Genomic DNA, 138277 nt, shown 5'->3' with positions numbered 1-138277 from the left:
TTTCACTCCCAAGTAGTATTACATTGTATGAATGTACCATACTTAGTTTATGCCTTCCCCAGTTGATGGACATTGGGTTTCCAATTGGGAACTATCACAAATAAAGCTTCTGTAAACATTCTTGTACATGTTTGAAGACATGTTTTCTCTTGGGTCACTTGATGGAGGGTCATAGACAGAATGTATATATGAGCCCCCCTGGGGCTCATAGTCTATTTTAACTTTGCTACAAGACCCTGTCATGAGTATGTGCTATGTGACAGGTATAGAAAATACATGGTGGGAAGTGTGAGAAGTGGAAAGTATTTCTAGGGGAGAACTGGGGAAGGCTTCCTGGAGGAGGAGGCCTTGGTGCTGACAGTTAAGTAGGAGGATCAGGGTGGCTCTGGGTCAGACATGCCTACCTTCCTGTTTTATTCCCATAAGAAAAAGATCCTGGGAGTCTCACTTTTTTTGGCTGTAAAATGAGGATGATGACACCACGAGATGTGACAGAGTAATGGGAGTCAAAGGCCCAGCCATGGCCTCGACAGGCACCTCTTCTTTTGTTAAATGTTCCTCTTTCTTCACAGGCCTTGCTCCTCTGGTGGCCTTCAATGTGGATGAGGCCCATCTCTGGGTGACTTCTGAGGGAGGCACACCCTATGTGCTCAGCTCCCTTCTGCACCAAGACTCCAGCACCAACCAGACCTGGTGAGTGGGGCCTGGCAGATGGGAGGCATAATTGAGGGCACCTGTTGGGAGTCTGAAAAAACCCCAGAGAAAGGCAGCCTGGGTGGCTCAGTGGTTTAGCACTGCCTTCAGCCTAGGGCCTGATCCTGGAGACCAGGGATCGAGTCCCATGTCAGGCTCCCTGCATGGAGCCTGCTTTTCCCTTTGCCTGTGTCTCTACCTCTCTCTGTGTGTGTGTGTGTGTCTCTCATAAATAAATAAAATCTTTAAAAACAAAACAAAACCCCAGAGAAGGCCTTAGCACCCCACCTCCGCAGTCTGGGGACAACCTCCCTTCACTTTCAGAAGGGTGTGCCGGAGAGAGGCTATGATGGTGCTCTTCGCTGCCGGGGAGCAGGGGGCAGGATATGACCTCAAAACTATTTTAAAATAAAGTTTATTAGGCTCTTTTGTAATACATGTTCAGTATAGAAGCTTTCGGCAGTGGCAAAAATATCAAATTAAAAATGGAAACTATGAGGCAGCAGGGAATATGGTTAAGAGGCAGGTTGTGGGTCTGGTAGCTGTGGGTCAGTGATAGCTTTACTATGCACTTGTAGCAAGGCGCTCAACCCACAGCCTGTTTCTTATCTCTACAGTAGGGGTAGAGATTTTTCTACCTCACAGAGTTGTTGCATAAGATTATTTGAGTTAATGCACATAAAGGGTTTATTACAGTTTCTGGCCAAATTCAGGCATAACAAATATTGCACTGTTTTTAAAATCTCATCTGTACCCACCCATTAGATATAGGCCACAATATTTAAATGTGACAAAATTCTGCTGATGAGGATGTGGGAAGTTTTGGGGCTGTAAATTGACATAACCAACTCAGAGGATAGTTTTACCATATCTGGTAATGTTGAAGATGCCTTTGACTCAGCCATTCCACTCCCAGATGCCAACCTTAGAGATACTCCCAGGCACATGTAAAGCTTTTTATTGTAACATTTCTTGGGATAGTATAAGACTGGAAATAGTCCTCATTAGGAAAATGGAAGAAATAAGCTGTGAATCAGACGATGTGCTCTTAGAAACAGGTCAAGTAAATGAAATGAGCACAGTGGTTATTAACTTGAATCATTCCTGAAACATAAGGTGAAAAAAGACAGCTGTAGAATTATATATACAATGTTTATTTACTCAACAGACATTTATGTGCAGCACCTACTATGTGCCAGGCCCTAAGATATAGCAATGAGCAAAGTAGATAAAAATTCTTATGCTCAGGGTAGATAGACAATGAGCAAGCAAGCAAAATATGTATTTTATCAGATGGTGGTAGTAGGGATATACTAATATAGAAATATATCTTTAGGGATCCCTGGGTGGCGCAGCGGTTTGGCGCCTGCCTTTGGCCCAGGGCGCGATCCTGGAGACCCGGGATCGAATCCCACGTCGGGCTCCCGGTGCATGGAGCCTGCTTCTCCCTCTGCCTGTGTCTCTGCCTCTCTCTCTATCTCTCCGTGACTATCATAAATAAATAAAAATTAAAAAAAAAAAAAGAAATATATCTTTAATTTTGTCCCCTATTGTCACCAAAATGACTTTTTTTTTAAAGATTTTATTTATTTATTCATAAGAAACAGAGAGAGAGAGAGAGAGAGAGGCAGAGACACAGGCAGAGGGAGAAGCAGGCTCCATGCAGGGAGCTTGATGTGGAACTCGATCCTGGAACTCTGGGATCACGCCCAGAGCCAGAGGCAGACGCGCTCAACCACTGAGCCACCCAGGCATCCCTAAAATGACTTTTAGAGCTGCTTTGTTTTGAAGCCAGGATCCATGTGTCGTATATTGTGTCTCTTTATTCTTTTTTAATCTAGAGCAATTTTTTCTTTCCTTTTTTGTTCATAATGGTCATATGGCTTTCTCTGTGCTCATTCTGTGACCCAGCCATGCTCATGCCCTGCCTCAGGCCAGTCCCCTGCCTATCCTTGCTGCTTTGCTTCTAGTCAATAATCAAGGGTTTCCTTCTTACTCTGCGTGCATGAGCCATGAGCCCAGTATCCAGATGGGCTTTGAGGCAGAGCCGAGTGAGGCTCTGAAGGTTTCTGTCTGAGCAGAGCTCCCCATCTTCCCAAGTTGAGCATAGCAGAAGCTGTATTTGGTGGAGGTTGAGTGGGCAGTAGCAGCTCCTGAGGCAGCCTTCTAGCCCTTGGACTTGGGCCATGACCCTACCAGCCAAGGAGGCTTGGACCCTCATTGTACAGTGAAGAGGCTGGTGACCATGGAAGTGGGGAGGGCAGGGCCAGTTTGTTCGTTCACTCATATATTCAGCAACTATTTATGGAGCATCTACTCAATGACAGGCAAAGTATGGAGATAAGATAGTGAAGGGGAGGCACAGTCCTTGCCCTCATGGAACTGCCTGACTCAGGAAGGAGACAGGAAAGGCAGGTAATGACAAGAGAAGTGACAACTGCTTTGGTGGGGATGTCTAGGGAGACATAGAGGCTGGTGTATCCTTAAGCCACAGGGTGTGCATCAACACTGGGACTAAGGAGATGAGTAGGAATTAGCGTGAGAAGGCAAGGGAGGGGAACAACCCAGCTGAGTGCAATGTGATCAGAAGCCTGGAAGCTATTCTGAGCAAAGTAAAGGGACAGAAAATGTCAGGTGGTTGAAGCTGAATGTAATGAGCAATAGGCTGGGAGAGGTGGGTAATGCCTTGTTACCCAGGCACCAAGGGTTTTAGGAGCCAGAAAGGTTGAAGCAGGAAGGGGTGGTGAGAAGGTTGTTAGCAAGTTTTTGGCTGCAGGAAGATGAATTAAAGGTGGGTATTTGTTGTGTTTTTTTGTTTTGGTAAAATTTTATGGATATTTGCCACACAGAAAAATGCACCCATTATAAGCACATAGCTCAGTGAATGTTCACAAAGTGAACCACCTATGTAAGCAGCATCCACATGAAGAAACAGAACATTACCAGCCTCACCTAAGCCCCTCTAGCCTGGTGCTCCCATCCTGGCACATCCTCTGCCAGGAGTTAATCAATGCTCTGGCCTCCATCTCCCTGGATTAGTTTTGTCTGTTCTTGAACTTATAAACGAGGCATGCCGTTGTATGGTCTGTTATGTCAGGCCCCTCTCCCTCAATATACAGTCTGTGAATTTTGAATATGGTCTTGCCTGAGACAATGGTACTTATTCTCATTGCTGTAGTCTTCCATTGTGTGAACAGTGCTGATGATGGGCATTTGGGTAGTTTCCTTGGACAATTTTTTTTAAAGATTTTATTTATTTATTCATGAGAGACACAGAGAGAGCCAGAGACATAGGCAGAGGGAGAAGCAGGCACCATGAGGAGCCAGATGTGGGACTTGATCCCAGGACTCCAGGATCATGCCCTGAGCCAAAGGCAGACAGACACTCAACCGCTGAGCCACCCAGGCATCCCTCCTTGGACAAATTATACTGCTGTGCACTTTCTTTCTTTTTTTTTTTTTTAATTTTTTTTTTTTTTTAATTTATGTATGATAGTCACAGAGAGAGAGAGAGAGGCAGAGACACAGGCAGAGGGAGAAGCAGGCTCCATGCACCGGGAGCCCGATGTGGGATTCGATCTCGGGTCTCCAGGATCGCGCCCTGGGCCAAAGGCAGGCGCCAAACCGCTGCGCCACCCAGGGATCCCATGTGCACTTTCTTTCGATGGGCAGGTTACTTCCTTTTATCAGCCATGTGCCTAGCAATGGGATTGCTAGGTCATGACTTATGCACTGGGCTGACCTTCAGTTTCCCAAACTTGAAAAGCATGAGTGTTCTGGTTGGTCTACACATTTGTGAAAGCCAGGTGTCAGTCCCAGTTATTTGTGACCATCTCTTGCCAACTCCCCTCCCACCAGGACCCCAGCAGACCCTCTCTAGCTCCCAGCCCCGTGCTTCAGAGGCCAAGCTGAAAGGACATGGTAGATGAGAGGAGTTTGAAGCCCCTGGAGCAGGAGGCTATGACTTTCATGAGCTGGGCTCATGAACACCTCCCTGAACACCTGCTGAAGCAGAGGGGACTCATGGGAGGATGTGGTGGGAGGAACTTCTGGGTTCTTTGCCATAAATGGTAAAGCCTAAGACTACAGACGTCCTTCCATGCTGGGCAGGAAATACACTGCTGGCTGCCCCAGAGCCACAGCAAGCAGAACAGGCTAGGCTCCCTGTGAAAGGCCGATGTGTCCCTCTCACTCCCTTGTGCTGTTTCTCCCTAAAATAGAACAGCTAGGGCTGGCAGCATCATGGGTTTGGTTGCTACAAGGTGAAGTGAGTGGAACATAAAGAAAGCTTTCTACACCTGAAACTAATATAACATTGTGTGTTAATTATACTTCAATAAAAATGCAAATTAAAATAAAAATTTAAAAAACTATGACAAAAGTTGGGGGAAGAGATGTACGTGGCTTAGTGGTTGAGGTCTGCCTTGGGCTCAGGGCATGATTCCGGAGGCCATCAAAAAAAACTTGGGGGAAAAAAAGGAAGGCTTTACCCTGGGAGGTATGGGATTAGACTCAGAATGGAGACAGGTTAGAGGTAAGTGAAGGCAGGAGATGGACTGTTTCTAGTACAGGGTATGATAGGGTCCCAGGGGCTGTCAGCTGATGGTGGATTTGGTTATTGATAGTCATTCAGTCAACAAACCTGGAGATTAAGAGACTACCCACCATGGGGAGTAAAATGGGAGGGTAACAGAGGCAGCTCAGATTGGATCCCAGGCCACAGCACTGCATGACTATGATATGAATGGCAACCTTGGGTTCTGCAGTGCACAGCTTGGACAGCTGTATATGATAGTCTCCTGAGAACTCACAGTCTAGGTGAGGATGGGGGTAGGTTCCAGTAGTCAGGGCTACCTGGAGGTCTTAGAGGGGGTCAAGTTGCTCATTTTGGGAAGACTTCTTGAGGACTTGGTGTTTAGGATGAGTGTTGGAAGGAAAAGGAGGTGGGAATGAAATAGCTCAGGCAATGGCCTGAAGGAGGAAGGAGAGTCAAAGCTATTCCAGGCCTGGACCTACCCCACCAAAACACTGTCTGGAGTGGACACTGGTTCTGAGCCTACCTTTATGGGAGAAAGGGAAGTGCTAGACTGAGGGCTGAGGCTCAGGCTGGGGAGGAGTCTGGGGCAGAGCACATGGAGACTATTGATGTAGGGGAGTGATGCAGTGCAAACTACAAGGGTAAATTGAAAAACAAAAACACAAAACCACTACCAGTTAGGAGGCTATTACCACAGACCAGGCAAGATACTGGTGGCCAGGATGGTGATGAGGAAATGGAGAGAAGAGATGCTCTGTAGATATAATCTGGAGGAAGGACCCACAGGGTTTCCTGATGGACTTGATACAGGGATGAGTAAAAAGATGAAGCACAGATGCATCCAGGCTTCAGGCTACCATCAGTTGCCTTGGAGAAGAGGGAAAAGCATAGGCTTGGGGAGACAAGACCTCAAGTTCTGTTTGGACAATCTCAAGTTTAAGATACCTATTAGACGGGGGCGCAGTTACGCATTGTACTTCTTTCCTTTTGCTGCTGTAACAACCACAGAACTTAGTGGCTTAAAACAACACAAATTTATTATCTCACAGTTCTGGAAGCCGGAAGTCCAAAATGGGTCCGAATAGGCTAATATCAAGGTGTGTTAGCAGGGCTGTGTTCCTTCTGGTGGCTCAAGGGGAGAATCTGTTTCCTCACCTTTTTCAGTTTCTAAAGGTTAACTACATTCCATGGCTTTTGTCCTCTTCCTCCATCTTTAAAATCAGCAGTATATCATTTTCAAATCTTTCTCTGACTCTGACCCTCTTGCCTTCCTCTTATAAGGACCCTTGTAATTACATTGGGTTCATCTAGATAATCCAGGGTAATCTCCTTTATTTCAAGATCCTTAACATAATCAAATCTACAGAATCCTTTGGCTGTAAAAAAGTAGCATATTCACAGGTTCTGGGGATTAGAACATGGACATTTAGGAGTGGTATGTTAATCTATTTCCTAACAACTGTGCTGGTCTGACTTTTGGTGGAAGGATCCTAGGGCCACAGAATTTCAGCAGTTACAGGTTGAAGCCATGGGATTAGAGGGGATCACTAGGGAGAATGTGCTGGTGAGGAAAACAAGGACCAAGCCTCAAGGCTTCAGCAACATTTAAAGTTAGACATTGAAGAAGCCAACAAAAGAGTCTGAGAAGGAGTATTAAGAGAGGTAGGGGAAATCAAGAAGAAAGTATTTCAAGGAGGAGATGGTTACATGTCCAGGGCTGCTGAGAGGTTGAAGAACATGAGGACAGAGAGGTGTCCATTAGATTTGGCAGTGTGGGGACCACTGCTGACCTTGACAGCAGCCGTATCAGAGGGTGGAATTCAGCTTGGAATGGGTTAAGCTGGGGCTGGGGGCCTGTACACGGGCATAGACCTTATTATTATCCTTAATCCATGGATAGAAGTAAATGATCTATTTCATAATTCTAATAGAGTGATAGGAAGCAAGCAAATGGAGATGGTACCTCATTCCTGCTGCCCAACCCACCATAGCGGCATCATAATCTTTTGAAAGTACAGACTGACCCCATTATAAAGTCCTCCATGGCTTCCTACTGCCCTCAGCACAAAGATACCAGATGTGGTTCACAGTACCAAGCCCAGTCTCAGGGCCCCTTCCTCAGTACCACTACTCACAACCCAACCCCTAGGATGGGGAGCTCACACCTTGTCTTAAGGCAGACAAGTTCTCCCTGGAGAGTGTAGATAAAGGGAATGCTTATGCTGACACTGGACTCTGCTATCTCCCTTGACTTGGGTTGAGGGGCCAAGTTTACCATTGGGAATCATATCTCTAGAGGCTTTCTTAATGTGGCTGAGGCACTCACTCTTCAAATCTCCATTTCTTTCTCTTTCTCTCTTTCTCTCTTTCTTTCTTTCTTTCTTTCTTTCTTTCTTTCTTTCTTTCTTTTCTTTCTATTTAAAGATTTATTTATTTATTCATGAGAGACAGAGAGAGAGAGAGAGAGAGAGGCAGAGACACAGGCAGAGGGAGAAGCAGGCTCCATGCAGGGAGCCCAATTTGGGACTCGATCCAGGGACTCCAGGATCATGCCCTGGGCCAAAGGCAGGCGCTATACCGCTGAGCCACCCAGGGATCCCTTTTTAACCCAGGTGTCCCTCAAATCTCCATTTCTGACTGGCCCATAGGATAGGAGCATCAACGGGATTTCTTCAGGAAGTACTGTCACTAAGGCCAGGTGGGGTAGTTCCCCTGGCAGCCACTAGGAAGCCAGCACTGCCCACAACAGATCCAGCTGTCCTGCTGATGGCTTTCTGGTACCTATGCCCCTTGCCCCAAAGAGCAGAGAGTCTTTATTTACCATCAGTTCCACCCCCATTTCTCTATCAGGGTGGGTGAGCAGTCAGAGAGCAGACACATTTAACTGTTTCTCAACTGGAGCTGTATAAAGGTAAATGCTGAGCAAATGCCTTCCTCATAATACAGAGTCTGCCAGAGGTGCCTGGGTGGCTCAGTCGGTTAAGCATCTGCCTTTGGCTCAGGTCATGACCTCGGAGTCCTGGGATGGAGCCCCACATCCAGCCCGCTTCCAGCCCCACGATGAGCCAAGCATGGACCTTCCTGCTCAGCAGGGAATCTGCTTCTCCCTTTCCCTCTGCCCCTTCCCCACCCTCTGCTCATGCTCTCTCTCTCTCAAATAAATAAAATCTTAAAAAAACAAAAACAAAAAACCAGAGTCTGCCTGCCTACCCCAGGTCTAGACCTCCTGCATTAGTTTTCCAGACAGGGAGCCTGTAAGCCTGGGGACTTGAGCAGGCAGAAAGGAGAAGGGAATCACTGGCCAGCTCAACTTTGCTGTCTACCTTCCCAACTCAGGCTCCTGGTCACCAGCCCTCAAACCAAGGGGAAAGCAGGTGTCCTGCATCGTTGTTCCCTCCTCCAGGATAAGTTACATTGCAAACCAGTAGGTAAGTCTACCTCAGCTCCAGGGAATGCTCCCAGTAACTCCTTCCAAGGAATCTCACTTATCTGGCCCAAACCATCTGAACCTAGTCTGGTCCCTCCACCCTAGATTCCACCACCATCCACAGCAGGCCTTCTATCCTGATGCTCAGTCCCATCCCATCCCAACCCAACCCTAATCCCCAGCCCACCTTTCCATATCCAGTCCTAACAAAAATGATACTTAAGATTTATTGAGTGCTTACCATGTGCCTGGCACTCTGGTAAGTACTTTGTTCACTTTTAATCCTCAAAATCATCCCATTTTATAAAAGAGGAAGCTATAGTTCAGAGAAGTGCTTTGATTGCCAATACAGCCAGGGTCATGCATCTAGCATTGGCAGCACTACAGCTGGCAAACCCAGCTCTATCTGATTCTAAAACCTACCCTGTCCCAACTCATCACACCCCAATAGAATTCAACCCTACTCCTTCCAGCCTATGGCCATCCTAGCATCTAGCATGAGAACTGGCATATATGAGGCACTCAATAAATGCTGTTTGAATGAATGAATGAATGAACAAATGAGTGGACCTCATTCACTCATTAACCAACTCTACCCATCCCACCCAATCCAACTCAAGGCCTGCATTTGCTAATTAACCCTTGACTGTGTGTGATAGAATCCTTGTCTCTGTGAGAGACACAATGTTGAACAATCTCAGTCTCTGCTTCAGAAATTGAATGTAAGCTGGCAGGGAAACTGGGTGATCCTGTGGATCAAAAATGAATATCCTGAGACCCATGGTGTAGAGGGAAAGGAGCAAGCTACACTTTCACTCTGGGGTCTTGGGGGCCAGTAAGATTTTCCAGAGACAGAACTTTGAGAATGGAGAGTTCATTAATCCATATAGCCAGTCCTTTAGCATCTTGCACACCTCCCTGGTGCTGCACACACCCACCAGCTAGTGCTTCTCTACCCTCCTGCCCCTCCAGACTGGGAGCCCCTGTAAGAAAATGTCTCAGTTACTTCTAGATCCCTATCACCAACTGGCATAAGAGCAGACATCACAGGGCATTTGTTGGAATGAGTCAGTGAATAAATCTGAGGAATAGGCACTTTACCCTGAGCATGTCCAGGCCTGTGCTTGAAGGCCCAAGCTTTCAGCTAGCTTCTAGAGGCTGTTCTGAGTGGCCAACAGTTCTTTATGGGGCCCTGACCAAGGTGGCCCTATGACATCTGATCTTGGCTGTAGGGTTGCCCCCCAACATCCCTCCCTTCTTACCTGGCCTTAACTGTTTCAGAGACTGTCCTCATCCCAATGGGGAGGCACCGGGGAGTGACAGTTGTTCAGAACCACCGCAGTGTTTTGGTGAGTGTGCATAAGGTGGGGCAATGGAGGGGTTCTAGTGAGGATGGCACTAACCTGTGGTTGATAGTTGACCAGTGTTGATACAAGTCTGACTGGCATATTCTCAGGGCAGAGCCCAGCTATCTCCCCTGTACCAGCCCCAGGGATGCCCAAGGCTCTGACCTGGGTACTCCATGTGATGCAGCATACTGACCCAGGTGCTTAACCTTAAACTTTGACCCCAGCATGACCCTACACCTGCTATTCCTACATCCTTTGCCTGGTTGATGCCCTTGATTCTGGCATAGGAGTGATGGTGTGGCTCTGTTTAGGGGGCTGTGCTGGAGGTGACCTAGGCTTTCCTCTCCCTTTCTCTCCCTCTCCCCTAGGTCTGCATTCAAGTGCTGGCCCCGCAGCCCCACAGCCTCATTTCGGAACTCACAGGGACCTGCAGCCTACTATCCAACAACTTCCAAAACCACACCCAGGTCCACTTCTCCAACCTTGGTAAGGGTTGGACACCCTGAAAAGATCTCCTTGGGTCTCTAAGAAGACTCATGGGAGATGTAGAGGGACACAGAGGCCTGGAGAGGGCAAGGCAAGCCTAGGCCCCTGTGAAGGGAATCAGGGCAGAGCTAAGTGTGGGTCTACTGGGAGGTGAACAAGGGGCCTGACTCTTGAGTTCTTCCACGTGTGTCTTTTAAAGAAAATCTGGATCCCAATGCACATGTGGATGACAGAGACTGCTACAGAAACAAGAAAGGCGGCATAGAAAAGACAGCCAGGTGGCGTCGGGCTCTGAAGACAAAGGAGGAAGTGGAGGAGGAGGAGGAGGAAGAGGCTGCTGGTAAGAAGAGGCAGATCTGGGTTGCTACCAGAGACTGTCAGAGTGACTCTTAGGCTGGCGACCTCCAGGAGTGACGTGTGCCAGGTCTGAAAGATGGGGAATAGTGGCTGGATTCTATAGACCTAACCAGTCCCAGCTCTGCCCCCCTCCATGTTATAGATGGGTAAACTGAGGCCTAAAGAGCAGGAGCAATGGGAGTGACTCACTCAGCAAGTCAGAGTCTGAGCAGGCTCTGGCTCTCTTTGCCTCTGAGACAAAAGCTTCACTCTTGGGAACTTTACCAACATCCTCCCTGAACTGAGCTCTTAGGGCTTGAATGGGGTGTGTGCCCTGCAAGGCAGTAGATGCTGCCCTCGCTGCTACCTCAAATTCCTGTTCACTCCTGACCTGCTCTCTATCTAGGCCCAGGCACTGAGATTGCCATCATCCTAGATGGCTCAGGAAGCATTGATCCTCCAGACTTCCAGAGAGCCAAAGACTTCATCTCCAACATGATGAGGAACTTCTATGAGAAGTGCTTTGAGGTGGGCTTCCCTAAGAGGTAGAATCACACAGTCTATCAATTCTCTATTGCTATGAATAAACCACATCAAAACAACAACCATTATTTGCTCACAGTTCTGTGGATCAGCTATTTGGGCTGGGCTTAGCTGGGTGGTTCTTCTGTTGGTCTTGCCCGGAGTTACTCTTGTAGCAGCAGACATCCTATTGCTTGATGGGATGACCTAAGATGGCCTGTCTGGGCCATGTGCCTCTAGCAGGCCAGCCCAACTTTTTCATGGCTGCAATGTTCCAAGAGGGCAAGACCTTGTGCATGCATGTACTTTTCAAGGTTCTGATTGTATCACATTTCCCAATGTCCCATTGGCCAAAGCTAGTCACATCACCAATCCCATAGTAAATGGGTGGGAGGGGGACTACACAGACACATGGTTTTAGGGAGAATTCTATAATTCACTGGGAAACATTACGATCATAGCTTCCTCCATCCCTAGTTGCTTAGAGATTTCCCTCTGCCTTAGCATCTCCTCCTGCCTGGAGGCAAGGAGAAATGAATAGATTCTTTCACTCTTTCCAGGGGAAGCCATCTAAGGGGTTGGGATGCTTTGGGCATGGCAACTCTGCCAACTTCCTCCCCACCTCGGCTCTTCCCCTCCAGTGTAGCTTTGCCCTAGTGCAATACGGGGAAGTGATCCAGACTGAGTTTGATCTTCGGGACAGCCAGGATGTGATGACCTCCCTCGCAAAAGTCCAGAACATCACTCAAGTTGGGAATGTCACCAAGACCGCTTCTGCTATGCAGCATGTCCTGTAAGTATGAGGGTAGTGGGAATTACCTGAGCACCTACTACATGCCAGCTCATGGCCTTGACCAGAGATTCTGAGGCATCATACCCAGAGAGGTGGCTAGACAGAGCTATGAAGAAGAGAGGATGAGGTTCTAGCAAGGGAATGCAAGGTCTTTCAGTCTGGCCCTGGCTGATGAATGACATCCCAAGACATCCTCCAAAAATTCTTCTAAAGATTCCTGTTATGAGCAGCAGTAGAACACAGTGCTTACAGGTATGGGCTTTGTGGCCAGGCTGCCTGGGTTCAATCTCAGCTCCAATTTGTACTTGGGAGACCTTGAGTGAGTTGCCTGCCTATCTGTGCTTCAGTTGCCTCACTTTTTTTAAAAAAATATTTTATTATTTATTCACAAGAGAAACAGAGAGAGACACAGGCAGAGACACAGGTAGAGGGAGAAGCAGGCTCCATGCAGGGAGCCCGATGTGGGACTCGATCCAGGGTCTCCAGGATCAGGCCCTGGGCTGAAGGCAGCGCTAAACCACTGAGCCACCAGGGTTGCCCACTTTTTATTTTTTATTTTTTTACTTTGAGAGAAAGAGCTCACGTATGGGAGCAGGGGTGGGAGTGTGGAGGAGGGGCAGAGGGAGAGGACAAAAGAGAATCTTAAGAAGGCTCCATGCCCAAGTGGAGCTAGATCTCACAACCCTAAGATCATGACCTGAGCAGAAACAATTGATTGAACCACCCAGGTGCCCCAGATGCCTCACTTTTAAAATGAGAATAATAGGGGCACGTGAGTGGCTCAGTTGATTGAGCAATTGACTTGTAGTCCTGAGATTGAGTCCTGTGTCAAGCTCTGTTCTCAGCATGGAGTCTGCTTCAGGTTCTCTCTCCCTCTGCCTCTACCCCTGAGTACACATGTTCTCTCTCCCTCCCTCCCTCCCTCTCTCTCTCTCTCAAAAAATAAATAATAAGTAAATAAAATAAAATGAGAATAATAATAGTATTTGTCTTATAGGATTTTGTGAGGATTAAATGGGTTAAAATATGTACAACGCTTACAACAGTACTTGGCATATAAGTAGTATGTAAATATTAGCCACGTTACTAATATCATTATTCACAAGAGTAAACTGAAGTGCTGTCTAGAACCTTTCTATAGGAGGAGGTGAGGGGCAGGGTGTGTCACAGCCTCCCCTCCACCCGAGCCTGCTATATGCCAAACGGGTCATCACCACCTCTCTTTGGGTTTTCTTCCCCATTTGGAGGAAGATCAGTGAATAAAACAGATCATATTCTGGGGAATAAAATTTCCCCAGAGCTCAGTATCCCTTTGGCAAAGTTCTCCTCTTCATTTACTGTTCCCTACTTAGAGACAACATCTTTACACCAAGCCATGGCTCCAGAAAAAATGCATCCAAGGTCATGGTGGTACTCACCGATGGTGACATATTTGGAGACCCACTCAACCTCACAACTGTCATCAATTCTCCAAAGATGCAAGGTGTTGAGCGCTTTGCCATTGGGGTAAGAGGCAGGTGTGGGGGACACCTCCTGACTTTGGGCCATCTGGGCTGGGAAGGGCCAGGGTTCCTCATAGAGGCTTCTATAAACAGCTTACCTAAGCTTTGCTCTATTCACAGACACCCACCAACTACTCCCAGTCCCTATGTCCTGCACTTCCCCCATCCCATACTGGGTCTTCACACAGAGGGCTTGTTACACAATGGTGGTCACAGCTCACTTGCCCAGCAGTGATGGGGAGGGAGAGCAGTGGACACTCAGGAATCCCAAAGGAAGGACCCTGGAGGAGATGGTGCTGAGCTGAGTCTTGGAGGACAAATAGGGGTAGCTGGCCTAGGGTGCAGGGGAAGTGGGAAGGGCTCTGCAGGCAAAAGACACAGCATGTGAGAATGAGCCTAGTGAGAGAAGGAAGGAGTGTGTGCAGGAGAACAGGGAGCAGGGAATGAAGGCAGATGGTAAAGGGCCCTGAAGGCCAGCAGAGGGGTTCAGCCCTCTCTCTGGGCCTTGAGAGCTCTTGGGGCCTGGGATCCAGTCAGATTTCGTGGTCCTGACCCACTGACCGAGGGCCCCTGTTGCAGGTGGGAAATGCATTTGAAAAAAATAAGACCTACCATGAACTGAAGCTCATCGCCTCAGACCCTGATGACAGATATGCCTTCAAAGTGACCAACTACACAGCATTGGATGGATTGCTGAGCAAATTGCAGCAAACTATCATTCAGATGGAAGGTGGGGGCTCCAGGGGCAGTCCCTTCAGCATCTGGGAGGAGGCCAGGCTCTGTACTCCTGCCTCCCTCCTGTCCTATCCCCATATGGCTCTCTGGGCAACTCCCACCACTTCTCTGAGCCTCAGCTATTCCATCTCTAAAAAGGCAACAGTATTCTCAGCCCCCTTACTTCCCCAGAATTCCCTGAAGCTGTGATGAGAAGTTCCTTCTGGTGCTGGAGATAGAAGGATGACTGGGGCATGGATCTTACTCTCAGAAGCTCACAGAAGAGGAAACTGGGGCCCAGAAAGAGGGAGTAAGCTGCCCAAGCTTACTCTGCCAGTAGCTACTAAAGCAGAACCAGGTTTCCATCTCAGCCTGGTGTATGTCCCATTATTCTGAATATCATTCACTCTGAGTGTGAGGTCAAACCAGGCCCTTACCTGACTTATTTTCTCCCTTCGTCTTAGCCCACAGCAGTGTCTCACTGGGCTTCTTGGCTTCTAGGCACAGTTGGAGAGGCCCTCCATTACCAGCTGGCACAGATCGGGTTCAGTGCCCAGATCCTGGATAAGGTATGTGGACAGCTTAGCACCAGGCAGGCTTGCCATAGGGGAGGGGCCCTGGTGACAACCAGGGACTCAGGGATCTCTGGCTTGCATTATAGGGCTCTGCCCTCCTATAATGATGCCTCTGGATGATCCCTTTTAGGAGAAAGGAAAACACTTGTACTTGCTTGCTCTAATCTGGACCTTTGAGGTAGATGAAGGAATGACCATATTTATTACAGGAGTCATTTTGTTCTGTGCTCAAGGATTGAACAGTTCCCCTTTAACATGTCCTGCTAACACAGGCTTTGGCTTGGGTCACTTGCCTACCAAGTTTTGTATTTTTCCTCACTAGAGGGAAAAGATACAGGCATGGTACAAACACCAGCCTTGCATGAAGGAGGAATTATGGTTAGCAAATTACTCCTTGTGTGCCAGGCATGGGCCCAGCAACCTGTACAGAAGGAGATGAGCTCTGTCTTGTTCAATCATACTTTGTTTTAATGCTCACCATCTGGGACCTAGGTCAGATTTCTGTCCTGGGGGTGACTGGCACTGGAGGGACAGTTGTCCTTTTTTTTTTATTTTAAAGATTTTATTTATTTATTCATGAGAAACACAGAGAGGCAGAGACATAGGCAGAGGGAGAAGCAGAGTCTCTGCGGGGAGCCTGATGCAGGACTTGATCCCAGGACCCTGGAATCACGACCTGTGCTGAAGGCAGACACTCAACCACTGAGCCATCCAGGTGCCCCCGGACAGTTGTCCGGATAGGGTCATGAGTACAAGGCAGGAACTGAGTACTAGCCATCTTACCTTCCTCCTGCATTTCTAGCCCCGCCTCCGCCTCTGCCTCCCAACCCCCCCACCCAGCTGGCCCCAGTCCCTCTCTCTCAGATGGCCTCCAACCCTTATTCCCTGTAGGGACAGGTGCTGCTCGGTGCCGTTGGGGCCTTTAACTGGTCAGGGGGCGCACTGCTCTACGACATGTACAGCCACCAGGGTTGCTTCCTGAACCAGACTGCAGCGGATGCCAAGACTGCACAGTACAGCTATCTAGGTGAGGGCAGGGCCTGAAGAGGGACACTGAGGCTGGGCATCAGGCTATATTAGGCTTCCTACTTAGGGCAAGCTCTGGTCGGTCACAAGGACTGAGGGATAGGCCTTGGTTAGGGACCCTGAGGCTGAGAATTAGGACCTTCTGGATGAGGACAGGGCTTCCTCAGTACTGAAGCTCAGGGTGGCCTTGGGCGGCTACCTAAGGAGGCAGGGCCTCACCATTAATAGTGGTAGTGAGTGACACTTCACCCTTCTCCTTGGTCCTCATAGACAGTGTGTGTGATGAACGTGGGGGGTAAATGTGTGTGAAGAAGTGCATTTTGAATGAAGCTGTATATATGAGAGTGTGCACATCACTTCTGTGTAGTGAGGCATATGTATGTAACCAGCCATAGGGGGTAAGTGGGAGCACTCTGATCAAAAGGATGAGAAAGACAGTTTCTCCAGATCTGCCCCCCTGCCCAGGCTACGTTGAAGGACTGGCTGGGAAAGTGGGGGGTGGGGGGTCAAAGGAGTGTGGCCCAATGGGAGCTCACAGCCACAACCACCACCACCCCCTCCCAGGTTATGCAGTGGCCCTGCTGCACAAGACCTGTGGCCTCTCCTATGTGGCTGGGGCACCACGGTACAAGCATCGGGGGGCCGTGTTTGAGCTCCAGAAGGAGGGCAGAGAGACCAACTTTGTGCCAGTGCTGGAAGGAGAGCAGGTACCTGCTGGAGAGGGACACCCTCATTATTATAGATGGAGAGTCTGGAGGCCCTGGAGGGGATGGGACAGGCTCCAAGGCACACTGTGTCATCAGCTCAGCCTAGACAGAACTCAGGCAAAATGCAGTGCTCTGTATGTCTGATTGTCAACTGGCTTCCCCCATTGTGGGGGATATGGCTGCTCATCCATAGAAGAAGCTCATCCAGGCTTCTTTATTACTCTGGTGAACAAATTGATCTGGAATGACCTAAATGGTCCAGGAAGAGCGGAGCAGGATCTAGCCTTGCTAAAGGGTATCAGAGGAAGCCTCCCAGCACCCTTGTGAGCTGAGTTCCTTCTGGGCCATAGATGGGATCCTACTTTGGCTCTGAGCTGTGCCCTGTGGACGTTGACATGGATGGGACCACAGACTTCTTGCTGGTGGCTGCTCCATTTTACCACGTTCACGGAGAGGAAGGCAGAGTCTATGTGTACCATCTGAATGAGCAGGTGGGAGTCTTCATCTTTGCAAGCTTGCCGAGGTTGTGGCTGCTCAGCCTGGTGCAGAGCTGTTGGAGGTGGGGAGGGCCCTGACCCTGCCTTGCATGGAAGGACAGAGATGGGATGGTGGTCAAGTTGGGCATCATCACCATTCCTCCCATACCTCACTTTCTCACTTTCCCCACCCCATTATTTCATGTTGATGATAACGTCTCAGATAGCGGCACAGTTCACAAAGCATGTTTGTCTATGATCCCACTTGTTTCTCACAGTAACTGTGTCATTCCCATTTTACAGATGAGGAAGCTGAGGCTCAATGATATTGAGACTTGCTCAAGTTTACATAGCAAGTGTGTGGTAGAGCCAAGGCTAGAACCCAGGCCTCCCAGCTGCCAGTCCAGTACCCCTAGCTGTGGGAACAGAGAGGGCGGGGTCCTGACTACAAGGCAGGAAGATCCCAGCTTTACCATGCAATCACTATATAACATTGGGGAGGTCCGTTGCCTTTTCTGAGCCTCAGCCTCCCTGCTAGAGAATCAGAAACAAGTCCAATGAGCATGCCTCCTGGTGTAGCATGGGTACATACCCTGCCTCCTCTCTTGAGGACTGAGCTGCCTCTTTGCTTTACAGAACGGTTCCTTCTCCTTGGCATGCACACTGAATGGGCACCCTGGATTCACTAATGCCCGATTTGGCTTTGCTGTGGCAACAGTGGGGGATATCAGTCAGGATAAGCTCACAGATGTGGCCATTGGGGCCCCCATGGAGGGTTTTGGGGCAGATGACGACACCAGCTTTGGCAGTGTGTACATCTACAATGGACGTCAGGATGGCCTTTCTACTAGCGCCTCTCAGGTAACTTGCAGGGCTCTCTTTAGCCTCTGCCTGGGATTCTGACCTCTCCTACAAGTGATGGCCTGAGCCCCAAGTCAGCTCCAGTTCTAAGTGTCACGCAGGTCCCAAGGGGTCAGGAATACCCAGTGCAGGACAGAAGTCACTTGGAGGTTACAGGCCAGGGCCTCACCCCAGACACTTCCAGCGGGGTAAGAAGTTGTGGCAACATCTTCTGACCTGTATTTCCCTTTTTTGGCATTCCGGACCATGGACCTGCCTTAGATTCTCCTTCCTCTCCTTCTGACCTTCTCTGGCTCCTTCCCCAACCCAACCCCTCCATGCCTTAACTCTCATCTTCCAGGACTCTATTGCCAGCCTCTCATGTTATGTATTTTATGACCACTTTTATCCACCTTAGACCACAGTTTCTCTCCTAACTTCAGTCCTATGTGTCCAGCTGCCTCCTGAGCACTTTACTGGATGGGCCCCCAGGCATCTCAGTCTCATGTTACCTAACCCAAAGCATTCTCTTTTCCCAGACCTGCTCCTCCTCTGGGCCCCTTCCACTCATTAGCACGCTTGTCCTAATGATTCTCTCTCATATCCTGCCCCTGGCCTGGCTCCTGTTTCTCTCCATTCCCACCACTGCTGGCATGGCTCCTTCTACTCTCCATCTTCTACCCTGTGTCTGATTAGACAGGCCCATCTCACTGCCCAGCCCCTCACCAAGCCTCCTTGTACCCAATCCCCTGTTGTTCCCACTGTAGTGGCCCCCAGCTGTGTCCTCCAATGGCCCTGCTATCCCCCCCACCCCTGCTTTCCTCACTGCCCCCATGTCAAGTCTCACCTGCCCTTTAGAGCTCCATTCAAATGCTACTTCCCTTGGGGAAGCTTACCCTTCTCTTTTCTTTCCCCAGTTGAGGGCTCCCTGGGGTGGGAACCCTCAATCATATTGATGATCAGATTTGAATAAAACCCAAAGGACTCTCCTTTTCCTCCTCCATGCCTTGTGTTTCTCCCTCCACAGCGGATCAAAGCCTCAGCGGTGGCTTCAAGACTCCACTACTTTGGCACATCAGTGGCTGGTGGCTCAGATTTCACTGGTGACGGCCTTGTTGACATCACCGTGGGTGCTCTGGGCCGGGCAGCTGTGCTCCGGTAGGGGTTTGCCCTGCTATCTAGGATCCTAAGTCCCAGCCTCACCTAGTTGCCCTGACTTCAATGACCCCTTATGAAAGATACCAGGAATTGATGGGAGGGAGTAAATGTGGTTGTTAAGAGCAATGCATTCTGGAATCTGCCCATCCAGGTTGGAAACTCAGCTCTCAATGAACCATGTGCCCTTGGGCAGGTTATTGTATTCTGAGTCCCAATTTTGTCATCTGTAAATGGGAATAATAACATCTACCTTAGAGAGTTATGAAGATTGAGAGAATCTTAGCAAAGTATTTGGTATGGTTTTTGATGATGATACGAATTTCAGAGTGTGCTCCATCACTAAGTGAACCCCATGGCTGTAATACTCTGGCAGAGCACTTATCTGCCCTGTGCCCTCCACTAAGCTCCAGACTTGGCTGTTGCTATCAGGCATCTCAAAGTTAACATGTCTAAAAATGGACCTCATATTCTCATTCACTCCTCATTCTCCCAACCTGCCCTTCCCCGGGCTTTCCAGCTCAGTAAATAGCACCATTTGTTCAGGACAAAATCCCAGGAGTCATCCCTGGTTCTTCATTTCTTCTTCTGCTCCCCCATTAACAGGATTTTGTCAGCTCTGTCTCCAAAATACCCCCCACTACAAGATGCTGTCATCTCTCACTTGTACCACTGCTTGGCATTCTTCCCTCCTCCCACTCCCTGTGCCCCATTCTCCACACAGCTGCTAGAAGAATCCCTTTATTCTGTGCTTAAAACCCCTCAATGGCTCCCACTGTAAAGAACCCAAATTCTTTACAGTGGCCTACCCTCTCTGTGACCTGGCCCTGCCCATCCCTTCATCCCCATCTCCCATTACTACCCTCTGTCTCACTAACTGTGCTCCAGTCATGCTGACGTTTGTGTTCTTCAAACAAACCAAGTTCATTGCTGCCACCCCGTCCTTTGCACTAGCTGTGCTTTCCATTTGGAGTGGGGTTCCCCTCATCTTCACGTAGCTAGCTCTTGTTAACAGATCTCAAATGTTATCAGTGAGGCCATCCTGATCACCCAATCTCTATTACCTTATTCTCTATTGTTATCATAGCATTATCTGTACATAATATTTTCCTATTTCTTCTTATATGCTTCTTGTCTGTTTTCCCACTAGAGAAGCGACTTGTCTCTTTCCCTACTATATCCCAAAGATGCAGAACAGCATTTCGTATATTGGAGATGTTCAATAAATATTCATTGGATGAATGAATAAGCTGAGCACTGAAGTCTGTCTTACGGTCACTTCTCATAGTTCTCTTTGCTGTCTTGTTTAGCTCAAGACCTGTGGTTTACCTGAACGTGTCCATGACTTTCACTCCCACGGCACTACCCATTGGCTTCAACAGCAGTGTGAATGCAAGTTTGTGTTTTGAAATCAGCTCTAGGACCACAGCTACAGAGTCAGGTAACAGGCAGCTTAGCTCCCCACCACCTCCAGTGTTGTGATCATTCCATTTTGGCTTCAATAGGGACAGGGAAAGAGGACTGCAGGGGGAGGGGTACAAGGAGTGTTATGAAGTCCTGGCGCTTGAAATCCCTTTATTAGAGCTTAGTTCCTTTGACATTAGGTTCTCTTTAGTGGGAAGTACCCCAGGAAAGGGTGACCTACTGTTAAAGCCATATTACGAAGGGATTCATCTGACCCCTGCTGGGAAGAGGGGATTTGGATCCCTTCATCAAGTTTGTTGGATTGAGTTTCTGAAAGAACACAGAAAAAAGCAGCCATGTCTCCATCTCCCATCTCGTCTATTCTATACAGTAAGGGAGTTGGCCCAGGTAATTTGTAAGGTGCGTCCAGTTCTGCTATCTCAGGTTTTACTCTATGGTTTCTCTCTCCATTTTCTGAATTATTCATCCTCCTCATTTTTTTTTTCCCTTTAATAGCAGCTTCTTCTCTGAGCCCTGCTTCCCTTGGGAAGACTGACAGCTCTGGGAATGTGCTGCTTTGGGTTTGGGGCTGGGTCACTGAGCAACTCTAACTGGGTGCCAGAAGACCATGAGAAAAATACTTCTGAAATGAAGAGACTCAGGAATCCAGCACAAGGAGCTGGGTGGGGACACCACTCAGGAGGGGTTCATAAGGAACTGCAGGCAGGTGAGGGGCCCTCTGTCTAGGGCTTACCCACCCTAGCCTCATCAGGAAGGTCTGGTCTTCATTCCTAGGCTCCATAAAGATGTTTCTGAACTTCACCGTGGATGTGGACGTGGTGAAGCAGAGGAAAAGGCTGCAGTATTCAGACAAGAGAATTTGTCAGAGCTACCTTAGAGAGTGGAATGACAGCATGCCCTGTCTTTGTGAGCCCCTTCTGCTCATTCCCACGGAGGGAGAGGTAAGTGAAGGAGTTTAGAAGAGAGTCCAGAAGAGTGTGTGCATACAAGGAAGGATACATACCCAAAACAAATTAGACAATTAAAATAATCCTAATAGATCAAAAATGACATAGTGGTATGAGAGATGGTGTTAATTGTCATAGTACTGCACAGTAAAGAAATCCGCTGAAATTGAACACTATGCCTCTGAGCTTCCTAGAAGCCAGACACAAAGGGAAATGCTCTAATGGCTGACATTTTTCTTGGTAACAAATCCCTCTACCTCATGTCATCTCACCTCACCTGGTAGTAGCAGTGGGGCTGAGTGCCCTTAATAAATAAATATCAGAAAAATTGAATGAGGGAAAGAAAGACTAAAGTTATCATTTACAAAGGTTTATTCCTGACAAAGGTGCCTAGAGACATAAAGGAAATGTATTTGTCAGGTTTCAGAGCCTGACAGGACCTTGAAGGACCTAGGAGAATAATTTATTCCAGTAAACTCATATGTTATGCTTCTACCTGCACATTTGTTCCTATGTCTATTCAGAGTGTTAATTGGATTAAGAAAGAGTTTCTAGCAAGTCTATGCCTTCCTTAAATAAAAGCTACATTTTCCACACAGGAATCATGCTCACTTACCCTTAGATGTTCAAAGCTCCTACCATGGCTGAAAGGCTCACTTAATGGCCAATGGCACCCTATGCAATCTCCTCATCTTCAGTTTTTTACTTTTCTAATATATCCAGGCTGCTTTGAGAAAGATCTTTATAAACATAAATGTGACCATGATTCTTCCCTTCTGTGGCTTCCATTTGCCCTCCAAAGGGATAGAAACCATCAGGAGTTATCAGGCCTGAGGCCATAGCAGATCAAGTGAGATTTTCCCAAAGCAGCTTGGTTGAAGTTTCCCTTCATGTTGGCTTATTTGGAAAAGGCTTATGACTTCTGAATCACCACTTTCATTGTTTATTTCTTACTATGACTACATCAAAATTAAAAGGATTTTCCTTCTCATCTCCCCAACATGCTACTCCAACCTTGCATTACTTGGTAACTGTAGCTCTGTGAGGATGACCGCTTCTCCAACATCAGTGTCAACGTCAGCTACCAACTCCAGACCTTGGAGGGCCAGAGGGACCATCCCCACCCTATTCTGGACTTCTACACTAAACCCTTCACCATCTTCCAGGTGACTCAACTAAGTGAGAATCTCCTGGGAGCCAACCCCAAAAAAGCACCTGTTCCTCTAACTTCAGAGAATGTTAAAGTTGGGGGGGTGTGTGTCTCAGACAGTATTTGGGCCTCGTGCTGTTCAAATGGGGAAACTGAGTTCCTGAGATGGTGTTAATTTGCCCAGGGTCTTACTGGTCTCCAAACCACATGCAAAGTTAGTTCCTTTATGTTCACAGAAAACATGCTTGCTATATATTTAATGATGAATAGGAATATGTTGTTTGACTTGGCAAGAGTCTCTGATGATGGTGTGGTGGGGGTCCTGTGTGGGGCCTGGACTGGAGCTAACCTGCTCTGTGCTGTAGACAGGATGCCCTTTAGTACACCTGTCTACCCAGGTCTTGACCATGACCTTCGGGCTGAATGTCTAGCCTATGAAACCTGTACCCTGACAGGTAGGTAATGTCACAAGAAACTTCTCTAAGGGATAACTAAGGGAAATCAGAGGTCAAAATAAACAGTCAGATTTTCTGATTCTTTGATATCTTAGGTAATTTGGTTCCCACCTAGGCCCTGGCCCCCATGGCATTCTGTCAGTCTTCATTTAGAGGGTCTTATGGCATATAGAAAAGTCAGCAAGATCAAAGTGACAACATGAGCATTTAAAGTAATAATTCCAGTCAGCTGGAATGAACTGAGTCTCTAAAAAGAAAAAGGGGTGCCTGGCTGGCCTACTCTGTAGAGCATGGGACTCTTGATCTCAGGGTTGTGAGTTCAATCCCCACACTGCGTGTACATCACCCAGTGGCCTACTTCGAAAAATAAGTTAAAGAAAAAGAAGAAGCCAAAAGCAGCTTATACTGGCACAGAAAAGCTTCAGGTAGCATGGGTGATTATTTCCAGGTAATCATAGGACACTCATGACTAATTTTTAAAATTTATTTATTTATTTATTTCTGAGAGAGAGAGAATGAGCAGGCATAAGTGAGGTCGGGGAGGGCAGTGGCAGAAGGAGAAGGAGAAGCAGACTCCTCAGTGAGCAGGGACGCCCCCCGCATCACCATTGGGTTCGACCCCAGAACCCCGAGATCATGACCTGAGCAATAGGCAGACACTTAACTGACTGAGCCACCCAGGGGCCCCTCAACTGTCTAATATTTTTACAACAATGCTCTATATAAATGAAAGTGTATAATTCTTTGGCTCTATTTTGGCCAATATCCAATGGATCAGTCACAAATAGCGAATAGAATTAAGACAGTAACATAATCAGGTTACTGTTTGCTCATCTGCTCAGGAAGAGGGAGAATCAGCCTCCCTATGAGTGAATATCATCATCTTAATTATGTTTGGCAAGAAATTTTATTTTAAACTTATAATAGTGGGGGCAGCCCGGGTGGCTCAGTGGTTTAGCGCCGCCTTCGGTCCAGGGCGTGATCCTGGAGACCCGGGATGGAGTCCCACGTCAGGCTCCCTGCATGGAGCCTGCTTCTCCCTCTGCCTGTGTCTCTGCCTCTCTCTCTCCCTCCCTCTCTCTCTCTATCTATCTCTCTCTGTCTCTCATGAATAAATAAATAAAAATCTTTAAAAAAATTAAAAAAGATAAACTTATAATAGTATATTTATTTTGTAAAAATTTTTTTAGAATTTGTATTGACAGCAAGTTAGATGATCCAGAACAGATTAGGAGAAATAATGAAACAAAATTTCATGAATAAGTAGATTATCATTAACTATATATATATATATATATATATATATATATATATATATATATATTCTGGTTTTTAGAACCTTGTTACTTTGAAATATTTGGTTTGCTAAAAACCTAAAGAATAATCCAAAGAATTCCCATGCATCTTTTATCCAGATTCCCCCAAAGTTACCATTTTGACATTTTATCATATTTGTTTATCATTCTCTTTCTCATGCTATTATACACACACAGACACACATATGTGTATATATACATATCACACACTTATATTTTGCAACCTTTGGAGACTAAGTCACAGATATGATACCTCTTTACTTCTGAATACTTCAGTATATATTTCCTTTTTTAAAAAAAAGATTTTATTTATTCATGAGAGATACAGACAGAGAGAGGCAGAGACACAGGCAGAGGGAGAAGCAGGCTCCATGCAGGGAGCCTGAGGTGGGACTTGATCCCGGGACTCTGGAACCACACCCTGAGCCAAAGGCTGACACTCAACCGCTGAGCCACCCAGGCATCCCATTCAGTATATATTTCCTAAAAAATAAGGGCATTCTCTTACAAAACCACAGTACAAGGACCAAAATCAGGAAATTAACAGTGATAAAGTGTTACTGTCTAGTAGTGTACAAACTTTATTCAGATATCACCAGCTGTCCTATTAATGTCATGTATAGCAAAAGAGTACATTTTTTTTCTGGTCCAGGATCATTCATTACATTTTTTCATTACTTATCTTTAGACTCCTTTAATCTGCAATGGTATTTCAGCCTGTCTTTATGTCTCTGTCTTTAATGACTTTATCATTTTTAAAGAGTCAAATAACAGGCCAGTTATTTTGTAGAATATATTTCCTCATAACTACATTCAGGTTATGCATTTTTTTTGGCAGGAATATCACAGAAGTGAAGTTGTTTCCTTCTAGTTGCACAGCATCAGGAAGCACACCCTTTGATTTGTTCCTTTGTAATTAATACTTATCTTATGGGGAGATGCTTTGAGATTATGTATTTATATCTTACATAACATCCATTCATGATTCTTACCTTAATCATTATTACTTTGATGGTCCAAAAAAGAGGTTAAAAAAATATTCCGCCAATAAAATGGGGTGGGGGGTGAGGGTTATTTGATGTTGGGTTAGGCACATAGATGTTTCCAAAGAATGAGTCTAGCTGGGAGCTTACATGGTTTAATCCTGCTCTCTTACACTGGGGTTGGGTGAAAAAGCAGGCTACTTGGCTATATTAAAAGTAAAACTAAAAAACAAAAAACAAACAAACAAGAAAACCTGCCTCAAACTATTAGCCAGCCAGATTAGAGCTCCAAGATTTGACTTCTGCAAAGTGCATCTCCTTTTCCAGGAAGTAGGTTTCCTTTCTAGCATTGAGCTCCTATTCCAGCTCCAGGCCATGGTAAGTCTTTGCAGAAGCTGTTGAGGTGGTCACTGGGTGTTAGGGATGTAAATACAGAGATTTTCCTATTAAGGAGCTGGCTATGTTTCCCTCATAATAAAAAAGAGATGCAGTTCCTTTCCTACAGAGAAGACTGGCCACGGGGGACAAGAACCTCACAGGACTGACCTGTTAATACTTAATTAAGCATCCCCTATTCCTGCCCCTGCTGTTCCTGTTTCTACTTAAAAAGACTAAGGAAGCTTTTATTCACTTAGGTTTTCCTCCCCAAAATGTTTAAAGGAGTATGTTGTGAGCCTTGCGGCTTAATTCACGTGATATAAATGTGACAGTCACCCCCACCATTCCATGAAGGTCACTCCATTTTTTGCCTTGGCCAGAGGCCTGAGTCATGGTGTACTGTGTTGTAAGAGCAAGCACACTCCCTATCCCCTACAGGTCAAGGAATGTCACAGTCACAGCTCTCTTGGCCATATGGGCACAACCCCAGCCTATCAGACTTCACTTGCTCGTACCTGTACTTCTCAGAGTCTAAGGAAGAAGAGGTGTGTCCTAAGGAGAAGATCACGAGGCAAAGCTACTGGGGATGGCGATGGTGGTATCCCTGGGCTGACCCCTGCTTCTCTCTGTTTGGTTACAGCTGCCCTATGAGAAGGCCTGCAAGAATAAGTTTTTTTGTGTTGCTGAGTTTCAGATGGCCACCGCTATCTCTCAGTGAGTTGGATCTAGTCATCAGAGTTTCTGCAATTGACTTCTTCCTGGAGGCTTACCTGGGCAAACCCCTCATCACAATTGACTTTTCCTTGTGGCCCACAAAAGGCTTTGCATTTATTTTCTCATTGGGTCCTCAGCCACACCATGAGGGAGGCAAGAGATTTGTATTCCTGTTCTATAGATTAGGGAACAGACCCAATAGTTGAGGGACTGTGGGGTCACAGTGGTCATTTGGTGGACTTAAACCCAGGTCTCTTGACACTCTGGATAATTCTGTTTTCATAATGTAGTGTTTCTTGCTCCTAGGACTACCTCAGTTAGAGTAGTCTCTTCCTTGGCTCACCTCTTAACCAAATTACCTAAGTAATTCATTAAATACTTATGGAGCATTCCTCTGTGCCAAGCACTCTATACTGGATGCTGGAGATACATCAGCAAACAATACAGACTAAAGTTCTTGCCATTTGGTATTTTAGGAGGAGAAGATAATAGGTAAATTTTATGTTGATGAGATGTATTATGAAGAAAAGGCAGGGAAGGTGGGACAAAGTGCTGGGTAGGGGTGGGTTGCAGTTTTCGAATGGTCAATAAAGGGCTCACTGAGGTGGTGTTTTGGTGCACAAAGGAAGAGGTTGAGGAATGAACTATATGAGTGTCTGCAGGAAGAGCAACTGCAAATGCCCTGATCTGGGAGCATGTTTGGAGGTGGAGGACAGCCAGGATACCAGTGTGGTTGCAATAGAATAAGGAAGGGGGAGAGGTAATGTCAGGGCAGGAAGAACAGTTATTCGGGGCTTCTGAGGCCCTGCTTAAGGGCTTTTACTGTGAACTAGGAAGCTAGAGGAATGACAGGATCTTACATTTTAACAGGCTTGTTCTTGCTGCTGTGTTGTAGACTGCAAGAGCAAAGATGTAAGCAGGGAGATAGTAAGGATCTATTATAATAACTCAGGTGAGGGATCCCTGGGTGGCGCAGCGGTTTAGCACCTGCCTTTGGCCTGGGGCGCGATCCTGGAGACCCAGGATCGAATCCCATGTCGGGCTCCCGGTGCATGGAGCCTGCTTCTCCCTCTGCCTGTGTCTCTGCCTCTCTCTGTCTCTGTGACTATCATAAATAAATAAAAAAAAAAATTTAAAAAAAATAATAATAACTCAGGTGAGAAGTGATGATGACTTGGGCCACAGTGGTAGCAGTTGAAGGTAGTTCTATTTTGAAATTAGAGCCCACAGGATTTGATGACTGATTAGATGTGGGGAGTGAAAGAGAAGGGTCTAAGGTGGCTTCCATCATTTCATCCTGAGCATCTAGAATTTTGCTGCCCAGTACAGTAGCTACTAGTCACATTTGGCTATTTAATTAAAATTAAGTAAATTAAAAATTTAGTTCCTCAGTTGATCTAAGCACATTCAAGTACTCAACACTCACATATAGCACAGATATAGACTATTTCCATTACTGTAAAAGTTCTGTTGGATCACATTGAACTCCAGAACAATGGCACTGCCAAGAACTGAATTGAGGAAGCCTTTAGAAGGATGATTTTGGAAGGCAGGGTAGAGAGGAAGAGATAAGGAGTTTGGCTTTGGACATGAGATGGTCTTAAAATGCCCTCCCCAGCTACTAGTGTTATATACGTAACATGGTGGCCAGAGTTGGCCTCTGTGGGCAAGAACACTGTTGCCTGAGTCCTGGTAAGCCTTTTCATAGACATTTGTAGGACTTTGGATGGCCTAGCTCATATCAATTATTAAGAATCCAATTGAAGATTTTTGAGTGCTTTGGAATCCAGCCTAATAAACAGATGCAGCTGTTTCCAACAGGAATTAATTACAGCCAAGAACTTCCTTCCCAGCCAACTCCTTGTGATATATAGAACACACACAACTGGCCCTCCATTGCCCCCTAGCGTAAATAGAAAGCAGTCTTTTCTTTTTCCGAAGTATTGAGTCTAATCTTTAGCATCTAAATATTTCAGTGTTTTCCACCTTTTTTGTGGATATAGATCTCCTAAAGAATCTAAGGAAAACTACAGACCCTTCTCCCTAGAAGATCATATGTGAATATGTAAGTGTTTGTATTTGGGGCCCTCTGAAACTGTCCATGGCCCTCAGGTTAAGAATCCCTGTGAAATATTCCAGTGGCTCTCAGATCTCTCTCCTGGGCTCTAGAACAGTATATCCAATTGATGTTTCAACATCTCTACCTTGTTATGCCATAGGTACTTCTCATTATATCCTTGACTGAACTTGTCTGGTCGAGTGCCACCCTCTGGTCTTCTTCCAGTGTTCTCTCTCATGAATAGCACCACTTGGTCATCTGAGATGAAAATTCAGCCTTCATCCTTGACCCCTCTCCCTGTTGCTCTTGTTACCATATTTGGCTTCAGTCCCTTCTCTGTATCCCCACCACTACTGTCTTACCCAGGATTTCCACTGCAGGCTCCAGCTGTCTCTGTCCCCGACCCCCTCCTCATCTATCTTTTTCTCAGCTGTGATAAAACAAAAACAATATAACAACAAAACACATGTCACATTGCTTCCCAGAGCTTCATATTCTGTTGTTGTTTTTTTTTAATTTATTTATGATAGTCACAGAGAGAGAGAGAGGCAGAGTCATAGGCAGAGGGAGAAGCAGGCTCCATGCACCGGGAGCCCGACGTGGGATTCGATCCCGGGTCTCCAAGATCACGCCCTGGGCCAAAGGCAGGCGCCAAACCGCTGCGCCACCCAGGGATCCCCATATTCTGTTTTTGAACAGTTCAGATGGCTAGGAGATTCTTTTCTTTTCTTTTTTTAAGATTTTATTTATTCACTAGAACACACAGAGGGGAGAAAGAGAGAGAGGCAGAGACACAGGCAGAGGGAGAAGCAAGCTCCACGCAGGGAGCCCAACGTGGGACTTAATCCCGTGTCTCCAGGATCCTGCCCTGGGCTGAAAGTGGCGCTAAACTGCCCAGCCACCGGGGCTGCCCGCTAGGAGATTTTATTTGTATTGTTAATGTTTTTCTGTAAAGCTCAATTGTGGACAGTAGTATTATCCTCTGGGGCCCCACAGCACCTCTGTGGACTGAAGGAAGCTCTCACAAACCCTCCAAGTCTTCTCTTCTCCAGTCTGAATAGATTGTTTTAAACTAATCTTTAAATTGGAAGGGCCTGAATGATTTTGTGGATGGGAGAGCTGAGGCCAAGAAAGGGGTAGGGGCCGTACCTGTCTCATGCACCACTAATCTTCAGTATTGAGCAGAAGTATCTGGCACAGAGAAAGTACTCCATAAGTATATGCAAATGTATGAATTTGTGTTTCATGAAGTGTCTTGCCTAGGGTTGCACTGAATTGGAAGTAGAAAGAGGATTTAAATATAATTTTCCCAACCCTCTTTTGGGATTGCTAGACCTTAGGCAAATGATTTAGACTCTCTTGGCTTCTGTTTGCTTTTCTATGAAATGGAGAGTAACCATAATATTTTATAGGATTATTATGAGGATTAATTGAGGATGTGAAGGATTTCATTTAGCACAGTCCCTACCATATAGTAAGCACCAAATAAATGGTAGCCATTATCATCTCATACAGCAACTGAGGTGGGTGTGGCAGTCCAGGCATTTGCTTATGTTGAGGGGAAGAAAATCTAGGCTAAATGTATCCTTTAGGCAATTTAAGGAGTTAGTTAAGAATGTGCTATTGTACTGCATTGAAGTTTTTACAGATTAAATAAACTGGTAACATGATCTATTTGCCTACACTGTGCAGGCAGGAATTGGTGGTGGGTCTCACAAAGGAGCTGACTATGAACATTAACCTAACTAACTCTGGGGAAGATTCCTACATGACGAGCATGGATTTGAGTTACCCCAGAAACCTACAGTTTAAGAGGATACACAAGGTAACTATGATGGCAGTTTTGGAAACATGCCACTCATGGCTTTCCCCCCTGTATACCTTCTTTTTTTTTTTTAAGATTTTATTTATTTATTCATAAGAGACACACACACAGAAAGAGAGGCAGAGGCAGAGGAGAAGTAGGCTCCATGGAGGGAGCCCGATGTGGGTCTCAATCCCGAGACTCCAGGATCACACCCTGGACTGAAGGCAGCACCAAATCACTGAGCCACCCGGGCTTCCCACCTGCTTTTTTTTTTTTTTTTTTATGGCAACCTAACTGGTCTCTCTGCCTCCAGTCTCATCCTGGTCCATCCAATAAATGATTATTGATGAGATGAATCCCCTCCAATCCAACTGCATGCTGTGCTGTGAGCCCAGTCACACTATTCTGTGCCTACAGAATCTTCAGTGCTGCTGTTCTGCTATCACTGCTTCTTGCCTGCACCCTTTCTTAACCAGGGTTATGAGATGGAAAGAATTTCTAAAACAAGAGCCTGCACTGGGAAAGTAGTTTGCCCTGCTACTCATTAGCCTGGGGTCACAGACCCAAAGCCAGCTGCAAGATAACAGGAAACAGTGTTTCTCCCAAGGGCATCCTACAGCTGTCAAGTATTGTAACACTGAGAAATATTCTCTAAAATCATAGGCAATCAGAAAACTCTGCTGCTTGAAGTTCTGTCTGTAATTATGAAACTATCTCAGTTGACTGGAGAATATTAAGTCACTTGGAAGAGAAGTAGTCTCGTTTTCCATCTGAGGTGCAGATCTTCAGATAACACACTTCTGGACACAGCTTTACAAATCCACCCTAAGAGTTTCCCAGTGAAATGAATCCCTGGGTCCAGACCTGATGCTGATTGACCCTTTTACACACAAAACCTTGCTTTACTTTGAGCCCATCAAAACTCTGCTTTACTTTTCTTTTTTTAAAGATCTTATTCAGGGGAATCCCTGGGTGGCTCAGCGGTTTAGCGCCTGCCTTTGGCCCAGGGCGTGATCCTGGAGTCCCAGGATTGAGTCCCAGGATCCAGTCCCGGGATCGAGTCCCGTGTTGGGCTCCCGGCATGGAGCCTGCTTCTCCCTCTGCCTGTGTCTCTGCCTCTCTTCTCTCTCTCTATGTCTATCATAAATAAATAAATAAATAAATAAATAAATAAATAAATAAATCTTTAAAAAAATAAATAAAGATTTTATTTATTTATTCATGAGACACACACACACACACACACACACACACACACACACAGAGGCAGAGACACAGGCAGAGGGAGAAGCAGGCTCCAAGCAAGGAACCCGACGTGGGACTTGATCCGGAGACTCCAGTATCATGCCCTGGGCCAAAGGCAGGTGCTAAACCCCGCTGAGCCACCCAGGGATCCCTCTGCTTTACTTCTCTATCGCCTGAACTCCACCTTCCCCAGAATCCTTTAATAATTGTCTTTGCTTTTGTTTGGTGAGACATACCACAGTGCAGTTTTCCTCATTGTAAGGAGTCAGTAAATCTGGCCTTTTCTTTCTTTCTTTCTTTCTTTCTTTCTTTCTTTCTTTCTTTCTTTCTTTCTTTCTTTCTTTTTTTAAAGATTTTATTTTTATTTATTCAGGAGAGGCACACACACAGAGAGAGGCAGGGACATAGGCAGAGGGAAAAGCAGGCTCCTCGCGGGAGCCTGATGCGGGACTCAAACCCCAGACAGGGAACACGCCCTGAATTGAAGGCTGACACCTAACCCCTGAGCCACCCAGGCGTCCCAGCCTGGCTTTTTCAAGCTAGGTTTGTCCCTAGGGTCTTAGGCTAGGGACAGGACAAGAATTCATTATATGAAAATAATGAAATTATAGGCTTCTATAGTGGAACTAGTGCTGTGCTACCCTTGGGAGAATTAAAAAAAATTGTCACTGAATTCACCTTTCCATAGTCAGTGGACCAGTAGAGGAGCCCTGGTTGAGAAAGGCTATGTGGCAGTGTTGGGCTCATGCTTACCTTCCAGCCCATCTCAGTATGTTAAGTTTGCATTGGTACAGTCAAATGTCTCCTTCCCCATGAAGACTTTACAGATGCCTCCTTGTTGGATTTCACCTCTTTCAATATTGTTTTTCCTTGTACTTTTCACAGAACCACTCCTTAGGCCTTGTATTTAAAAGTTCCTCAACCATCTACTACTGATTCCTCCTGCCCAGCTTGGGAGGAAGACAGAGACCAAGTCTGATTTGCGTCCCAAAGCTCCTGGCAGATGTCTGGCATGTAGAAAATCAGTCAATGTTTGTTGAATTGGTGTGAGGAAACTGCTCCCTTTCTTGCTCTTTAAGAATAGTGTCTTCTTTGTGTTAACAGCCTCCTTCTCCAGACATTCAGTGTGATGATCCTAAGCCAAATGCTTCTGTGCTGGTCATGAACTGCAAGATTGGTCACCCTATTCTCAGGAGGTCATCTGTGAGTGTTTTGGTTAGCTGACTCTTGCTAACTTGGAGGTGGTGTCTCCTACATCTCAAATGAATCTTAGTTGTGGTCTCCACATTTCTCTTTACCGTAATAAATCCATAGCAGAGCTTAGAGATGCCAAATTTGCTCTCAAAGTAGGGAGTGGTGGGGTGGGGGATATAGCCATAAACTGTTGGCTCACCCCCATATAGCAGAGTGAAGCTGGGAGTGTATAGGAGGAGCAGCAGGCCCAAAGTTACTAGTTGAGGTGAGTCCCCCATCTGCCATTGATGACCTCTGTGCTGTGGTAAAGCTCTGAAGTGGTTTCCTCAACTGTAATAGGGGAATAATGCTGTCTGCCCTGCTTACTCTGTAATGACATTGTGAGGCTCATGTGGAATAATAGTGAGGCTCATGCTGTGCTACAAAAATGTGAGGCCTATGAATTGTTTCCCAGGTCTGTTTAGTTAGTAGGAAGCACTTTAAATTGTGAGTGGCATAGAGAAGAATCAAATGACCTTTTCTTTCTCTTTTTTTTTTCATAGGGAAACTTTTCAGTAGTTTGGCAGCTAGAGGAGAATGGTTTTCCAGAAAGGACAGCTAACATCACTGTGGCTGTCTCCAAGTAAGTAGTGCCTGTGTCACAGCAGGCCCAGGCTGTGGCTCTGGAAGAAGTTTCCCTCCCACGTGCATGTGTAAGAACTCCATAGCTCCAAGAGCTCCATCACTGCCCAGGAAGAAGGGCCTTAGTGAACCCACAGAAAGAATCTGCTGCTGTAGTGACTTGGCTTTCCCTTCTTGTTTTCAGAGATATTTAAAATGTTCTTTTATTGACATACAGAACAAAACTACAGTATGATCTGATAAATGAGAATTGAACATAAGTTCTAATTCTGGTTCATTTAACTCTGGAGAAGCTCTTTCATCTGCAAAGCTTCTGTGTATTGGGGGTAGGGTATAATGTTGGTGAAGGATTCTCAAATGGGGATGACTCTGCCCTCAGGGCAATGCCTGAAAACACTTTTGGTTGCAACTTGTGGGATGAGGGAATGCTTCTGGTATCTAGTAGCTAGAGGCCAGCAATGCTCCTAAACATCGTACAGTATAAGGCCGCCTCTCACAAAATATTATCTGGTCCAAAATGTCATTCTTGTTCAAGATTGAGAAACCCTTTTAAAATCAGTGTTTCTCCAAGTATGGTCTTCTAGCAAATCTTCTGCACTCTAATTACTTATCTTCAAGCATCTTATCTGACCCTCATTGACCCTGAGAAGCCAAGGTATATAAACAACTATATACAAAGTGGGTATGCTGTCAACTGACACTCTTATTTCCTAGTTTCAATGAAAAAAGGTCTTTGGTCAGAGAGATCAGCCTTCAATTCAAGCATGCCTTCATTGCAGTTCTGCCCAAGTAAGTACTTCCAAGGGGCCGACATCTATAGCTTCAGGTGGTCAGGGTGGATGTGGACATTCCTAGCACTGATGGGAGCCTGCTTAAAACCTGGACTGCTCCTGATTGCTGGGGCACTAACAGTTGGGTCCTTAGAAATCCTCTGGGTAGTGATCAAAGGAGGAGCAGGGCTAACTGGTCTCAATACTAAAGATCACTGACATAATGCTAACAAGTGGACAAGAGGAGCTGTGGGATTGAGAAGGGAGGAGAAAAGGCCGCCGAGGACTACTAATCAGACACAGAACCAGCCCAAAGGCACAGAATCCAAGTATTCCACCTGACCCACACTGCCCTACCACCACTTTACATTTTGATACTCAGCCTTGACTCTTCTTAAGGACCTAGAGCCCTCTGTCCTAGTGTACCCAGGTGGTAGCATTCAGGCTCACTTGAAAGAAGGGGGCCCTTGAGGCCTAACAAATACCCTCTCATTTGCAGACCTTCAGTGATGTACATCAACACAAGCCAGGGGCTTTCTGTCTATAAAGAATTCCTCTTCAACGTAAGTATTTAATGCTTATTATTGCAAAGTTACAGTTGGCAAAACAACACCTGAATTCCCACTCTCTGATTTTATTTTGTAGATACATGGGGAAAATCACTTTGGAGCTGAATTCAAGCTGCACATTTGCATTCCAATCACATTACAAGGTCACCAGTTCATAAGAGTGAGAAACCTTACAAAAATTCAGGTACTTGGGGATATTTCTTTATCATGATCACATCTTTCCAGAGTGACTGTGGATTCTCAAAGGTATAAAACCAGAGTTCTAGAAAAGGAGTAAAACCAAGTCTAGTTAACCTGGGAACACATAGGAATAAATTGCCAAAATCATCTTCACAAGAAATATCAACCATTCAGCTCTTAAAGCAACACTTATTTTCCTTCCCTCGATGAAAAATTAGCAAAAATTCAAACCTTCTTAATACCCATGGAGACATTCATTTGCCCTTTGAAAAACTGATACATTTTGCTTCTCTTTGTGATTGGCAAATAAGCTTGATAAACAGGAGCTATTTCTTGAACTTCTCCCTATAAATTTACCATCTTCCTTTCCTCCCTCCAGTCTGTCTCTGTCTCTGGTTTGCTATAGCCTCTTCGCCCTCAGCTGACTCTCCATCTGTAGTATGTTTCCCTTATGATACCTACAGCAACAGGTTCTGATCAGTATGAAAGTTGAGGCCTTTGGCTTTCCTGAATTTTTTGTTTTTCTTTTTGCTCAGGATACATGAAATGTCAAGGTAAAAAAATGAATATATAGAAAGGCATTTATAGAATGGACTCTGTTGACAAAAAGAAGGCTTATAAATTGTAATTATTTGTTCCCATGCATAGTTTATTTTTAAAGAACATTTGTTAATTCCCAGAAACATTCAGAATGGGAATTCCACTTTGCTCTGGGAATGGAGACTGAAAATAATAGCATCGGAGGTTTTAAGACCGGTACCCTGTCTGGGCAGTAGGGCACCTCCAGCTTACTTGAAGAGACTGTGTTGGTAAAGCAAGTCAGTGGCAGAGCTGAAGTTCAGCATTGTCCTATAGAAATGCTGGATCTTTCTCTTCGTTTGTTTCATGGCAGGGGTGTTACATTTAATCTTGAAGGTCATCTGTTTCAGAATCTTATCTGTGAGGTAATGGAGCCAGAGTACATTATTATAAGGATGATATTCACCCCAGCAGTTGTTGTTCTCCTTCCTCATTAGCCTGTAGATCTCAAACTGGTAGTCACCTTCACCTGTAAATAGGTCCTCATCCATGGAAATGTCACAGAACACCACAATTCCATCCCGCTCCAACCGTGACAGGGTGTAGTCAATGATATTGACTTGCAGTCCATGGGTGGGGATGGTGCTTGTCTTCCCATTGAGGGTGTAGCAGAGCTCTTTGACGCTGCTTTTCTTTAAGAGCACGTTCCCCCAATGTAAGTCTCGGTGCTCAAAGTGCAGTGATGCCTCTGCCACTGCGAGGGATGCAGTGATCTGGTGTAGAATGCTCTTTGCAGTAGCCATGGAGGACAACTTTGTTCTCATTTGCTCTAACTCAGTCCCTCCAAACTCAAATTCCAGTACAATAAAGAGTTGGTCTTCCTCAAAAAAGTCAGGCCGGTCATTTGCAGACCCTTTAGTTGAGTTATAATGGTCCCAGGCTCTGAGGAGCAAGGGAGGGTAAGATCCTTGAACACAGTGCACGGAGTTCAAACCAATAAAGCCTTCTGTACGGTTGTATACCTCATTAGACAAGAGGCTCAACTCTTTGGAGATGATGATCTCTGGCAGAATTTCCTCAAAAGTTTTCTGATGGGCTCCATTGACTAGATCTGGTCCTTCAATAGCAATGATTTTTAGGGCAACAGGTGTGTGGTTAACAATTGTTTGAAACACTTCACCAAACACCCCTTCCCCAATCTTCTGACAACACTCAAGTTTTTCCGTGGAAAGGCAATAGCTAAAGGGGACAGGACCTTCCTGACTGCATTCTCCATAAACCTTTGCAGCGTCAGATGCTTTTTTGTCTGTGACATGTAGTGTCTTTAAGGGGGTTAGCAAATACATGGAAGAGCAGTGCCAAGGAGATAGAGCACTATTTGTTCTGTTCATAACAGGAGGGCTTGAACATTCAGATATGAGGGACCCAGAGAGAGAACTGGCAATGGTGTGGCTGCTGCATACTTCTGACACAGCAGTCACCATCTTCTTCTTGTGGAGACTGAAGGAAGCCCTGGCTTTGGTCCAAGAGCAGGAGTTTTGTAACTGGGTCAGGTCCTGTGTGAGGAATGAGTCTTTTTCCATCTTTTGGCTCTTAAACTGGTGGCAATGGATAAGGGAGGTTTCTACTGTTTCCTCAAGTTTCCTTTTTCGCCTAGGCCTGGTTCCCTCAGGCCTGTTGATTTCTCCAGATACAATACAGCTCCTGAAACCGTCAGCCTCCTCACAGTCCCTCTGGGCAGCCCCTGGAGACCTCGCTTCCTGACAGGAGTCGCGGCCTGTGGCCCTCTTCTTACCCATGTTTGATAAACCTGGCCTCTCCAGACTCCCCCTTGTCTGCTCCTTTTCACAGCAAGACCCCCTCATATTCCTCCCATCTGCTCCAAACTCAGAATCTTCAGAGTTTCCAAAGTCCATAATATTAAAGAGAGCTGACCTGAGGCTCGCACGGGCTTGGTGGGCCAACCTGGTGAACCTGCCTCCTCCTGCTGCCTCCTGGAAGCCGTGGAGGGGTGGTGTGTCCAGGGAGGCTGCTGGGAGGTGCAAGCCGCCCGGGACTTCAGAGGCCACATCCAAAGAGGCGGAGGGTCCGGTGCAGAGGACACTGTCTCCCGGGGATGGGGGGCCGGGGCCGGGAGAGACCGGACTGCTGAAAAGGGAGGCACTGGTGCCCAGCTCGCCGCCGTCGTCGGGCTGGCCGCACGCACTGAGGTCCGGGCTGGGGTGGCCTGGGTCGTCGCTGGGGAAGGGCGGCGGGGCGAGCGGGCCGCAGGGGGTGCTGCACTTCTGCGGGGGCCGGGCTCGCAGCCTGAGGCGTCGGGGGGTGGCGATCAGACTCGGCTGGTCCTTGGAGGCTCTGCCGCCCGGGCGCCTCCGCCGCCGACCCGCCGGAAGGTCGAGGAAGTCAGGGTCGTCGGGATCGTCGGAAGCTATAGACCCCGAGGGGCCGCCGCTGCTGGCGTCGCTGCTGCTGCTGAAAAAACGCTTCGGGTCTTGCGGCGGGAACCACTGCGCCGCTGCCCGGTCCGGCCGCCGCCGCGGCCTCCCGCCGCCCACATTCCCGTACGTTCGGAAGAGTCGATTCCCGGGTAGCGGCACCGAGGCTGCCATGTTCGGTACCCGCCCGAGATTCAAATGCAAACACCGCGAGACTTCCGTAAGGCCGGCGGGCGGGCCGGCGCGGCTGCCGGGTCCTAGCGTCCGGCCTGGCGCCTGCGCATCGCGGCGGCTCGCGGGGTTGGCGGGAGCGCGGCTGGCGGACTCGCGGCGTTGCGTCCTCTTCCCCGGCTTGGCTTGGCTCTCGTTTCAGGCCCACACTGTGTGCAAGCAGGGTCAGGAGGAAGTCTGCGGGAGCGATCGTGCCCAGGCGAGTGCGGCCGTCCTGAGAGGCTGAGGGGGGGAGGAGGGCCCGAAGCGGTGACGAGAGCCGGCTACTCCGGGAAGCAGGTGCGCGCCGCCGCAGGCGCCCCTCAGCCGGCTCTCGGAGTCAGGTAGCTGCGGACCCTCGCCGGTTGCTTGAGCCGGGGCGGGCGCCGAGGCGTTCACACCCTCCCTTCGGGGGGACCTTAACGTGCCCCGGCTGCTAAGTGTTAGGCTTTCAGCTTTTCCACCCAGAAAGGGACTGTGCTAACTGTAACCAGACTTTCCTTTTCAGCGTGTGGAAAAATGGCATTCAGTGAACTGTACCATCGCTTCGAACAGAGAAGACATAACGGTGGCTGCAGAGCTGACCTGGAACGCATCTCGGCAGGTATTCTATTTTTTATTTATTTATTTATTTATTTATTTATTTATTTATTTATTTATTTATTCATTCATTCATTCATTCATTCATTCATTCATTCATTCATTCATTCGAGGCAGAGACACAGGCAGAGGGAGAAGCAGGCTCGATCCAGGGCCTCCAGGATCACGTCCTGGGCTGAAGGCGGCGCTAAAGCGCGAGCGGCCCGGGGCTGCCCCGCCCCAATCTGTTCTTTACTCAATTACTCGGAGTAATTCGCTAGGGTAACTTACTGTAGTTGCTTACCTTAGGCAGTGTTTGTGACTCCTTCCTTTCCTGCATCCCCATATCTATTCCAGGAACAAGCGCTGTGATTCCACCTCCAAAATGTGTTCCAAACCCAGTCACTTCTCTCCATCTCCACTGCTGCTGTTGTAGTTCAGGCCACCACCTTTCCCCCAGGCTACTGCAGTCTTTTCCTCCTGTCTTTGTTCTTGCCATGCTCTTTACAAATCTTTTCTTCACATAACAGCTATTTTTAAAGTCAATAGTGTGCCATGCCTCTGAAAAGAAAAGTGCTATTTGAATACACCTAGAGTAAAACACATACTTTTTCAATGGCCTGCAAGGCATTGCGTGATGTTGTCTCTGCCTCTTCAGCTTTATCTTCAAGTGCTCTCCTCTTTCCCACTTCTTACACTCCAGCTATTCTGTCCTTTCTGTTATTATTATTATCAGTATTACCCTGGCCACAGGCTCTTTGTACTTGCTGTCCCTTCTGCATGACGCTGTTCTTCCCCTGTATCTTCATGTGTGTGGTTTCTTATATTTAGCTCAGATGTTCCCTTCTTAGAGAGGCATTCCCTGATCACTCAGTCTAAAATGGGCACTAGGATCAAGTTTTAGTGACCCACATGAGAATGATGAGATCTGAACTGCAGAAGTAGCAATGAGGGATGAAGAAAAGGGACAGATGTGAGAAAGAAAAAAAAGAATCGTCAAGAATGATTTGGGGCTGGTGAGTGGGGCTGTGATGTGAGAGGTAAAGTGTAAAAGAAAAGAAATTGGGAATGACTGCAGGTTTCTTGCTTTGGTAACTTTGTGGTTGTCAAATGGATACTGGAGAAAGAACGTGTTTAAAGAAAATGATGCTGTCCAAGAACAATAAGTCCATGTCTAAAATGTATTTTATCTACCCTCCATTTTCTAGTTACTGAGAGATGTATCTGAACTGCAGATCCTTGGTGAAATATCTTTCAACAAATCTCTCTATGAGGGGCTGAATGCAGAGAATCACAGAACTAAGGTAATCCCTGGCTATATTCTGGTTTTCTGGGCAGTGTCCTGGAGAAACTGTGCCTAGCCTTAGAGCCCCTATACAGGCACTCTTCCTCTTTTCAGTCCTATTGCCTCTGATCTTGAGTCTGCCACCAGCTGCCTTGGTGATCTTGAATTAATTAGCTTCTGCCTCAGTTTTTCCATCTTTAAAATGGCAGTTGAATAAGAGGCCTAAGCTGAAATAACTAGGCTGAAATCAACAGGTATGTATACTTTGATTTGAAAATGTATTTTCAGGGTAGCCTGGTGGCACAGCGGTTTAGCGCCGCCTGCAGCCCAGGGTGTGATCCGGGAGCCCCGGGATCGAGTCCCACGTCGTGCTCCGTGCATGGAGCCTGCTTCTCCCTCTGCTTGTATCTCTGCCTCTCTGTCTCTCTCTCTCTCTCTCTTTCTCTCTCTGTGTGTGTGTGTGTCTCTCATGAATAAATAAAGTCTTTAAAAAAAATGTATTTTCAAAATTTGCCAAGTGAGAAATTATTTTTTTTGTATACATTGAATGTCTTCCTAGTGTATAGTATCAGTATTTATAGTATTTTCCAGTTACTCAGGAGTGTATAATTCATTTATAAATTTTAATTAGCAATAATCACGCCTCGGATAAACCTCATTGGCCATGATACTGCCACTGTGCAAAGCTTCATTTATAAATTTTAAACTAAATATTAGAACTCTTGGGATTTCTTTTCCAAAAAGAGTGACCACAAATCAAACTGATGTCTGTGATCTATGGGCTAAATGATCCCATTGACACTTAACCTAGATGTGTTTAAGTTGCAGCTGCCAGCAGCAATGACTTGAGAGAGAATACATCTGTGGGCTCTTTAATCAGGCATGATCATTACTGGAGGGAATGTTGAGAGTGAGACTGGATTGCTAAATATTAGGTGCACTGTTTCCTTTGAGGAGAAGAGAAAGAAATAGTTCTTCAGACATGTCAGATATAATGTTCCCTTTTGTTTTTAAGTATTTCTAATACAGAAAATTATATGGAGGAAAGAGAAGTGCTCCATATCCCACTGCCCAGATTAAAAAAAAAAAAAATAGAAGAGCAAGAAAATCCAATCCTTACAGAAAAATATCAAATGAAAAGTAAATGGTTCCTCATTACCCCCTTTCCCATGCCCCCAGCTCCCTCTTCTCAAAGAGTATTATAGTTGTTTCTTATATGTACACATCTGTAAATAATTTATTTCCCCTTGTTATTGATGTTTTTATTTCTGTACATAGATTTCCCCATAATGATTTTCCTTTCTTTAATAAATTCAATACCCTATGCAAAGTATTAAGTTGTTCCTGACAATAAACAACTAAGGTAGAATGAACCTTAGTATAAATAACCATGTATCCATTTCATCTGCATGAAGGGAAACTCCCACTAATATACCATAAAGTTTGGTCAACAGCCTGGCTCCTCTGAATGTTGTGCCTTACAATGTGTTGGTGCCACCTTCCCTTGTGGCCAGTACAGAGATGCCATCTCTCCCAGTGCTGTGTTTTCATGTGGCAGGATACAAAATAGGGAGCAAGAGATAGGTAGCAAAAGGATTTTTTCTAAGTGTGCCTTCTTTTAGGGAGGGAAATTTTCCTAAAAACTCCCAGCAGCTATCTCTTTACATCTTTCCAGTTAGAACTAGATCTCATGCCAGTCACTGGCAAAGAGGAATAGCTCTGTCATGATTAGCTTAGACCAGTCATGATTTCTGAATGAAAATTACAAGGAGAGGATGATTGCTGGTTAGGCCACCATCAGTATTTGAGTACAAGCAGTAGTATCCTGTGTCCTGCTCTCTTCACCTTACTAGGGTAGCTTGGGGGCAGTTCTGCAGCGTGTGGATTTAGAAGAGGAAAAGGAAGAGGCTTTGAGAAAGAGTAGCGTTTCTTCTACTCGAAACTGTCCTATTACACCACTGTGACCTTGAGACTTCCTTACGTTATTTTCCTAAACCCAGATTCTCAAATCCTTCCCCCCTGCAATCCTCTACTTCACTCTTTCATAGAAGAAAAACCTGCTCTCTTCATGTTGTTCCTCCTTCTTTGTTGCTTTGCTCCCTCCTTTCTCAAGGCCCAGAACTTACTTCTATTCAAAATAATTGAATCATATAGTTGCCTAGAGGGTCAACTATAGGAAATAACTGACATTTATTACTTAATTGGAAGAGGCCTTAAAGGTAAATTTGTTTAGGGGTGCCTGGGTGGCTCAGTTGGTTGAGCGTCCAGCTCTTGGTTTCAGCTTAGGTCATGATCTTGGGGTCAAGGGATCGAGCCTGCAACAGTCTCTGCTTAGCACAGAGTCCACTGGAGATTCCCTCTTCCTCCCCATGTTCGCGTGCTTGCTCACTATCTCTCAAAAAAAAAAACAAAAACCCAAAAAACCCTTAAAGGTAAATTTGTCCAGCTTTCCAATCTATACAGAAATGATCTCCAAAGCCCTCTGACCTTGGTGCTTAAGCACATGTGTGAAAAGACCTCAGTGTTTTGGGCAGAGAAGTCTTGGTGGCCCTCTGGCCCCACCTGACTCTTGAGAAGCTCTGGCCATGGTCTGTATGCAGAACACAACTTGGGAGGGCCATAAGTGGGTCTTACTTGGGAAGCAGTGTCCTCTGAGCTTTCCAGCTGAGTCCTGCTAGTGAGAAGAGAGCTTAGGCTCTTGAAATTGAGACAGCCTTTAGACAACAATGCTGGGATGGCTTCTTTTTTTTTTTTTTTTTTAAATTTTTATTTATTTATGATAGTCACAGAGAGACAGAGAGAGGGGCAGAGACATAGGCAGAGGGAGAAACAGGCTCCATGCACCGGGAGCCTGATGTGGGATTCGATCCCGGGTCTCCAGGATCGCGCCCTGGGCCAAAGGCAAGCGCCAAACCACAGCGCCACCCAGGGATCCCTGCTGGGATGGCTTCTAATAGAAGAATGCTGTAAGTACTGTTGACTCTTGAACATGAGGATTTAGGGGTTCCACCTCCCCACATAGTCAAAAATCCATGTATAACTTTTGATTCCCCAAAAACTTTTCTGATAGTGTACTGTGGACCAGAAGTCTTATTATATTCAAGGATTCTTTTGGTATATCTAGCTCAGAGATTCTTCAGCTATAACCAGTCTACTAATGAGCCCATCAAAGGCATTCTTCATTTCTGTTACAGTGGGGTTTTTTTTTTTTTTTTTTTTTTCTCTAGCATTTCTTTTTGGTTCTTTCCTGGGATTTTCATCTTTCTGCTTACGTTACCTATCTATTCTTTGTCCTTGTTCTTGCATGCTGTCTTCTTTACCCATTAAAGCCCTTACCATGTTAATCATAGTTGTTTTAAATTCCAGGTATGATAATTCAAACGTCCTTTCCATTTCTGGTTCTGATGCTTGTTTTGTGTCTTCAGATTGTGTTTTTTGTCTTTTGGTATGTTCCTGATAGCTGGACATGATGTACTAGGTAAAAGGAACTGCTATAAATAGGTCTTTACTAATGTGGTGAGGGGAAGGGAAGTGCTCTACCATCCTATGATAAGGTTTCAGTCTCTTAGTGATCCTATGCCCCTGGGCTGTGAACTTCACAAGTGTTTCTCTTTTGTTTTTCAACCCCCTTAGGTGGGACAATATATCTAGAGTGGGCTTGAACTGGGTATTTCTCTTATCCCAGCTCAGTTAGGCTCTGGTAATACCTTACTTAGCAGGTTAGGCTCCATTAACTAGTTTCCCTGGAGGGTAGGCCAAACAGAGTGCTCTGGCTATTTCAGAATGGTTCCTTTTCTTCTCCTCTTCCCAGAAGCACAAAGGGATTTTTCTCCAGTATTTACTCTACTCCCTGTATTTATCTATCTGTCTCACCAGTCTTGGGGGCAGCAGTTTGCCAAATGTCCTTCCTTCTTAGGAAGTCAAGAAGAGTTGTTGATTTTTCAGTCTGTTTAGCTTTTTACTTGTTAGTACAGGGTGGTGCTTACCATGCACTCTACATGTGGGACCAGAAACTGGAAGTCTCATTAGATAATTTTAGATGCCGCATCAGGAAACATTTAGCTTACCTCTTTATTGTCATCGGCTTTGGTCAATATACAGAATGTTGCCAAGTTTTCATATTTTGCTCCTTACAATAACATGTAGAATTGTTTTCTCATCTGCTTTAGCAGACATATTGGATGATCTCTTTGTCTTGTTCCAGATCACTGTCATCTTCCTGAAAGAGAAGTATTATTTACCTGTCATCATTGGAAGCGTTCTTGGTGGCCTTTTGGCTTTGATTATGATCACAGTCATCCTATTCAAGGTCAGTTCTACTCTTGTGAAATAATAGTACAGAAAGATTTTCCTAAAACGGAGGTGATGATCATTCTCCTATTTAAATCCTTTGCTTTCCTTCCCCTGTTTTTTTTTTTTTTAAGATTTTATTTATTTATTCATGAGAGACACACACAGAGAGAGAGAGAGAGAGAGAGAGAGAGAGAGAGGCAGAGACATAGGCAGAGACATAGGCAGAGGGAGAAGCAGGCTGTCTGCAGGGAGCCTGAGTTGGGACTCCATCCCAGGACCCCAGGATCATGCCCTGAGCCAAAGGCAGATGCTCAACCACTGAGCCACCCGGGTGTCCCTCTTTGTGAGTTTCTTGATGTATGAGGCCATACTATCCATAATAGGTTGCATACTTTTACATAAATAAGATCCATTACAGCTAAAACTATAATACTTTGCAGAATTTGTTAAGTTAAAAAGGTTAAGGAGCTTTGGGGATTCAAAGGAAGGTGATTTTTTGCTTCTGACTGGAGAATGAGCACCAAAAAAGGCTTGTGGAAAGGCAGCATTTAAGACAGATCTTGAAGGATCCAATTATCTGGGAGAGATTCAGAGGAGGCAGGAAAAGCAGAGGATTATAGGAGCTATTTTGGCAACAACTATATAATGGTTTTCTAAAATATGTGGGTATCTTAGGGTACTTCCCCTCTTATGTTTTAGTGTGGCTTTTTTAAAAGAAAATACCAACACCTGAACTTGGACAACACAAGGAAGGCCCAGCTGAAATCAGAGAATCTGCTAACAGAAGAAAATTAGGACCAGCTTCCTCATCTCTTGGGAGAGAACGTCAACCAGTCTTCAAACTTCTAGAGACTTTGTGTTGTTCCTTTTTTTTTTTTTTTTTTTTTAAGATGATCTAGAGTAGAATCCAACAAATTGTGGAATATTGTTTTTTAACCATACATTGTCCCAAAAGTGTGTGTTGTACAGAAAGTAAACTTGGGGAACATATAATATTAAATAAAGTTAAACTCTTTCCTTCACTGAAGTGCCTTTAATATGGAAATATAATATACTTTGCGTGTTTTTTCCCCCCAAGAGGAGGTATAGCAATTTCTAACCTTATTTGCCTAAGAATGTTTTTTCTTGTCATTTCTATTAATGTCTCCCAACATAGTGTTCTATAAAGTACATCATGGCAGAGAGTGGTCAGAAGCATTTGTAAGATCTTAGATCTAGATTTCTAAGATGTTGCCTATTATTTCAAGTCAGGCCACAAAAGAACACCACCTATAACAAATGTAAAACAAAAGTTGCCAAAACAGGAACTAGGGAGGTGAGGAGAAAACCAAGACTTTGTTCTGTAGTTTCATTTCTGTTGTATGTATGAATAACTATTTAATGCACTGTGCTGATTCTTACCCAGCTTCCTGCTAAGTGAATTGCTTGGGGAGACTTGCTCCTTGGTAAATAAATACTGTCACTGGGAGAGGGCACTCTTCCACAGGAAGGGATGGAAACTGGCCTGGGTCATTAGCACCTAGTTACAGTCTGGCTTTGTTCTTAGTATCTTATTTTTATGCCCCATGCTGTTAAAACTTGACCCCATCTCCCCATTCTTAATCCTGCAATGGAGCCATCTTTGTTTTTTTCATGGATCATAAAAGTTATTGCAAAAATTGGTGTATTGGTATATAATGTAGAAAGTAATCTTTCTTTATCTAATTCAGATGCTTTCATTATTTCTTTTAACTTTTACTTTTTTCTGAAATTTATATGTGTAAAAGGTATGAATTAGGGACTGAGTTTTGTTTCTTTTTTTCCCCAGAAGCATAACTTTCAGTGCACCACTTACTGAAATAACTACCTCCTTTGCTTATCCACATTCTCCCATATCACAGGGCCTAGAAAGCTTTAAACACTTCCCAGACTCCCTTGCAGTGGTTTTCTAGTTTTACATTTTGCCAGCATCAGGCACTTGCATGAAACTAAAGATGGAAAGACAAATGTTTTTCTTTTGGCTGCAGCAACTGTGGTGGCAGCAGATGAGTACAGACCCCTCTGCAGCAGACACTGTAGCCTCTGGTGGTGGTGGCAGCTTCCTGCAACTCCTGACTTCTGGGTGATACCAACTGCTCTGTTTTTATTTTCAAGCCATCCTGACAAATTTGAAACATAACTCTCTTTATTAAATCCCTTTCTGCTTGAAATATCTAGAGTAGTTTCTGTTTTCTTGTTGACCTTGAGTCTAACAATATTATTTCCAATGAATAACAGTTGTCTCTATGTCATTTGTTGAAATGCATATTAATAATTTGAAATTATGCTATTTTTTAAAAGATTTTATTTATTTATTCATGAAACACACACAGAGAGAGAGAGAGAGAGAGAGAGAGGCAGAGACACAGGCAGAGGGAGAAGCAGGCTCCATGCAGGGAGCCTGACATGGGACTCCATCCCAGGTCTCCAGGATCACGCCCTGGGCTGAAGGTGGCGCTAAACTGCTGAGCCACCGGGGCTGCCTTGAAATTCTGTTATTCCTTATGAAATTCATACATACACATACAAATTCTGGAAATTTAATTTTGTTTCACTGATCTTTTTGTTCGTGTACCAGTACCACTACTGAAGGAACACTTTCTAGCATTATGCAAATGATAAGTTCAAAATAGCACAGAAGATATCTAAAAAATGAAGTCTCCCTCTTCTCTCTGCCTCCAGTCTCTTTCCAAAAGCAGCCACTGTTTAATACATTTTTCGAGTCTTTAAAAATATTTCTATGTGTATATCAACATAAGCTTTCTCTCTATAGATATATTTCTTTCTCTATTTATAAAACTATATACAAATGGAACTACATTGTATGTCGTGTCCCACCTCCTGCTTTGTCATCTAATAGATTCTAGGTATCTTTCAATAGCAACATCTGCAGATCTACCCTATTCTTTTTAGCAGTTCCATAATACACTATGTTGTGTTTACTTAACAAAGTAGATATTTAGGTTGTTTCCATTTCATTTATTGATTTATTGATTGATTTATTCATAAGAGATACACAGAAAGAGAGGCAGAGACACAGGCAGAGGGAGAAGTAGGCTCCCCTCAGGTAGCCTGATGTGGGACTCATCCCTGAACTCCAGGATCATGTCCTGAGCAGAAAGCAGAGCCCAACCGCTCAGCCATCCAGGCATTCCTCCTTTTTTTATTACAAAGAAAAGATATGGTGAACATCTCTAAACATGTATCCTGCCTACTATGCTTTTGAAGTGTATTGATGGGTAAGTTCCTAGCACAATTATTGGCTCAGGAATTGCATGCATTTAAAATTTGGATAGATGAAATAAGTCACAGAAATGGAAGGCACAGGATGGGGATTAAAGTCAGTGGTATTTATAGCATCATGTGGTGACTGACTGATGGTAGCTATGCTTGAGGTAGGCATAGCATAACATGTAGAGTTGTTGAATCACTATGTTGTATACCTAAAACATTGTCAGCTATACTTCAATTAAATTTTTTTTTGATACATGATGGCAACCTCCAAAAAGGTTTTACCAGTTTATACCACTGTGCACCTTGCCACCACTGGCATCATCAACTATTTTGCTAACCTGATCATTGTGAAAAATTGTATCCAGTTTTTGATACCAGTTTTCATTATTATAATGTTGCAGTAAATTTTGATACCTGATAGGACATTTTCATTCTTAAGAAAATTACTGATTATATTTTTTTCAGGTAATTCTAGTGTCTGTGTTTCAAATATACAGAAGAAGCCCTTTGGAGTTTTAATTTAAATGTACAGATTGGGTTGGGAAATATTGCTTACTTTACAGTGTTGTTTTCCTACTAAAAAAATATGGCATTTCCTCACTTGCTGAGATTTTTAAAAACACCCTGCAGCCAGGTTTTATAATTTTCTTCAGAGATCTTAATTTATGAAGACTTATTTCCAGCTGTATTTTTTTTCCAGCTGTATTATATTTTTAATTACTACTATGAACAATATATTTTTCCCCTGACTGATTATAGGGCTTGTATTTAGAATAATTTGTTTTGAATATTTATCTTATCTGGCCATCTTACTGAACTTTTTTTTTTTTTAAGATTTTATTCATTTATTCATGAGAGACAAAGAGAGAGGCAGAGACATAGGCAGAGGGAGAAGCAGGCTCCATGCAGGGAGCCTGATGTGGGACTCGATCCAGGGATCCCAGGATCACGCCCTGAACGAAAGACAGACAGATGCTCAACCACTGAGCCACCCAGGCGTCCCTCTTCTTTATATTTCTTATTTCAGAGGATTTGCCTTTGAACAAAGAAAGAGGTAAGTTTGCTTCAATATTTCCCTGTTGTTGGGCTCAGGAGTTATGTCTAAATTTTCAGTGTTACAGGTAACTTGCAACCCATGCGTTTATACTTTTTTTTTTTTATTACAAATAAGACCCTACTGTCATTGTAACAGTCAAGCCTTATATTGACCACCTGTGAGCTATTAACTGATAGCTGTGCTGATCTGACTGGAGTTAAGCCAATGCAATTGTACTTAAGAGACTAGATAAGGGTCCAGTCTGAAAAGGAAGACCCTGAAAAAGAGACATGATTAGATTTTACAAATTTATGTGTTATAGCTTGGGCCAAGGCCTGTCTTTATTCTAAAAGATGCTTTTCAGGGCACCTGGGTGGCACAAGCAGTTAAGCATCTGCCTTTGGCTTAGGTCATGATCCCAGAGTCATGGGATCAAGCTCTGTATTGGGCTCCCTGCCCAATGGGGAGTCTGCTTCTCCCTCCTCCCTCTGCCTCTGCTCCTGTGCTCTCTCTCTCACTCTGTCTCTAAAGTAAAAAAATAAAATCTAAAGAAAAAAATATTAAATAAAAGATGACTCTCTAATGCCAGGCACTTTCTATTTCCTGTTTACCCTCCTCTGCCTGGGAATAGGAAGTGCCAAAGCTCATATAGATCTAGGACAGTGGGTCATGGCCACTGTCTTGACCAGATAAGGACCAAGATGAGGTCAGACTGACACCAGCATGGAGAAAATGCCCCTCATGATTTCTCTATTTTCATTTCCCCTGTTACAGGCTAGTGACTATAGATTCAAATAACATTTTTCTCTCGTGATAACATTGGAACTTTGGATTTGATTGTTGGAGAGATGACATCATATAGATGTGAAAACCTAAATCTGTCAAACGTTTTAGGCCTAATTAAATTTTGAGAAAGGGATGCTTCATATAGCCAAGCCCAGAAGCCTCACATTATCTACATATCTATGCACATCTCTACTCCTGCTAAGGAGGGATATTTACTTAAGATCAGGCTATAGGTATTTTTGGGTCTCCTAGCTATAATTAGTAATGGTAAACCTTGTAATAGTGCCAGAATTCTACCATTACTTTTTTTAAGATTTATTTTAAAGAGTTTATTTATTTGACAGAGAGAGAGAGCACACACAAACAAGGGGTAGTGGAAGAGGGAGAAGCAGGCTCCCCACTGAGGAGGGAGCACAACATGGGGCTTGATCCTAGGACCCTGGGATCATGATCTGAGCTGAAGGCTTCACTGACTGAGCCACCCAGGTGCCCCTTTTTTTTAAAGAATTTCTCTTTGAATACTCTCTACACCCAATGTGGGGCCCAAGCCCGCACCTATGTAAGATCAAGAGTTGCATGCTCTACTGACTGAGCCAGCCGCCCTGCTACTGCTTTTAAGAACAGATTTAGTAAATGGAATCAAGCGAAACTTTTTTTATCTGAATTTTTAAAATTTAAATTCAATTAATATATAATGTATTATTAGTGTCAGAGATAGAGTTTAGTGATTCATCCGTTGTATATAACACACAGTGCTCATCACATCGCATTAAGGTGCCCTCCTTAATGCCCGTCACCCAGTTACCTCATCCCCCACCCTTCTCCTCTCCAGCAACCCTCAATTTGTTTCCTGTGATTAAGAGTCTCTTATGGTTTGTCTCCATCTCTGATTTTGTCTTATTTTTTCCTCTCTTCCCCTATGCTCCTCTGTTTTGTTTCTTAAATTCTACATATGAGTGAGATCATTTGATAATTGTCTTTCTCTGATTGACTTATTTTGCTTAGCATAATACCTCTAGTTTCATCCATATTGTTGCAAATGGCAAGATTTCATTTTTTTTTTTTTTGATGGCTGAGTGGTATTCCATTGCAGATCTATACCACATCTTTATTCAACATTTAATCACTTTAGGAAGAGTAGTTCTAATTTCAGAGTTCAGGAAGTAGCCTCATGCACCTAAATAGACAATTCCCAACTTCAGTTGACTAAGTTGACTCTGACCAATGGAAAGATATTTTGGAAAGTACATAAATAATAACACTGTCGTAGATCATAGCAAAAAATGAAAAACTGGGGTGCTTGGGTGGCACAGTCAGTTAAACATCAGGCTTTTGGTTTCAGCTCAGGCCATGATCTCAGGGTTGTGAGGTCAAGCCCCACCTCAGATTCCACTCTCAGCATGGAGTCTGCTGGAGAGTCTTGCTTCCTCTGCCCCTCCCACTTGTGCTCTTTCTCTTTCTCAAATAAATCTTAAAAAAAAAAAGTGAGAAATTGCCTTTGTCACACCCTGCCTCATCAGAGGCCCTCCTTAGAAGCTGAGGTGAACTGGTTTAGCATATATCCTTCCAGGCTTTATTCTGTACATTTATAAGTATTCACATATATACATAAATAGTATATAGTTTTTGGGTTTGTTTTCCTTAACACAAATAGAATCATATGTTCTGCCATTTGTGGGAATTTGTGACCATTTTCAAGGAACCAGTGTCAGAGAAAAAATGCTGCTGTCAAATGTGGGTAGAGTAGATAGGAAGAGGTGACACCTTGGGTTAATTAGTCTTTGGGGAATTAATAAATTTGCATGGCTCTTTACAGTTTATAAAGAGACCCTTTAGACTTTTTCCAAAAATGCAATTAAAGACATTTTTGTAATTGTACATTGCCAAGAAGCTTTCCAGAAGGACTGAGCCATGTTACATGTTTAGCAGCATGAACATGTTCTGAAATCTCTGTTTTTTTTAACTTTATGCTTAATAGATGTATAATCATTGCTTTAGTTTACTGGCAAGACCATGTATTTTCCCACAAAATAAGATGATTTTTTTTTCCCCTCTGTGCTTTATTTTTTCTTTCTTATCTAGTTTAAATGTGGCCTTGGTATTTGGTATTTTCTCATTAGCTCTTCTGAACTGCACCGTCTTCTAGGATAGAAATAAGAGGTGTATTTCTCCCTCTGAACTTTGGAGCCTCTGGGCAAGTAAAAGTGATTTGACTCAGATAGAATAGGAGCAATGTGACCTCCAGAATGGAGGAACTGAGTCATACAAATTTGCTGGTGGGCATTAGGAAGCAGTGGTCCATACTGGTGGTCTAAAAGAGAAACTCAGGACGCCTGGGTGGCTCAGCGGTTGAGTGCCTGCCTTCGGCCCAGGGTGTGATCCTGGAATCCTGGGATCAAGTCCCACATCAGGCTCCCTGCATGGAGCCTGCTTCTCCCTCTACCTGTGTCTCTCATGGATAAATAAATAAAATCTTAAAAAAAAAATAAAAGAAACTCTTCTAAGTACCACAGAGAAACCAGGAAAATGGTGGCAACCTCCAGGAGAGCCAGCTGGAGGCCCTGCTCCTCGTTCCACTTCTATCCTGAAAAGAGGATTCTGGGACCCTATAGCGAGTTGCAGTTCTCAGGGCAGAGCTGGGAGGGAGGTGATTGAAGATGTGGTCTTTAGGGGATGTCTCCTGTTTCTGTCCAGGGCCTGGGAAAGGGGCCTGGACTCACCCTGCCTAGAGTGCTGGCAGATGTTCTCAGGCTCTTGGTCTTGGTTTCTGGAGTTTGACTAGTATCCTGCTCTGGTGTAATCTTTTTTCTCTTTAGAGCTGTGAGGTCAGAGATTAAGGTTGGAGTGCTAGGGTGGGAGAACCACTTTGATTCTGCAAACCTTTTAGATTTCCTAGTCTAGGAAAAGGCTACCAGCCTAATTCCTGGATTTCTACATGGAGGCTTAGGGTACTTTGCCCAATGATGAACTCACCCTGCAGATTAGCTAGCTAGTGAAGAACATTAGTACCTCTAAGTCAGGGATTTCTAACTTTTTTCTGTGCCATATACCCCTTTGGTGGTCTGGTGAAACCTAGGAACCTGTTTTTAGATTTTTTTCCCTAAAATTGTATTATGAAAAGTTGAATTTTGCAGTTGTGAACACCTATCTACCCACCATCTAGTTTCTTACATTAACATTTTACACTATGCTTGCCTTATCACATATTTTCCCATCTATCCATTCATCAGCTTGTTTTCAAATACATAAAAGTTTACAATGAACCAATTATATAGAAATACAGTAATCAGAGTATTAGAGATACATGTGCTTCTTTATTAAAGTGTTAAAGCAGCAGGTCTAATAACTACTCTTCTTACAAAGTAGTCATGGGCTTAAAATGTATTTTGAGATTATCTCCAATAACTGTAAGGTGAGAAGATATCTCTAATTTCTATCGGTGCCAAGAGACAGATATTGCTAATACTGCTGTGGTTTGTTGCCCATGTTCATAATTAAAGGAAATGTTAAATTTCAGTTAAAGAGCAGTAAAAAAATATGTAACATATTCCTCATCCAACTTCACAGACCTCCTACTTCCATTTAAGAAAAGCAGTGTCCTACCCTGGGCTTTGTACTTTTGCAGCTAATCTTTTTTTTTTTTTTTTTTTTTTAAAGCTTTCAGTGTTTTATTTTATTTATTTATTTATTTTTAAATTTTTATTTATTTATGATAGTCACACAGAGAGAGAGAGAGAGAGGCAGAGGGAGAAGCAGGCTCCATGCACCGGGAGCCCGACGTGGGATTCGATCCCGGGTCTCCAGGATCGCGCCCTGGGCCAAAGGCAGGCGCCAAACCGCTGCGCCACCCAGGGATCCCATTTTGCAGCTAATCTTAATGACCACTCCAGAGACTTTTAGCTCTGTTTTATGGAGGAAGAAACAACCCCACACATCTAGTATATAGAAGAGCTGTTGGAACAGCAGATTTTTGGATTTCCAAATCTAATGATTTTTTTCCACCAAAGATTCCTGACAGACTTGGCAAGGCTGAAGTGAAAGCCCTAGGTAAAGTGGTGGTTTTCAGAGTTTTCATAGTGACACTGTTAATAGAAGGAACTAGATGGTGGGTAGACAGTTGGGCACAAGAGTTACAGGTGGAGCTCAGCATTTTGGGCTCCTTGGCCTTGCCCACTAAAGGCTCTTGAGGCGCTAGTCCAGCTTGGGCCTGAATATCTGCTTTTTAGGCAAGCATCCAGATGATTTTCATGGAAGAGTCACACCCCCTGGGAGATACTAGCTGTAAGATCAGAGTTTGTTCATCTGATTATGCTTTGTCAATGGATAGGTCTTATTATATTAGCATAGACTTGGAGTCTTGATGATGAAAAAGTTGCTTCGGGAGAAAAATTTAACTTAATGTTCTGGCAGAATTATGTCTGAAATCTATGAGTATGCACACAAAAATAAAGGCTTAGTCACTCTGTCCTCAGACACTTAAATATGCAGGTTAATGGCCAGAGGCAGGGTGATCAGGAATCAATCAATCCTCCCTTTTTTCCTTCCTTTCTGTGCTCCTTCCCCTCTTATCATTTCACAAGGCTCCATGACCATCTACTTGATGAAGGCTCTGTGATACAAGGAGTGGTAAAGGCCATTCCTGCACTCATAGTCCTCTATGACAGATATGTATCCAATGGTAACTCCCTATATTGTACAGATCCTGTCCTTTGGGAATTTAGAGAAGGCAAAGGATCCTGGAAGCCTTCATGAAGGAGAGAGACCCCTTGAAGCTATGGAGGACTGAGGGGAGACCAGCCGTGGGCAAAAGCATGGAGGTTGGAAAATGAAGGGTGTGGTAAAGCATGCAAGCCAATTCAGCTGAAGCAGAGTGTGCATAATGGAGCATGTGAGGCTGGAAGGCAGGTGGGGATAGTAATTGCAATAAAGAGTAACCTAAGGAAGAATTGTGTATGAAGAATTATGGGAAGCCACAACTTCTCACAGTGTATTTTTATTTTATTTTATTATCACAGTGTATTTTTTATAAGAGGATTTCCTACTCATTTCATTTCATTACTACTTCAGTTCTGTAATTTGAGAGTGGAGCGGAATAGAGGGGATGGAGGTGAGTTTCACAAAGCACTGTAGCACTGCAGGAGGAAGAACAAGATGAGCTTGCTCTAAGACATACGGTGTTAGAGTTGTTGCTACTGTGAGGGTTTGGTTGACGTGAGTTTGAATCTTTATCATTTTTAGTGCTCAGTGGACCAACATTTGACTCTATTCTTTTTCAGTATTTGATATCTCTGTAGAGTTTTTCCCCAGGTTGTATTTTGAGAACTAAGTAATGAATAACAACCCATCAATTAAGATAGGTCACAGAAATGATGGACTCAGAAATGCTTCCCACAGAGACAATCTTGCTTCTCCTGTTGATTATATTGAAATGACATTAATAATGCAGCTGCTACTTCTTAAATGGACCAGTAATGTCTATTAATGGAATGTGTTTATCATAGCAGGACTGTTAGAACAAAAGAACAATTAAAGGATAAATTTCTTTGTGGGACCTTTTGTGAAACCCTTTGCATGCCTTTCCTACTCTTGTCCCTTCTGGGCCATCCAGGATACTTAGGACTCTGAAGGAAGGACCGGTCTGCAGATGGTCCTCAAAGGCCTTCCTTATGTTGCTGTGACCTCCTTTTGTGCCCTAGCACAGACTCAAATCTCCAACCTCTAGGCCTTGTGTGAACCCTCCTCTCCTTGGGGGTGGGAAGTAGAAACACATTCACTGTGTGTAAGTAATATCTGAACCTTTATCCCAAGAACCACATTATTTTATGGAATTTGTGTGTAGGGGGGTGTTTCTATTTGCCTTCCTTTAATTTTGTGGGGGAGAATGTTTTGGGTTTGTTAGCCTTCTCAGGCTAATAGAAAAGCTTCAGTGCTAGGGGAAGCCCTTATTACTAAGGCTAGAGGGGAAAAGGAGGAACCGTGTATCTTTGGAGGCTTGAAGGTATCTTGATACCTTCAAGCCTCAGATAGAAACACAGTAATGCTATTGGCCACTCTCATTCAGCCACCCACCTGAGCCAGCCAGTGCTTTCCATTTTAGAAGCTCCTTCTCATCTCCTACAGAATGGGAGTTTTTCTTCATTAAAGGGGTGATTTCCTTGTAATTCTCCAGCCTCCAAGGCTCACTCTATTGCTCCATACTTCCTCCCTTATAATCTATAAAATTCATAGGAGCAGGAAGAGAGAATGATATGGGGAAAAGGTTGGAATCAGAGTCAGGAGGGCCCATTTTCCACTAAGTAGAAAGTCCAACACATTTCTTTAGGGGGACATTTGGAGGCTCTGTTAGTTTCAATGTCAACACTTGAGAATCCACCACATTTTTTTTTTTTTAAAGATTTACTTATTTATTCTAGGGAGAACATGAGCAGGGGTAGGGACAGAGGGAGAAGGAGAGAATCCTTAAGCAGATTCCCTGCTGAGCATAGAGCCTGACAGAGGGCTTGATCCCAGGGCCCAGAGATCATGACCTGAGTCAGAATCAAGTCGCATGCTCAACCGACTCAGCTACCCAGGTACCCCAAGGATCCACCATGTTTTTAACTAGAGATTGTCCCCAGACCCAGAGCAGACCAAAATGGCCACAGCTGTGTGTCCAAACCACACAGAGCAATAGGCTTAACATGTTGGCAAGCCTCAGGAGCAAGAGATGATATAAAAAGAAAAAAATGGCATTTAGAAATTCACTTTATAATCCCCATAAGTTTACTGCTGGTACCTTAGGTTACTCAGCTAGACAAAGTCTTGTGAACTGGATGAGAATGGTTCACTCGCTGCCAATCCTTCTTTCAAGTGCACAACACTCATAATAAAGCATCATGTAGACTTTGGGAGAGGAGAGGGAAGGAATATGGTGGTAAATCAAGGAGGGGTTTTGACTACTCTGAAGACACGCCATTCACTCCTGACCCCTGACCCAGAAAGTCTAATTTCAAGGCACTTAGTCAGTTCTTGGCATGCCAAGATGCTCTCTGCCCCAGCAGCAGTGGGAGCTGCCACAGAGGTGCCCATTCTCTTGACCCCTCACTCTGGCATCATGAGAAAATCTGTTGCCCTTTGAGGAGCCCTATATGACTAGGCCTTGGCAGTGGCCTCCCTCCACAGTAGCAGGGCAAATGTGCAAGCTTACTAAATGTCATCCAGAGAAGCCACAAGTTCTAGAGGACTGAGCCCTGAGTGGATGGCTGGGAGACCTAGACCTTGTTCATCAGATGTGTAATGGGATTGACAGTCACCTCTCTGGCTGGGCTCACAGAGTGAGTCAAATGAGTTCATGTGGAAACTATAAAGCACTGTGCTCATGGTGACAGTGGAGATCATTGCTTGGGCTGGGGAGCCAGATCACCTGGATTTAAATTCTGGCTCAGATGCTTACTAGGAGACATATCTAGCCCCTTAGGGAAAAAATAAGGATAATGACTGTACCAACCACATAGGTGTTAGGGTTGTGATGGTTAAATATGCCCATACACTTAATGGCATTTAGAAGAGTGTTGAGCAAGTAGTGTGTGCTGAGACATCTTCACTGGTGAAGATCACTGGACAAGGTGCTTGGGGGCTCTTAAAATTATGGAGATGGGATTAGGTAGAAACTGGAGAAACCGTCACTCAAAAGCAATAGGCAGTTTTCTTTCAAGTAGAGAATACATCTTGGTTTTGGAAATATCTCTGACTTTGAATTTTATAATAATGGAAGTATAAAAAGCATAGGTTCCTCCTCCCACTTTGGGTATATTGAGTATCAAGCTGAACTTGTGGGGGTGATGAGCTGGCCTTCCTTATGGATGTAGTATGCAGATACTTGGGTTTGCAGCTTTCTAGAAGCATTTTTCATGGTGTTTTGACTGTGACCCACAAGAAGAAATACACTCCACATCATATGCACACACTCATACTTCAAACACCAGTTTCTTGAAACTATGCCTACCCTACTTCCTTAATAAGCACACTGATATCTGTCTCTTTCTCCTTTTTTTTTTTTTTTTTTTTGTTTTAAGATTTTATTCATTTATTCATGAGAGACACACAGAGAGGGAGAGGCAGAGACACAGGCAGAGGGAGAAGCAGACTCTATGCAGGGAGCCCAACGTGGGACTCAATTCTGGGACTCCAGGATCACACCCTAAGCCAAAGGTAGACGTTCAACTGCTGAGCCACCCACGTGTCCCTGTCTCTCTGTTTTGGATATGCTGTTTCTAACCCAGTAAATTGATATCATGACCCACTGATGGGTCTGGACCTAGTAGTTTAAGATGCTTCCCTGTGAGTAAGCCCACAGGAGGGGTCTGGCCTGACCCCTAAGAGTGTTCCTTTCCCCTCCTAGTCTCCCCCATGTGGTCCCTAAAGCTTTAGGATAGTTCTATCAGAAAGTGGAGCCTGGTCTTAGCTGAGTCATGGAGGTTCAGGAGGGGCTGCCTACACTGGTGGACAGATAAAAGCAGAACCCTTTCTCTAAACGTAGAGCAGCAGTTAGGATGAGCCACACAACCAGGGCAGGGGGCCTTGCATTTCAGCCTTCAGCAGCACACAGTAGGTACTCAGTAAAGGGCTGAGCAAGGAGGACCAGGGGAGAGGGTCCTGGACTGGGGCTACTTGTAGGCTCTGCCCTCTGACCTGGGGCCTCAGTTACCCAACCTGTGAAATGAAGGCCCAGCTCTCTGTGCCTTCAGAACAAACAGGCCAGGCCACAAGCCCTGGAACTCGCTTTGGGGAGTGGAGGAACCCAATGTGGCACCGTCCTATATGCGGCTTAATGCAAGGGTAGGGGGCCTGGTGGGGGTGTTTTTCAGCCCAGCTCTTCTTCAGGCCAGATCTTGAGACCTCAAAAGGCTACCTTCCTCCTGGACTCAGGTTGATGGAATCTTTGTAGGTGTGATGTCACCCATTGAGGCTGCCTCTCCTCTGAGTATTGGAAAGTCATGTGAGAGGAAGACTGAGGAAGAGGCTGGTAGGAATGTGAGGAAGGGAGGTCTGGTGACAATTCCCAAGCCTTCCCCCCAGGATGACATCAGCTTCTAAAATCCCCAGTCATGGAACCCCTGGGTAGCTCAGTGGTTGAGCATCTGCCTTTGGCTCAGGTCATGATTCCAGAGTCCTGGGATTGAGTCCCACATCAGGCTCCCCTTGAGGAGCCTGCTTCTCCCTCTGTCTGTGTCTCTGCCTCTGCCTCTGTCTCTCTCTCAATCTCTCTCTCTCCCCCGCATCAGGCTCCCCTTGAGGAGCCTGCTTCTCCCTCTGCCTGTGTCTCTGCCTGTGTCTCTCTGTCTCTCATGAATAAATAAATAAAATCTTTAAAAATAAATAAAATTCCCAGTCATGACTGGGACAGAATGGCAGCTCCATATCTCTCTCCTATTTAAAAAATCAGGCCTGAGTTTGTTCACTCAGTGGACAAATACATATTGAGCTAATATATGGCAGATACAGCAGTGGGCATAGGACACAGAGATGTCCAAAGGCAAGGTTCCCATGCTACAGGAGCTTATGGTCTTAGTGGGGACACAGTCAATAAGTAAACAAGATTCTATCCAAGAATAACCAGTGCTTTCAGGGAATAAGGAAGGGTAATGGGATAGAAATTGACTGGGGTAGAGGCCAAATTTTGGGGGCTGTTAATAAGATACACCTTTTGAGGAAATGGCATTTGATTTTTTAAAAAAATATTTATTTATTCATGAGAGACAGAGAGGCAGAGACACAGGCAGAGGGAAAAGCAGGCTCCTCATGGGGAGCCTGATGTGGGACTCGATCCCAGGACCCCCAGGACCACGTCCTGAGCCAAAGGCAGACACGCTCAACCACTGAGCCACCCAGGCGCCCCAGGAAATGGCATTTGAATTTGATGAAAAGATGCAAGGATCTGTGCTTCCCAAATTACAATTTGAGAGCATGATTCCCAGGCCCCATCCTAGACTTATGGAATGAAAGTATTAGGGGCAGGGCACAGGGATTTTGCATTTTTCTTCCAAATGATTCTGTGCCAAACTGGACACTTACTGCCCTGTAGCTTTTACTTTTAGAGAGAGTCTCCTTGATGAACTTTCGGGACCCTTCCAACCCCTGGAGCCTATGGTTCAGGGAAGGGAACTTCTCAGAGGCAGGGTAGAGAGAGGATCAGGACTGCTTCTGGTCAGATGGCAGGATGTAGAAACACAGGGGCCTGCCTCGCTGTGGCTGTCACAAGTTCTAAAACTGATCTCAGAGATGCCCGCCTTCATCCCAGTGCCTGTTCCCTCTCATTTAATTTCACCTGTTGTGAGGAGGGGTACAGTTTGAGCAGCCTAGATTAGGCCCTTCTCTTGCTTTGGGAACATTTCAGACAGTTGGTTTGAACTCTCTCCCGGCATATTTTGTGATCCTGGGTCGTGGTTGCCTGCATCTCCACGCCCCCAGCCCACCTGTCTATTCTAGGTGTGGTACAGAGTTCTTTATGCTGTGGGCGCTGGGGCCTGCTTGGCAACTGGCTCCCAGGGAGGCTGGGTTCTAGGCGAGCAGCGGGTGCCCTGGGAACACACACTTCATCACAGGGGTTACAGGAGCCACGAATCTGGCAAGACTCTCTCCCAGCCTGGGGTGAGAATCGTCGTGGTCCCCCTAAATCAAGCCCCGCAAATGCTCCTTATTCCCTCTTCACTTCCTGCGCTGTAGGTCCTGCCTCCCCTGGCCTCAGTTTCCCCATTTATTCAATCAATTCACCCCCCCACCCAGAGTTGCTCCGGGAGTAGAAAACGTGGGGTTGCTTGAAAAGCTGCCCTTCCTACTCTCCTCTCCTTGCCCCTGCTCCTCCAGTGCCAGATTTCTGATTTCTGGCGGGGGTGGGGGTGGGTGGTGGCTCACGCGCGGCCTACGCCTTAGGGATGCCTGCAGGCGGGGAGGAAGAGGCGGGAAGGAAGAGGGCGAGGCGGCGGCAAGGTCGCTCCCAGCGCCACCACCCCCCGCCGCCCGCCCCCCCCCCCCCCCCCCCGCCCCGCACCCCACCCTCCGCGCTCCGCCCCCCGCGCTCCGGCCGCCGCGCTCCCCGCCACCGCGCGCGCCCGCCCAGCGCTCCTGCCCTTTGCGGACGCTGTGCCCAGGAGCCCGGGGCAGGCGGCCGGCGGCGGCGGCGGCGGCGAGAGCGGCTCCCATGCGGCAGCCGCAGGGCGAGGGGCCGCAGGCGCAGGTGAGACAGCGACATGGGGCAGGCGGGCTGCAAAGGGCTCTCCCAGGCGCTGTTCGACTACAAGACCGAGAAGTATGTCATCGCCAAGAACAAGAAGGTGGGCCTGCTCTACCGGCTGCTGCAGGTCTCCATCCTGACCTACCTGGTGGTGTGAGTTCTCCGGGGCTCTCAAGGGTGGGGGGGCTCTGGCCGCAGCTGTGCCCCTCCAGGGCCCGGGGACTGATGTGCGGCCCCCGTGCTGGGGAAGGGGCTCTTGGGCGTGAGGGCGGCGGGTAAAGAGGGAGCCCTCTGTTTGCCCACCCGCCCCGGAGGTGATGAGCCCCTGGGAGACTTCTGCGTCCTTCATGGGGGCAGCTTCCGACTCACGGGCGGAGCTCTGGGTGTTAGGGCCACCCGAGGGGGAGGGTGCAGGGGGCTAGGCTCCAGCTGTTGCCGCGAGAGCCTCCCGGGCCTGCTGGCCTGGTGCAGGCCCAGGCACCCGGTGGGTTATTTATAATCACGGAGCTCATGCGCTGAGCTCCTGTCTGGGGCAGCCCATCAGCCTGGCATGTCCCAGCACTGCCTTCTGGTGGACTCACCCCACCCCTGGCTGGCCTCTCTGGTGTCGACAGGGGGTCCTGCCCAGAGGCCCTCTACCCTCACCCAGCTGGACTTCCCTTCCCCTTCACCCCCTCCCACCGTCAGGGGACAGGGCAGCTCAGCCAGGCACTGTTCAGAGCCCCAACCCCCAAGGAAGGAAGAAACAGGTGTTAGGAGGAAATGACTCCACGTGAGTGGGTGGCACATGTGCCTCTCTTACTGCCTCAGTGAATGCTGTTGAGGCCTTCCTATTTCCTGACTGGGGGAGCAGCACAGCTCTTCATGGGAGGGCCACTTCACTAGGAAGCGGAGTGCCCCTAGAGCTGCGTCCCCCAGGCACGCCAGTGCCTCCCACCTGAGGGCCTTTGTACATGCTGCTTCTCAGCAGGCGTGCCTCTGCTCCTCCACTTGATTAGAGCCCACTGGTCCTTCAGACCCAGGTTCTTGAATAACTCCTCTGATATGTTCCAGAGGGATCGTTTCCTTAATGTCGGACTCCCATCCAGGTTGGGGACACCCTGAAGGCAGGCATGGCATCACCTAACTGCTTAGGAAGTAGGTGTGAAATGAATGTGTGTTCCTTGAGCATTTGCCGAATGTTTCTGTCCAGGCTGTGCCCTTTGTGTCCCACTCATTGTCACAGCCCTCTCAGGTTCCCTTGAGGACAGGAGAGTCTAGTCTAGGTCTGCCCCAGAGCTGAAAAGCCTGGGCACATCCTGGTGGGCACCTGCTACACAGAGAACCCTCACTGGCACCCTGGGAGGTACAGGGCAATCTCCTCCCGGCATAACCTCAGGCTGGCAGCCTCCTGCCCTCTCATGGCCTTCATTTTCCCCACTTTCCCAAGGGGTTAATCTGGGCAGGCTCTGACCTTAACAGTAATGTCCACAATAGGCTGATGGTTGTATTTATTTTCTTCCCTGGCTGGGTACTCACGGTGCTAAGCAATTTACATGTGCCATCTCATTAAAAAAAATTTTTTTTTAATTTCGACATCATTTTATTTTTATTTTTTTGTTATTTATTTATTTTTCTTTTTTTATAATAAATTTATTTTTATTGGTGTTCAATTTACCAACATACAGAATAACACCCAGTGCTCATCCCGTCAAGTGCCCCCCTCAGTGCCCATCACCCATTCACCCCCACACCCCGCCCTCCTCCCCTTCCACCACCCCTAGTTCGTTTCCCCGAGTTAGGAGTCTTTATGTTCTGTCTCCCTTTCTGATATTTCCCACACATTTCTTCTCCCTTCCCTTATATTCCCTTTCACTATTATTTATATTCCCCAAATGAATGAGAATATTCAATGTTTATCCTTCTCCAATTGACTTACTTCACTCAGCATAATACCTTCCAGTTCCATCCACGTTGAAGCAAATGGTGGGTATTTGTCGTTTCTAATGGCTGAGTAATATTCCATTGTATACATAAACCACAGCTTCTTTATCCATTCATCTTTCGATGGACACCGAGGCTCCTTCCACAGTTTGGCTATTGTGGACATTGCTGATATAAACATCGGGGTGCAGGTGTCCCGGCGTTTCATTGCATCTGTATCTTTGGGGTAAATCCCCAACAGTGCAATTGCTGGGTTGTAGGGCAGGTCTATTTTTATTATTTATTTTTTAAAAGATTTTATTTATTTATTCATGAGAGGCACAGAGAGAGAGACAGAGAGAGGCAGAGACACAGGCAGAGGGATAAGCAGGCTCTGTGCAGGGAGCTGACATGGGACTCGATCCTGGGACTCCAGGATCATGCCCTGGGCCAAACAAAGGCAGGCGCTAAACCACTGAGCCACCTGGGGATCCCCTCGACATCATTTTAGACCTACAGAAAAGTTACAGGGGTAGTACAAACTTTTTAAAACATCCTTCACCTAGACTCCCCAGATGTTAACATTTCACTACATTTGAGTTGTCCTTTCCCCTTTTTTTCTCCACATATGCATAATGTGTGTGTATACATGTAGTTTTTTCTGCTTAAGAGTGAATTGCAGGGACACATGGATGGCTCATCAGCTGGGCGTTGGCTCAGGTAATGACCTCGGGGTGTGAGATCTGGCCCAGTGTTGGGCTTCCTGCTTAGTGGGGAGTCTGCTTCTTTCTCTCTCTCTGCTTTTGTCCCCACTCAAGTGCTCCCTCTCTCAAGTATATAAATAAATAAATATATAAAGAAAGTGTAAGTTGCAGACATTATACCCTTTTACTATTAAATACTTAAGTGCATATTTCTTAAAACCAACAAATTCTCTTTTAACAAAGTACAGTTATGAAAATTAGGTAATTAACCCTAAAATAATATTATTTTCTAACTATGGACCTCTTATAAATTGCCTTTAATAGCAAAAAAAAAAAAAAAAAAAAAAATCAATCCGAAATCCTGCCTTGCATTCATTTGACTTATCTTCTTAGTCCCCTTTAATCTGGAATTGTACCTGAGACTGTCTCTGTATTTCATGACATTGACGTTTTTCAAAAAGTACAGGATTTTTATTTTATTACAACTTTTTTTTTTTTTTTTTAAAGGGAGGCAAAGGGGATCCCTGGGTGGCGCAGTGGTTTGGCGCCTGCCTTTGGCCCAGGGCGCGATCCTGGAGACCCGGGATCGAATCCCACGTCGGGCTCCCGGTGCATGGAGCCTGCTTCTCCCTCTGCCTGTGTCTCTGCCTGTGTCTCTGGCTCTGTCTCTCCTTCTATCTCTCAAGAATAAATAAATAAAATCTTAAAAAAAAAAATTTAAAAAAAATAAAAAATAAAAAAAATAAAGGGAGGCAAAGGGCAAGCGGCTGCTCTCATGGACACATTACTTCCTTTTTTTTTTTTAAAAAACATTTTTTTTTAATCTTTATTTATTTATGATAGTCACAGAGAGAGAGAGAGAGGCAGAGACACAGGCAGAGGGAGAAGCAGGCTCCATGCACCGGGAGCCTGATGTGGGATTCGATCCTGGAGACGGGATCGCGCCCTGGGCCAAAGGCAGGCGCCAAACAGCTGCGCCACCCAGGGATCCCACAACTTTTGAATTGAAGTAAAAGTCACCTAGTATGTAATTCACCATTTCAGTTATTTTTTTTTTAAGATTTTACTTATTTATTCATAGAGACACAGAGAGAGAGGCAGAGACACAGGCAGAGGGAGAAGCAGGCTCCATGCAGAGAGCCTAACATGGGACTCAATCCTGGGTCTCCAGGATCACGCCCTGGGCTGCAGGCGGCACTAAACCGCTGCGCCACCAGGGCTGCCCACCATTTCAGTTATTTAAAGTTATACAATTCAGTGGTTTTTAGTTCATTCTCAGTGTTGTACAACTATTGCCACTATCTTATTTCAGAACCTTTCCATCACCCCAAAAAGAAACCCATGTCTATTAGCAGGCAGTCGGAATACTCCCTGACCCCCGGCCCCTGACAATACTAATGTTCTTTCCATCTCTATAGATTTTCTGGACATTTCATATACATCAAATTGTACAACTCCATCTCTATAGATTTACCTTTTCTGGACATTTCATATACATCAAATTGTACAACATGTAGTCTTTTTTGGGTCTGGCTTCTTCATTTATAATGTTTTCAAGGTTTACTCATAGCTTGAATCAGGACTTCATTCCTTTTATGGCAGAATGGTACCCACATTTTGTTTATTCATTTATCTGTTGACAGACATTGGACTGTTTCTACTTTTTGGCTGTCACAGATAATGTAGCCAAGGACGGCCATGTACAGGTTTTTGTGTGGATATATGTTTTCAGTTCTCTTGGGTATATATTTTGGCATGAAGTTGGTGGGTCAACTACCAAGCTGTTTTCCACAGCACCTGCAGTATATTCATATCAGTGAGGTCCAATTTCTCTGCATCCTCATCAACACACCAACACTTGTTATTTTGCTTTTTTTTTGTTTTTTTAATTATAGTCACCTTATTTGGTGTGAAATAGTATCTCATTGTGGTTCTGAGTTTCATTTCCTTAGTAATTAATGATGTTGAGCAAAATTCTTTTCATGGGCTTATTGGCCATCTGTATATCTTTGGAGAAATGTCTACTCAAATCCTTGGCCCATTTTTCTTTCTTTCTTTCTTTCTTTCTTTCTTTCTTTCTTTCTTTCTTTCTTTTTTTTTTTTTTTTAAGATTTTATTTATTCATGACAGAGAGAGAGAGAGGGAGGCAGAGACACAGGCAGAGGGAGAAACAGGCTCCATGCAGGGAGCCCAACGTGGGACTCCATCCCAGATCTCCAGGATCATACCCTGGGGAAGAAGGTGGCGCTAAACCGCTGGGCCACGGGGCTGCCCTTGGCCCATTTTTCAATCGGGTTATTTTTTTCATTGCTGAACTGTAAGAGTTCTTTTTTTTTTTTTTTTTCCTTTTTTAAATTTAAATTCAATTTGCCAACATATAATATAATACCCAGTGCTCATTCCGTCAAGTGCTCTCCTCAGTTACCCAGTTACCCCAACCTCCTGCCCACCTCCCCTTCCACAACCCTTTGTTCGTTTCCCAGAGTTAGGAGTCTCTCATGCTTTGTCACCCTCTCTGATTTTTCCCACTCATTTTCTCTCCTTTCTCTTATAATCCCTTTCACTATTTCTTATATTCCCCGGTATGAGTGAAACCATGATGATTGTCCTCCTCCAATTGACTTACTTTACAGAGCATCATAACCTCCAGTTCCATCCACGTTGAAGCAAATGGTGGATATTCGTCCTCTCTGATGGCTGAGTAATATTCCATTGTATATAGAGACCACATTTTCTTTACCCATTCATCTGTTGAAGGACATTGAGGCTCCTTCCACAGTTTGGCTATTGTGGATGTAAGAGTTCTTTATATATTCTGGGTACCAGACCCTGACCAGTATATATGATTTGCAAATATTATTTCCCATTCTGTGGATTATCTTTTCACTTTCTTGATAGTGTCCTTTGATGTACAAAAGTTTTTAATTTTGTTGAAGTTCCACTTATCTATTTTTTCTTTTATTATGTGTGTTTTGGGCATTAGAGAGTATAGGATTTGTACTCTCGTTTTGTAGAGTGCCCCTCAGTTTGGATTTGTCTGAGGTTTCCTCATGAATAGTTTCATGTTGGGGCTTCTGGGTGACTCAGTCAGTTAAGCCCCTGCTTTCGATTCAGGCCATAATCCTGGGGTCCTGGGGTTGAGTCCTGCATCGGGCTCCCTGCACGGTGGGAAGTCTGCTTCTCCCTCTGCCCCTCCCCCTGCTCATGCTTTCTCTCTCTCAAATAAATAAAATATTTTTAAAAAGAACTTCTGTTAATGAATAGTTTCATGTTACGCACCATCTCCTTTAACTGTCCTCGCCCTCAACCCCTCCCCGCCTGGAAGAGAGGCACTGTTACTAACTCCCCAGAGTTCATTGGCTCTCCTGAGGTCACATCACTAGGGCTTGGGTGTGCAGGTTTTGGCTCAGCCTTGGCCATCTTCAGGGCCTCAGCCCCTGAGAGCAGTCGTCTCCTGGTTCTGGGATTGCTTGTCACCTCTGCTGTTTGCAGGATGAGGTTTTAGGCAGCAGTGGAGTTGTGACCCCAGCCTAGGAGCTGGTGGGAAAGGTGAAACCTCTGGGGAAGATTCCCTGAGGGCAGCAATGAGGCTGATGCCCACCTGTTGGCCCTTTCCTTGCAGTTGGGTGTTCCTGGTAAAGAAGGGTTACCAAGACACTGACACCTCCCTGCAGAGCAGCATTGTCACCAAAGTCAAAGGTGTGACCTTCACCAACACGACTGAGCTCGGGGAGCGGCTTTGGGATGTTGCTGACTACGTCATCCCACCCCAGGTCTGAGCCCCCCATAGTACTGGGCCCTGGGCTAGCACGGCCTGACTCAGGGTGGGTCACCTAGGGAGCTGCTCAGTTACCTAGGGATTCCCTTGGCCCAGGACAGCTGCCAGGGTTTGCAGATGGAGACCCTGCCCAGACCCTTCCCCCTACATCCAGCCCCTGCCCTCCTCTACTGTGCCTGTGGGACCAGTCCCTTCCCAATAAGCCCTGAAGCTATAGAGACCAAATGAGGCCCCTAGAACGTTCAGGTCACATTGAGTCAGGTGGCCTGCTGCAGAGAACCGCTTCCTTGTATTAGCCACTGACCTTGGAAAGGCTCCCTGGCCTGTTCACCATTAGCCTGGGCCCAGTCATTGGCCACCCAGTCTTGTCCTCTTCTCTCAGACTTGGGCTTGGATCCCAGGGACTGAGGTCAAAATAGGAATTTGGGGAGGGGGCAGTTTGGGACAGTGGGCCTGAAAGGGACTTATCAAAGGATATCTACTCAGAGACTTAAGAGTGAGTGGGCAGATGAATGGGATCCATTGATTCTGTGGCCCCATTGTCCTCAACACCCATGCGGAGACCCAACCCCCTGCCAAGAAGCACTGGGAAAGAGGGTCCCCAAGAGGCAGGAGGATGTCCCTTAACTCCTCTCTGGCTCCTCAGGGAGAGAACGTCTTCTTCGTAATCACCAACTTGATCGTGACCCCCAACCAGCGGCAGGAGACCTGTGCTGAGGTTTGATTTGGTGCAGAAAGCAGGGGAGGGGTGGAAGAGCCTCCAACAGAGGTTGGGGTCTACCCCTCTCCTGACGCAGAAGAGGGGGGTTTCTATCTCCTCCAAGTGCCCCAGAGCATGTATCTGCATTGTTTGGGGGGCAGAAGCAGGTTCTCAAAGGGTGTGTGGCTCCTCTTGGGCTCCTGTCCTAATTCCTGGGATGGAATTTGGCTCTGAACTGGGGCCCCTGTGGGGGATTTCCCCACCCAGGTGTCCTTTCTTTCTGGCAGAGTGAAAGCATTCCGGATGCCTGGTGCTATACGGACAATGACTGCCCTCCTGGGGAGCCAGTTGTGGCTGGAAACGGTGAGGCCTAGAATGGCCAGGGTTGGGAGCAAAGTGGGGGATGGATCCGGGAGGCTTCTAGCACTGTCTCCGTCCCTATCCTGCAGGAGTGAAGACTGGCCGCTGCCTGCGGGTGGGGAACATGCAAAGGGGCACCTGTGAGATCTTCGCTTGGTGCCCAGTGGAGACAAAGTCCAGGCCAGTGTGAGTGGCTATGGCCTTGGGACCCTGAAGAGCTACCTGGGCAGTGAGTGGGTCTCAGCCTGATGGTGGAGACATATCTACTCAGATCCTCTTTCTGAGGACACTCCACAAAGGCCTGAGGACCACCCCAACATGAGCAAATTAATGGTTCTTGGCAAAGAACCAGGGGACCCAGGGAGAAGGCAGGCCTCAGCCCTGCCATAGGCCTGGGAGATGTACTGCGGGAGCAGGGGCAGGGCCTCCTGGACAGACTCTCCTGGCTTGGTTTTCAGGAAACCACTCCTGGGCAAGGCTGAAGACTTCACTGTTTACATAAAGAATTTCATTCGTTTCCCCAAATTCAACTTTTCCAAGTACGTGGGACTAGGTTATTGGGGATCTAGGGCCTGCCTCCTGTTATTGTGCATGGGCCTGTGTGCATGGGCTGTCCGTGCGTGTGACGCTTGTGTGTGAATGAACCACTGGGTGATGCTGGAGCACCCCTTCCCCTTGCTGTGGGAGTGTGATTCTGTCCTGAGTGCAGTAGGTTGCTGGGGGTGCTGTGGGGGCAGTAGTCAGGACTTGAGTAGGGGCTAAAGTTAGGGACTCAGCCTAAGCCAGATAAAGGCCCAGCAACTCCTGGGTCAGGCTGGCTGTCACCTGAGAACAACCAGTCTCAGCTTCATTTCACTGTTCATGGCCTCCCATCCAGGACCAATGTGCTGGACACCAAAGACAAAGCTTTCCTCAAGTCCTGTCAGTTTGGCCCCAAGAACCCCTACTGCCCTATCTTCCGCCTGGGGTCCATGGTCAGCTGGACGGGGAGTGACTTCCAGGAGATAGCCCAGCAGGTGGGTGGTGTGCCCTCAGGGAGCCGGGCCTGGGGGTCCGGGGGCCTGAGAGCTCTGGGTCTGGGCTCTGTAAGGAAAAGGGAGGTAATTAGGGGGACCTGTAGGATGGGGTGGCCCAGGGATGCACAGCCTACAGAATTCGGGCACCCAGTGAGAGCCACACTGAGCACCTGCTGTTTGGTTCTGAATCCTTGGGACATCCGTTGAAATTGAGCTGGAAGGAGCCCCATTGGCACATTCTGGCTCTTGTGTAAGGCACCCATCCCAGCGTGGGTGCTCACTCAAGTACTTCCCTTCTTCCTGGAGGCATGAAGCAGGAGGATTCTGGGGTTGGGTGCTCTCAGCAGCCTGTTTGCTCAGCCACTCCAAAGGCAGGGCTAGGACCCTGGAACTCCCACCTTCTTCCAGGAAGGATGTTCCAGGGGCTGGCTAACCATGGGCCTGTGTACTTTCCCCATCTTGTCCAGCTCTTTCTGTGACTTCTCTCCATCTCCACAAAGTCCTGTGCACTGATTATTATCTCTTCTTCATCAGGGTGGTGTGATAGGAATTCAGATTGAATGGGATTGTGATCTTGATAAAGCTCCTTCTGAATGCAACCCTCACTATTCTTTTAGCCGTCTGGACAACACATTTTCAGGAAACTCAATCTCCTCTGGGTACAACTTCAGGTAACCAGGACCAGACTCACTGTGTTGTTACCCTGTCCATGTTTTGTCTTTTTCTGAGTGCCAGCACCATGACAGCCCTTACTCGGGTAGATATTAGAGTGGGAGGTATGGGGACAAGGAGCTGTGGAGAGGTGAAGGGTGGCAGCTAGGAGAGGAGAGGTTTCTGTCACCCTGTAGGCTCACCAGGAGCTGAGGCTTGGCTTCTTAGCTGGGTCACTTCCTTCAGTGCTTTGGTGGCCCTGAGTCAGCCCAACATATCATGGAAAAGCCCTTGCCTCCCAGGGGAATGTCTGTAAGGCTTTCACAGATCTGGATGCATCTTTACCATAATGTTAGCAAGAGGGTCTGTAACCTCTCCCAGTGCTGCTAAGAGCAGGGTCCTGGGGTGCTTATAAATATCCAAAGCAGCCAAATATGTGTTGCCAAGCAGGGAAGGTCTCCCTTAGGTTTGCCAGATATTACCGAGATGGAGCTGGAGTGGAGTTCCGCACGCTGATGAAAGCCTACGGGATCCGCTTTGATGTGATGGTAAATGGCAAGGTATGTGCAGTGTATCTCCCATTCTGAGGCTGGGCAGGTCTAGGGTGGGTCATGTTGGAGTCCCTGGGACCCATCCCTGTTCACCCTGCATTGTTCCTTTGTGCTACAGGCAGGGAAGTTCAGCATCATCCCCACAATCATCAATATTGGCTCTGGGGTGGCGCTCATGGGTGCTGTGAGTACTCCCCTCCTCACCTTTACTCTCTGAGCGCTGGCAGGGGAGGGGGAAACTGCTTGAAAGGTGCTGTCCTGATGCTTCAGGAGGAATGAGAACAGGTGAGGCCAGGGGATGCAGGTAAAGAAGGACCTGACACGTCCCCTGACACCTGCCAGCACTCCCCATGTAGCAGTCCCCACCTGACTTTCCCCAATTTCCCCAGAGAGGCATCTGCCTGCAGCTCTGGAGCAAGGGGTAGGAGTGGGGTGGGGCTGGGATTCTCTGGGATCCTGGGTTGGTCCCTGCACTTGGAAGCTTCATTTCCACTGCTGTCCCAGTGGAGGCGGGATCCAGCTGGATCCAGCTAGATCCAGGGTTTCTCAGCTGTGGCTCTGTTGACATTTTGGGCCAGATAATTCTTTTTTTGTGTTGAGGCCCTCTGTGCACTGTAGGATGTTAAACAGCATTACAGTCGATACCTGTACTCACCAGGCGCCAGCAGTGCCTTCTTCCCTAGTTGTGACAACCAAAAATGGCAATCCAGAAATTGCCAAATGTCCCCTGGGGAGCAAAGTCACTGCTAGTTGAGAATCACGGGGCTTGAAGATGAGCAGTAGGGACACCAGGCTATAGTCCTCCCTCAGGTCTGTCTGTCAGCTGGGCCCAGCGGGGCTCACAGGAGAGGAAGTAGTTGCTGAAAGGGAGGCAAAGGTTTCCTCCGAGCTTCTTGTCATGCCTTATGTCTTGATCTTCTGGAAGTTTTTTTTAAAGACATAGGAGCTGTTGGTGAGTGGCTCACGCCCACACCAGTAAGCTCCTTGCCGGGGTTTCTGGCCACCTCGTCCTCTCTGCCCTCTCGGTGCTGGCTTTGGGCAGGACCTAGGATGGACTTTTTATGGAGACCAGGAGAACTGTGTAACAGTATCACCAAGTAACAGGATTCAACAAGGCCGTTCTGAGAGGTGTGGATGCAAGTGAGTCCCGGATGATTCCTCTTTACTGCAGGGGACCATTGTTAGGGAGACTTGGACATTTGCTTACATGACTTTCTTAGAGCTGGGCCACTCTCCGTGTTTACTGCCACATGGTGTGGGTCAGTCAGAATGCAAGAGCACGGGAGATCTACCTGGAAAATACATGTGACAGGAAATGTGGTATAGAGGCTAGGTTGGGTGGAGGACTGTTCTCTGTGGAACGAGGAAGTGATAAATAACATTTTGGGCATCTCAGGGGGGTCAGAGTGCCCAGAGTCAGAGGCCCAGTTCACCTGTGAGTCTGTTCCTTGTCCCCCAACCCCCCTCACCTTGTCGTCAGCCCTGCAGGAAATTCTCCCTTCCTCGGGCCAGTGGGTGGAGTGGCCCTTGGTGGAGTGTTTGGACTACATGCTCTGGTCTGAGGCTCCCCAGAATGGGTGTTGGTGGGTTCCAGCTGGGTTAGCTCTGTCCTCATCCATCTTTCCTTGACCGTCCTGTCATCCTTGTTCCTCAGATCCCCTCCAACTCATCTCTCACAGTTACTACGGGAGGGACCAACCCAAATTTCTGTGTCCTGCCTGTGTTCAAGGCTCTTCAGTGTCTTCCCTAAGGGATTAGGACCAAGGCCTCAATGGCATTATAAGAAAGTTTACTGGCTGGTCCCCATCACACCTCTCCAGAAGTGTCACTCACTTTTGCAACATAAGCCCTGTGGAATTTCCTTTGCTTCCTCCGCAATGCCCTTCCTGGCCCCCCCCCCTTTTTTTTTGCTTTGTATGAACTCCTATTCAACCCTCAAGACTCAGCCCAGGTATCCCTCCCCAGGCTGAGTCCTGTCTTCTGTCTACTTCCTTGCTCCTGTCCTCATCATAGGATATGTCACTGTCATAATTTACATATTTGCCTCCTGCACCAGAGGGACGGTCCCCACAGGGTCTCATTGTCTTAATTCTCTTGCACCCCAGTGCAGTACCTGGCAGATGGTGAGTGCTCAGGAGACATTCGTTGAAGACAGGATTGCATGGGGCCAGAGTGGTGCAGGGGGTGCTTGGCCTGACAGAATGGATGGACCCAGGCTAACTCTGGCTCTACCATGGACCAGCTCTGTGGCCTTTGACAAAAGTGCCTCTTTCTGAACCCAGCGTCCTCATCTCGTCGTTGGGGATGGTGATGCCCCTTGGGGGTTGGCACAAGATCAGATGGGATGTACTGTGTGTCAGGTGGCAGGGCACTTTCTGGAAGTCTAGGATTCTGGTCGGAACCCCAACTCTTCTGCCACAGGGGGCTTTCTTCTGTGACCTGGTACTAATCTACCTCATCAAGAAGAGCCACTTTTACCGAGACAAGAAGTACGAGGAAGTGAGGTCAGTTATGCTTTGTCCCCAGCAGGGTGAAGGGACCCTCCTGGGGCCACCTTGATCCCCTCCCCTTCCCTGGCCTGAAAACTCTACCCCGGTTGGAGGTGGGGCTGAATCACTGGGGGCTCCTTGGAAGGGCCAGGGAGGTGGAATGTTCTGAGAATGGGCTTTATAAAGAACTGGATTCTGGCTTACAGCACCTGGCAGCAAAAAAAGGCAGGGGACTCAGCCTCCAGGCCTGAATCAGGTGCTGTCCACTCTGGGACTTCAGACAACTCCCAGGCTTCCTTGTGCCTCAGTTTCTCTCTCTATGAGCCTTCTAGCGCTTACATTTTAGGATTCTTGGACTTGGTAGTCCTGGTGGGCTGGGTGGAGGGGAGCTGGAGTAGTAAGATAGGAAAAAGATGGATTTCTTGTTTTTTCCTGTGGGGGTCTATTTCTAGGCCTCTCTGAGCCCTGAGTGTGGTGGTGGTGGTGTGTGTGTGTGTCTGCTAACAGCAGTGGAACACAGTCTAAGTGGAAATGCCTTAGGGGATGTCTGTGGGCAGATTGGAAAGGGAAGACGGCTGTGGCCCAGCCATTCTGGAGGAGCTGGGCTCCACGTGGGCACCTTGATACTCCCTCCACCCCACCACAGCACATTGTTCCCTATTCTCCGGATTGAAGCTGCCCTGGGTCAGGCTGAGCCCTCGGGCCTGACCCTGATGGAGCCCTCATTGTACCTCTACCCCTCCCTGGCAGCTGCAGGAGGAAGAGGGGTGTCCCCCCCAGGGCGAGGGGGGTCTACAGGGCCCACCCTCACCAGCTTGGAGAAGGTGGGCCGGGCTCTGCAGGCCAGGGTTAACTAGGTCCTGTCCTGCCCAGAATCCTACAGGTCGTCCCGGGGCTTGCAGAGTCCTCGCAGCAGGGTGGGATCCCAGAGGCAGAGGAAGCGGAGCATCCAGAGGCGCAGCCCAGAGGCAGTAGCCAGAAGGGGAACAGCTGCAGGTACCAGCAGCATCTGGAGCCCACCAGGTGAGGGGCTGCTGGTCGGAGGACCCGAGACTGAGCCTTGCAGAGACAGCCAGGCCCTCTCCCCTGCTGCCTGCTCCAGGGTGACCTGGCAACATGGCAGGACGGCCAGGATGTAGGAGAGCCCATCCACGCTGGACTTTGTGGGGAGGGGGTGCTTTAGCCCCTCCAAGATGCTCGTTATTTCCTTCAAGCCCCTAAGTCACCACAAAGTCCACTTGCTGTGCTGTCCCAGCATTAAGACAATAACAGTGCCACCGTTGACTCAGGCTTACTCTGCCAGCCACTTCTCTTTGTCTGCATCAGCTCATTTCAGTTGCTTAATGAAGTGGACACTAATAGTCCCTATTCTACTAATGAGGAAACTGAGGCGAGAAAAGTTAAGTAGCTTGCTCGAGTCACAGCTAATAAATGGCTGAGTGGGATTTGAACATAGAATCTAGAATCCAATTCTTCTCCATCAGGTTTTCCTCCCTTACCAAGTCCCCATGCCCCTACTCCTTATCAGATGCTTTCCTTGCCTGTTGCTGTGGGAGGCTCCAGGTGCCCTCAGGGGACCACCACAGTGCCTGCTGCTCATTGCTGGTGTGGCTTCAGAGACTCCCCAACACATGTCTGGGCCGTGGCCAGGGACCCCCAGACTGCCCCTCTCTGCGAATGCTCTATCTGTGGTGCTGCCAGTGAGGTGGCTGTGGGGCAGGGGGGTGGGGGGCTCTGCCTTTAGGCCATCCATGTCCACAGGGCTCCCAACTGTCCTCTGTGTGCCCCCTACCCACACACAGGTCTAGCCACCTGGGCAATGGAAAAGTGCATATGGAGCAGCTACAGAACCTGCGGACAGCGGAGGCATAGCCAGAGCTGCTGGTTGACAGCAGATTTGGTGAAGATGTCGGGGCAGAACAGCTTGTGGCTCAGAAGTAAAAATTGTGTTTGCATGGACAGGTGCTTCCAGGCACAGCCATCTCTTCTGCACCTCAGGATCCTGCTACGAGCTTTTTGTTGTGTGTGTTGTATGTGTGGCGGGGAGCCTGCTAGGGGCCAGAGTGGCTCAGATCTAGAAGAGAAGGCTTTGGAGAAGCAAGTGGGGGAAGGCCAGAGGCCTGGGTGGTATTCGAGTGTTTTCATTTTTCTAAGAACCTAGTTGATTGATTCATTCACACAATAAACATTATTTGCTCTGGGCTGTGCCCTCTCCAAGAGATGCTTAAATGAGATGCTGACCTGGCCCTCAGGGACGGGAGCACACATGGAATTCCCTCCAGAGCCAATAGACATCACAGCCAGGCTCAGCTCCTCTGGCCTTCCTCCAACCTCTAGCTGAGACTTCACAAACCCCTGTTGAGAATGGCGGCTCCTCAGAGAAAGACTTTAGCCAACATCCAAGGGGGATATTTGGCTTTGCCCTCAGAGATGAAATTTAAAGGTGGCCAAGGAGGCAACCAGGAAGGGACTGGATGTGCAAGGAGGCAGCTGGCGCTTGAGAGAGGCAGCCCCTGAGAGCTTCCAGCTAAGGTGGGGAAGGGGAGGCACAGAGGCCTCTACTCCAGTCCACCCACCCACCCAGCCTCAGGAAGCTTTGAGCATAGTGTCTCACCCAAATGGGAGATGATCTGCCTGTGTCATTTGTCTCTTGCCGTTCCATGCGGCTGGGTGTCCCTACCTGGCTTCCCTCCCTCTCTCCGCAAAGCCTGGGTCTGAAGGGCTAATGAGATATAATAGGTGATGCTCACTTGGCTGGTGGAAGCAGTTGTCAACTGGGAGGCCCAAACTGTCAGGGGGCCTGGCCCCTCACCCCAGACTTTCCTACCCCACCTTACTCTATCCCACCCCACCCTGCAGAATGGTGCTGCTTCGCCCCCTAGTGGCTGCAGAGCCTCACTACTTCACGTGTGGCCTGTGGACTGGCAATATGGGCATCACCTGGGAACTTGTTGGAAATGCAGTCGCTGCCCCATCCAAATCAGAACCTGTGTTTCAACAAGACTCCTAGGTGACTGTTGTGAACATTGTTGTTTGAGAGCACTGGTTAAGGAGATAAGCAAAGCCTGGCTCCAAGGAAGGAAGAGGCCAGCTTTGGTAGGTGCTGCCAATTTCCAGGTCAGATAGAGCAAGAAGATTACACCCCACCGCCACCCCCAGGAAAGGGGCAAGCTCAATGTATTTGAATTAAAATATTTTGACTAGATAATTTATGTTAAAAGATTATAGACAGTGAAAAGCTTCCTTCCCACCCGTTCAGAGGCAACTTGCGTTACCAATTCCAAGAGGCTCTCCTGTTTTGCTGACAGCCTACAGGGTTACTTGTGCCCTTACTCAGGAAATGAAAAGTTCTTTTCCTGATGTCTGCAACACCAGACCAAGTCTCCTGTCAGAAAGGGACACGGTGGAGTACACTGAGCGGGGGTGGGGGGGGGGGTGGGGGGGGGTGGGGGGGGTGGGGGGGTGTCGCTCACTTCTCCCTCTCCCAGTATCTGAGGAGTCCCTATGTAAACCCAAGGGGAGAGACGTAGAACTCATCACTCACCATTGTCTGATGGCTCAGTAGCCAAGGCTTGCGTGCTGCCTCTGGCCCAAAAAAGACCCAGTGTTTGGTTTGCACAGACCCTGGCCTAATGCCACCTACCTGGTATGTTCCTAATGATTAATTCCATGCCTTGGGAGTGCCATGATGCTGGCCAATGGGATTTGTAAACTGAGTGCTATCAAGGGGACCAGCCATGAAAGAGCTAAGTGCCCTCTACCCCTGTTGTAGGGGTCACCAGGACTAACTAGTCACGGCTGCCTTTGTGCCCCAACGCCTCATCAGTTCTTCCTTTCTCAGTGCTGTAAAGGGGGAACAGGATTTCCTCCAGGTGTCTGAGTACCCCAGCTAAGGACAACAGTGTCCTGCAGAGTCCCTAAATCACCCCACTTGGAATGGCATCTTGCATGTCTGAAAAAGGGCTCCACTTGATTGCAGCCCACCCTCCTCCACCCAGATGATGCAGCTCCCCTCAAGAGCATTCTCTCCAGGGACTCTTCAAAAGGCACACCTTTATCCCAGCTGTTTGTTTCCCCTTAAGCCGAAGTGCACAGACTCAAAGGAGGGAGGAAAGATGGCAACCACTGTCTGGGACCTGCCTTATATATGTATTTTTATTTGGCTATAAAACAATAAAAGGTTTTAACTTGAAAACTATTTTTTTTTTTTTAAAGATTTTACTTATTTATTCATGAGAGACACAGAGAGGCAGAGACATCGGCAGAGGGAGAAGCAGGCTCCCTATGGTGGGACTCGATTCGGGGACTCTGGGACTCTGGGATCATGGGGAGCTGAAGGCAGATGCTCAACAGCTGAGCCACCCAGGCATCCCTTGAAAACTAGATTTTTTTCCCCCATTCTTATCTTTTCAGTCACTCTGTCTCAGAGGAAAATGTAAGGAGAAAGTGAGAAAAGAGGCAGACACAGAAACCATCAGTGAACAATAAATTATGTTCCCTATTGTATTACAAAGAAATTCAAATGGAAGTAAGGAAACTCTTTAAATGAGCAAATATTAAAGACTGGGAAGACACAATAGAACTGGTACATTTCCACTCAATGAGGGTAATGTGATAAAACTCTGGAAAGCATTTGGAATCAAGTTACCTTCTGCTTTAGGAGTTTATTAAGTTCCTTCAGAATGATATCAAGACATTCTCTGCAATATTTTTTATAATAGCGAGTATTTCAATCTTACTGTCTAGTGATAAAAGATAATGTTTAAGTAAATCAGCTCACTTATTCTGCACCCCCAACCCCCGATCCAGTAGGACTGCTCTTTATTCCACATCACAAACCTTCCCATTTCACTTAGGGAAAGCCCTCAGGACAGGGAGGTTGAGAAGGGCATAGTGTGCAAACCATACCTGTGAGCCTCTTCAGTGGTGGTCTGAGAGGGTTCAGAGGTCACTGGGTGAGTGAAGGAGGCAAAGCTGTGGCCTCACCTGCTTCTTCCCTTTGTGTGCATGCCTGGGTCCCAGATCTCTCTCTGTTATTGACCATGGGCCATGTACTGTCTGTAAAAGGGGATTTGGATTCAAGTTCTCAGATCTTCTGATCTGAAATGGATTCTTTTTAAGAAAAATCCAATTGTGATCCCATCACTCCTGGCTAAAACTTCCAAAGGCTTCTCCCAATTGCTCTTAGGATCAAGGCCAACATCCCCACTGTAGCCTTCCATGACTGATCCAAGTCCTGGTCCTGGCCTCTTCTCTAACTCTCCAGGTACAGGCCAAACCCCTTCCTGCTGCCCAGTGGTCCTCACACTTTTTTTTTTTTTTTTTAAGATTTTATTTATTTATTCATGAGTGACAGAGCAAGAGAGGGGCAGAGACACAGGCAGAGGGAGAAGCAGGCTCCATGCAGGAAGCCTGATGTGGGACTCCATCCCAGGTCTCCAGGATCACACCCTGGCCTGCAGGCAACGCTAAACCGCTGTGTCACCATGGCTGCCCAACACTTGTGCTTTCTTGAATGTAGCTTCTTCTTCATACTTATTATTCAACTCTGAGGTCTCAAATGTAATCTCAAAGGATTTTTTAAAAAAGATTTATTTATTTTGAGAGAGCAAGCAAGCACACACTGAGGAGGGGGTAGAGAGAGAGGGAGAGAATCAGACTCCCTGCTGAGCTCTTAGGCTGCGGCAGGGCTCCATCCTGAGAGCCTGAGATTACCACCTGAGCTGAAATCAAAAGTCAGATGCTCAACTGACTGAGCCACTCAGGCGCCCCTCAAAGACTTTATTGATCCCTACTCCCCAACCTGGGCTCAGTTTAGGGTTCCTCTGTTCTCTCTTCACAGCACTTATCAAAATTTAAATATTTGTGAAATTATGGAATACCGGTCCTCCCAGTTAGACTATAAATTCCATGAGCAACACGTTCACTACTATAACTCTAATGCAATATGTTATCTTTCAAAGGTATGCACTTTATTCTAAGATACCCCCTTGACAAGAAGGGATCATGGGTTAGCACATAGACAAAAGCATTACATTCTAAACAAGCCCAAACTTTAGCTTAAATGTCGTCTATTTAATCTCCATTAGACATATTCTAGAAAAGAGCTTGAAGTTGTTTAAAAAGGAAATGACAGCTAGCTGTTGCTAGATGAAATGAAACTGAAATGGCACGACTCATGCCTGAAAGCAGTGGTGGGTACAGAGAGGGACGTCTGGGATCTGAAAAAAGGTACACTCAGCCAGTGCAGCAAGAGCAATGAAAAGACCTGTATCTGGAACTTGGCTGCCTCTTTCTAGCTGAGCCTCTCTGTGGCAGAGGTCCGTGTAACCTGAGCCTCAGAATCATCAACGAGGGATAATTCTATCCACCCCACAAGGATATTGCTAGAATGAAATGAGACAACGGGTGTAAAGGGTACAAGGCACGATGTTTTGGCATGTGGGAAACGCTGCTAACAGTAAGTCCCTCTTTACTTAGGCCCTAGTAGTCTCTCTGGACGGCCTATGTATAAATGCAAGGAAATTACAGAAGGCTGAGACCCAGACCCAGCTCTCTAGGAGCCAAAACCTGGCGATTCTGCACCCACGGCAGACATGGGCTATGAGTTAAGGTAGGAAAAGACTCCACGAAGTGTCTCACGCTTCATTTAATCTGAAGAATGTTACAGGCTCTTCGTCTTCAGATATAAATTATCAGGTTACAGAACAAGCAGCGAATTCAACAATTTAAAAACTAAGTCTACACGGTGTTAATCTCCGACGGCAGTCCTCCCAGTCTGGTTCAGTAGACGTGCACCATGCCGTAGAGGAACGTCCAGAACAGGACGTAGGTGAAGAGGCCGCCGACGAGGCCGCCGGTGAAGAGAGGTCTGCGTGACTTAAAGTACTTGTTCCACCGCCTTCCCGCCTTGAGGATCAGGAGCAGGGAGAGCAGGACGGAGGCGAGCAGGTAGAAGATGAAGCCGTAAAGGCCGGTGAGGCCGAGGATGCCGGCCGTGGCCCCCGACAGCGCGGACACCGAGGTGCGGCAGTAATCCAGGACGGCGGCGTTGCCCCGCACAGCTGCCTCGCTGATGAACGGCGGCCCTTCCCGCTTGGCCACCACAGCGGCCATCGCACTCGCCGGGGCTCAGCCTCTACTTTCCCGCGGAGCTGCGGAGAAAACCCAGGGACAAATGGCCTCCGGCGCCTGGCGACTTGCGAGCACGCCGCCCCCCCCCGCCCCGCGCCCGACTCCCAACGCCTCACACCACTCCTGGATCTCGGGCCTTCCAAGGACGCAGAGGAGGCCGAGGGCTCGGTTCGGCCCGGCCCGGCTCGCCCAGGTACCTGCAGCACGGCGGCGGACACAGACACGCGGCGTTCCCTCAGACGGCCAGCGGCACAGACCCGCCCGGCGCCATCTTGCGCTGGAGGGTGCCGGGACGGCCCTCGCTGCGCACGCGCCGAAACCGCGCTCCCGCCCCCGACGCGCACGCCGCGGGCGCCCCCCGCCCCCCTACGCACGCACGGGGACTTCCGGCCGCTGACTGGCTGGGCTTGTCAACGACTCCTGAGGGGCGGGCCGAGCCGGGGTGCCTTTGTTAACCCGGCAGGGCGCGGCCGCTGGGGCTCTGGCTGCGGGCTTCCCTGAGCTGCGCCTGGTCTCCGGTTGCGGGTCGAGATGTCCTACATCCCGGGCCAGCCGGTCACCGCCGTGGTGGTGAGTGCGCTCGCTCCTGTTGTGCAGATCGGCAAACTGACGCCCCCCACGGGCCGACGAAGCGCTGAGCCCGGGCGGCTGCCAAGCGGCGGCCGGGCCCGGGCCCGGGCCCTGGCTCTGCCCCGCGGGACCGCGGTCTTCCCCGGCGGGCGCCAGGGATGGCGGGACCCCAGCGCCTGCCGGGCACCCGGACCCGAGGCCAGCCCCGCGCCCTGCCGCCGCTGCGTTGGGCTCCGTCCAGCCGGCGGAGAAGGTCCTCAGCCGCGGGGTGCGGGGAGCGAGCCCCTTCCCGGCTGAGCTCCCAGCGGGCAGCCGCGGGGCGGGGCGGGGCCGGCCGGGAGTCGCTGCCCCTGGAACGAGGAAGTGCTTCCTCCGCTGCGGGAGACGCCGCCGCCGCCGACCCGAGGGACAGTTGGGGGTGGCGGTGACGGTGGCGGTGGCGGTGGCCGGGGCGGAGGGGCAGGCCCGACTGTCCGCCGGCCTGGCGCGCTCGGACCCAGCCCCGCTGCTCCACAGTGAGGGCACACGCAGCTGGCTGGCTCCTGCTGCAGACGTTCCCTGGCTTCTCACCCCTTGGGACAAAGTCCAGGTTCCCCGCCCGGCGCTGGGCCAGCCTCGGCCCCTGGCTCCCCTCCACCGGCTGGTCTTGGGTGCTAAATGCTATGGCAGTCAACAAAGGGAAGAAGAGAGCCGGGGACGTCAGTGCCAAAGCTGGATGGGGTCTGAAGGCAAACTCGGGAGGCGGAGATGGGGAAACTGAGTCCCAGGAGAAGTCTGTTGATGCCCAGCCCTAAAGAAAGTCCCCAGGAAGAACCCAGATCTCTGAGAAGAAAGGCCTGTCTGGCAGGAATTGGGTCAGGTCCAAGTCCCAGTCCTAGGGCCGTGGGACGGGCTGCCTTATCTCAGATGGGTTTGCAGGGGAACTCCTGAGTCAGGCGCCGGCACTGATTAAGGTGGCATGTGAACTTGAGCTTAGAGAACCAGCTCTGGCCGAGGCTAGTAAGAAACATTTCTGGACCTGCAGATTGCTGCCGTACACTTCACCCTAACTGCACCGACCTTGCTTTTCTAGATTCCTAGCTGCCTCAGAGAGAAGCGGCCAGGCTTGCTTCTTAGGTGGAAGAAAAGGGGTGTGTAGGGGAGGCACAAGAAAGAGGCAGTAAGCTGCCTCATCTCACCCAGTAAGTCAGGGACCGGCCCTTGTCTTCCAGCCCGAGGGCCTGTATACTCTCTTCTAATCTCCGGGTGGGGCAAAGGTGTGTGTTGGAGGTGGAGCAGGCCTGCAGGAGTTCACACTTTTGGACTTGAGGACCTATGTCTAGTGGGCTTCAGGGGTCATACTTCCTGCTTCCCCTCTCTTCTGTCCTGGCAGGTCCTCCCTCGGGCCTTCCTCAAAACTGTAAGACCATGCTGTCCCAATTCTTGTTAAGACTAGGAACGTGTCTGGCCTCTCCCGCTTGTGTTTTGTATAAGTGCTGCCGAAGCAAGCACATCCTGCTTGTGTTTTGGATTGAGAATGGGCTAGGGGAGGTTTCCTTCCTAGTCCCTGCCTTATCCCACGTAGTTAATATTTTGAGAATGTTAAAACCATTTTGGCTTCTTCTTTGAGCTGTGGCTCCATGGGTTCATCTGCCTTCTGTCTGGACACTTGCCTGGGTAGCTCATGGCACTCCAAAATGCTTCCCCTTCAGTGTCCCCAGCTGCGAGATGTTTGTGTTCAGCCAGGCCACTTGGCTGGGTGCTTCCTTTCACTGCTCTCTACCACGAGCAGTCCTCAAGTCTGTTGATCCAGTTTCCAAGTAGTCATGTCCCCTGGCCTCCACATCCCACCTCTAGAAGACATCCATTCTCCTTCTGACTGCGCAAGTGGTCATTCTAGTATCAAATTTGACCAGGACCAACCTTATTCCTGAACTCCTGAGAACTCTAGTGGGCCCAGAATCAAAATCGGGTGTCTAAACTGTCACTCCTTTCAAGGTCTGGTGCAAATGATCCCTCTTCTGTGAAGCTCTTCAGGTCCAGATCAAGGCACTCTTTTCTTTCTTCCTTTTAAAACTCAACTTTTGGGGTGGGGTGATCTGGTCTAGCTAGCCCCTACACTCTGGTGATTGGAGGGTGCCTGCTGAGAACTTTGGAAGGGCCCTGGCAGTTTGGGGACTATGGTGGGAGAGCTTTAGAACCCTCCTCTGCCTCCTACACCACACAACAGGGTCTGGGGCTTACAGAGAAACCTGCTCCCTCAGGGCCAGCCTCTAGGGCCTGCACTCCACAGCCTTTCTGATCTGGCCCCAGTCTCACCTCACCTCTCAGTTCCAGTGCTGTACACTCATCTCGTAGACCTGTATCCATAGCACCTTCAAGCCTGTGCTTCTGTCCCTTGGCCAGGACAAGCCCTTCCTCTCCTTCATGTGCAAGTTTGAACTTCTCTGCTTTTCCGGAGCATCTCTAGTCTTGCCCTCAACAAGGCTGGCTCAGCAATGAGTTGCCTCAGCAAGGCACTGGCGTTTCTTTTTCAAGCCCTGACCCCTTCTGCTCTGTGTGGTCCCTCCCCTGGGTCACAGGCCCCCCATGTAGAGCGGTCACAGCATCTTGACTCTTGGATCAGGAGGGGCTTAGAGTACATGTTGACTAAGGCTGGTGCCTGAGATTAACAGGAAGGGGACAGAGGCTAGAACAGAATATTGCGTAGGTGGTTGTGGCTGAGTTCTGAGTCACAAGCCACCCCCCTCACCCCTGGCCCCCAGTCTCCCAGGCTGGTGGCTGGTAACTGGGTGGAATCCTACAGAGGACTCTGGGCTCCACCCCCATTGGCATGGGTCTGAGCTGGCACAGCAGCCTGAGGCTGCTACTGGACACAGAGCAGATTCATTGTCCACATACCCACCTGCCCCCAACTTGTTTTTTCCTTTGCTAGCAAAGAGTTGAAATTCACAAGCTGCGTCAAGGTGAGAACTTAATACTGGGCTTCAGCATTGGAGGTGGAATTGACCAGGATCCCTCCCAGAATCCCTTCTCAGAAGATAAAACAGACAAGGTGAGGGGGACCAGGGTCCTGGGACCTCTCCACTGGGGACAAAGGTCTGAGATGGTGGGTACTTCCAGGGCCTTCTTGGAAGGAGTAGACCTCTTTGTATTCCAAAAATCCTAAGAACTTTTAAGAAATGATAAGTAGGGATGGGGGTGGGGAACAGATCTCCCAGCCCTAGGCAGGCTCACTCAGAGCCCAGGAGGAACAGGAAGAGGTGAGCAGCAGGGACCAGAGCATGGTGGGGCAGCGCTGCTTTCCCCTCAACTGTCTTGGCACAGCCTGTACTGGGGCAGACTTGGTGCAGTCAGTTGGATGGCTGGGCTTTGCTCTCTGGATTAGGGGCTAGTCCAGTGACACTGGGGCTTGACTTGGGCTGTCTCTTTCCAGGGCATTTATGTCACACGAGTATCTGAAGGAGGCCCTGCTGAAATTGCTGGGCTGCAGATTGGAGACAAGATTATGCAGGTAACATGTGTCCCAAAGGAGGAGATCAAGGCTTGGGCCAGAGGGTCTGAAGGACTCGGGTTGGGGGCTGCCCTTGCCTCCTGGGGCACCTGGGAGACTCACTGAAACTGTTGGGAGCGCATGCTGGTGTTGCTGCCAGAGGGAGCTGGCTCTCTCCTCTGTATGCCTCAACTGTGGTGCTTGGCATCCCCCAGCACAGAGACATCAGCCTGCCTGGGTGACCCAGGACCCCAAAGCCCATCCTGCTTCCAGATCCCAGAGGACAGAGAACTGAGGCAGGCTGTATTTTCTCCTTGGGCCAGGTGAATGGCTGGGACATGACCATGGTCACACACGACCAAGCCCGGAAGCGGCTCACCAAGCGCTCGGAGGAGGTGGTGCGCCTGCTAGTGACCCGGCAGTCGCTGCAGAAGGCAGTGCAGCAGTCCATGCTGTCCTAGCAGCCTGCTGTGGTCCCTGCCTCGTGCCTGCCTTCCTACAGTGACACCACTTCCATGCTCTGCCTGCCCCTCATCCTGGCTTCTGCTGCATGCTGGGCCCCAGCTCCAAAGGGCCAGAGCTGGTCCCAGAGGCCTGTCCCTGGGGCCTGACCCAGCCTTCCTTCCCCACCTCCCACTGGCCTGAAGCTGTGGGACCAGCTCCCATCCTCAGACACTGAGAATTGAAAATAAGGGCCTGGAGTTGAATTGTAGTCAATCTGCAGCGACCATAGGCTTGGCCCCCAGACCCTGCTGCATGGCCTTAGCAGTCCCCAAATGGGCAGGAGGTCCCCCACAAAGCTGGAGAATGCCAGGTGGGGCCGGGCTTTCCTACAGAGGCCTGGCTGCAGGGCTCGGCCATGCCTCTGTGTCTCAACTCTGCAGCGACTGTACCCTGTTTTTCCCTTCCTTCCCCAGGAGGGGCTTGACACACTGCCTGAATGGAAGCCAGACAGGCTTATGGTTCACCCCCTCACACCCCCACTTCCCTGAGGGGCACTAGCCTCCCCAGGTTCACCTGTGTACAAGATTTAGATGAAGCTCAAGGCTGACATTTCAGGGCAGTTCTCAGGATTGCCATTTCCTTCTATGCCTATGGGTTTAACTTTATATTTTTTAAATCACAACTTTGATACAAAAGCATTTTTACCTATTTGGAGATGCCAATTTTACTTTTGAATTTAGCTTACTAACTTGTATCTGGGAACAACATGTGTTACTTTGGTTCCTATGGAAATGGGGCAGTGTGAAATTACCCCATACCTGACATCTTGGGTCCAAATAAACAGTGTTGGAATTCACAAGGGGTTTTGCTGAGGCATGGGGCTAGGGATGTCTGGGGGTGGATGGTGGCTAGAACTTTGGTTGCAGGGCTGACTAGCCTGGCCCCCAATCACTTCTGAGATGAGGCCCAGCTGCTGCCAGGCCTGCCTGTTGCTGTTTGGCCAGGGCCACATCTGTGGGAACGTCTGGGAGCACCTCCCTGGAAGTGGGGCAGGGAACTCCTGACTTCCCCTGTGTAACTTAGCTTGTGCTCCACCCAGGAGAGGACTCATGGACACTAAGGGGTTCATGGGACACCCCCACCCCCCGCCAAGACTCTTGAGAGCATAGTTTATCACAGGTAGAATTGATGGATGAGATGGGGGTAAGCTGGAGAACACCAGTGCCTCTGCTTGGCCCAGGACTGGCTGCACGACTAGCTCTGGGAATGATCACCATTTGAGGGCTTATCTACAACTGCCAAATCCAGTTTTTCAAATTTTCCATCAGAAACCTGAAATCTCCTATTTCTACAGTGTGGTACCCAGTAACATACAGAGTAGCCCAAATAAAATACGTCTGTGGGGTTGGTCTGGGTTGGCTACCCCAGGGTTGGCTACCCCAGGCTGGAAACTGTTTTAGGGAAACAAGACCCTAAATTCTTGGATATTTGGATAGAAGAATAATTTGAAAAATAAAATGCCCCCCCCCCCCCCATAAGAGTACCCTTAACCCATCCAACCCATGCTCGTTAACTCCAGCTTGAGCAACAACATGCCCTTGGTAATGGTACCTGTGTGACCTACCTGGCCCTGAGCAGGCAGGCATCTTGCACTACCCAAGAGGGCTCCCCTGATGAATGCCGGTCGGCATGCAGCCACCTCGCCATCAGCATAGTTTGCAACTCCGGTGTTTCCTTACATGAAGTTAAGTAGGGTTGTCTCCTTAAGCCCCAAGAATTGGTTCTGAAGCCAACACACCTACCTCCCACATCTGGCAAGTGCTCAGTGTGCAGAAAGGAAACAAATCAGATTTTAATTAAGGATATAGGCACCTCACATTAATCTTGTAGTAAAAGGTCTGAACGTGAACTGACAAGGCACATCCTGGCACCCTCCCCTCCTGCCACAGGAAGGACAGCCTGGGATAGAAGGGAAGGAGGTTTGGAATAAGGGTTGGGCCCATGAGGATTGTGTGAGTGGTCTCAAGTCCTTACGAGAGACTCCTGAACAGCCAAAAAGTTGCTCTCAGGTAGGGTCTAGGGTAAGTGAAGGAAGGGGGCCAGCCCTCCTCCCCTACGGGGGAGCTTCTCTCAACATTTGTCAGGTCTTCCTGGCCTCTAAGGCAGACTGGTGTGTGTGTGTGTGTGTGTGTGTGTGTGTGTGTGCGTGCACATGTGCAACACGTGCATCCACACACCCCTATACACCAGCACAAGATAAGGAGCAGTCAAAGGGGATTAAATAGGGTCCCTGACTCTGGGAAAGTAGAGGTAGGCAGAAGGTGGAGACACTAAGCCACCCACTTCCAGAACATCCCTCCAAAAAACCCAAAAGGGGTTGGTGTGATAAGGATCCAGAGGGGTTGGGCACAAGCCTAGCTCAGAACCAATCTGTTGGTCACCTCAAGGCTTAGAGATCCAGTTTCTTTACCAGACCTTAGCCTGGGCCACCTGTGATTACAGTTGGGGGAGTTGAATTACGTAGAAACAGCATCAGGAAGGTGAATGTACAATGTGGCCTTCGGGGAAGGGCCTAACCCCCAAATCCTGTCCTTTCTAGCACCAACACCTCTGAGTCCACTGGCCACACCACCTGGCTGCTTGGGTCTCTGAGAATAGCAGTGGCAGCGAAATGTCTTTGGCTCACACCTGTGGGGTCAGTCCTTCAAGCTGCTCCCAGAAACAATGGCTGCTTAGGTCAAGGCCTTCGGCTCCAAGCTCAGCACCCAATCCTGCCTGGGATGGCTGTCAGAACCCGTTTGTGCTGCCTGAAGCCTTAAAGAAAATAAAGACGGTGGCATCAAGATGCAGGAGGGCCAGATGCCTGACTGGCAAGGCCTGGGAGGGGCCGTCCGTGGTGTGGTTTTCCATCTCAGAGTCTGGTATCTGTCTCAGAGGGAGGTTCCTCCCCAGCCCGGTCTGGGAGAGTCCTGGCTGAAGGCAGGCTGGTTTGTGTGTAAGGCGTTTGGCCCCGAGGAAGACAGTGCTTCAACACTGGCAGCACACTGAGCCAGCCCTGCACTCCAGCCTCTGTCCTGGCCTTCCTGGCATGCACAGGGCCCAGGACCATTTATGCTGGGTCCCTGGGTACTAGTTCAGTTGGTCATACCCTGGTTTCTTTCTGTATAAGCAGAAGTGCTGAATGAAGAACACAATATCGAAGAAGATGGAGAAGATGCCGAGTCCGAACTTGGTTGGGTCTCCAAAGATCAGTGTCCACTGGTCTGTGAACAGCCATAGGGGACTGAGTTGGTTTTAAGTTGGCAGCTCTTAAAACAGCTGCAGCATGTGGGGCTCTTGGGTGGGGCGGGGTGGGGGGGTATCCTCATCTGCCCAGGAAACCACAAATCCTCCAGCTACAAAATCCCCACTTTGGCTGCTGGGATTGGCCTGGAGTCCCTGGCTGAAGGGCTGGGGGTGGGTGGAGCGGTATCCCAGGAAGCCTGGCCCCCCTGTGCCTTCAGCCCACCAGATGGGCGGCTGCCTGCTGGCTGACTCACCATTATTATAGGACTGGAGGAACATCTGGAGGAGGCTGAAGCTGCCCCCAGTGAAGTCCAGAAGCACGTTACCAATGCTCCAGCCCTCAGTGCTTTTGTAGTAAAAGTTCATGTAGGCCTGTGTCAGATAGAAGGACGGTGGTGAGGGGGCTGGGTGGCTGCCTCTTATACCTTGTGACTGCCTCTCCCAACAAGAGCAGCTCTAATTCCTCCCACTCATATGCTTGGGACTTAGCAGCAAAGAACACGATGACCAGCCCAGGGAACAGTATGGGCGGGTCCAGAAGTCTCGTGTGGGCAAACAGCTCATCCTCTCATCCCTGCACCTCACAACTGCAAAGGAGGGGGAGATGCTGCCTCTCCATCTTCATCTTCCCTGTTCTGGGACAAACCAGCAATTGATTTTTCTTCTCACCTCCAACGAAGGAGAAACTCAGCCTGGACTTCATGTTGTCCTTATGAACACAGCTGGGAGTCAGTTGCCTGGTCTGGAGGTTACCTTGGAAGAGTTACTAGAGTTCTCCTAGCCTCAGTTTTCCCCATCTGTAAAGTGGACTTGGCTCCCACCTTAGCTCTGGCTGGGCTCTGGGGACTTCCATCTCAGGCTTTCTAGGTCTAGTGGGTGGATGCATTTGGGCATCCCACTTTTTGCTGCCACTGCCCTATAGCCTTCCTCCAATGCCAGAACGCTCTGGACTTACTGGGGCAACCGTCCTATCAGCCAAGAGGTAGTGGTCCATAGTGGTCTTGTCTCAATCGGCCACCTGTCAGTCCCCTTCTTCATCCTCTCCTACCCTCTTTCATGCTTGTGGCCATCTCTCCAGTCTTGGGGCAATTCCAAACATCAACAAGTGGGGCTCCTGCCTCCTGGGTTGACCAGGCCCAAGCCTTCCCACACTCAGGGACGGTGGCCTTACTTTCCTTAAGACTTTCCTCCACCCCACTCTGAAGCCTTCTTCCCAACCCCCTAAGGCGTGACTCTACCTTTTTTGTTTTTTATAACACACTTTTTTTTTCTGGCCCTACCTTTTTAGCTTCAACATTGCTCCTCACTGCCTTTCATACTTCTCTGCTGTGTAGGCTGCCCCCAGCCTGAAATGCCCTCTCCTCTCTTGCCCACAAAATTGAGTCCTGCTCACCCTTAGGAGCCTGGATCTGTTTCCCTGCCCTCCAGGAGATGAGCCTTGACTCTGGCCAAAAGACTCTCCTTTCTGAGCCCATGAAATACAAGGTTCTCTGCACTGGGGAAACTGAAAAGGGGTCTTCATGGGAAATGGGGTAAGTTAGAGGAGGCCCTAGATTCAGTGGGGGTGCCCACCACTGGCAGCTACTTCCCACCTCGTTGTGTCCTGGTCCCTTTGGGCGAAGGGGGAAAGTGTGTTGAACTCTAAGTCTCTGAATCTGAGCAGGATCTAGTACTTGGGGTAGCATGCTGAGGACCCTTAAGGTGGATCCTGCATGAGGTCTCTGGATGGGAGATGGAGGTCAGAGGTTGTAGCGCTGGGCTGCCTCCTCTCCATCTTTCTCAAGTGTCCTGCTGCTGCTTGTCAGGGTCGTCAGAGCAATGGGGACAGAACTGAAGTCCTTAGGAAAGACTGGGATGGGGAGACAAGTGACCTGTACCACCTGATGCCCAGAGCTGAGCTTGAGCTCAGAAAAATCTTCACTGACTTTCTCAGGTGATTCGTGGCTCCAGGGAATAGAACAGTCTTTCTGGCCAGCTTTCTGCCTGGCTCTGCTCTGGCTGGGCTCATGGCTTCCACTGCAACTCTCCATTTACATCTCCTCACCCCAGCTAGAAGCTGCCCCACGGGAGCAGGACCTGGGCTCTCTATCTTGTCTCACTCACGCTAATGGCCATGTGAAGGGTAAGGAAGGCCCCAGAGGTACCTGTGGAAAATACTTGATCAGCGTCACTGCGAGCTTGATGTAGGAGAAGCAGAAGAGAAACTGCAGCCATGTGATCACCCTGACTGCAGCCAAAATCATGGTGACAAGCACGAAGACCCACGAGAGCACCAGAAAGCTGATGGCAGGCCAGGACACGTGCTGGGTGCCCCGCTGAGGGTGACAGAGACAAGAAAAGGGAACAAGTGGCGGGGAGGAAGGAGGGGGGCACAGATTACCCAGTGCCCATCACACCCTTGTCACTGTTAGGGTCTCTAGTTCAGTCCCTAGTCTTTTCAGAGCCCATTTTCTCCTTGTTCCCACATTGCAGAGCTGGGGCCTCTTGGAGGCCACCAGGAGCTGGAAATGTGGCCTGTAACACACCAGAGGCCTGATCATTCCCTGATCCAAGTGGAGTCTGATCATCTCTGAACCAATCCCTCACCCCTACCTTTTCCCAAGGTAGGCCTCCTTCACTGGGCTTCACAGCAAAGGGTGATACCTAGAAGGTTCATGAAGATGGGAGCCAAGCAGTCCCTGGCTGATCTTGCATGTGCAGAGGGAGCTCCCCAAGGGAAGCAGTGTACCCACAGGGAAGTAAGAGAAAACATGCATGTCAGTGATCCCCCAAAACCAGCCTAATGGTGCCTTTCCCTGCTGAGACACCCAACAGCCCTCCAGCAATACAGCTGTGGGGAGACTGGCCCCACAGACCCGCGGGAGCCTGTGCCCCCTCACCAGGACCCTAAGTCCCAGCCATACTCACCTGCTCCTAGTTCTCTCACTGCCCCTAGGCCTTCATAGCTCTGCCTTCCCGCTGGGGCTGCCCCACCCTAACTTCTGTGTCCTCCCTCCTGCTTAGCTCACAATCTGCTGGGTCATCACTGCCTCTCTGTGTCCCTCACCCCAGGCCAGGGGGCCTAAGGGCTTGGGCTCGTCACAGGTGTCCCCTGTACCCAGCGCAGGGCCAAGTCTATTAGTCCAGTAAGTAGCTGCTGAGTTTCTGTGTCTTCTGTAAAGTGGAAGGTATGGGTGGCAAGTGGGGGTGGCAGACATTGGCCTAGGCAACCTCCGGTGGGGTAGGCACCAGATTCATCTCTCACCTCATACAGGAAGCACTGCACCATGACAACCAGGGTGAGGGCGACGGCATGCAGGCTGAAGAAGACGTCATTACTGTCCACAGGATTCACTCCATTGGGGTATTTGAGGAAAAACTGCTCCTATTTGAGGGTTTGGGAGAAGCTTGGGGGTGAAGTGCAGCCAGGCTACCAAACAGCTTGGGCAGGGCTGCAGGGGGCAGGCAGTGCCGTACCTTGATGGAGGGTACCCAGAGGAGACCAATGTTGAACACGCTATAGGCCACGAAGCCTGTCAGGTTTAGGGCCACGAAATCAAAGCTTAGACCAACGACACTGTGGCATGGAGTGATGAAGAGACAGCAAGGCAAAGGGTGAGACTGGGGAGGAGAAGAGGGGATAGAGCTCTCCCAAGAAAAGCACCATCCTCAGGTCCCTTTCCACATCTCAATCAATCCCACCCTCTTGAGTACTGGTTTCCTGCCCCCTGCCCGTGCTCCCCACCCCCCTGCTTGTCTCCTGCCTCTTTAAGTCCTGGCCCCAGTGGGAAGTCCTGGAAGCCTCCTCCAGAGAGGAAGCATCTCCTCCCTGGCTCCCAGCTCAGCAGCCCCCAATGAGGCCCATGTGGCTAGGGAGGCTGCAGGAGAGCTTGGGTCCTTGCTGTGCATAGATACAACTCCAGGCCCACCCTGTCTCTACAGTCAGAGTTGGGTGGCTGCTTAACATCCAAGGCTGAAGGGCCAGCTCTGGCACTGCAGCAAGACTTGAGACTAATTCCTCCAGTGCTGGATGGATCAAGAACAGAGCAGATTTGGTGGACTCCCCCACCCAACACTGCCCATTCTCCATTTCCCTGAAAAGCCCCATTTTGTTGCTGTCATAGCAGGGGGCTGAACTGGGCCACAGACCAAATGTCCAGAGCTGCAAGTCCTGCCACAGGCTCTTAGAGCTTTCACATTGAACACTTATAGAAAGGGCAAGAAGGGAGAAGAGCAGAGGAAGAAAGCCTGAACCCATGCTGCCTGCAGCCTCTCCGGAATGCCTCCCATATTACCAGCTTCAAGTGACTTCACTTAAAGCTTAGCAGTTACCTTTTCCGCCTCCAATTGGTGATCACCTGGGGGTAGAAGGAGATGGACCAGGACACAAAGTAAATCCAGCCGATCACCTGGTTTATGATGCTAATGACATGGCTGTGGATGACCAAGAAGCGGATCCTTGGGCTAGAAAGAATTTGGTCACAGATGAGCTGAGGCTGGGCTTGAAGGATACCCCCACGGACCCTACACTGCCTGTCTACCATCTCATCTTTTAAGGCCCACGAGGGCTAAGGTCAACTTACCTGGTCTGGTTGGAATGATTTCCGTGCAGATAAACAGTAACTTGTCCAACATTTTGAGATGTCACTTGGAAAGAGGACTCTGTCACTCCGGGAGGCACCACAACCTGTTAGGAAAACTAAATTTGATCTAGTGCTACAGGGTTATTAGGACCTCACTGAGTGTCTAGCTCTAGGCTACACTTTAGGGAATGGTGGGATGGATCACATATGGTCCCTGCCTACCAGGAGCTTACTCATAAGAGGGAGAAACACTGGACCAACTACCCTCCCTCGCCCCAATACCTGCGTGTTAGATGTTCTGAGCAGAAGAGCCCTGCCCTCAGGCCCTCCCCTGCCTCAATTCCCAGAGGAGAATTGAAAAGCTCTACTTTTTCACTAACCATGCGATCACAGGCAAGTTATTCAAGCTCTGACCTCAGTTTGCTCACCTGTACAAGGGGATAACAGAAGTGTCTACAGAGTTTTTATGACTGGCACGATGTCCAAAAATACTATGACTGCTATTACTTCTACTTTCATTATAATGGAGGGCTCCTCTGCCCCATTCCCAGTGTGGCTGCTGAGTGACAGACAGAAGAGGTGCATACAACAGACACTTGTCAGGGAGAACACTCACTTCTCGATACTTATCAAAAGCTCTGCTCCAAGACACAGTACTCAGAGTCTGCCTGCAATCTTTTTTTTTTTTTTTAAGATTTTATTTATTTATTCATGAGAGAGAGACAGAGAGAGAGGCAGAGACACAGGCAGAGGGAGAAGCAGGCTCCATGCAGGGAGCCTGATATGGGACTTGATCCCCGGACTCCAGGATCAGGCCCTGGGCTGAAGGCGGTGCTAAACCGCTGAGCCACCCGGGCTGCCCCTGCAATCTTTGATCTCCTACTCATTCACTCTCCCTGACATTCTCAAATCTTCCAAGCAGCATGATACCTTCCCCAAACCAACTATCTCCCTCTCTTTGCTCTGTGGACATTGCTCTAGGCCCCAGACCCTCACCCATACCACAGGCATTGTGAGGATGCAGCCATTAGAATTCAGTGGCTTCTTTATGAGGACCCTGGAAGGATTGTCTTTTTGTTTTTAGCATCAGAAATCAGGAGGCTTTGGCAGAACAAGTGAAATGCTGTAAGTGGCTGCTGCAAAGTCCAGAGTCTGATTCATGGTGTAGCTTGCCCACCTCTTGCAAGCCACATCTTCATGACATGTACCACTCTTGGCTATTTTTTCTTATTTTTAACTAGTTTTCTTGGCCATGTTATTCGTATATCTGTAAGTGGCCACTGAATCGCTTTAGGAACTAGGTAGGAAGAAAATTGGTCAACTAGAAACCAACTGATACAAGGCAGAAGGAAACTGTAACTATCACTATCTTTTTCTTTTAATTAATAAGCTTTATTTTTAATTAAATTTTTTAGAGAGAAAGAAAGAGAGCAGATACACACAAATGGGGACGGGCAGAGAGAGGAGAGAGAATCTTAATCAGGCTCCACGCTTAGCATGGAGCTCAATGTGGGGCCCAATCTCATGACCCATATGATATCTCATGATATCATATCATGATTTGAGCTGAAATCAAGAGTCAGACAGTTAGCTGACCGAGCCACGCAGGCGCCCCAATAAAGTTTATTTTAAGAACAGTTTTAGGTCTACAGCAAAATTTACCACTATTTTTTCGGAGTGCTTTCTTTCTACATACCACATAAAATCCTAGACAGCTTATACTTGCTACTGCTTTTAATCCTCACAACCCTGTCAAGGAGACATTATTTGCCTATAAATGAGGAATTTATGACATATTGGATGGAGTATCTCGTCCAAGGCTCATAGGTCAGGGTCCAAGGCTGCCTGACCCCCAAGTTCTAACCAGTGGTTTCCAACGGCACAGGGAGTAATAGATAGGAGTAGTTAGAGCTGGATGGGGAAGGGGCCATATAGGCTGAACCCTGGAAAGTGGGTCAGTACCCATAGAGACCATTCTATAACTGGATTTGACTCCTGCCATGGATTTCTTAAAACTATAGCTGACATACAATGTTATCCACCATTAAAATTTTCCAAAAATTGAACTGCAACATATGTGTAGAAAAGTACACACATCACAGCTTGATGAAGTAACAACCACAAACCCAGTTCAAACATACAGGTCAAGAAATGGAACACTTCCAGCGCTCCAGAAGCTCCATTCTGCTCCTTTCCAGTTACACCTGGTCCCCAGGGGGAAAGTGTTATGCTGACCAACAGCACAGATTGGCCTTGACAGTGTTTGTACTTTGTTGCACAAGGAAGCATACAGAGTAGGCTTTTCTGTGTCAGGCTTCTTTCCCTTAAGATATGCTTGATTTTCACTGATTTTGAAAAGATACTTTCATTCGGATGTCTGGCCCTAAGCTAGGTAATCAGCATCATTTCTGACTTTAAATTTGATCTGTGGATCAAACCAGACCTCAGCTGGGTGCCACGACCTGCTGTAAGAACCAATGGCTTTCGGTAAGAAAGCAGGCTGCAGCAGGCTTCTCACCCCGGGGCAGGTGAAAGTTGTGAGAAATGGCTCTGTCTAATGAGGTGTGGTGTTCACCAGAGAATGAGAGGGAAATGCCCTCCCACACAAGGCCCTTCTGGGTTGATACTCTTTATCTGATCACATGCTTCAGTACTGTTTTCTTGCCAGGGGGCCTCAGAGCCAACCTGCAGCCCATTTCTACAACCACACAGGGCCTTGTGACATGCTGCACAGTAATCCCTGCATTTATCATGTCTATTTTTTTTAAACTCTTGTTTATTCTCTACATTGCTGCCTCCCCTACTGATATTTTTATCTGATCAATGGTAATTGGGTCAAATGTTGGTTAAGGTAGAAGCAATGTATACATGAACAGATAAATGCATAAGGGCCATGAATAGTTATCGTTAGACGGCACCTGGCACTGGTTTTTGGAAATAACACTCAACCAATGGAATCTCAGACGAGTGCTTTGCAAACTTAGGTGTGAGCTTAAATCACTGGGGATCTTACTCATGCAGGTTTTGTATCAGTAGGTTTGGGGATGGGACCCATGATTCTGTATTTCTAAAAGGTTTTCAAGCAGGGACAATACTGCTGGTCTGCCAATGCCCTCTAGAAGCAGCCATCTTATTAAGAATTTCTTCTACATTCCCAGAACCCTTTTTGCTTTACATTTCTTACCACCACCTTCCTAATTCCATCTACATGGCATAAAATGCCCATCCTCAAAGAGATGAACAAAGCCAAAATCGGAGATTTTTAGAATGCTGGAACAGGGACAGCCCATAGTAGAAAAACAAGGTGGCCTATTTCTACAAGCACTTACTTGAAAAGTATTTTGTTACCCAGTAGTTGAAATTCATTACTTACTTCATTAGGGAGGTCAAGGATAGTAACATTTTTTGAACGAAATGTGATTTGAAAAGTGATCACCAAGGTTGCATTTAATGGATGCCTGTGGAGGATAAGAGTCTGATTACTGCTGAGTAGTTGGACACTGTGAGATCTCAACTAACCCTCTGGATTTCACATTGGGCCTGTTACTGCTCAAGCAATTAGGGATTTTGCATCTGTCACTTCTCAAGCAATTTGGGCTAAAAGTACTATATGCTAGGCCCTGAGTGGTAGGGGTGGAGTCCTTGCTCCTTAGGGGCTTTCTATCTGTATCAGGAGACAAGAGCCCCAAGGGGGGCCAGGTGAGAACATGAGAAAGTGGGGAATTGGCTGTGACTGCCAACTGAGGTGTTCAGAGGCCAAAAGGACCATGCATCTGCTCTGGTAGAGAAGGCTTTCAAGGGCTCAGGTCTGAGCAGGGACCAGTGTGTCCCCAGAAAGCCAGGAGAGGTGTTTGATGGGAGTAGCTGGTGGTGTCCTCAAGTGTGAATGTACAGACCGGGAGTTAATTTGGAAGGCCATGGAAAGTCACTGAAGGATTCTGGAGAGGGGCGATGTGGTGAGGAGATGGCTTGTCAGATTTATAAGGTGGCAAGGGCTGGGATGGAATGCAGGTTGCTATCAAAGCTCAGGTTTGAAATCAGACTTCCCAGGAAGGTGAAGAAAAGGGAGAAGGGTACAGAGAAAAGGACAGGGCTCTAGCTCTTTATCGTGGGGGGATTCTTAATTTATTTTTTAAAGATTTTATTTATTTATTCATGAGACACACACAGAGAGAGAGGCAGAGACACAGGCAGAGGGAGAAGCAGGCTCCACGCAGGGAGCCCGACGTGGGACTTGATCTGGGGACTCCAGGATCACACCCTGGGCCGAAGGCAGGCGCCAAACTGCTGAGCCACCCAGGGATCCCAATCGTGGGGGATTCTCATGGCTGGGAGGTAAGAGTAGGGAGAGGCAGTGAAGGATATGGAGGGGGAGGCAGGCTCTCTGGCACTCGGTACTAGGTTGGCTCCTCATGCCTGAACCAGGAGAGGTCAGCCAGTAAGACTCTCAGATAAGGCTGAGACTCTCAACAAGTGGGAACGTTGCCATGAATGGGATCCACCATACATGGGTCACTTCTGCTTTCAGAAGTGCTGCTGAGAAGCTCAGGTCCCTGCCCCCTCACGTTCAGGGCTCTCATCAGATACTTAGAGCCTTGAAAAGGATCACTCTGAGGTCTGGCATCAACTGCAGGTGGCTCAAGGCCATCTCTCAACTGGGGAAAAGGCTCATGTCTACAGGGGGAAAGCCTCCTTCCTTCTCCTCTGACCAGAAACAAGGATTCAGTGGCTGGAAGTAGAGAAACTCTGGGGCCCCAGTCTCCAGACACCTGCTATCATCTCTCTTTCTCTGGCTTGTCTTTTTCTTATATATTTTTAAGTCTTTTAAATTTTTATTTTTAAGTTTTTAAAGCTTATTTTATCTTCTCAGGAAAGAAGGGACTTGGTAATACCATACAGAATATCCACTTGTCTTAAAATGAAGAGGCAAAGGTATTACACTTGAAATATGTACAGATGGAGCCAGGAGTCAGCCTTGACCTGGCCATGGGATGAATGAATCCAGAGCCGGGCCCAGGAACTTACTGAAGGATGATGCTGGTGTTGGCTGAGCTTCCATTTTCCAGCTCTACTGTAGCAGGAACAGTGAAGTCAACTGTCGACCCTGGAAGGACCCAAACCATTAGGTCAGAGAACTCAAGCCCACAGGGGAAACTGGGACGTGAGTCCCTGACATCTGACCTCATGAGCTCTGGCTCATGACAACCCCCATCTTCTAGAAGAAGACATGGAGGTCCTAAGAGGATAGGTGATGGGCCTGGAAACCTGAGCCTTCATTACGTTCTTTCCCCTTCTGCTGCCAGAGAGACAGAGGTGGACACAGGCCTGAGCAGGAAACACAGTAGCTTCCTCTTCCCCACACTGACAGGCTCTGAGGCTGAGTTACCCAGAGATAGTTCTAGAACAATGGAACCCAAAAACTGTCACACAGGAATTCAAGCATTGATCTGGGACTGGAAAATGTGGACTTAAAACACTTAAGATTGGAAAGCACAGGGGTCTCCTCTGTTCATGGAGTTCAAATGGCCCTGCAGACCTGGTCCAGCCCCTTCCTCTACTCTCAAGAGACACACAGGGCCCAGCTATCCTTTTTGTAAAGAATCCCTTTGGGCTCACCGATCCCCTTCCTGAGGGCTGACCATGCTTGGGGAGCCAGGGGAAAATTGTCTATCAGTCTCACTATCACTATTCCTCTTGGTATTAGGCTATTAATGCAGGATAAGGTAGACAAATGGGCCTTGGGAGTGAAGCATGTTTGGGAGGCCGAGTACCCTACAGCAACTTGGCCACAGAACCAGAGTGAGTTAGCCTCTCGCTGACTTCTTCCTGTGTTCCCTGGGAGGCCCACACGCCCACTCCAACCTGCTTGCAGGTGTGCTCAAAGCCCCAGGCACCTGTCCACCTCACCTCCTTCACCTCAGGACCTTCAGGGTTATGCAAGGACTAAGGAGTGGCATGAATCTAGAACTGGCAGGGAGTCCACAGGGGAAAGGAGCTCAATTTGATTAAGATGGTCTTTATACGGGGAGTGGCTGTAGCGAAGGGCCTCGGTTTCTCTGTCCTCAGTTCCCTCCAGGGATAAAATAAAAAACTGAGATCTGAAATTTTAGATGATGAGGCTGGAAAGGAGGCAAAGAAATAAAATGAGCAGGGATCCTACGCAGGTCTAATCTTTGCTACTTTCTAGCTCTGTGACTTTGGGGGAAGACTTTTACCCTTTCCTGGCCTAAGTTCCCCTCTGTAATAACTGAGGTGGTGGGGACGCCTGGATGGCTCAGTGGTTGAGTGTCTGCCTTTGGCTCAGGGCATGATCCCAGGGTCCTGGGATCGAGTCTTGCATTGGGTTCCCTGCAGGGAGCCTGTTTCTCCCTCTGCCTGTGTCTCTGCCTCTCTGTGTCTCTCATGAATAAATAAATAAAATCTTAAAAAAAAAAATAATGGAGGTGGTGGTGGCTCTTCTTCCCTGGGCTTTATCTAAAGCCTGACAGTGCAGGTGTAACACACATTAGGGCCTCAGGCCCAGAGAATATAAATAATCTAGCAGGTCTGGAGTGGGGCTCTAGAATTTGTATTGAGAAATACCAGGCTTCATGGCACCACCTTGGAAATTGTTTACTCACAAGATGTAACTGCAAAGTGACAGGACTGATGGTTTAACAAAACTGGAAGAGCCTTCAAGAGGCCAGATAACAAATGGTACAGCCACTGTGTATGGCTCGCTGGAAGCTTCTGCAGGATTTGTATTATTTGTATAAGATTCACTTGAAATCCTTAGTCAGGGATTTAAAGATATATTTGATTTTTTAAAAAAGATTTTATTCATTCATTTGAGAGAGCGAGGGAGAGGGGGAGGGAGAGGGGGAGGAGGGGGAGAAGCAGGCTCCCCACTGAGCAGGGAGCCAGACATGGGGCTCCATCCCAGAACCCTGGGATCATGATCTGAGCCGAAGGCAGACACTTAACTGACTGAGACACCCAGGCGCCCCAGATATATTAGTTTTTTTTTTTTAAAGGTTTATTTATTCATGAGAGACACAGAGAGAGAGAGAGAGAGGCAGAGAACCAGGCAGAGGGAGAAGCAGGCTCCATGCAGGGAGCCCGATGTGGGACTCAATCCCAGGACTCCAGGGTCACACCCGGGGCTGAAGGTGGCGCTAAACCGCTGAGCCACGGGGGCTGAACAGTATATTAGTTTTTGGACAAGAGACAAACTGATGATCAAAATAACGGGTCTGCCATCCTAGGAGTGCTAAACACTTTCCTTCTTTCTCATGGGAGGAATTTCAGCAATGTTTTAAGCACTGGGAGAATTGATAGAATGATGCACATCTCTCAGGGCTCTGCTCTGAAGGTTAAATGTCACAAAGATGCCCAAACCCTCAGGTGTTTTTTGACATCCAGCCTGTGTTCTGTGAGGCTCCTAGCCCCACTTGGGCTGCTGTACCCTGTTCCTCAGTTTCTCCCTGAGAAGGTTTTTTCATCTTACAAGGGGATGCTGGGCAGACTCCTCAGGTATCTGAACCTGACAGAAGAACTAGGTGCAACAAGGTAGCCTATTCATTTGCTTCTGCAGCATCTCCTAGGACTTATAATTCCTCTGCGAGGTCCACAGAACAGGGAGTTGTTGGAGCTCCACAACTTGACTTTGGGGGTACGGAAAAGGCAGGAGGGACTTCCTAGAAGATGGACAATTATTTGTGGAATCATCTGGATCCTTGTGAAACTCCTGAAGACCTGGGTCTGCTCCATCACCAGCAGACCAGTACAGGCTGGACAGTCCTACACCCTTGGCTATTATCAGGTCAGGCTACTTACTCTATTGTACCATCTCCCTCTTTACAAAGTTGATGGCCCGTTTCTAAACTTACCACATTTCTCTATGAGCTGCAGGGGAAGAAGGATACAAATAATCAGCCAACTCCTTATCATGTTTCTCAATTTCAAAGAACTAGAAAGAAAAACCGCAAGAGAAGTTCAGGTTAAAGTGGGAGCAGCTCAGCAACAAATGGACAATATGCCACCTGGAATCATGGCACAGACAGTTCATAAAGCACTTTCACCTCACACCTGTGACCTCATGCAGTTTGCATCACCAGCTTGGAGGTGACTGGGGGAAGGGGGGTGGGTAGGTGTGGAACTTAGCTTTCTTTGACAGGTGGAGACAAGGGCTCAGAGAGGCTAAGTGTGTTGTGTAAGGTTCCACTCTGAGAAAGTAGACAAACACTGAATTTTTCCCTCTTTAACTGTTTCTTGTAACCTAGTTAACAGAAAGAAGGAATGCAGTTTTATTGGCTGAGGGTTCTTTTTCTCCAAAAGTTATCCAAACTGTGGTCAGATGTTTGACTTTGTGAACCTATGAACCTTAAAGAAATTAATTTCATTCTCTGTCCAGGGACAAAAGTCTAAGTGGCTAATGGCACCACTGACACTTTCTCACTTGACAAGGGTCACCTCTCCAGGAGCGGCAGGGATCACTCATAATGGGGACCCAGCAAGGGACAAGCCCCAGATTAGCCCAGAAGAAGCTGGTTAAGTGAGGGAGACACACTACAGAATACTTGTAACCCCAAAGCACAGCAGGGGAACCACGTGTCAAGATGGGGCAGGTCCGCATGGGTATCTGTAACTTGGTCTATATGTGCTGCCTGAGCATGCAAAGCCTCGGCCCTCCCACCTGACAACTTCTGGGATTTCTGTGGCGAGGGCTATGGGAGGTCTATGTGGAAACACCCCTCTGGTTTCAGTTTTCCCAAAAGGCCTCAGGGGACTTCCCCTACCTTCAAAGAAGTCTCCCTGGTGGCTCCAGCCTGCCTGACCTCCGCCTGTCCCCGTCTCCTCCAGGCCCTCTCTGCCTGATGCCTTTGATCTGTTAGGTCTTATCTCAGAGGAGTTTTCCTACCTCCTGGCACTGACCTCCTCCCTCTGGCCTCTCTGGAGTCTTCACCTTTGTTGCTGTGTCCCCATGCTCTCTACCTCCCAGCTTCTATACTCTGACCTGCAGGGAATTGGGTCTCCTGTGTCTATGGAATGACCATGGGTCTCTTGTCACTCTCTGCTCCTCACACCTGCCTGTGTCCTTAGTTCAGGACTCAGAATGTCCCTCGGGGTAGAGTCTGGGTTTTCCTCTGGAAATCAGATATGAATCAAGCCTAACCAGCTCCTCTCTCATCCTGCAGGAGTGGAATGTGGACTGAGAAACTCAAATATTTGGTCAGCAAAAGTCCCCAGCCTCAGGGGTGGAAATACCCTGGAGAAAAGACATCAGGACAGACATCGAGAGCTCAGTTTATTAAAGTGTCAGAAGAAGGGTAGAGTGATAGCTATTCACTAAAACTGTGTCTTGAGAATGCTACAAAGTAGAATTGGAGAATTTCATGACAATGGGCTCTGTTTGGCCTGGCCCTCTTCCTGTTCCATCTTCCAGGCCTCACTCAGATACAACTTTAAGAAGTCTCCCACTCCCAAACCATGCATCACAGGAGCAGCGTAGGGTCCGGGGCCCCCAGCTCCTTCAGGTATCTGACTTAATCCTGTCAACTGTTTTACAACCTGGAACTCCTTGAGTCTCCTCTTGTAGAATACAGAAAGTGTCAAGGAATGTGTGCCCTGTAGATAGACTGCATAGGTTTGGACCTGGGGCTTCTCATTTATAAGTTGTGTGACTCTGGGGTGCTACTTAACCTCCTCTATTTCCTAATGTGAAAACAAGGACAGTGAGACTTCATCATATGACTGAAATGAGATGAAATGCAAAACAGGGCTTGTGGCCCTCCAAAGGGCCACAGTACTAGAACAGAGTTAATCAGTGGTATTAAAATTTCCTAGTGGGGAGTAGTTGATTAGGAAAAAAGGTTGATACACAGTGTTGTAAAATGACTAATACCGTTGCCTCGGGCACCTAGCAAACTCTCATAAAGCATGTGTGGTTATTTTTCTCAGTTCTAGTGGAAAAGGCAGGGCCCAATCAGTTGTCCTCCCTTCCTCCAGCCTGAATGCTCCGAAATGCAGGGCAGGGTCTCATTCTGCCCAGTCCCCCCAAAAATGCTCCGAAATGCAGGGCAGGGTCTCATTCTGCCCAGTCCCCCCAAAAAGAGACCAGCACACCCACGGGAGTTCGTGGAATGATTTTTCCAATACCTCCTTTCTCCGAAGTAATCTGCAAACTCCGCGACCCGGATTCAGGCGGCAACTAACCAGAACGCAGGGAAGGGGCTCGGACTTGCCCTGGGGTAGGGCCACCCACACCACCTCGGCAGCCCAGGGTCCCCTGCCTCCGATCACCACCGTGCGGGCCTTTCCGCCTGGAAGCCGTCTGGTGTCTCGAGGCCAGGACTGCTGCTGGGTGATGGAACCCTGCGCGGCAGGATCCCCAACCGACTTACAGTGCCGATCTTCAGCCCTCTGGGGCTCCGCCGGGCAAGTGGGGGAGGCTGCCGGGGTCGCTCCAGTTCTCGCCCGAGGTCCCCTAGGCCCGGGAACGAAGCACACCGGGCGCCGGATCCGTTTCCGACTGTACTCGTTGCCCCCCGTCAGCTGGATTTTGGGTGAGGGCGGGCCAGAAGTCACCTGACTGTAGTCACCTGACCTGGGCGTACAGATTTCCGCGCGGTGCACTCGGGGAACTGTAGTTTAGTCTTAGCCCCACAACTGGGCGGGGTGGCGGCGGAGCAGAGGGGCGCAGGCGCTTTGGCAGGGATGGGTGCTCGGGTGCGTGGGAGGCTTCAGACACTTTGAGGGGACACAGAGGCTCCCGGAGCCCCAGTGCCCGTCAGCGTACCCTGCCCTACCTCGACGAACGAGGCCAGGGACCATCTCCCCTGTCCTAGAACCCCCGTCTTGGGATCCCTGGGTGGCGCAGCGGTTTGGCGCCTGCCTTTGGCCCAGGGCGCGATCCTGGAGACCCGGGATCGAGTCCCACGTCAGGCTCCCGGTGCATGGAGCCTGCTTCTCCCTCTGCCTGTGTCTCTGCCTCTCTCTCTCTCTCTCTCTCTGTGTGTGTGTGACTATCATAAAAAAAAAAAAAAAAAAAAAAAAAAAAAAAAACCCGTCTTACGGAACGGCGGCGAGCCTCCCTCTAGGTCCCTCCGCCTTCCTCGGCCAATGGGAAGGCGAGAAGCCTCCGTGTTGGGCGTGGCCGAAGGACTGGCCGGCCCCGCCCCGCCCGGGCGCCCGGAAGCCGGTGGAACGTGCAGGAGGGGGCGCCACCGCCTCAGACGCCGGCTGCGGGGCTCTCGTGGGCCATGGCTGCGCGGGTGGTCACTCTCGGTATTGACCTGGGCACCACGTCTGTGAAGGCTGCCTTGCTGGAGGCCGCGCCCGGCCACCCACCTGGGTTCGTGGTACTAGCGAGCTGCGCCCGGGCTGCGCGGGCTGAGGCGGCGGCGCCCCAGGTGAGGCAGCGTCCCGGAGCTGCGTCGCCTCAGGGAGCCACTCTTGTTCCTCAGAGGAGGCCTCCTCCACACCCTGTTTCTTCCAGGAAGCCTCCCTGATTTCCCCAGCCTGCCTGGCCTCTGCCTCCCTGCTGTAGCTCCGTCGGACCCGTGAGACGTGAGATTCGGTCCCGGGAGCTCGCCCCGCTGCCGACAGCGATCTCCTGGCCGTCTGGCCTCCGCGGGCCTCGCTGTGGCTCCCTGCCCCCCACCTGCTGTACTTTGACCTGCGGGAGGTTGCTGCCCTGGTGTCTGTGGAGTGACCTCGGGCCTCCCTCTTGTCTGCCCCCTCTGCACCTCCCACCTGCCGGTGTCCTCAAGTTCAGGCTTCAGTTTGTTCCCCAGAGCGGAATTTGGATTTTCCTCAGGAACTAAGCTGTGGAATCCGGGCCTCAGCGGCCTCTGCTCATTCTGCGAGGGGGGACTGTGGTCTGGGGCATGCAAACAAGGGCAGCGGGACACCGGGACCCAGAGGCTGAGACAGGAGAGACAGGAGAGATGAGCTGATTAAAATGTTAGAAAAGGGTTGGGGGGGGGGGGGGGCGCACCTGGGTGGCTCAGGGCGTGACTCCGGGGTCCTGCCTGGGATCCTCCCCGGAGGGAGCCTGCCTCTCCCTCTGCCTGTGTCTCTGCCTCTCTCTCTTTCATGAATAAATACAATCTTTAAAAAAAAAAAGAGAGAGAGAGAAAAAGATCAGATGGATCATTATACATTAAAACTAGTGTCTTGTGAAAGCTACAGGGTAGAAATGGAGAATTTCACCATAATGGGATCTATTTGGAGATGTGGGTTCAGAAAGATCATCAGTCCTTACAGCTGGATTTCATTAATTCCCTGAAAAAGGTAGCTCTATGTTCAGTTAACTGACAACAGAAATTAATATCCAGGAACTTTCTGTATAACTTTATGACTCCCCCCCCCCCCCATCCTGCTTGTTCTCCCAGTTCAAATCCGTGGCCTCTAAGCACTTTCCAGCCACAAACCTGGATTTTCTAAGCCTCACTCCCAAGAGCTTGTTTTTCACAACCTCTTGCCACGTATCTAGACTCAGTTCTTTAGGGTTCAGAGTCCATCTTGGTCAGAAACATTTCAGAGGGTAAAGAGTTCAGGAGCACTTAGCATTTTTTTTTTTTTTTTTTTTTTTTTTTTTAGCATTTTCATAGAGACTCAAAATTTGGTTGGGGCAACAGGATGTATTTTTTTACTTTTAAGATTTTTTGTTTTTAAAGATTTTATTTATTCATGAGAGACAGAGAGGCAGAGACAGTTTTGGTAATTTGTGGTTTTCCAGAAATGCATCCATGTGTTCTAGATTGTCTAATTGGTTGGCATATAGCTGACATAAACATTTTAAAAATCGTTTGTATTTCCTTTATTCATGAGAGACAGAGAGGCAGAGACAGTTTTGGTAATTTGTGGTTTTCCAGAAATGCATCCATGTGTTCTAGATTGTCTGATTTGTTGGCATATAGGTGACATAAACATTTTAAAAATCGTTTGTATTTCCTTGGAATTGGTTATGATCTCCCCTCTTTCATTCATGATTTTATTAATTTGAGTCTGTTTTCTTTTTAAAAAGGCTGGCTAATGGTTTATCTATCTTATTAATTCTTTCAAAGAACAAGCTCCTGGTTTTGTTGATCTGTTCTACAGTTCTTCTGGTCTCTAGTTCATTGAGTTCTGCTCGAATCTTTATTATCTCTCTTCTGCTTGGTGTAGGTTTTACTTGCTGTTCTTTCTCCAGTTCCTTTAGGTGCGAGGTTAGCTTGTATATTTAAGTTTTTTCCAGTTTTTTTGGGGGGAGGCTTGTATTGCAATATATTTCCCTCTTAGGACCACTTTTGCTGTATCCCAAAGATTTTGAATGTTTGTATCTTCATTTTCATTAGTTTCCATGAATCTTTTAAATTCTTCTCTAATTTCCTGGGTTGCATTTGGATGGAAAGTTCTGTATATATCTATGAAATCTATTTGGTCCAGCATATTATTCAAGGCCCTTGTTTCTTTGGTAATGTTGTGCTTAGAATATCTGTCATTTGCAGCAAGTGCCATGTTGAACTCTCCTACTATTACTGTATTATTATCTAAGTGCTTTGGTTATTAATTGATTGATATACTTGGCCACTCCTACATTAGGGACATAAATATTCATGATAGGTCTTGTTGGATAGACCCTTTAAGTATGATCTAGTGTACCTTTTCATCTCTTACTACAGTCTTTGGGATAAACTTTATCTGATAAGAAGATTGCTACCCCTGCTTTCTTTTGAGGACCATTTGAATGGTAAATGGTTCTCCACCCCTTCATTTTCAGGCTGTAGGTGTTCTTAGGTCTAAAATGAGTCTCTTGTAGACAGCATATAGATGGGTCTTGCTTTTTTTTATCCAATCCAATACCCTGAGTCTTTTGATGAGATCATTTAGCCATTCAACATTCAGAGTAAGTATTGAAAGATACAAATTTAGTGTCATCATATTACCTATTCAGTCCCTGTTTTTGTGGATTGTTTCTTTGGGTTCCCTCTTTCTTATACAGGGTCCCCCTTAATATTTCTTGTAGAGCTGGTTTGGTGGAGAGGCAGAGACATAGGCAGAGGGAGAAGCAGGCTCCCTCTGGGGAGCCTGATTCGGGATTCGATCTCAGGACCCCAGGATCACAACCTGGGCCACCCAGGTGCCCCAATCATCAGGGTATTTAAAAATGATTATTTCACCACATGGAGTATGAAATGGAGGCATGTTCAGCTCTGACCCTGTGGGGGTGAGCCGCAGAGCTGAGATTACAGGGAATGGGTTTAGACACTGCCTTTTCTCTTGAAATAGGGCCACTCTTTTTTGTTTTTCTAAATAGGTGCCACACTGGGTGTGGAGCCCAATATGGGGCTTGAACTCACGATCTTGAGATCAAGATCTGGGCTAAGATCAAGAGTTGGATGCCTAACCAGCTGAGTCACCCAAGGGCCCTGAAATAGGGCCACTTCTTGAAAACTGCTTTCCCTGCTTCCCACAGCATTTGGCAGGCTGTTCTGTGTACAGGCACACACCTACCTAATGCAAGGTTTAGGAGAGGCCAGTAAGAGCCCCCCTTGCATCCTCCACATGTGTTTTGTGCTCTGGGACACTATAATTCATCTGTAGCAGTATATCTCAACCTTGGCAATGTTGATACTTTGAGTTGTGGGGAGCTGTCCTGTGCATTGTAGGATATCCAGCAGTATTCCTGGCCTTTACCTACTACATGCCAGTAAATCCTTCCTACCCAGTTGTGATACCCCCAAATGTCTCCATATTGCCAAATGGGCCCTAGGGAACAAAAATCATCCCTGGAGTGAGCACTACTGAGCTACGGAAATGCCTATGACCCCATCCTTATGTCCATACTTTTCACTCTTAAGAAGTACTGTATACACCAAGGTCAAGCTTGGCAGCTGTACGGAAGGTCAGGCTTTGCAAATAAAAATACCAGTATCTGCAAATAAAATACCAAGATTTTTTTTTTTTAAAGATTTTATTTATTTATTCATAGAGACACATGGGGTGGGGGGGAGGGGAGAGAGGCAGAGGGAGAAGCAGGCCCTATGCAGGGAGCCCGACATGGGACTCGATCCTGGGTCTCCAGGATCACACCCCAGGCTGCAGGCGGCGGTAAACCACTGCGCCACCGGGGCTGCCCAAAATACCAAGAGTTTTGAGGGAGTCTCTGTTGACCCTTTCTGAGTTAATTTCTTTTTTCTGGGCCTCAGTTTCTTCATCTGTAAAGAGGGGTGTGTTGGGGCATTGAGTGAGTTTCTAAGTTCTTTTCTCAAATTTAAAATTTTAAGATTTGATTTGGTTATAGAGAGATGGATATTCTGAACCAAGGAATGGAGACAGCACCCTTCCTGTTACATTGTAGGTATGCCCATTGTCTGAGAGCTACTCCCTGATCACACTCACCACTAAAACTCAGACTACTTGCTGAACACTGACTGTCCCCTTGTCTTCACTCCCACCTGGTCCATTTCCCTCCTCCACTATCCCCACCCATGAAACACACCCATCCTGGGTCCATTTTAAACAGTGGCTCCTCTGTCTTGGGTTGATACACCATCTGAGATCATGTGGGAACTCTTTTAACTAGCACTATCCAAAAGAAATTCTAGCCACAAATATGACCCACACCTGGATTTTCAGTTTTCTAGTATTGAAAGTAAAATGTAACAGCTGAAATAATTTTAAGTGCATATTTTATTTACTCCAGTGTATCCAATATACTATCATTTCAATATATAATAACTAATATAAAATTATTAATAAGAAAAAAATTATTAGTAAGACATTGTGTTTTTTCATATTAAATCTGAAGCCTGGTATGTATTTTATACTTAAAATACATCTCAATTCAAGTGCCCAGCCATGTACCTCCTCTCTGCTGGTGTCTCACTATCTGGTCAGTTCTGTATGTTAGAATCTGGGCTTCATCAGGAAAATGATTTGTGCTCTCTCTGCGTTCCTTGCCTCATCCTACCCATCCTCACCATCCTTTTTTCCTGCTGCTTTTATCATGGTAGTTTGGAAGTGCCCCTGCTCAAAGCCAGCAGTCTGACGGCATTTGAGGGGTTTGTCCCCAGGAGGGGAGGGCTGCACTCTGCCCAGGGAGGGGAGCCTGGGGCTTGATGCTTTTGCAAGACCATAAACTTTTCAGTTCCCCAGAGACCAGGCATTTATTAACAGCTGAGCCACATTTCTCTTCTCTTCTGAGTTTTCCATGGGTCCTTCTAGTTGTTAAATATAAGTTTATTTTGTGCCTTGAGGTGATTTTTGTGTGCCAGAAACATTTTATTTTGGTTGAAATAAAATTGAGTATTCAATTTATTAAATTCAGAACCCTAGTTCTTACTTAAGCTTTTAAATTTAGCTTATAAAGCTGTTTCCATTTATATGTCTAACATGTAGCTATCATTTTGAGGACCTTTGAATAATGCTTAATGCCATTTCAGTTAACTACCTTAGTTATACATATATATGTATATAATATATATACATACATGTATACACACATGTATATAATATGTATATATACACACATACATATATTACAAAGGTAACCTAGGTCAAATTCTCTTAAATATTTATATTTACCTAAAATAACAAATACTCAAGAAATTCCTTAAGCTCAAATGTTAATCAAATAGGTATGACTCTTTTAAACATGCCTGTTTAATTCTTGATCTTTTCTTGTTCTTTGAAATCTACTTAATCATGGGATACCTGGGTGGCTCAGTTGGCTAAGCATTCAACTCTTGATCTCAGCTCAGGTCTTGATCTCAGGGTCATGAGTTCAAGCCCCACATTGGGCTCCACACTAGTTTTGGCACCCACCTGAGATCTACTTAATCATCAGGAAAACAATCATGTCATCTGGGTTGCTTTTCCAAGTATATATTTTGTGGTGGCGTCCTTAGCTGTTTGAGACTTCTTACTGATTAGAGGCATCTCCTGGGATGGGATGGGTCTTGGAGTCTGACTTCTAGTCCTTAACAGGAAATTCATAATTTAAAAGAAGAGATGGTCATGGAACCTAAATATTTTGGTCAATATTTGAGTCAGCTACTTTTGAAGTTATATTAGACTGTACCTCCCACCCATTTGGATATATACTGCTTGATTGGTTTTGGCATTTCATGTTCTCTAAGATATTTCATTGTGTTTTCACTTTTGACTCCAGAGACCTTTAACCTTTTTAAAATCTTATATTCTATTCATATTCTTGTCTCTTAGGACCATTTGGCTCATGGATATTTTTTTTTAATAAAGATTTTATTTATTCATTAGAATACACAGAGAGGAGAGAGAGAGAGAGCGGCAGAGACACAGGCAGAGGGAGAAGCAGAGGGAGAAGCAGGCTCCATGCAGGGAGCCCGACGTGGGACTCGATCCCGGGTGTCCAGGATCATGCCCTGGGCTGTAGGCGGCGCTAAACCGCTGAGCCACCAGGGCTGCCCTGGCTCATGGATATTAGTATGCTGTTTGATTACATTCTCCTTATCTCTCATGACTTTGTTTTTCAAAGTTATTCTGCCTAGAGAAGTTCCTAGGGAGGCAACAAATCAGAAGAAAAGGCAAATCAGGAAAAGATTGTCCTGTCTTTTTTTTTTTTTTTTTTAAGATTTTATTTATTCATGAGAGACAGACAGAGAGAGAGAGAGGCAGAGACACAGGCAGAGGGAGAAGCAGGCTCCATGCAAGGAGCCTGATGTGGGACTCGATTCTTGGGTCTCCAGGATCAGGCCCTGGGCGGAAGGCAGCGCTAAACTGCTGAGCCACCCGGGCTGCCCTGTCCTGACTTCCTTACATCTCATTTCCACCCCCAAAAAATCTCTACTATCAGTGTCTCTCCGGGTAGCTTATATCATTGCCTAATTAATCTTTTTTTAAAATTTTTATTTATTTATGATAGTCACAGAGAGAGAGAGAGAGAGAGAGAGAGAGGCAGAGACACAGGCAGAGGGAGAAGCAGGCTCCATGCACTGGGAGCCCGACGTGGGATTTGATCCCGGGTCTCCAGGATCGCGCCCTGGGCCAAAGGCAGGCGCTAAACCGCTGTGCCACCCAGGGATCCTGCCTAATTAATCTTCTGATGGTGGTATTATCCCATTCAGAAAAACCGAGGGGCTTTCCTTTGGATTTGGGAGGAGCCCCTCATCCTGGGGCTTGAAGTCCCTATTGGGTCCAGTCTCTCCTCTTTTATAGCCTCATCTCCCACCAGCCTCTCACATGGACCATCTCACTGGTGTTCTGCCCAGGTATTCTCTGGGTTACTTCCTTGCCTGCCTTGCCTAGGGGGTGTTTGTTGCCAAGTCTAAGGCCTGGCTCTAAAGGCACTCAGGAAATGTTTGCCAGATGGATGAACTAAAGTCCAAATAGAAGCAAATGCTAGGGCTTGTCTTAAAGTACTTTAGTCCATGAGGCCTTTCATGGCTACACCCTTCCTGCTAGGTTCCTCCCTGCTGTGTTCCATCTTTCCTGTATCCCAACCCTGTGTGTGCCTTGTGATAGACATTTAGTGTCTTCTTATATTACGGTCTTTTTTGAGTTTTCTTATCCTTCTTGCTAGTCTTTCTATTCCTATAGGGCAGAGGCAGTGCTTTCCTTAGCTCAGACTCACTCACAGCGGAAGGCAGAGCCTTGGCCATTTCTGAACCTTGTCTGCAGCAGTGCCTCACCTGTGTGGGAAGTAGTGGAATCTTGCCCACCACATTCCTGCAGCAGGCCTTTCTGGATGTGGTGGAGAACCTTCAGTCCACATGTCATCCCTGAGGCTAGTCAGCAGGTCCTGGAAGTAACCCCAGGGGAATTAGCTTGGCACCCACTACCCTGGAAATTGCTTGAGGCCTCTGCCCTCCTCCCCCTGCCTGTCTGTGTGCCCCTGCCCAACGTGTCCTGTTTTGTTTCCAGGGGCAAGAGCAGGATGTGAGCAGAATCATCCAAGCCCTAAATGAATGCCTTGCTGCCCTTCCTCGGCAGCTGCTCCAGGAAGTCTGTGGCATTGGAGTGTCAGGACAAATGCATGGAGTCATGTTTTGGAAAACAGACCAAGGTACTCTGGGCTCTGGGGATGATCATATGCTCCTAGCAATCACTGTGGGATAGCAAAGTGCTGCAGAGGTCACTCCTCTGAAGGATCAGGTCACCCTGCAGTGGGAATGAAATGGCCTATGCTGACTCTTGTATTTTGTGTATATCCTTTCTCATACAAATGTGCGATGAATAAGCAAACTCTTCACTCACACACTGTCCATAAACAGGGTGAGGGACAAGCACACTTTCTCTGATTCTCATAGGATTCAGTAGGTTTCCACAGCTTTCTCTTTATTTGTGTTGGTATCTCAGAGCATCAGTGCAGACAACTGAAGATGAGTGTAGTTGTAGGAGATACCGAGACACAGAGGAAACTTTTGAATTTGGGCATGATTTTTGTGTTTGCCATAATCACAGATACTTGTGATTTTTTAAATTTTAGGACATTATTTTTATGGGCTCAGGTGCTAAATATTGTTTTGTTGGTTGTCTTACATCAGAAGGTCTGCCACGGTGCAGAGGTAGGTGACCTGTTCTGTTTGACCTCCGGGAGGAGACTTATTAAGCCACAAAATAGCAATGAGTACTTTACATGCCTGGTGCTGGGCTCAGGATGTTACCTGTATGATCTCATTGAACTTTCCCAACATCTTTATGATGTAGGTTACATTATTGTGCCAATGAGAAGTGGAGGTTCAGAGAAAGTTAATATGCTCAGGGTCATGTGGCAGCATGGTGACTCCAGCTTTTGAACCTAGGTTTGTCTGACTTTGGACACTGGGCTCTTAAGGGCTTCCTGGAGGGCCAGAGCTGCAGAAGGGTGCAGTAGCTCCATGAATGGAGGAACTTCTCAAAAGGATATCCAAGGAAGGATTTGGATGTTATGAGTCTCTGTTAAAGCAAGCGTTAAAGGACTCTTTTTAACTATAAAAAATTCTATATAGATGTAAAAGTAGGGAGAATTCTATTATGAACTGACACATATCCCTCACCCGCTTCAAAGCTATCAACATTTCACCGCAGGTATTTTAAGTAGAGGACAGATGGCTACTTTGGTGGCTGTAGTTAAAGGGATTTGGAATTTGGATTCACCCCTTTTTGCCTGGAGAGCCAGTGATTCCAGTTCCCCTGGGCCACGTGAGTGGTGATCTGCCTCTCAGCAGCATGACAGATATCTAGATGTCTAGGGGTACATCCTTTGATTAGTCCCCAGGAGGGCCTGGGTGACTGTGGAAACTAGTGCAAGACCTCTTACTCCTTCCCTCTTTCTCATCTGTCTGTTGTCAGGCTGGTTGGGACCACAGGAGCTGCTTGGCTCCAATCAGTAATGGGGGAGAAGGCTAATTAGGGTGTTAGAGCTGGCCTCTCAGAGGGAGTCTAGGTTGTAAAAGCTTTTTAAACTCCTTAATTTTGCAGTAATGAGAATAAATGTCCTTTTAATACTAAAGCCCTTCCCAAAAAGGACAACAGAGGTCCAAAGATTGTGGTCTGGTCATCAACTTCTCTTTCTGCCTGTTTCCTGGACTCTGTAACAACCACACAAACCGTTGCCCACATTGTTGGAGAGAGCTGCTTAATATTTCATTGAGCCAGCCCACATGCCTCCTTGTTTTGTTTTCTACTTCTGGGAAGGAGGGAACCCACTGTTTGACGATGATAATACTTTCTTAGCAGAGTTGAGCGTAATCATATTTGGGAACCAAGTCAGTGTGTTTTTAAAGGTGGCCACAGATTAGTTTGGCTTCAGTAACTACAATATATAAGGCTCCATGCTAGACCCCATGGGAGACATAGAAACGAGCAGATGAAGCCCTCACCTTCCAAGGCACACTCAAGGCAGTCAACATAGACAGGCACCAGTGAGCCGAGCAGAGAGCTAATTGCTTCCACGAGGGCATAGGCCAGCCAGCGGGCAGAGAGGAAAGGCAGTGAGAGTGTCTTTTGAGAGGCCTGTGGTTATGCCTGTAGACTCCATTTCTAGGCTCAGTAATAGCAGGAGAGGAGTGGGGATCATAAAACCAAACTAAAAGGCAAGCAGCCGACTGGGCAAAAACGTTTGCTAGTCTGAATATGGGTACATATAAAAAACTAATAAGAAATGACAAATGGCCCTGTAGAAAATGGGCAAAAGATACCAATGGGCAGTTCCTAGAAGAGGAAAAACAAGTGGCTAATAAGCATATGAAGAGATGCTCAATATCATTAGTAATTAGGGCAGTGTAGAAGAAAACAACAGCGAGAAATCATTTTCCACCCAGTGGATTATAATACATCAAAGTCTGAAAATGCCAAGAGTTGGCAAATGGAGTGGAAAATTGGTTTAGAGGACAGTTTGGCGGGGCCTGTTAAAAATAAGAGAGTACTATGACTCAGCAGCTCTGCTACTTGGAATCTGCTCAGGAAAATTAGTCTTACACGGGTGTGCATAAGGACGCCTACTCATGGTTGTTTGTTGCCTCCTTGTTATGGTAGTGAAAGCTGGCATTTAATCTCAGAGGAATGTATGAATAAATGTTAGTGTGCCCATGTTGTAGAAGGATATGCAGTAGTTAGAATAAGGTACATTCATGTATACTGACATGGAAGGAACTCCAGAACATTTGTTGGATGATAAAAACAACTCCTAGGAAAAGAAATATAGTTTAGTGCTATTTGTTTAAAAAAAAATGGACAAAAACAAAATAAAGTCAACCAAACCAAATCAAATATGTGGTGTCAGTGTAAAAACTTTAGATGGTTATCTACAAGAGCTAACAGGGACAGGAAGAGGGCTGGGACCCAGGTAGGGATATAAGCAGGCCTTTGGCTTTATCTGTAATATCTGAACATCTTATACTGAGAATGCATTCACTTACCACTGTGTAATTATAAAATTAAAAATATGTTAATTCTTTGCCAAGAAAAAAAGAAAGAAAAGAAAAGAAAAGAAAAAAGAAAAGAAAAGACAGAAAGAAAGAAAGAGGTAAGCAAATATCAAGCTGAATTCTGGAACAGATTTAATTCGAATCTTGGTTCTATCACTTTAGTAGCTATGTGACCTTTAGCAAATTTTTTTTAACTTTTCTGTGCTTCATTTTTCTTATACAAAGGGGATAATTATCATATCTGTGATAAGGCTATTATGTAGATTCAATGAATTAATATTTTTGAAGTGCTTTGAATAATACCCGCTACATGGTAAGAACTCCATATTTGTTTTATAAGGCAAACAAAATAAAAATGATAGTTCAAAAAATTTTTTTTTAAAGGGTTTTGGAGGAGGAAAAAGGGATTGGAAAAAAGCTGTAGAGATCCAGCTTTAGGTCTGGAATAAGAATCCAGCTTGAAGTTTAAGTACAAAGGTAGTATATGGTTGTGAAGATACATTGCTTTGAGGAGCCCCCCCATCCCCACACCCTAGGTGAAACTAAGTATGCTTCAGGTACAAGATTTGTAACTTGCTTCCCTGCCTCTCTGGTTACTGGCCAGGGATACCAAGCAGAGACGGAAAGATCCCTCAGAGCCTTTGCCTGGACCCATCCGCCTGTAGTATGTGTCCCCAGACATGCTTAATGGCTCACTTCCTTACTCCATTCAGGTCCCTCCTCACATGTCCCCTTAGAGAGGACTTCCCTGATCACCCTCCAAATATCTATTGCTGGTATATGTTTCTTCACAGCAATTAAAAGTATCTGGTATTATATATTTGCTTGTTTATATTCTATATCTCTAGTGTATAAGCTTCATGAAAGTAGTGACTTTTCCTTGTTCATTGCTGTATTCTCAGGGACCAGAACCAGTGCCTAATAAATATTAGATACTTAATACACATATCATTCAGTCATGCACATATGAATGAATGAATGGGTGTTCGTGGCCTGAAACTAAGGAGGGAGGGGCAGTTAAGTGTTTTCTTTGGTTCTTAACGAACAAATTTATAAGAAAATGTAATGGTTTTGGCTTCTGAATCTGGGGCCTGAGATCAGAAATAGCCACGAAACAGTTGCATGTGAGGCTTTGCCCTACTTTGCTTTACGGCAGGCAATGTTCTCATGTCACATGGAGGCCAGATTCTCATCTCTGTCCATTGCGTCTGGAGTGTTCTTGCTGCTGATAACTTTTCTCAATTGGCATTTGATTGTCAACATTCTTTTCTCTTTCTGCTTCTGTGGTTGTAGTTACATTGTGAAGTGTGAGAAATCTCCCTTGTATGAGGAGAGGATAGAACAAAAGATATGTAGGAGGGTGTATTCTCTTTCTGAAAGGCTGTTGGATGTGTTAGACCATGGACAGAGTTTAGAAGGTAAAGATTCATTTTCATCATTATCATCACTAACATTGAGTACTGCGTCAGATACAGTTCTAAATACTTTACATGTGTTAACTCATTTAATACACACAACACACCCTAACCCTTCCCCTTCCTACTAGTTTGACAATAAAGTTAGCACATGACAGAACGAGATACCAGGACCCAGGAAACAGTTATAAGTGTCCTCTACTTCTGGACTTCCAGATACAGTTGCTACCAAAATGCTGAGCGAGCTTGACTGATGGCTCTCTCCCCCATGACTGATTTCAAAAGAATCATAAGAGAAAAACACCAAAGCAAGGGGAGAACACTGTGAGAGAACTGAGGGTGATGAGGCTATTTTGAGTTGGTGTATGTGGATTGGTGGTTTGGATCTGAGGCAAGAAGCAACCTGCCTTGCCTGTGGGGATAAATCAGGGGGGAACTGCTGGTTCCCCTGGGTTGTCATGGCTTTGGGACAAGCAGAACCTTTCCCCATGCCCAAAGCAATTCAGGTGTCTTCAGGAATAAAATCAAAGCAAATCACTCTCCCCAAATCACAGGGCTGGTGACCTATAATCTAAGGATTCTCAAAACATTGTTCCATCCTGGGGGGCAGAATGGAATCCCCGACCTGAGGAGATGTTTTGCAAGATGGTATGGGTTAGCTATGGATCCACCCCGGTCTTATCCATCCTCCCCTGACCCTTTGGGCTGACAGGGACTGAGGTCTAGCTCATTTACACTGCCTGACAGAGTAGCCAATACTCCCAGGACAAAATGAGTTCATGGACCAAGGCAATAAGATATTTGAGGTTCACTGCTATTTCATAAGAAAGACATTGTGCTGAGTGATTTGATGGAGATTCTTTTTTTTTAAAGATATATTTTAAAATTTATTTGAGAAAGAGAGAGCACATACAAGCATGAGTGGGGCATATGGAGAGAATCTTCAAGCAGATTCGCTGCTGAGCTCAGAGCCCAATGTGGGGCTTGGTCCCATGACCTATGAGATCATGACCTGAGGTGAAACCAAGAGTTGGATGCTCTTGGAGCCACCCAGGCACCCCAGATGGAGATTGTTTCAGAAGCAGAACTATTAGAATGTATAGTCTAAGAATTTAAAATTAGCCTGACATACATACTAAAATATATATGAAAGGAGAATATTGGGGATCCCTGGGTGGCTCAGTGGTTTAGCCCCTGCCTTTGGCCCAGGGCATGATTCTGGAGCCCCAGGACCGATTTCCTCATCAGGGTCCCTGCATGGACCCTGGTTCTCCCTCTGCCTGTGTCTCTGCCTCTTTCTCTCTGTCCCTCGTGAATAAATAAATAAAATATTTTAAAAAAGGAAAGCAGAATATTAGCAAGAAACGTTAAGAAGAAAACATAAAAAGAACCAAGCAGAAATATTAGGTATAAAGATATAATAGTTGAATAAAGAATGTAATAGATGAGATTAATAGCAGAATGGATAGAACTTCAGAACAAGTTAGAGAATGAAAGAGGCAAATTTAGGAAATCTCTCAGAAGGAAGAAAGAAGAAAAAGAAATAGAAAATATAAAACAAAAAGTAAGACATATTGAAGATACAAATCGAAGCACTAGGGTCTGAATAATGGGAGATCCAGAAAAGGAAAAATAAAGGTGGTAGAGGAGGAAATATTTGGAGAATTAATGGAGAAAGTTTATCATAATCGATAAAACAAAATTTAACTGTCCAGACCAAAGGGGCCCATGGAATGTTAAAGAAGAGAGAGCAGGAAAACCTCACAGCTAGATGTAGTGAACTTTTAAGGATTTCAGACAAAATTCCAAAAGCTTACAGAATGAAAGACCAGATTCTATATAAAAGAATTAGAAGCATTTAACTAGATATTTTTCAACAGCAACATTCTGTGTAAAAATGCAATGGAATAGTATTTTGGTTCTTTATTTATTTATTTATTTATTTGGTTCTTTTTTTTTTTTTAAAGATTTTATATTTATATATTCATGAAAGACACACAGAGAGAGGCAGAGACATAGGCAGAGGGAGAAGCAGACTCCCTGCGGGGAGCCTGATATGGGACTTGATCCTGGGAACCCCCGAGATCACAACCTGAGCCAAAGGCAGTTGCTCAATTGCTGAGCCACCCAGGCGTCCTGTATATTGGTACTTTATTGTTGCATAACAAACTACCTCCAAAACCCAGTGACTTAAAACAGCGACGATTTTATCATATCTTTTTTTTATAATAAATTTATTTTTATTGGTGTTCAATTTACCAACATACAGAATAACACCCAGGGCTCATCCCGTCAAGTGCCCCCCTCAGTGCCCGTCACCCATTCACCCCCACCCCCCGCCCTCCTCCCCTTCCACCACCCCTAGTTCGTTTCCCAGAGTTAGGAGTCTTTATGTTCTGTCTCCCTTTCTGAGGAGTCTTTATGTTCTGTCTCCCTTTCTGGATTTTATCATATCTTGTATGATCTACTTCTACAGTCTGATTGAGTTACTCTACATGGGGTTGACAGAAGTTGCTTAGTTGTATTCATCTAGTAGACAGACTGGTCTGAAGGGTTCAAGAGTGGCTCTACTCAATGCCTGGAAGTCTAGACTCAGCTGAGGATGGCTTCCTAGATTCCTGCATGTGAGTTCTCCATGTATGGCAGCCTCAGGGTAGTGGGACAGATTTGCTCCCCCAGAGCAACCTCTGTCAAGCCCATGTAGAGTAGCTCAATCTGCCTGTAGAAGTAGATGATACAAGGTATGAGTGGCTGGCGTCCTCCAGAGTGAGTACTCTAGGAGGCTCTGGTGAGAGCTGCAAGGTTTCTTTGACCTAACCTTAGGAGTCCTAGGATTTCACTCCACCTACATTCTCTTGGTCAAGCCAATCATCACAGCCAGCATAGATAAGGAAAGAGGACTTAGACTCTATCCCTTAATGGAAGGAGTAGCAAGGAATTTGTGGTAATCTTTTACAAATATACAAAGTGTTTTTAAGCATTGAAGAAAAAGAACTTAGAACCTAGAATATTACAACTGTCCTTCAAATACAAGGATATGAAAAAATATTTTGAGCCATATATGCCTTTAGATATTTTGCCATAGAACAAACTATCTGGAACTAGTTTTGGGTAAATTATTTAAATAAGAGCAGAGAAAAAAATCCAGATTTCAAGAAATAAGTGAGATAAGTAAAGATGGCCAGATTCCTGAGTAAAGTTCGATATCTAAAAATCAATTACCTAGGACCAAAGGAAAAGAGGAAATATATCCATCATCATCTGGAATCAAGTATAGGTAATATCATCGTGATAAGGGTTGGAAGGACAGAGACTAGGGGACTTGAAGGCGTACCAAATTTCTTTCTTACAGGGTGGGAGGGGATATAATATCAACTTTAAAAAAAGGAATTAAGCGGGGGGGCACTTGGGTGGCTCAGTGGTTGAGCGTCTGCCTTTAGCTCAGGTCTTGATCCTGGGGTCCTGGGATCGAGTCACACATTGGGCTCCCCATGGGGAGCCCACTTCTCCCTCTTACTGTGTCTCTACCTCTCTTGTGTGTCTCTCATGAATAAATAAAATCTTAAAAAAAAAAAAAAACAGGAATTAAAGGGAACATAGAAGAAGTGGAATGGGGGCGCGGCCGGAAAGGGGGCCGCCCCCTCGCCCGTCACGCAACGCACGTTCGTGGGGAACCTGGTGCTAAACCATTCGTAGACGACCTGCTTTTGGGTCGGGGTTTCGTACGTAGCAGAGCAGCTCCCTCGCTGCGATCTATTGAAAGTCAGCCCTCGACACACAAAAAAAAAAAAAAAAAAAAGAAGAAGTGGAATGAATGGAGGGAGTAGGTGACTTGGCCAGAGTCACACAGCCATTGGTGGTAGATCCCAGGTGCTCTGATATCAGAACACATGTGTGTGAATGAAGCATTATCATAGGTGATAAAGTCATGCTGTAACCTCCCTAGCAGAGTGGTCTCAAGGACATGTTGCTGCTGGTCAGTTGTTCTTTACTCTGTTTTTGGTAATCGCCTTTGTTCCAGGTTGTGAATGGAGAGAGGGAAGAGTTTCTCCTGTGTTTGAGCCTGGAGCCGTGAGCCACCTGGTCACATGGCAGGATGGCCGGTGTAGCAGCGGGTTCCTAGCTTCTTTGCCCCAGCCAGAGTCCCATCTCAATGTGGCCTCAGGATTTGGCTGTGCAACCATCTTCTGGCTTTTGAAGAATAGGTACGGACAACTGATTTTGGAATTGGGTGCTGGATTTCCAGGGAAATGAGGGTGGCCAGAGGGCTATATCTCCAGCCAGTCAGCATCACTCCACCTGCTGGAATATCCCTCAGCGATGTGGCCTGGCAAAGGATGTGGTCGCAAGACCTAGACTTGGTCTAGAACTGCTTCACTTCTCAGAAGGCTCTTTGTTAGTTATCTGATTCTAAATCAGAGGGGGAAAGAAAGAGGCTGAGAGAGCAAGGTACTTGCAAAGGGGTTGTGTGGTAAGTTCATGGTGGGGTCAGAGCTGCTAAGAATGGCCAATGTCCTGCTTTCTCAAGCATGGTGCTGCCTTCCCTGAGACCACTCCCCTAAGGCGGACTCTAGCCAGCTTTGCTTTGAGTGGCTGGGAGGCCCTCACCCTGGGAGATTCAGCTGTTGGGGAGCCACGGACATAGGGTGCTTGCTCCCACCCAGCTTATGCCACATCTAGTCCACTGCCTGCAGCTGTGAAAGTATTTGCTTTCAAGTTATTATTATACTACGTTGAATTGTTTTTTATATGAAAACTAGCCCAGAGTTGCTGAAGTCCTACGATGCTGCTGGCACCATCCATGACTATGTGGTTGCCATGCTGTGTGGCTTGCCAAGATCCCTGATGTGCGACCAGAATGCTGCTAGCTGGGGATATTTCAACACTCAGAGCCAAAGTTGGAACTTAGAGATGTGAGTATATCCTTGCAGGCTGACTCCAGGCTAAAGGCGAGAAGCTCTAATGTGAGAGATATAGTGGTGCTTTCCAATTTGGGAATAATAGTGGAGGATTCCAAGAGGCCAGAAATCGTTTATCAGCCTATTCCAGTCACCAGGCATGGGTGGGCCTGGCTGTGAGTGAACCCTTGGAGGGGGTACCCCTTACACCATGCTGTCCTGCTCCTCCACATTGGCCCAGACCTCGGTTGGCCTCCCCAGTACTCTGTGACTTGGACCTAGCCTGCAGATTTCAAAGAACAGCTTTCAGTGTAAGAAAATTTAAAATAAGCTTAAGAAATGAAAGTAGTAGTTTTGAGGGATGTCTTTTAAAAGTTCTTTTTAAGGACTCATTTGCCTTTTCAGATCCAGAAATCCAGTGCCCTCTAAGTTCACGTCCTTCAGGGTCCAAATTCTGAGCTCTGTAAAAAAAAACCAAAAAGCATGTGGTAGTTCAGGTAAAGGAGTTTCTAAGCATGTTTTATAAAAACAGCCCCATGTTTACTAACCCTGAGTGATGAATGCAGTTGGTATTCAGGAAACTGAGGGGTTTGACTTTGGTTTGGCCTGTGCTATAACCAACTGTGACTTTGTGCTGAAACTCTGACACCCACCCCCCCACCCCCCACCCCCCCACTTTGTAGAGTATTTGTGTGTCTTTCAAACATAGGAGGCTGGGTGGAAATGATATCTGGTTCCTATCTAATTCTCCTGATCACCCCGGCTTGAACTGATTGTCTTCTTCCGGGAAGGCCAATGCCATGCTTTTGAAAGCCAGTGTTCACTTTTTTAAAAATGCAAGTCTGTTTCTCATGGTTTAAAAAAGCCAAAGAGGCCCTCTGTGAAAACACTGGATTCTAATCTCCCTTCTCATGTGTGTACCCTATAGTGCTTTCCTTCATTGAGTTTCCTGGAAACAACAAAGACCAAAAAAAATCCAGCTCTGAGTAAGTGCACTGCCCATTTCTGGATTGCAGATTGAGGGCCTCAGGCTTTCCTGTCCACCTGCTCCCAGACATCGCTGAGGCTGGCAGTGTGGCAGGCAGAACTTCCCATGCCTGGTTTGAAATCCCAAAGGGGACACCGGTGGGCGTGGCCTTGGGTGATTTACAGGCCTCCGTGTATTCCTGTATGGCCAAAAGGACAGATGCAGGTAAGTCTTTCTTTTGTTTGCTCCTCAGACTTCTGCTGGTGCCTCCTAAGCTCCAGCTCTGTGTGAGAGCCCAAGGGGCACATGTAACCAGCAGCCTCAGCACTCTGTTGATTGTTATTCTGTAAACATGGAAAACATGTTTCCCACCTCATTCCTCCAGGTGAAGCCCCTCCTCTAGGGATTTACAACCCAACAGGGCAAGTTTGGTCCCTGACCAGTCTGTGCTTTTCCTCTTTAGGGCCAGGTAAAGGAAATGATTCTCTCTAGTTGGCTGATTTCTGTATAACTCCATGCCAAAAAAATAGATGAGTAGATTAGGGTGTTTGTTATTGTGTGTTCGTCAATGAAAGTTCCATCCGATCTGATTAGAAGTGTAGAGTCTTTCTGTATTTGGTGTAAGAGAGTCACAGTGAGGTGGAGGCCGCAGGCTAGGGAAGGGCTTGGTAAACTTTTCGGTAAAGGGCCAGATAGTAAATATTTTAGGTTTTGTAAGACATATAGTTTCTGTCATAACAACTCAACTCTGTTGGGGTATGGAAGCAGCCAATACATAAATGAATGAATAGGGTTATAGCTGTCTTTCTTTCTTTCTTTCTTTCTTTCTTTCTTTCTTTCTTTCTTTCTTTCTCTCTCATTCATTCATTCATTCATTCATTCATTCATTCATTCATTCGTGACAGACACAGAGAGAGAGAGGAAGAGACACAGGCAGAGGGAGAAGCAGGCTCCATGCAGGGAGCCTGATGTGGGACTTGATCCCGGGTCTCCAGGATCACACTCCAGGCTGAAGGCAGCGCTAAACTGCTGGGCCACCCGGGGCTGCCCCTATAGCTGTGTTTCAATAAAACTTCATTTATAGTTGCTAAAATGTGAATTTCATAGAATTTTCATGTGTCATGAAATTTTCTTCTCCTTTTGATTTCTTCTCAACCATTTAAAAATGTAAGAACATGCCACTTGGATTTGAAAATGCTGCAGCCCCTTCAGAAAACTCAACAGTTCCTCAGAAGTTAAACACGGAGTTACCACGTGACCCAGCAATTCTGCTCCCAGGTGCACACCCAAGAGAACTGGAAACACATGTCCACACAAACACTTCAAACAGATGTTCTTAGCAGCATTATGTATAATAATTCATAATTCAAAAAGTAGAAACAGTCCAAATGCACACCAACTGATAAATAGATTTTTAAAATGTGATCTATCCACATAGCTAAAATGCCACACTTGGGAGTAAAAGAGAGGAATGAAAGAAGCCAGTTCCAGAAGGCCACGTGCTGTACGGTTCCATTCCTAAGAAAGGTTCAGAACAGGCAAATCCATAGAGATGGAAAGCTGGGGGCCACGGGGAGCAGTGAGTACTAATGGATACAAGCTTTCTTTTTGGGGTAATGAAAACATTTTAAAATTAGATAGTGGTGATGGTTGTACAATCATGAACATACTAAAAACCACTGAATTATACCCTTTAAAAGTTTGCTTTTTATGGTGAATTATATCTCAATAGGTATTATGTAAACAAAATGTAAAAAACCACTGAATTATACCCTTTAAAAGTTTGCTTTTTATGGTGAATTATATCTCAATAAGTATTATGTAAACAAAATGTAAAAGCCGTTCTTAGCTCATGGAGCACATGGGAACACATGGAGGTAGATATGGCCTGTGGGTTGCTATTTGCCCCTCCCTGAGCTAGGGGAGAGGTGGGGCCTGCCTGCCCAAGCAGGGTAGTTGCAGAATGGGGGTTTCATTTTATCCTCATGGAAGCCTGGCTGAGTAGGTCCACTCTGGAGAGCCCCTCCTCGTTATCAAGGGGAGTGGGGAATGCATTCATCTTACCTGAGTTCTTTTTTTTTTTTTTAAAGATTTATTTTTATTTTTTTTATGATAGACATAGAGAGAGAGAGAGGGGCAGAGACACAGGCAGAGGGAGAAGCAGGCTCCATGCCGGGAGCCCGATGTGGAACTCGATCCCAGGACTCCAGGATCGCGCCCTGGGCCAAAGGCAGGTGTGAAACCGCTGAGCCACCCGGGGATCCCCTTACCTGAGTTCTTTGTTACCAGATCTTTTTTCTTCCATCAGTTAGAACTACAACAATTCAACCCTGAGTTAAAAAATTCTGACCAGCCTTCTCTATGCAGTTTATTCCTATTTTATGATGTCCTTAGGAAATAACATTTCAAAGACTGTTTTTGTCTTATTTTGGGTAGTAATTCCTCTTAATTCAAAATTAGCTGTAAGGGAAAAGTGAAATTCTGCCAATTTTGTTTGCACATACATGTGTTAAAATCTTTTAAGGCCAAAAATTGTTCAAAACTTTTTCTCCCAGGGATCCCTGAGTGGCGCAGCGGTTTGGCGCCTGCCTTTGGCCCAGGGCGCGATCCTGGAGACCCGGGATCGAATCCCACGTCAGGCTCCCGGTGCATGGAGCCTGCTTCTCCCTCTGCCTGTGTCTCTGCCTCTCTCTCTCCTTCTCTCTGTGTGTGTGACTATCATAAAAAAAAAAAAAAAAAAAAAAAAATTAAAAAAAAAAAAAACTTTTTCTCCCAAATTTTCAACTAAAATCAATGCTCCAGGAAAATATGCTAAATATATTCTGTGACTTTTAATTTTCCCAATATACCATCTCTTGCCTTATAGCCTTTCATCTCAAAGTGTGAATGTCAGGGAACTCATGTGGGCTTTGGAGTCCAGCCTACTGGCCTGGGTTAGCATTTAGCCCTCTTCTTCTTCTGGTATGACCTTGGATAGGTTGCTTTTCTTCCTGAGCCCTTGTTATCATCCAGAATGAGGGCAATGAAATGTTTCTCGTGGACAGTTTTGGTGACATACTGGGATGGTGCCTGTAAAGAACCTGGCTCTTTTTTTTTCTACCCTGGTGGTTTTCAAATTGTAGGCTGTTCCTTGACAGAGGACTGTCCTGTACCTGGATGTAAATGTGCTTTCTGTACAGTAAGTGAGGGCTATTCAAATGGGAAAAAGTAAGAATTAGGCTCCCTCTTCACTGAGCTGGTTGTAGTCTCTGGTTCCAGATTGGGGCTGCTGGCTGTGCTCTTTGTTGTGTCCATGGGCAAAGTTGGTTGGCCTCTCCATCCTTGAAATGAGTGCATATTGTTTCTGGTAAAGAGTCATGGTGAAAGGGGCAGCCCCAGTGGCTCAGCAGTTTAGCGCCGCCTTCAGCTCAGGGCATGATGCTGAAGACCTGGGATCGAGTCCCATGTCGGACTCCCTGCATGGAGCCTGCCTCTCCCTCTCTCTCTCTCTCTCTCTCTCTGTCTCTCTCTGTCTCTCATGAATAAATAAATAAAATCTAAAAAAAAAATAAAAATAAAAAAAAATAAAATCTTTTAAAAAAAGTCATGGTGAAAGGCTTGATGTGGCAGACAGTAGAGATTATTGGCTTTCTGAGACTTGTTTTCAGCCTCCTTGCCTCTAACCTTCTATAGATAGGAAAGTTACGTGCTGACCTCAGTTATTTTAGACCCCAACAGACTGAGAAGAACAGGCTTTTTGGCCTGGTCTTGTGAGAAATGGAAGAGAAGAGACTTCTAGAATAGTCAGTCTACAGGCCCTGGCCTCAAATAGAGGAGAAAATCATCCCCTCTGTGCTGAGTCTGGGAGCTTTTTTCCTGCTGATAGAGGGAGGTTAAGAAAAACACCATGGTTGTGAGAAGGAGGTGGCACTTGCTGAAAATGAATGATACCTCCCCAGAAAGTCAAATACTTGGGCTGCAAATCCTTATAAATTACTGTGTAATAAATCACTCCTATACTTAGTAGCCTAAAACAGCAAACATTTATTATCTCTCATAGTTTCTGAGAATTGGGAATCGGTGTGGCTGGATGGTCTGGTTCAAGGTCTCTCAGAAATTACAATCACACTGTTGCTCTGCTGGGACTGCAGTCAGTCATCCAAAGGCTTGACCAGGCCTGTGGATCAACTTCTCAGCTCATTCATGGGGCTTTTGTCAGGAAGCCTCATTTTTTTTTGCCACATGGACCTCCCTGCAGGGCTGCTCATGACCTGGTGCCTGCCTTTCCCCAGAGCAAGTGATCTGAGACAGAACCTTCAGTGCCTTTTTATGACTTGGGCCCCAGAATCACACAGGGTCACTTCTACTCTATTTTCCTCATCAGAAGCAAGTCCCCCAGGCCAGCCCAAACTCAGGCAGTGGGGGGAATAAGGCTCTACCTCCTGAAAGGAGGAGTCTTAAAGAATTTGAAGACATATTTTAAAATTTTATTTTGTTTTTAATTTTTAAAAATTTCTTAAATTGATTATTTTTTTTAATTGAAGTTCAATTTGCCAACATATAGTATAACACCCAGTGCTCAGCCCATCAAGTGGAAGATGTATTTTTTAAACCAGCACACTCTCCCTTGCCCTTTGTGACCTATGATGCCTGAGCCAGCCAGCCAGGCCTAACTTCTGCTTTCCTTGGACCACAGTTCTCAACATCAGCACCTCAGTTCAGTTGGCAACCTCCATGCCTTCTGGATTCCAGCCGGCGCAGACTCCAGACCCTGCAGCTCCTGTCACCTACTTCCCATACTTTGACAGGACCTACCTGGCAGTGGCAGCATCACTCAATGGGGGCAACGTGCTGGCCACGTTTGTCCATATGCTGGTACAGTGGATGATGGATCTAGGTAAGATGTTGCCCACACAGTGATGTGTTCTCAGTTTGTCCTTCCTATTGGCAGTTTCTGTGCTGCCTGTGTTATTCATCATGTCAGACCCATCCAGGCTCCAGCACATTCCTTCCTTCTTTAAGGATCTGGGCTTGGAGCCTTCTTTCCTCTCATCTTCTGAGCTGCTGTCACTTATTATTTTCTGAGGGGGCACCTTCCCCGCTAACCTTGACTTGGAATGTCATAGTAGTCTCCTGGCTCTCCCCTGCCCACTGGTTACTTTCTCTGTTAGTAGGTCACCGTCCCTTGCATTCAAGGTTTTCCTTCTGATGACTACAGACATCTGAAAATAAAATGATCAAACATGGATGAATGAAAAGACTCCTGGTATTTTATAGTATTATAAGATCCTCATAGCACTTATTCCTGATGAGTAGTTCCTGACTCCCTTTCTTGGAAAGGATCCCTGGGAATCTGATGCCCTCCTGCTTTCTTCAGGATAGAATAGATTGGGCCTTTCTCTGCTCTTCATTTACAGAGAAATATATAACCTCCTTCTAGGAGAGGTTCCATTTCCAAGCACTCAAGGTAGAAATGAAATTTCTGATCAGCCATGCAGGCCTAGGGAAATTGTGTTCATTAGATGCACTGGCCTACCTGTAGGAACTCTGAATAGGGTCACTCCAGGAAACTTTGAGCATAGTGACAAGGTGAGGCACAGGCAAGAGAGAGCACATGGCAGTGGGCTAGTTGTGAGCTAGTTGTGCAGACTCCTGTTTCTGACTCCTATCAGTCCTTTCAGGCTGGCCAGGGGTGTCAGGATTTCAGGGAATTCTGCCCCTTTGGCTGAGATCCCCTCAGAATGCTTCATTAAAAGAAGAGCACTCTGATTTTGTTTAGCCTTGAGCCAGAGAAGGTTTTCAAGATGCAGAACCAGTCATCAGAATCTTCAGGCAAGGGCAGCCTGGGTGGCTCGGCGGTTTAGTGCCGCCTTCAGCCCAGGGCCTGATCCTGGAGACCGGGGATCCAGTTCCACGTCGGGCTCCCTGCATGGAGCCTGCTTCTCCCTCTGCCTATGTCTCTGCCTCTCTCTCTCTTTCTCTCTCTCTCTTTCTCTCTTTCTCTGTGTCTCTCATGAATAAATAAATAAAATCTTAAAAAAAAAAAAAAAGAATCTTCAGGCAAGCCCTGTGTTTAGATACTGGTTTAACTGGGTGGCTCTATCAATTGTTGGCAGAGTTGACCAGTATTTTTATTTTTTATTTTTTATTTTTTTATTATTATTATTATTTTTTAGAGTTGACCAGTATTTTATCTTTACACCAAAGTGACTGTTAGTTTTACACCTGAAAGAGATGGATTTCTTTGTAAGATCCTTTCAAAAAGAAAAGTCTTTTTCATTTTCATGGTTCTTATTTTGAAGACATATTTTGACATATTTGACATATGAAGACATATTTTGAAGATGTATCTGAGGACTTTGAAGGTTAATATTATATGTAACTTAAACTTTTATGAAATTTCTACAATTATATAATTTGATTAAAAAAAATATATAGATGCAAGGGCACCTAGGTGGCTAAGTTAAACATCTAACTCCTGATTTCAGCTCAGGTCATGATCTTGGTGCCCTGGAATCGAGTCCCCTCTAGGGCTCCACACTTGGCATGGAATTGGCTTGAGGATTCTTTCTCTTTCTCTCCCTCTGCCCCTCCCCCGTTCATGTGCACTCTTTCTCTAAAATAAATAAATAGGGCCACCAGGTGGCTCACTTGCTTAAGCATCCATCTCTGGATTTGGGCTCAGGTCATGATCTAAGGGTTTTGGAATCAAGCCCTGTATCAGGCTCCATGCTTAGCAGGGAGTCTGCTCAAGATTCTTTCTCTCTCTCCTTTTGCTCATCCCCTCTCTCTCTAAAATAAATAAATAGGTAGATAGACAGATGTGGGGCACATGGGTGGCTCAGTCATTCAACCATCTATCTACCTTTGGCTCAGGTCACGATCCCAGGTTCCTGGGATGGAGCCCTGCATTGAGCTCCCTGCTCAGTGGGGAGTCTGCTTCTCTCTCTCCCTCTGCACCTCCTTCCTGCTTGTGTTCTCTCTTTCATAAATAAATAAATAAATAAATAAATAAATAAATAAATAAAGTCTTAAAAAATATGTAGATGCAAATACAGTAAGGTTTAGTTAGATAAAAGGTATTATATTTATTAACCAGAAATAGAAATATTGAAGCATAACATATAAAAATAAAACTCTCAGGGATCCCTGGGTGGCTCAGTGGTTTAGCGCCTGCCTTTGGCCCAGGGCGCGATCCTGGAGTCCCGGGATCAAGTCCCGCGTTGGGCTCCCGGCATGGAGCCTGCTTTTCCCTCCTCCTGTGTCTCTGCCTCTCTCTCTCTCTCTCTCTCTCTGTCTATCATAAATAAATAAATAAATCTTTAAAAAATAAATAAAAAAATAAAACTCTCTCTCTATTCAGAGTACCCTAGGTTTGCATTATTTTCCAGAAGTTAGAAAACAGGGAGTTCGATTCCCATGTAGTTTAGAGCAGGGACTCTGGAGCCAGGTGACCTGAATTTGAATCCCAGCTCTGCTACTTGTGCTTTTTGGCAGGTTACTTATCCTCTCTATTCTTCACTTTCCTCATCTGAAAAAGGGATTATCTTAGACCTACCTCAAAGGACTTCGAGGATCAAATAAGTTATATTGCAAAGCAGTTAGAATGATGTCTGGCCCATAATAAGTGTGATATAACTGCTTGTTAAATAAGCATAGTGTAGTGGTATACCCAATTAGTGGCCTCAGTTCTCAGCTCTGTCCTAAGTCATTAAGGGACTTGGCAAGTCCCTTCCCTTTTCTGTTTTTTCAGCTCTGATGGTCTGTGGTTCTAGTCCTATGATGTGAATATTTGGCAACTCATAGCATTTAATCGCCACCAATAGATTTGGATGAGGTGGTAAGTCAAGAGATGCAGAGTCAGATCTAGAAGCCAGATCTCTCAGGCCTCCAGCTGGTATACACCTTCCCTCAGGTGCCCCCCAAAGCTGGGTTCATGGTCCAGATATTTCCCAGTGAGGAAGAACTTTATTTTAACATTTCCTTAACATTCTTTTGGCAGTGTTTATCAAGGATATGTAAACACATTGTTCATTGTTTTCTTCTTTTTAACTATAGACTTTCTTTGGGTTTTGACAGTTTTCCACTAATGTCGTTTTTCTGTTCCAGGAATCAATTCAGGATACCACATTGCATTTAATCATCGTATCTCCTAGTCTCTCTGCTTTCTATTTTTTTTTTTTTTTTTTTTTTTAGTTTTTATTTATTAAGTAATCTCTACTTCCAATGTGGGGCTTAAGCTCATGACTCTGAGTTCAAGAATCACATGCTCTACCAATTGAGCCAGCCAGATGGAGCTTTTCTATTTGAAAGCTTTCTGTTTGATCCATTTTTTTCTTTTTCATTTCCTTTCCCTTTTCCCCATTAGTTTCATGGTTTTATATTATTTATCTATTTTTTAGAAGTTTTCAATGCATGAGGGATCCTAGGATATGGAGATATAATCCCTCTTATACATTGCAGTAGTAGTGTGTATTGGTCCAGCTTCTAAGGAGGGGAATATGATGTGCATATCTTTTGAACCAGCAGTTCTCCAAGGCTTTAGTCCTACAGATTTATAAATGTGTATGCATGTGCTAGGTTATTCACCAAGCATGTGATTTTTCTGAGATTTTAGTAGAATTTCTAGAAGGTGGGGGAAGACACTAATATTCATTCTGGCATTTTTTTTTTTTAAGTAGGCCCTATGCTCAATAGGGGGCTTGAACTCACCACCCTGAAATCAAGAGTTACGTACTCTACTGACCAAGTCAGCCAGGTGCCCTGATTCTGGCATATTTAACTAGAGTTTTTCTGATCACATTTTGACTATGAAATTTAAATTATTTCTCTCTCTCTCTCTCATATCCCCAAGTATGTATAGTTGAGTTTGTATAAGTTAAATGTGCTGCTGATGAAACTTCATGGTAACTCTGGGGTGGCAGCTCTCAGCACTGGCTGTACACCGGAAACACTTGTGAAGTTTTAAAAACAATGTTGATGTCCTAGTCCTGCCTGCAGAATGCTGATGATTTGGCCATGGAGTAGGGTGGGGTAGGCATTTTATAAAAGCTCCTCAGGTGATTGTTATGCCTTTAAGTGTTGGTAAGCACTGGTCTAGAACCTTCTACTTCAAAAAATGTGGTTCTTGGGCCAGCAGCACTGGCTTCCTCTTGGAGTATATAACAACTACAGAATCTTAGGGCCCACTCCAGGCACACTGAGTCAGAAACTGCTTTTTAGTAAGATCTCTAAGTGATTCATATACATATTTAAATGTGAAAAGCATTGGTCTAGACTGGTGGTTCTCAACCTCCGATGAGGGCTGGGCTAGACTGCGATCAGCGCTGTGGTCCTGGGGTTTCTGACACTGCTAATAAGTCTATTAGTTGTGATGATGCTTTTTGATCAGTGTGTGCATTTGCCTCCCTTGGGAGCATAGATGTGGGATGCTTAGTTGTGGGATAGTTAGGGCTCACAGCAACACTTACAAGATCTCTCCCTGAAGTCTAGGCTGGGGTTTGCAGTGAGAGAGCTGGCTGATGTCTGGAGCAGAGCATAGCTAACTAGACTATGTGAGTTCCTGAGCCAGGAAACAGCTAGCCATGGTGAGGAGGAGCAGCAAGTAGATCTATCCCTGCCCTCTAAGAGTTCTGTATTGTCTCAGACTATCCCAAAGGGTGCATGAACTCACACAGGTCTTTTCTGTTTTTGGAAGGTCTAGAAGTTGAAGAATCCACTGTGTATTCACGCATGATCCAGGCAGCTGCACAGCAGAGAGACACCTGCCTAACTATCACTCCAACGGTGTTGGGGGAGAGGCACTTACCGGACCAGCTAGCCTCAGTGACCAGAATCTCTTCCTCTGATCTCACCCTGGGGCATGTGACCAGGGCCCTGTGCCGAGGCATTGTCCAAAACCTGCACTCCATGCTTCCATTTCACCAGCTCAAGGAATGGGGTGTGGAGCGGGTGATTGGCAGTGGGAGTGCGCTGTCCAGGAACGAGGTGCTGAAGCAGGAGGTGCAGAGGGCTTTTCCCTTCCCAGTGTCCTTTGGGCAGGATGTGGACGCAGCTGTGGGGGCAGCACTGGTCATGCTCCAGAAAAATCTTAACCAGAGGGAGTCTTAGTGCATTCTTTGGCCAAAGGACTGTTGGAAATTTTATCTAATTTACATTCCTGACATGACGTTTGGCTCATCCTCTTCCTGGACAGTTTTGTGGGCAGCTTTTAAGCAAAGCTTGTTTGACCAAGGCACCATCTTGACCAAGAACCTACCTTCAGGGCATACTCTAATAGTGCAGCCAAGAGTCATCAACTGGATCCCAAATCCGTGCTTTCCAAGAGACTTGCTTGGGAACCACTCACAAATGTAAATGTGGAAAAAAGAGGGAAAAAAAAAGAAAAGGAACAGTAGCCCAGCATCCTGGTCAGTAGGCTCCTCTGTGATTCACCTGTAAACAAAGGGAAAATAAATGTGGACCTTAGACACCAAAAAGTCTGGTGGCTCTGGGCTCCAAGTAAGAAAAGAAGACACCCCCCCTCCCCTTTCTGGCTTTTGGAATGTTTGTCTATTGGGACATGAAGCCCAGACTTGCATCACAGGCACTGTTGGAAAAGTCTTTGCCTACTGGATTGTGTGTCCCTGAGGTCCCTCTCCCATTCTTGTTTTCCCTTAGCTACAGCTGGTTAGCTGACGCCAGGAGTGGCCCAAGATAGTAAAGCAGAGTGGCTGAGATGAAGAGGCAAGGGTCTGTGCTGACCTCACCACATGCTTCCCCTTCCAAGGAGAGCCTGCTGCAGGGGAGCTGCTCCAGATCCTTCTTTTATATTATTTTAAAAAATATTTTATTCATTTTTTGAGACAGAATGAGAGATAGAATACAAGTGGGAGATAGGGGTGAGGGAGAGGGAGAAGCAGACTCCCCGCTGAGCAAGGAGCCTGATGTGGGACTCCATCCCAGGACCCTGGGATCATGACCTTAGTTGAAGGCAGACACTTAACTGAGCCACCCAGATATCCCTGGAGCTGCTCCAGATCCTTAACGCAACTGGCTTGAAGGCACAGAACAGGGCAGGAAAGGTGGGTAGCGTGATCAGCAATGGGGATAGATGCTGCATAGCTCTGCCATTCAGATACATTTTTCCAAAGGGTCTGATTAGGCATTAATTAGCAGGATACTTTTTTAGGCATATGTCTGGGCAGTAGTGTGTTTTTGCCCCTGTACATTCTTGGGAAGTCTTCCAAGGGAAGGGATGTGGCTGGGCATGTTCCTATCAGAGAGGGTGGCCAATTTAATGAAAAAGAACCCCTCATCTTGCAGGCACTAGCTTTTCTTTCTCTTAGTGAAGGCCTTGCTGGCCCACTACGTATTCCTGGCTTGCAGAAACGTCCCATGGGAGTCAGCATCCCTGCAGGGATCCCAGAGCATCTTTTTTCTTTTTTCTTTTTTAAATTGACATTCGATTTCCCATTCGATTTCCCAACATGTAGTATAACACCCAGTGCTCATCCCATCAAGTGCCCTCCTCATTGCCCATCACCCAAGTTCAACAGTTACCCCATCCCCCTACATAACTCCCCTTCCACAACCCTTTGTTCATTTCCCAGAGTTAGGAGTCCCATGGTTTGTCTCCCTCTCTAATTTTTCCCATTCATTTTCCCTCCTTTCCCTTATAATCCCTTTCACTATTTCTTATATTCCTCGTATGTGTGAGACCATGTGATGATTGTCCTTCTCCAATTGGCTTACTTCACTAAGAATCATACCCTCCAGTTCCATCCATGTTGAAACAAATGGTAGGTATTCATCCTCTCTAATGGCTCAGTAATATTCCATTGTATATATAGACCACATCTTCTTTATTCATCTATTGAAGGACATCATGCCTCCTTACACAGTTTGGCTATTGTGGACATTGCTGCTATGAACATTGGGGTGCAGGTGTCCTGGCGTTTGACTACATCTGTATCTTTGGGGTAAATATCCAGTAGTGCAATTACTGGGTCGTATGGTAGCTCTATTTTTAACAATTTGAGGAACCTCCACACAGTTTTCCAGAGTGGCTGTACTAGTTCACATTCCCTCCAACAGTGCTAGAGGGTTCCCCTTCTCCACATCCTCTCCAACATTTTTTGTTTCCTGTCTTGTTAATTTTCGTCATTCTTACTGGTGTGAGGTGGCATCTCATTGTGGTTTTTTGATTTGGATTTCCTTAATGGTACATGATATGGAGCATTTTCTCATGTGTTTATTTGCCATGTGTATGTCTTCCTCTGTGAGATTTCTGTTCATGTCTTTTGCCCATTTCAGGATTGGATTTTTTTGTTTCTTGGCTGTTGAGTTTAATAAGTTCTTTATAGATCTTGGGCACTAGCCCTTTATCTGATATGTCATTTGCAAATATCTTCTCCCATTCTGTAGGTTGTCTTTTAGTCTTGTTGACTGTTTCTTTTGCTGTGCAAAAGCTTTTTATCCTGATAAAGTTCCAATAAGGTGGGAAAAGAGAAAAAGTATTGGAAATTTTTAGTCTGGTATAAAAATGAGTCATAATGGAAAAAGGGAAAAAAGAAGGGAAAAAAGGGACCCCTCTAGTTCTATATACTATTTTCCCTTGATTTTCCCCTGGTCCTGGAGCTTTCCAGTGCTGCTTGGTCAAGAACTTGCCCTTCCCTTTTACTTCCAGGTAGTCTTATGGGGCAGGGGCCTGCTGTGCTGATTTTCAGGTGTGTGTGCCAGGGCAGAGATGCCCTGCCCTCCACCCCCCTGCCGATGCAGGGCTCAATGGGAGCTGTTTACCTCGGTGAGAGGCCCTTTGGTCCCGGCAGCCCTGCCTCCCAGGCATAAGGTGAAACAAGGAGGAACAACAACAATGGCAGCAGCGGCCAGAATTCCAGCCCTGGAGTCAGCTCCCCACTAGTAACTAACGCAGTCTCCCAGTCCACACTGGCTTAGATATTCCCTGGGCAGTGCGGGGGCGCTGATCTGCACAGCTTGGAGGCGCCCGGCGGCAGGAGAGTCCTCGCTGTCTTGTGTCCTCCTTGCTTCCGCCTGTGCCAGGGGGAGCACAGGATTGAACGCTGTGTCCGCTCAGCACCCTGGGATCTGGGCCCTGTGCTCTGGAAACACGCTCCTAAGGTGGGCGGCTCCCGAAGGCAGCAGGGCACAGACACCTCCGTTGGGAGCCCCCGCCTAACCGACCAGCTTCTCCCAAATGCCCTTCTGCTGTGTGCTCCAGCCCTTTAGAGAGATCAGTCCACAGTTTGCAGTGAGCTTTCCCCCCCGGGTGCGCTTCCTTTATTAGTGACTCTGGGAATCTGGAGGCTTCACTGCACCTCCTGAGATTCTGCCCGATTTCCCCACTGAGCACTTTTCTGTCCGGAAAAACTCCAGCGTGGCTTTTTAAAGTTCCCACTTCTTCAGGGCTGGGCTTTCCTGTCCCGGAGGCTCTCGCCACTCTGAGCTGGCCCGGCTACTGGTGGGGCGCCTCCCCCACTTCAGTTCTTTTTTTATTTTTTCACCTTCTTACTTTGTTAGAAGCAAAAACTTTTCTCTCTGTAGCATTCCAGCTGTTCTCTCTTTAAATCTCAGGTCAAATTCGTAGGTGTTCAGGATGTTTAGAAAGTTTTCTAGGTAAGTTTGTGGGACCAGGTGAGTTGAGGACCCCTACTCTTCTGCCATCTTGCCGAGGAGCTCTCCAGAAAACCGATCTAGAACATCTTAAACCTTCCTGTAGTTGGTAGGAATGACTATGGCATGGCTTCCAGGAGAAAGCCATTGTTGCTGTGTCTAGTTCAGATTCCTAAGAGTGATTCCCAAGGCTCTGGCAGGCCTGACTCTGAGGCACCCGGGCAACTATGAATTTGGGAAGTAGTCATGTCTCTTTGTAAATGTCACTTTATGAATCACATGATTGTCCAAAGCTCTTAGATTAATCCGCCTGGCCATGTTTGTTAGATTTCAGAAACTAAAGCTCATTCTTCCAGAGCCTTGTTCCTTTCATAAGACACTTGTCAGCTTTGGGAATATCATAAATTATGGTAGTGTCCCAGAGAATGGAAGCTCTGTCAGCTTGGGTTCCATGTTAGGGTAGTATAGTGTAGAACCCTCACCAAGAGATGAGCAACATGAAGTGTGACTGACAAATAAACCTTTGATGTTTGAAACCACTGAGATTTGGGGATTGTTTGTTACCATAGCATAATGTAGTGTATCCTGACTACTACAGCCACAGCACAGACTACCTGAGAAGCCTCAGCTGCACCCAGCACAGATCCAGACATTTATTGGCACCCCCTAGGACCTGGGTGTTATTTCAGGACAGTGATGAGTTATTGAATTTCCATCACTAGGGAATGAAATAAATAATAGGACAGATTTATGTATATGCAGAAGGAAGAACAATTCATTCTTTATGTAAGTGACACTGAGCTAAACCTTGGAGAGTTTCAGTCCATCAATACCAACAATAATGTTTTTTGAGTACCTGCTTTGTACTAGGAACTAATCTAAACTCTTCTTGTTTGGACCTATTTGATCTTTATGGTGACCCTAGAAGGTGGGTACTATTATCTTCATTTCTCAGCTGAAGAAAACGAGACACAAACGAGCTGAAGAAAACGAGGTAGTTAAGTAACCTACCTAAGATCACAACTCTAAGATTCAACCCCAGAGCCCACTTTCTTCAGCGCTCTAGGCTGAGAGAGCAAATGCATTCATTCACATGAAAGACTGACAGGAGCAGAGTGTGATGAATTGTCTGGTATAACTTTGTCATAGGGCATATGAAAGGGTGTGATGGGATTTGTGACTGGAAATGTTGGCCAAACTGTGAAGGGTCTTAGATGCCAGATGGAGGGGCTTGGACTTTCTCCTGTGGGCAGTGGAGAGGAGGGCAGGCTTCATGGGTCCTAGGAGTATAACTGCTGGCCACATAGACTCTAGATTGGAGAATGGGTATTGCAGAAGGCAGAGGCCCAATTGGAGGGGCCTAGAAGACAGTCTGTGAGAGATGGTGGGCCCTAACCAAGCTGGGGGCAAAGCCTGCCACACATAATTCTTCCTTTGGCCCTTGACTATGCCTAGACCATATAATGTTTATATGGCTTTCATGCTCTCTGTTTTTCTTCTCAGCTACACTGAAAGCTGCTTGAGGGAAGGGTTCCTCTTAAGGTGTTCTCTGCCTTGTCCTTCTCCTTAATCTCAAGCTGATGCCCATGTTTGGAATGCCCTCCTCCCAGGGCAGAACATTATGCCTTGTCTGAGGCCCAGCTCAAATACCGTCTGCCTGCTACAAAGTCTCCCTGGCGGCATGTTTGTCACTGGATCATCAATATAGCTGATATCCAGGACCCCAATCAGTGTTTACTGTTGGCATGGCCTGTTGGTTCCTGGCTTGTGCCCGTCATAGGGTGCCCCAGCCAGTAAAATGTCAGAGAGAGCCTACTGTCTTCGTCCTCATGCATCCTGACCTCCTTGAGGGCAGAGACCGTCTTACTCACCCTGCTCACTTGCTGTGGGTTTGCTAGTGCTCAGTGGTCCTTCAGGAAAGAGGGCAGTTTGTACCTGACCTCTTGTCTCAGCCGTGATTAGATGGACAGATCACATCTTTGAAATTGAGAGATTCTTGGTTGACAGTGTGTGAGTCATGAAACATTAAGCAAATCTTGTTTTTTTTTTTTTTTTCATTAAAAAACAATTAGTCACAACCTCGAGCTAATGGCCGGATATAGCTCAACAGTCAGCAGATGTGGTTCTCATTTGAAATAATGAAGATGAGAACCATAATCCCTCATGCTTGCCTAGGGCTTTACCAGCTCACAGAGACCATTCACACCCCATGTCCTTAATAATCCCCAGAAAAGCTCTGTAAAGCAGGTAGGGCAGGTGCTCTCACCCATTTTGTGGATGAGAAGACAGACCCAGAGCTTCAGCTATCAACCCAAATTTATGCAGTGGGTGTCTGGCACAGCTGGGCCTCCTCTCCCACCTCCATCCTCTGCCCATGCTCCTGACCCTCGATCTTTTCTCCCTCTTGTTCCCAGTTCCCACTCTGGGTCCCAGTTCTGCATAGCAAGGGCTTGGCTCTCACTTTGATGCTTTATTCCTTCCTGGCTTAGGTGGCCAGCTCCATTCACTTCTGGAGCGTGATAACCCCTTTCACAGAGCCCTGCTCTTCATGGGAACTGACTCATATGGGGACTTGGTGACATGAATGCACAGATCAAATGCAGAAAGGAAAGGAGTTTTCTTCCAGGGTGGCTGTTTGCCATCTGGATCTGGGATCCCTGAAGCCATTTAAAATCTGGGAGGCAAGACACAAAAATCCGGGAAGTTAAATGTCAACAGAAGATTTAGAAAGCTCAAGACAAGACTAGTAGAGTTGGTACTGTTCTTGAGTGGGTTACAGGCACTTGCAGTGGTGCCTTCACCACTTTCCCTGGGGCCGGAACTAGTGCTTCTTGGTTCCTACCTGGTTCCTCCCAGAAATGTCAGGCTGACAGTTCCTGATTTGGGTGATCAGGCTTTTTCAGCACATGAGAGTTTGCTAGTTTCTAGTTGTATCAGAATGTCTGGCTTCCAATCCAAACCCAGATGGAGGAAGAAAATTAGGATTCTAATTGCCCAAGTCAAAGACTCAGTTGAAGTCCGTGTGCCCCCTGGTGGTAACACTAGGTGAACTGCAGCTGACTTGGCTCACCCACTTGCTGGTGGGGCCTCCAGCACTTCCTTCACTGCCTCTTGTCCCCATCAGACCTGAGCTTGGAGTAAATGCCCCCTCCCAGAATTCATCATTAAAACATGATCTACTTACTAAGGGTTTTAATGGGTACATCATTGCATATATTCAAGAACACCCTTGGATTATGGAAGCTGGGGTGGAAGGGGGCTCAGACGAACACCTTATTGTACATTATGACCCAGAAAACTATGCTGATGGCAGCAGTGCTCCACCCCAAGGTCTTGTCTCTACCACCATTTCATGAGTTTTAGTAGAACCACTCAGT

General features: G+C 46.9%; 7 protein-coding genes and 1 pseudogene across 18 annotated transcripts in view; 4 read left to right on the top strand and 4 right to left on the bottom strand.

Annotated features, from left to right (window-relative positions):
• Positions 1-46461, top strand: part of ITGAE (integrin subunit alpha E) — a 64308-nt gene extending 17847 nt beyond the window's left edge. Inside the window, exons 2-31 of one of the 3 annotated variants that reach the window (XM_072747985.1) lie at positions 573-693; positions 8567-8658; positions 9939-10006; positions 10375-10492; positions 10692-10832; positions 11235-11356; positions 11992-12143; positions 13496-13649; positions 14225-14375; positions 14861-14928; positions 15826-15961; positions 16525-16667; positions 17018-17158; positions 17780-18004; positions 19011-19141; positions 20449-20579; positions 21338-21504; positions 22548-22676; positions 26433-26506; positions 30258-30390; positions 32722-32820; positions 33354-33433; positions 34147-34221; positions 34702-34765; positions 34848-34955; positions 38279-38335; positions 38624-38719; positions 39903-39998; positions 44184-44288; positions 46279-46461. In XM_072747985.1, coding sequence (XP_072604086.1) covers positions 573-693; positions 8567-8658; positions 9939-10006; positions 10375-10492; positions 10692-10832; positions 11235-11356; positions 11992-12143; positions 13496-13649; positions 14225-14375; positions 14861-14928; positions 15826-15961; positions 16525-16667; positions 17018-17158; positions 17780-18004; positions 19011-19141; positions 20449-20579; positions 21338-21504; positions 22548-22676; positions 26433-26506; positions 30258-30390; positions 32722-32820; positions 33354-33433; positions 34147-34221; positions 34702-34765; positions 34848-34955; positions 38279-38335; positions 38624-38719; positions 39903-39998; positions 44184-44288; positions 46279-46377 — 3476 coding nt within the window. In that variant the 3' untranslated portion in view covers positions 46378-46461. Of the gene's footprint in view, positions 1-572; positions 694-8566; positions 8659-9938; positions 10007-10374; positions 10493-10691; positions 10833-11234; positions 11357-11991; positions 12144-13495; positions 13650-14224; positions 14376-14860; positions 14929-15825; positions 15962-16524; positions 16668-17017; positions 17159-17779; positions 18005-19010; positions 19142-20448; positions 20580-21337; positions 21505-22547; positions 22677-26432; positions 26507-30257; positions 30391-32721; positions 32821-33353; positions 33434-34146; positions 34222-34701; positions 34766-34847; positions 34956-38278; positions 38336-38623; positions 38720-39902; positions 39999-40267; positions 40480-44183; positions 44289-44971; positions 45295-46278 lie in introns of those variants that run through there. The other 2 variants (XM_025987924.2, XM_072747986.1) reach the window with 2 other exon arrangements.
• On the bottom strand, positions 35580-38273 carry HASPIN (histone H3 associated protein kinase). Its single transcript, XM_025987925.2, has one exon. The coding sequence runs from the start codon at positions 38077-38079 to the stop codon at positions 35740-35742; it is 2340 nt and encodes a 779-aa protein (XP_025843710.1). The 5' UTR covers positions 38080-38273; the 3' UTR covers positions 35580-35739.
• Positions 40517-40667, bottom strand: LOC112911442 (U4 spliceosomal RNA; annotated as a pseudogene).
• A 13927-nt stretch (positions 46462-60388) lies between the features above and the next one.
• On the top strand, positions 60389-76904 carry P2RX5 (purinergic receptor P2X 5). 3 transcript variants are annotated; one of them, XM_025987883.2, is made up of 13 exons: positions 60389-60711; positions 66787-66937; positions 67589-67660; positions 67930-68005; positions 68092-68188; positions 68461-68541; positions 68880-69018; positions 69553-69689; positions 70136-70229; positions 70339-70404; positions 72642-72724; positions 73583-73732; positions 74512-76904. In XM_025987883.2, the coding sequence occupies exons 1-13, from the start codon at positions 60575-60577 to the stop codon at positions 74579-74581; spliced, it is 1353 nt and encodes a 450-aa protein (XP_025843668.1). In that variant the 5' UTR covers positions 60389-60574; the 3' UTR covers positions 74582-76904. The 3 variants fall into 3 exon arrangements, with proteins under 3 accessions (XP_025843668.1, XP_072604085.1, XP_025843669.1); XM_072747984.1 differs by having other exon boundaries at positions 60465-60561; XM_025987884.2 differs by having other exon boundaries at positions 60488-60658.
• Positions 76905-79340: 2436 nt separating this feature from the next.
• On the bottom strand, positions 79341-80201 carry EMC6 (ER membrane protein complex subunit 6). Of its 2 annotated transcripts, none has more exons than XM_025987986.2 (2): positions 80041-80201; positions 79341-79863 (listed from the first exon to the last, which is right to left on the bottom strand). In XM_025987986.2, exon 2 carries the CDS (start codon positions 79823-79825, stop codon positions 79493-79495), a length of 333 nt encoding a protein of 110 aa, XP_025843771.1. In that variant the 5' UTR covers positions 79826-79863; positions 80041-80201; the 3' UTR covers positions 79341-79492. The 2 variants fall into 2 exon arrangements, with proteins under 2 accessions (XP_025843771.1, XP_025843772.1); XM_025987987.2 differs by having other exon boundaries at positions 79962-80132.
• Positions 80202-80272: 71 nt separating this feature from the next.
• Positions 80273-85185, top strand: TAX1BP3 (Tax1 binding protein 3). 2 transcript variants are annotated; one of them, XM_025987984.2, is made up of 4 exons: positions 80273-80413; positions 83328-83447; positions 83829-83906; positions 84209-85185. In XM_025987984.2, the coding sequence occupies exons 1-4, from the start codon at positions 80375-80377 to the stop codon at positions 84344-84346; spliced, it is 375 nt and encodes a 124-aa protein (XP_025843769.1). In that variant the 5' UTR covers positions 80273-80374; the 3' UTR covers positions 84347-85185. The 2 variants fall into 2 exon arrangements, with proteins under 2 accessions (XP_025843769.1, XP_025843770.1); XM_025987985.2 differs by lacking the exon at positions 80273-80413 and adding an exon at positions 80825-82908.
• A 972-nt stretch (positions 85186-86157) lies between these two features.
• Positions 86158-103424, bottom strand: CTNS (cystinosin, lysosomal cystine transporter). 3 transcript variants are annotated; one of them, XM_025987983.2, is made up of 12 exons: positions 102559-103210; positions 100045-100124; positions 97202-97280; positions 95550-95634; positions 92177-92280; positions 91926-92057; positions 91071-91170; positions 90859-90978; positions 89759-89929; positions 87869-87986; positions 87478-87592; positions 86158-87143 (listed from the first exon to the last, which is right to left on the bottom strand). In XM_025987983.2, the coding sequence occupies exons 2-12, from the start codon at positions 100103-100105 to the stop codon at positions 87062-87064; spliced, it is 1167 nt and encodes a 388-aa protein (XP_025843768.1). In that variant the 5' UTR covers positions 100106-100124; positions 102559-103210; the 3' UTR covers positions 86158-87061. The 3 variants fall into 3 exon arrangements, with proteins under 3 accessions (XP_025843768.1, XP_025843766.1, XP_025843767.1); XM_025987981.2 differs by having other exon boundaries at positions 86158-87592; positions 102559-103424; XM_025987982.2 differs by having other exon boundaries at positions 86158-87592; positions 102314-102740.
• On the top strand, positions 103318-135436 carry SHPK (sedoheptulokinase). Of its 4 annotated transcripts, XM_072747982.1 has the most exons (9): positions 103444-103508; positions 111044-111185; positions 114067-114128; positions 115324-115448; positions 119467-119650; positions 120206-120358; positions 121360-121535; positions 125986-126186; positions 130987-135436. In XM_072747982.1, the coding sequence occupies exons 2-9, from the start codon at positions 111084-111086 to the stop codon at positions 131397-131399; spliced, it is 1416 nt and encodes a 471-aa protein (XP_072604083.1). In that variant the 5' UTR covers positions 103444-103508; positions 111044-111083; the 3' UTR covers positions 131400-135436. The 4 variants fall into 4 exon arrangements, with proteins under 4 accessions (XP_025843733.2, XP_025843735.2, XP_072604083.1 ...); XM_072747983.1 differs by lacking the exon at positions 115324-115448; XM_025987948.2 differs by lacking the exons at positions 114067-114128; positions 115324-115448 and having other exon boundaries at positions 103318-103566.
• The last annotated feature ends 2841 nt before the right edge of the window (positions 135437-138277 follow it).

Source organism: Vulpes vulpes, chromosome 2, assembly GCF_048418805.1.
Source record: "Vulpes vulpes isolate BD-2025 chromosome 2, VulVul3, whole genome shotgun sequence".
Classification (NCBI taxonomy): Eukaryota; Metazoa; Chordata; class Mammalia; order Carnivora; family Canidae; genus Vulpes; species Vulpes vulpes.
The sequence above is the reverse complement of the archived record's forward strand: the minus strand, read 5'-3'. Positions and strand labels throughout refer to the sequence as shown.

What these genes read in the sequence shown, in the direction of transcription:
- HASPIN (XM_025987925.2), bottom strand. Translation starts at nt 38,079, where the DNA reads ATGGCAGCCTCGGTGCCGCTACCCGGGAATCGACTCTTCCGAACGTAC.
- P2RX5 (XM_025987883.2), top strand. Translation starts at nt 60,575, where the DNA reads ATGGGGCAGGCGGGCTGCAAAGGGCTCTCCCAGGCGCTGTTCGACTAC. An exon ending in GCCAGTTGTGGCTGGAAACG is followed by an intron (nt 68,006 to 68,091) that starts GTGAGGCCTAGA and finishes CCTATCCTGCAG; the next exon opens with GAGTGAAGACTGGCCGCTGC. An exon ending in GGGTGGCGCTCATGGGTGCT is followed by an intron (nt 70,405 to 72,641) that starts GTGAGTACTCCC and finishes CTTCTGCCACAG; the next exon opens with GGGGCTTTCTTCTGTGACCT.
- EMC6 (XM_025987986.2), bottom strand. Translation starts at nt 79,825, where the DNA reads ATGGCCGCTGTGGTGGCCAAGCGGGAAGGGCCGCCGTTCATCAGCGAG.
- TAX1BP3 (XM_025987984.2), top strand. Translation starts at nt 80,375, where the DNA reads ATGTCCTACATCCCGGGCCAGCCGGTCACCGCCGTGGTG. An exon ending in AGCCGGTCACCGCCGTGGTG is followed by an intron (nt 80,414 to 83,327) that starts GTGAGTGCGCTC and finishes TTCCTTTGCTAG; the next exon opens with CAAAGAGTTGAAATTCACAA. An exon ending in CAGAAGATAAAACAGACAAG is followed by an intron (nt 83,448 to 83,828) that starts GTGAGGGGGACC and finishes GTCTCTTTCCAG; the next exon opens with GGCATTTATGTCACACGAGT.
- CTNS (XM_025987983.2), bottom strand. Translation starts at nt 100,105, where the DNA reads ATGATAAGGAGTTGGCTGATTATTTGTATCCTTCTTCCCCTGCAGCTC. An exon ending in AATCATTCCAACCAGACCAG is followed by an intron (nt 92,058 to 92,176) that starts GTAAGTTGACCT and finishes AATTCTTTCTAG; the next exon opens with CCCAAGGATCCGCTTCTTGG. An exon ending in TCTGGGTACCCTCCATCAAG is followed by an intron (nt 90,979 to 91,070) that starts GTACGGCACTGC and finishes ACCCTCAAATAG; the next exon opens with GAGCAGTTTTTCCTCAAATA.
- SHPK (XM_025987948.2), top strand. Translation starts at nt 103,417, where the DNA reads ATGGCTGCGCGGGTGGTCACTCTCGGTATTGACCTGGGCACCACGTCT. An exon ending in TTCTGGCTTTTGAAGAATAG is followed by an intron (nt 119,651 to 120,205) that starts GTACGGACAACT and finishes TATGAAAACTAG; the next exon opens with CCCAGAGTTGCTGAAGTCCT. An exon ending in GGCCAAAAGGACAGATGCAG is followed by an intron (nt 121,536 to 125,985) that starts GTAAGTCTTTCT and finishes CTTGGACCACAG; the next exon opens with TTCTCAACATCAGCACCTCA.